The 144179-nt window shown below is 48.7% G+C and overlaps 2 protein-coding genes across 2 annotated transcripts; one reads left to right on the top strand and one right to left on the bottom strand.

Moving 5' to 3' along the window:
* The first annotated feature begins 55000 nt into the window (after positions 1 to 55000).
* Castor2 (cytosolic arginine sensor for mTORC1 subunit 2) lies at positions 55001 to 96416 on the top strand. Its single transcript, XM_057764863.1, has 9 exons — positions 55001 to 55409; positions 81641 to 81711; positions 90481 to 90674; positions 91266 to 91398; positions 91804 to 91927; positions 93189 to 93299; positions 93675 to 93757; positions 94309 to 94403; positions 94495 to 96416. Exons 1-9 carry the CDS (start codon positions 55297 to 55299, stop codon positions 94558 to 94560), a joined length of 990 nt encoding a protein of 329 aa, XP_057620846.1. The 5' UTR covers positions 55001 to 55296; the 3' UTR covers positions 94561 to 96416.
* Positions 96417 to 103866: 7450 nt separating this feature from the next.
* On the bottom strand, positions 103867 to 135724 carry Rcc1l (RCC1 like). The gene is made up of 11 exons (XM_057764892.1): positions 135362 to 135724; positions 128954 to 129083; positions 124996 to 125124; positions 124149 to 124215; positions 123171 to 123222; positions 121913 to 121997; positions 120317 to 120498; positions 115457 to 115544; positions 113534 to 113707; positions 111490 to 111575; positions 103867 to 104803 (listed from the first exon to the last, which is right to left on the bottom strand). Exons 1-11 carry the CDS (start codon positions 135674 to 135676, stop codon positions 104726 to 104728), a joined length of 1386 nt encoding a protein of 461 aa, XP_057620875.1. The 5' UTR covers positions 135677 to 135724; the 3' UTR covers positions 103867 to 104725.
* Positions 135725 to 144179: the final 8455 nt, after the last annotated feature.

Genomic DNA, 144179 nt, shown 5'->3' with positions numbered 1-144179 from the left:
ACAAAGATGACCTGAAAGTTACACTATCAGATCATTGCCATATGGGGGGGAATAGGCTAAGCTGACCCAGGACTGAGCACACTCCTCTGTAGGAGGCTGGATGACAGAACAGAAAAGAGGAAAACCTTATCATAAACCTCATCAAGGGACTAGAGAGGTGTCTCAGCATTTAAGAGCACTTGCTATTCTTGCATAGTACCAGAGCTCAATTCCCGCACACACACACGTTGGCAACTCAAAACTCCTTTCTCTTCCTCCTCTCTCTTTTACTCTTTCTCTTCTCTCTCTCTCTCTCTCTCTCTCTCTCTCTCTCTCTCTCTCTCTCTCTCTCTCTCTCCTCTGCCTATGTGTGTGTGTCTCTCTCTTCCCCTTCTCTGTTTCTGCCCTCTCCACCTCCCTTCTCTCCTCCCCTCTCTTTTGCTCTCTCTATCTCTCCCAGGGCATCTGCGTACCTTCGAAACAGAGAGGATGAGGAACAGCTCACTAGGAAACCTCCTGAGGTTCTCTAAATGTTGGTGCAGTCGCAGCTGGGCCATGATCTTGAATGCTGATTTACTGCCATTTTAATATCTCAGCAAGTGAAGGGTGCCCTCATAAAGCATCACAGCAGCCCTCAAATGGAGAGGGATGGCTTCCTTTGTGCCAGGCTATGCAACTCCGTCCTTGAGATCTGCAATCCAAGAAGGAATCTTCAGCGAAAGACAAGGGCATTAATACCCATCCAGGCAGGTCTCAAGGAGAGAATAACTGCACAGCCATGAATGTGGAGATGTTCAAACAGACTCAGCGGTGCCTCGAGAGGGCGGCTGCTCGTGACAAGAGCAAGCAATGGCTTCTAGAATCAGGTAGCAATGCTCAGCTGCCCAGCGTGGGTGATGCAGGATCCCAGGTGCCGTTGCATTCTTCCTTCTGCTTAATAACATTTCCATCCTCTTTGCTTCCATAATTGTGATCACCTCATAAATGATACTAACTAGGATGGTGGGTCATTTTTCTCCAACAATTAGGAAAATAAAAGGCGGGAATACAGCACAGAGCAAAGTGAAAGTGGAATCTGTTAACAATAGTTACAGACTTCTTGTGGCTGGAGAGATGGCTCGGCAGCTAAGAGCTGATGCAGAGGACCCACGTTTAGTACTAAGCATCCACATTGGGATGCTCTAACTCCAGCTCCAGGGGACCTGATGCCCTCTTCTGGCCTCTGTAGATATTGCATTCACCTGTGCACACACACACACACACACACACACACAATTAGAACTATAGATATCTCAGGCAGAGTAGAGGCCCCAGCACTGGGAAACCACTCATTCTAAGGGGGCCTATGTTTATCTTAGGTTCAAATACTCCCTCCTGATGACCCTTTTCTCTCCTCTATTAGTTCTAAGGGACCAATAGAGGCACAAGGATTGGGCCCTCTGCTTCCATCCACAAACATGGAAGCAGGTACCAATTGGGTCTTCCCTCCTGGTGCACAAGCAAAAAAATTATTGCTGATTGGTTGGAGTCTATCACGAATTAGCAGGCTCTGGTGTCTTAATGGCAAAGTGGAAGCTGACTGCTCTCAGGGAAACAGAAACATATGTCCCTTCGGGGCACGGCTTCCTAAACATCTCCACTGAAGAGGATTTTTGTGGTGTATATGTATGTGCAGGTATACACAGGCGTGGAGCACATGCAGAGGTCAGAGAACAAACTCGGGGTTAGTCTTCAGGGACCTTGCACTTTGTTTGAGATGTCACCAATGGCCTGAAACTTCACCAAGAAGCCAAGCTTGTCTGCTTGCAAAGCTTCCAGTGATCTGCCTGCCCCCGCCTTCCACTCGCCATTACACAGGTAGTCCATGCCACCGTGTCTGGAACACATCTTGGCTCAGTGTTTCAGGAAATTTGAGCCCACCGTGGCAGGGAAGACATGGTAGCTCGAATGGGTCAGTCCCTGGGGGTAAGACCTTACAGTAATGCCTCCTCCCATGAGATTACCCAGAAAACACCAAGACAATGAGACCAGAAGCCGTGGCCACCCTCAGATATCTGGAGCCCAGTGACTCACATCTATCAACCAGATTCTACAATCAACCAAAGGTACCAACAGCTGGAGACCAGCTGTTCAAATGCTATGCCCAGTGTCTCAGATCCAACCCACCCTAGTCCCCAGGGGAGCATTGTCCAGAAGTGAGGTCTTGTGGGGAAGGGTGATTGGGTCATGAAGTATCTGATCAGATCAATGAATTTACCCATTGATAGCACTGTAGTTTAATGGAATCTCAGGAGTGTGGTGATTAACTCCCAACTTGACACGACCGAGACTCACTCAGGGAGAATCTCAGTGCGGGAAGGTCTACGCTGGGTTGGCCTGTGGACTTGTCTATGGGGGACTGCTGGACTTCTCTTCCACCACGAGGATAAAATACTCTCACCAAAGCAGCTTAAGGGACAAAGGGCTTGTTTTGGCTTATTCCTCCAGAGAGATTAGGGAAGGCATGGCAGCTGGCAGGGAAGGCATATGGCTGAAGCCAGAGACCTGAGTGTCATATTGTACCCCAAAATTAGGAAGCAGAGACTGAACAAGACATGAGGACAAGGTATAAAACCTCCAAGCACACCCCAGTGTCAAACTTCCTCCAGCAAAGCTTCCACTTCCTAAAGGCTCAATGTCCTTCCTAAACAGATTCGCCTACTGGGAACCCAGCATTCAAGCACATGAGCAGATGGAAAACGTTTTACATTCAAACTATAACGGCCCCGTCTTAAAGGGGGCAAGGTGACTGGAGAGACAGCTCAGCTGTTGAGAGAACATACGGCTTTTCCAGAGATCCCCAGCTTGGTTCCCAAAAACTCCATCAGCACTCACACTGCCCTCAACTCCAGTTCCAAGGGAGATGCTCTCTGGCCTCTGCAGGCACACACACATACACGATACACAGTCACACAGACAAATGAACATATACATAAGTAAAAATAAATCTTAATATATATGTGTGTGCATATATTATATACACATACATACTGATTTATTTTAAATAACATACTTATATGTTTGTGTTATATATACATGTATATATCTTAATCATCCAGAGCTTTGCCCTATGATCAAGCAAGATTGTCTGAGCTGCCCATGGTGCTGATCCTAACACGGGACCCCAGACAACACATGCAGCCAGTCAGCCAAAGAGAGCTGCATTTAATAAGCCTAACCCATCCCAGGTAGCTTGTGACTCCCGATTAACCCTGTACACCCAGAAGTGACCTTTCACCCAGGAACAGGAAGGAGCCCTGCCTGCCTGCACAGGTTCCTGTTATCTTCACAGCTTTCCCGGCACTAAATCACCCAACAATGGCTGCAGGACTAACCGGCTTGTAACAGATTTGTTCACGGATCAAAGTCATCTGACAGAGCCTCTGTAAGCTGACCCCCGGCTTGGTGTGCTCAGCTGGAGGTCTCTGCACTGAGGCTGAACCAGGCAGATGGATTAGCAGTGAGAAAGTGCCTCTGAGTGAGTCCCCTGGAACCTGCTCACCCCAAGACCCCAAGGCACAGCCCTCACATTTCTCTTGAGGCCCTCATCAAGCTTTGCCCTGGATAACAAAGAGACAGGCGTGAGATTTATTAATAGGTGAGTTGTTTTTTCTTTTTCTTTTTTTTTTTTTCTGCCTCTCTCACCTCACTGCCTCTCGCTTATCCTGCTTAAAAGAACATAGTAGTAAATCTCTTTGTAAGAGACTTGATGGGGTCAAGTGAGGTCTAAGACATTGAAAAGAGAAACCTTACAGACAGGAGTTAAAGTCTTCAAAACACAAAGCTCCGAGAGAGCCAGTGAGATGGCTCAGTGGGTAAAGGCGCTCGCCGCAGAAGCCCTACGACAGGAGTTCAATCCCTGGAACCCTCTTAATGTTGGACAGAGAGCGCCAATTGCACAGAGTTGTCCTTTGCCCTCTGTAAGCATGTGCTGTGGCATAGATATGCCCATATGTGTTCATTACCTTCCTGTTGCTGTGATGACACACCATGACTGCGGGGGTTTGAAGAGGAATGGCCCCGAGACTCGTGTTTGAATATTTGGTCCATAGGGAGTAACACTATTAGGAGGTGTGGTCTTGTAGGAATAGGTGTGGCTTTGTTGGAGAAAATGTGTCACCAGAGGTGGGCTTTGAGGTCTCAGAAGCTCAAGCCATGCTTCTCTGCTACCTGTGGATTCAGTTGTCAAACTCTCAGCCACCTCTCCAGCACCATGTCTGCCTGCAGAGGACATGACTAAACCTCTGGAACTGTAAGCCAGCCCCAATTAAATGTCTCTTCACAGCAATAAAATCTTAACTAAGACAATGACCTATACGACTTAACAAAAGAAAGCAGTTAATTGGGCTTCAGGTTTCAGGGTTAGAGTTTGTGATAGTGAAACAAAGGCATGGCAGCAGGAACAGCTAAGAGCATACATCTTGATTCGGAGGCAGAGAATGGCACACCACACTGTGGGTGGCACAGCTCTTATTTGAAACCTCAAAGCTTTCCCCCAGTGACACACCCATCCAACAAGGCCACACCTCCCTATCCTCCCCAAATCATTCCACCAGCCAGAGACCAAGCGTTCAAACATGTGAGGCTATGGGGTCATTCTCATTCAAACTGCCACACCACAAAATGTATCATGCACACACAAGAAAGAAAGAAAGAAAGAAAGAAAGAAAGAAAGAAAGAAAGAAAGAAAGAAAGAAAGAAAGAAAGAGAGCGCAAGCAAACTGGACAATGGTGGTACACACCTTTAATCCCAGCACTCAGAAAGCAGAGCCATGCATATTTCTGTGAGTTTGAGGTCTACAAAGTGAGTTCCAGGACAGGACAGCTAGGACTGTTTCGCAAAGAAACCCTGTCTTGAGAAACCCATGAAGAAGAAGAGGAGGAGGAGGAGGAAGGAGGAAGAAGAGGAGAAGGAGGAGGAAGGAGGAAGAAGAGGAGGAGGAAGAAGAGGAGGAGGGGGGAAGAGGAGAAGGAAGAGGAGGAGGGAGGGAGGGAGGGAAGGAGGGAGGGAGGGAAGAAAAGAAGGAAGGAAGAAAGGAAGGAAGGAAGGAAGGAAGGAAGGAAGGAAGGAAGGAAGGAAGGAAGGAAGGAAGGAAGACAGAGATGGTTTGGTGGTTAAGAGCTCTTAATGCTCTTGCAGAGGACCCAGGTTTGGTTTCCAGCACCCACACTGGGCAGCTATAAATTGCCTGTAACTCTAGCTCCAGGGATCCTGACACCCTCTTCTGGCCTCTGCTGGTACCTGCACACATCTTCTCATACATATTCAGGCTCATGGAAACACAAAGAAGCAGAAATACACATTTTCAAGACCTTAAAAATAAATCTTTAAATAAAAAAAAATGGAGGGGAAAAGAAAGAAAATAAGAAAGGAGGGAAGGAAGGAGGGGAGGAGGGAGGGAGGAAAGAAGGAAGGAAGGAAGGAAGGAAGGAAGGAAGGAAGGAAGGAAGGAAGAAGACTGTAAAATGACTGTGGGTTCTAGGTCAGCCTGGAATATAGACATTGCGAGATGGAAATGGAATGAAACCAATAGGCCATTCAGCAAGCAATTCGATCACATGGATGGAGCTGCAAGCTGGGTGGCCCTTCTACTCCTTCTACTCTCCTGCTCCATGTATCCCCTTGCCTTAGTCCTTACAGAATCTCATCCCACTCTGACACAGATGGGCCCCTGAGCCCCTCAGAGGAAAACATGTATTCTGACCATTGAATATTTGCCAAGACCCAATCACAGAGCCACAGTAGAGATCTGTCTGGGCTTAGGACTGTGCTTGGTGAATCTGCTCACAAGTACATGGTTCAATTATTGTGATGTTGAGTGTTAGTTGTTGAATTTGACAGGGTCTAGAATCACCTGTGAGGCAGGCCTCTGGGCATGCCCACAGTGTCTCTCTGTGTAGCCCTGGCTGTCCTAGAACTCACTCTGTAGACCAGGCTAGCCTTGAACTCAGAGATCTGCCTACCTCCACCTCCTGAGTACTAGAACTAAAGGCATTTGCAACCATGCCCAACTACAGAGTATTGTCTTGATTGATGTGGAAAGACCATTTTTTAATTGACTTCTTTTTTTTTTAATTTTGGAGGAGGGCAGTATATGCACATGTGAGTGCAGTGCCCACAGAGGCCAGAAGAGGGTGCCAGCAATCCCTGGAGCTGGAGCTACGGGCAGTTGTGAACCACATGACGAGGGCGCTAGGAATGAAACTCAGGTCCTCTGCAAGAACAGAAAATGCCATTAACCTCTGAGCGGTCTCTCCAGCCCAAAGGAACACCAATCTTAGTTACGGACAGCCCCACTCCCTGGACAAGGCATCCTGAACTATACAAACAGAGAAAGTGAGTGGAACCCAAACATGCATGCATTCATTGCCATCCTGGCTTGGTATGCCACGAGGCCAGTGCTTTATGCTCCTCCTGCTACTTGGACTTCCCTGACATGGTGGGTGGCACCTGGACATAGGAACTAAATGAACTCTTCCTTTCTTGAGGAGTTTTTTGTCACAATGTAGTTCTAGTAGGCCTGGAACTGAAGAGATCATCTGCTTCTGCTTCTGCTTCGCAAGGGCTGGAATTAAAGGCAGACACCACCACATACAGCTCAGCAATCTCTCTTCTAAGAACAAGACTAGATGAACTGGATGTGGAGGCACACAGCTTTAGTACCAGAACCTGGGAACCTGGGAGGCAGAGACAGGAGGATCTCTGAGTTCAAGACCAGCCCGATCTACAAAGGGAGTTCCAGGACAGCCAGGGATACATAGAGAAATCCTGTGTGTGTGTGTGTGTGTGTGTGTGTGTGTGAGAGAGAGAGAGAGAGAGAGAGAGAGAGAGAGAGAGAGAGAGAGAGAGAGAGAGAGACTAGATGGCTAACAGGCATGAGGCGCTAGTCTCCACCCTCACCACACAAGCCAGGCATGGTGGTACATGCTTACAACCCCAGAGCTCAGGAGACAAAGACAGGAGGATTGGTTTAAGTTCATCCCTGGCCTGACTACATAGTAAGTGTGAGAATAGTTTCCTGTCCTTGGGCATAGGAAACTTTGTCTCAAGAAGGAGGAAGGAAAGAGAGAAAGGAGTGGAAAAGAGAGAAAATGAAGAGGTAAGGAAGAGGAAAGAGAGGAGGAGAAGAAGAGGAGGGGAGAGAATGGATAGCTGAGGAGGGGAAGAAAAAAGGAGGAGGAGATGGAGGAGGAGAAGGCTAATGAGAAAGAAAATGAATAACACTGACATTTGACATATTAATGACATGGTAGCTCCTCAGATAAGCTTGTTTAGAAATTTTGCTTTTTTTTTTTTTTTTCTTTAACCTTCCTGGCTATTACCGATTAAATTAAAATGAGCCCTGAATAAAACTCCGGAACTCCGCTCAGGAAAGAGAAGGTATCACCAGGACCCTCCAGCTCCTGTCCCCTTCTCAATGGAAGCTGGATCAAAGTCACTGTCGGGGCTCACATGTCATGGGTACTGGCAGGCACCACTGAGAGCAAGCTGAGAGGCAGTTATCCTGCTGACAGCGTCAGCTGTTACTCTGTGTGTCTTCAGTGAGATGTCACATCAGACAGAAGGAGCCAGCAGGGAAGAGCCTGAAAGCAGCAAGGAGGCCGCCGTGGAGAATCAGCCCAGACCATCTCACAGCCTCACACCTCTTATTTACAGTGGAGATGAACACCTTCCTGTCATCCTTAACACACTGATCGCTGCTCCAGCTCTGGTTCCAAGCCACCCTCAGACCTGGGACTACAGCAAGTGCTATGGAGCCATCACACCTGGATTTTTTTTTTTTACCAGGGATGCAGAGATCAAACTCAGGTCCCCACGCTCACAAGGTGTGATGATTGGCTCTGTCAACTTGATTCAACCTACAGTTACCTGGGATGAACGTCAAGCTGGGATTGGCTATGTTGGGTTGGCCTGTGAGGAACTGTCTGAACACTTCATTGATGTGGGGAGACCCAGCACACTGTGGGCAGCACCATTCCCTAGACAGAGAGTCCTGAACCTAAGAGTAGAGAGACCAAGCTGAGCACCGTCCTTGACAGCCAAGCATAATGAAGAAGTGGTTTATAAATGTGGAGACAGGAAAGATGTGCTGTGCGAAAAACCGGGTGACATCATCCAGCTTTCGTAGAGCCAGAAAGGACAATGCGGACTTCTGGGGAGAAGAGCCATCAAAGGTCTTAGCCAGTGCTAGACCCTGCATGCTGCGCTATCAACCTACCAGACAAGACGTGTCCGCTGATAAAATAATTGGCATGATTGTTATGGGGTGACTAACCACATTCTGATTGGATTTGAAGCCTGACCCCACAGGACGGAATTCCATGCTTGGTACTGTAATCCTGAGAAAGAAAGAAAGAAAGAAAGAAAGAAAGAAAGAAAGAAAGAAAGAAAGAAAGAAAGAAAGAAAGAAAGAAAGAAAGAAAACCATGACTGGAGAAGTTATAGGCCCTCCTGATTTATTTTTGCTAAGTTGCCAAACTTTCAATGTGCCTTCTAAATATGTAAGTGTATACCCATAGACTCAGGCCGCTTCCAGCCTTGGTCCTTTACAATGTGCCTCACCCCACACCCCATCAAGGCTCAGGGGAGAGGAGGGGGGAGGGATGTAAGAGCGAGAGGATGGAGTCGAGCGATACGAAATGCAAACTTCTAGGCTTGGCACAGCTATCGAATTCATGAACTCAGAACAACTACGGTTACATGCACAAGACCCACACAAAGTAGAGGCAGTCAAAACTCTGGCATAGACAGGAGAGGTGGTTTCCAGGCCCCACCCCTTACTGAGGGGCTCTCGGCAATTGATCATTGGGGGTGGGGGAAAACTGGAGAACCATTCTCTCTTAATGTATATCACCTACCTTTCTGCTGCTGGGACAAAATGCCGTGACCAAAAGCAACTGAAGGAAGAAGGGCTAGTTATAGCCTAGGTTCCAGAAGGAGAGAGTCCATTGTTGCAGCAAGAGTGGGAAATTGGCTGGTCACATACTCATCCACACACAGGCACCATTCTCTGTTAGGAGATCCTGAACTGCATAGGATGGGGTACAGGGAGAGAGTTGAGCACAAGCATATATCCATTTTACCTCAGCTTTCTCAGATTCCATGTTTCTCTTGCGTGTATTTTGGAAGGAGTGGGTACCTGGCAAACCTATGGAGGTCAGAGGACAACTTTCAGGACTCTGTTTTCTCCTTCCATCACTGAAGGACCGGGGATTGAACTCAGGTCGTCAAGCTTGGCAGCAAGCTTCTTTACGCTCTGAGCCATCTCACCTCCCACTCCCAGTTCTTTACTACGGCCATAACTGGCTGCTTCAAGTGCCCACTGCCTTGACTTCTCCACAATGACCGTCTATAACCTGGAACTGGAGGCCGAATAAACCCCTTTTCCCCTAAGGCCACTTTTGTTGGTGAGTGTTAGCACAGCAACAGAAATAAAACTAAAACAGTCCATTAGTGGATGCAGTGGAATATGATTCAGGCTTTGAAAGGATGGGATTCTGATGCGTGCCACGAAAGAAGTGAATCTTGACATAAATACTATCCTCGAGGAGATACATTAGACACAAAAGCCACATATTGTGCGTCCCCATGTCTATAAGATGTCCCCACATTAAGAGCAAATGAAGATGAGCGACTGTCGAGAGATGAGAGAATAAGAACTGGGATTGAAGGTGAGAGCGGAGGGGTGGGGGGCTATTTGGGTGGGGTCTCTGTTAAAACTGACTGGAGTGCTGTGTTTATCTGGACGCACACACAACTGAGTGCTCCTACGAGAGTGGCAGGGCGGTTCTCACCCCCCTAACGCTGCACGCTGCAACCTTAACACAGTTTCTCATGTCGGGGAGACCCCAAGCATAGCATTATTTTGTTGCTACTTCATAACTGTAATTTTGCTGCTGTTATGAATCAGAATGTAAATCTCTGTGATTCCCTATGGTCTTAGGTGACCTCTGTGAAAAGGGGTCAACCATCAGGGGTCACAACCCATGGTTTAAGAACCGGTCTTGATGTTTCTCTGAGTCTGAGAGAAACAAACACATCTTCATAAGGTAACCTTCAGTTAAACACCCTATAATAGCCAGGAGTATGGTACACATCCCTCATCCCATCACTCAGAAGGTGTAGGCAGGACAATTACAAGTTCAAGGTCATCCTCAAGTTCCAGAACAGACTTACAAAAAAAAGAAGAAAAATTAAAGGTTACATGATTACTCAGCAGGTAAACACCCAGGCCACCCAGCAGGGTGACAGGAGTTCCCTCCCTGGTATCCACACAATAAGGGAAAACAAGCCCCTCCAAATTGTCCTTTGACCACCACCACCTGAAGGCTGTGGCACATCACACATACACACACATGCACACACACACACACATGCACATACACACACACTTGCACAATTAAATAAATGCAATATTTTATTGACTCTTAAGAAAATATTTTTATTTCTCTTCCAGAAAAATAAAGGACCTGTGAAGGTGTGGGCTAGACATGGTGGTGTACATCTGTGACCCTGGAGGCTGAGACAGGAAGATTCCAAATTTGAGGCCAGCCAGGCTACCTAGTGAGACACTATCAGAGGGGGGGGGGAAGAGACAAAAGAGGGAGAGAGGCAGAGAGCAAAGGTGAGGAAGAGAGAATTGGATGTGTGAGCCACCAGTATAGCCCCTACCTAAAATCCCTAGTGAGGGGCTGGGGTGTGGCTCAGTGGTAGAGCCCCTGCCTAGAGTCCCCCAGTGAGGGGCTGGGGTGTGGCTCAGTGGTAGAGCCCCTGCCTAGAGTCCCCCAGTGAGGGGCTGGGGTGTGGCTCAGTGGTAGAGCCCCTGCCTAGAATCTCCCAGTGAGGGGTTGAGGTGCGGCTCAGGGGTAGAGCACTAGCCTGGGCCTAGCATGCATAAGGCCTGATGTTCCTTTCCTAGCAATGAAAAAACATAAATAAATGCAGATTGGACAATTAGTCATTTCAAGACTTGGAGGTCATTTCCTATTGAGTGCCTGTCCCTCTTGCACCATCCTGAAGTCATAAACCACATGGCAGGCTACTTCTGTCACATCCCTGTGTATATGTCGCCCTTCCCACTTCACTTCGATTTCCCCTCTATCTTCAGCTACCTCCCTGCCCTGCACGCCCATCGCCCTTTCTCTCTCGGTGTGTTGTTTTAGCATAAGCAGTTATTTGCGGAATGTGTTGCAGAATAAATACACCAGGAAGCTATTATTCATAGCTAATTATAAGAGCGAGGCTTCACAGAGCCTTTTCTGCATGGATGGGAATGCACTCAGCCCTTTCATGAAGGAACTCATCCGGTTGTGACAAGTCACAGATAGCAGTCACTGCATCGACCTGTGAGTAAGTCGATTTCATAGATCAAGGCACTAGCATAGGGGCTGGAGAGGTGGCTCGGAAGTTAAGCGCCCTTGCTGCTCTTGCAGAGGACCTGGGTTCAGTTACCAGTAACCACATCAGATGGCTCACAACCACCTGTAACTCCAACTCCAGGGGATCTGACACCCGCTTCTGGCCTCCACGGACACCACACACACACACACACACACACACACACACACAAAACAAATCTTTTTTAAAAAAGAAAAAGAGCTAGTGGAGTGAGGCCATTGAATATTATGATCCGGAATAGGTCAGTACACAGACAGTCCCTAATCAACTCCCTGTCACCATGATCATTCCCAGAACACAGTAGTGTGTGGCTAGCACTCCTCAAGTTCTTGAATTTAAGTGTGTGTTGTGTGTGTGTATGTGTGTGCATGTGGTGTGTGTGTGCATGTGCGTGTGTGTGTGTACACAGGTTCTCACATAACACAGGCTGGCTTTGAACTTCCCATGTGGGTATCCAAGGCTGACTTTGAACTGAACCTCCTGCCTCTGTTTCCCGAGTGCTAATATTACAGTTGTGCGCCTCTGTGCAGTGCTGGAGATGAAAGCCAGGGCATCACACATGCTAGGCAAGCCTCCGCCATGCTCAACCCTCCAACGCTCCTTTAAATGGCTTCAGAGAAACTCTGCCAGGCTGGACATGGTAGCACACCTCTATAATCTCAGAACTCTGGAAACTGAGGCAGAAAGCTCAAGAATTTGAGCACAGATCATGTTACATAGTGACACACCCTATACCAAAAAGAGAGGAAAGGGGAGAGGAGAGAAGGGAAAGCAGAGGATGTTTGCGTGCACCTGTAATCCTGGCATTTGAGAAGTTAAGACGAGAGGGTTGCCTCCTGCTTGAAGCTAGCCTGGGTTCCATAGTGTCAGGTCTTCCAGGGCTACAACACAGGAAAAGGGAGGGAGACGGAGAAGGAAGAATAAAAGGAGGAGGAAGAGGAGGAGGGGGAGGAGCAGAAGGAGGAGGATGGAGAGGAGGAGGAAGAGAAGAAGGGGGAAGAGAAGAAGAGAAGAAAGAGGAGAGGGAGGAAGCAAGGAAGGAAGAGAAGAACGGGGAGAAGGAGGAGGAGCAGGCATCCTCTGCTAAGTTAGGAGAGCAGGTCTTGGCATGAGCAGCTACTAATGAAGGCTGGCCATGGCCCGCATCACACTAGCTAGCTGGAAATGCATGTGCAACACTCACGTTGCAGGATAAACTGCCTTGACTGCATGCTAGCATTCGCTCTCACAAGCGGAATGAGAGTCAAGTCTGCAGAAAAGTGCTTTAGTGGTATCTGATTTCCATATGGTCTACACTCTGTGGCAGCCCAAAGCTCAGCCCCAGGCAACGAAGAGTTTGTCTCCTGCTGTGGAGTGACACTTAGCTGCCCCCACATTTCAGTCACCTCTATTCTAAGGCCCCTGTCCTAAGGCCACTGTGCCATCTAGAGCCTTCTGGGACAGCCTGCATAGCAGATGTCGGAGAAGAGCTGGGATCCTGGACGGGGGTGCTTCTGGAAGCAAGACCATCAGTCACATTTTGCTGTCTACCCAGCATGCTCCTCGGCAGATGCTCCCCAGCCCCTAAGAAAATGTAAAGAGCCTCGGAGTGTCTGGTTTCAAAGGCTGATCTCCATCTTGCTGACAGGGAGAAATAAAAGGCAGCCTTGCTTCCAAATTGAGGCCGCCTAGGGCCTGCATGCAAGTAATAGAATCTTCCTGGAGACAGTCCTGGGGAAGTAGATTGAGTGTGGGGCCTGGGCTTTCCATGATCTCCCAGGAGATTCATTCACCTCCATCTCACACACATCTGGCACATGAACAACAGCAGATATCAGGCACCTGCTAGGCACCACGTGTGTATAGGAATATGTATGTTGCATAGGTAATACAGTATTACCACGTTCTTACACTGCTGACATCAACATGCACACAGGCATACACTGTGTACCACATTTATAGATGTATACAAAATGCACAAAATGCTCACATGCCTTCCACATACCTACATGCACAGCATAAATGAACTATGCACCACATGTATACATGTACATACATCAAGTATCACATACACAAACTGCTAAAATATCAATGACATACCTGATGTGCACAGCATAAATACACAGGCATACCTATGCAATACCTGTATAGATAAACATATGCCTGTACACAAAACTATATGTATGCACACATGCCATGTGGCACATGCACGTATTGTTTGATGTCATGTGCATACATATACATACATGCAGATGCACACTGAGTACCATGTTTATATGTGAATCCATAGCATGCATCATACAAATATAATGCTCACATAACATTTACATGTTTGGACATACAACATATGAATATTCACAGGCACAAACCAAGTTCCATGGGTATACATGCAAACGTGCATGCACACAAAACATCTATCATGTACCATGTGCATATACTTCTTATGTGCCACATGTATGTACACAGAATGTATATGTGTGCAGACACACTGTGTGCACCACGTGTATGCATAAAGGCATAACAAATACCCAGTACACATACTGTTCACATGGCACATGCATATATACATGTATGTATGTATGCATGTATGTATATATATAAATTAAAACTCATGTAGTGTGATAAACATGAATGCATATAGAATGTCACCTGGATATAAGCATACATGTAAGCATAGATGTGCACATAAAGATATACCATGCACATATATGCACACACATAGGTCTTCCATTTGACCCCCTTCCAGAAGCTGACCAATCATCCCACTAAGACTCCGGGAAGTACACAGTACCAACAGTCCCCAACCCAGTCCCCAGTGAAGAGTTCAGACAGCGCAGCAGTATGTGGAATATTTGTTTAACTATGTAAAGATGTGTTGTTGCAATTGTCTAATTATGTAAAGGTGTGTTGCTGTTTTACCTTGCCTACCTAAGGCACCTGATTGGTCTAATAAGAAGCTGAATGGCCAATAGCAAGGGAGGAGGTATAGGCGGGACTTCTGGGCAGGGAGAGTAAGTAGGAGGAGGAATTTAGGCTCCAGGAAGAAACAAAAAGAGATGCCATGGAGACACCAGGGCCTAGACAGTCAGACAAGGAGAAAGCAGGAAAACGGGACACACAGAGTGAAATGAAGGTTTTAGAAAAAAAGCCTGAGGCAGAATGTAAATGAAGAGAAACAGGTTAAATTAAGTTAGAAAGAGCTAGCGGGACAAGCCTAAGCTAAGGTTGAGCATTCATAATTAATAATAAGTCTCCATGTCTTTATTTGGGAGCTGGTTGTCAACCCAAAGAAAATTCCAACTACAATTCACCTATTTATTATGGTGCGGATGATCAAACCCAGGGCCTTGAGGTTGCTGTATGGGTGCTCTACCACCGAGCCACGCCCCAGCCCCTCACTGGGGGATTCTAGGCAGGTGCTCTACCACCGAGCCATGCCCCAGCCCCTCACTGGGGGATTCTAGGCAGGAGCTCTACCACTGAGCCACACTGTGGGATTCTTGAGCCCCACCTCTGTCCAAGAAAGGGGTAGTTAACACCTGAGATGGAGGTAAGAATATCTCTCAGACCAATGCAAGCCTGGGGAAAATAGTCATTCTCCTCCCTTCCCTCTTCTTCATGTTCGGAATAACAACAGATGGTGGCCAGAGGTACCACTACCCTCCCACGTGGACCTCCTGGTGTGAAGCACTTACCCCCATGCTTGCCACCTCTTTCGAGCTCCCTCCATCCCTGGCTGATCTTGTCCTTCAGGCTCCCCCCAAGAGCCCTGTTCTTCCCACACCCTGCAGCCTTTCTTCTGGGGATCCCCCGGATAAAATTCTCCATTTTCTCCCCCATTATCTCTACATTCAGAGGACATTGATTGAATGCCTGCTCTATGCTAGCACCATGCTGGGTGCAGCCACATGTCTGGATCAATAACACACAGCTCCTGCACGCCAAGGGGTGGCAGGTGGATTGTAGACTCAACACACAGGGAGATATTTAAAGAGAAGCTGGTGTACAAATAAACCCCTTTCTGCTAGGATTTTCGTCTGAATTACAAACTCAATTGAGGATGTTCAGCTAGGAAGGGGAGAGGCTAAGAGCCAAGGTCTACTCAGATCCCCAGCTCATCTTCCTTCCTGCCCCAACTCCAGATACACAGGGCTTAGAATTTAGGGGCTCACAAAACCCCTCACACATTATACCATTGAGGCTCATCCTCCCAAAACACCATGCCCATTTACAAGTGCCTTCTGAGTATTGGGCAACTAAAAAATCTGTGGAGCAGGGTCTTGGCACACGAATTTATGAAAACGACCATGGGCCTCCCTTTCCTGAAGGGAGAGGAATGAAATGAAAGTCAAGCGTGCATGTGTACACTTGTTATCCTGGCCCTCAGAAGGCTGAGGCAGGAGGATTCTGAATTCCAGACCAACCTGGATTAATAGCAAGACTTGATGTTTTATTTATTTCACCTTTATTTTTGTTTTACGGGTGTTGATGTTCCATCTGCAGGTATGACTGTGGACAGTGTGTGGACAGTGCCCGAAGAGGTCAGAGAAAGATGCTGGCTTTCCCGTGGAGCTGGAGTTACAGACATGAGCTGCCATGTGGATACTGTGAAACAAACCCCAGTCCTTGGGAACAACAGCCAGGGCTCTCTCTCTCTCAACCACCGAGAGTGGGCTAAGGAGATAGCTCAGTGGGTAAACCATGCGTCACGCAAGCATGAGGACCAGAGCTCAGGCCCCAAGAACCCACAGAAAAGTTGGGCGGAAGTGGAGGCTGCATATAATGCTAGCACTCAGGAGGCGGAGACGGGATTAAAGCGGCAAGCTAGCTAGTGATTACAAACACAATCAGCAAGCTCTGGATTCAGTGAGAGATCCTGGCTCAGCTAATCAAAGAAGACACCCTCTTAGGCCTCCATGTGCACATGCACACGCAAATGTGTAAACGGGTGCACCACACACATACCTGGGAGAGAGAAGGATGAATGTAGCACACTTTGAGATGTGGCGGCAGAAAGATCATGATTACCCTCAGCTACAGGACAAGTTCAAGGCCAGACTGGACTACATGATAACCTATAAAAGAGAGAAAGAACAAGAAACAGAGAAGAAAGAGAGAAACGAAGGAAGGAAGGAAGGAAGGAAGGAAGGAAGGAAGGAGGGAGGGAGGGAGGGAGGGAGGGAGGGAGGGAGGGAGGGAGGGAGAGAGAGAGAGAGAGAGAGAGAGAGAGAGAGAGAGAGAAAGAAAGAAAGAAAGAAAGAAAGAAAGAAAGAAAGAAAGAAAGAAAGAAAGACCGAATCACTATGGTCTCTTCATTCCCCCACCCACCACAGTCTGTTATTTGTTCTTTTGGGCCTACTGGGTCCAGAGAGAACCCTGTCTTTCAAGATTCACGCTCCTTGCTGAGCCTGGTAACATGTGTCTCAGAACCCTTTGCAACCTTGGAAACTTATGACAACCATTGTTCCACCAGCTAACGTGAGGGGAGCCTGGATCATGAGCCAGGACTGTGCTAACACAAAAGACACCCCTCCCAATACTGCCCTAAAACAAGAGGTTCAACAGAACTCTTAGGCTAATGGGCTCTCTGCTCACGAACTACAGACTGAGCTATGTAGGTCATAGTCACGGTCCTGCTGCCCAGGTGAGCAGGCAACCGAGCCCAAGTCCGAGCCCGAGCCCAAGCTCGAGCCCCTCCTGAAGCCCCTCTCCTTCCCTTTCCATCCCGCTCCCCACCCCAGTCCAAAGAATACAGGCAGCTGTGTGTTCCAGGGTCTTTCCAAGCTGTTCTGCAGTTCTGCAGACGTTGTTGTAGATTGAGAGCGCCCCCTAGTGGCCATCTCCTCTACATTCCCACTAATGAGTAGCTCAGCCTTGGTGACTAGCCCTGTGGCTTCTCACAGAGCAGCTGTCTTCTCAAGCACTTTCAGGAGTCCTGTCAGGCTCCTGGTGAGTCCCTTTGGTTATCAGCTGCTAACGCTGACGACAAACACCTGAGATCATTAGCGTTACTGGCGCTATTAGGGTCAGAGCCTGGGTCCCTGGCGGTCCCAGAAAGCTAAGCTCAGCCACTCATGCTCAATAAACCAATTAGGGTTAGAGCTCTGCACAAACAGGGTCCTGACGAGATGTGTAGGTTTAAATAGCTGATAGAAATGTGATGGAAGCCGGGCGGTGGTGGCGCACGCCTTTAATCCCAGCATTCGGGAGGCAGAGGCAGGCGGATCTCTGTGAGTTCGAGGCCAGCCTGGTCTACAAGAGCTAGTTCCAGGACAGGAACCAAAAGCTACGGAGAAACCCTGTCTCGAAAAATCAAAAAAAAAAAAAAGATAAAAGAAATGTGATGGAACTGGAAAAACCGCTCTAAGAGCACTTGCTGCCCTTCCAGAGGCTCACAAGCACCTATAACTCCAGCTCCAGGGGACCTGACACCCTCTTCTATTATCGGAGGCACCAGCAATCACATGCATTCAAGAGCATGCACCCTGTAGCTCTGGTCAGGGTGCAATCCCACCCATCTGTGACCTCTCATTGTCTCAGCTCCATACTCTCCGGCAAAGTGGTTGACTAGTTGTCTGAACAGTGAGAAATCTCTCCCTGGAGACAAGCTCCCCTTTGACTGACACCAGGCTTCCGCTTTCTTCTCCTAGAGGGAGACTCCTGGGGAAATTTCCATTTTTGGGGGGTTCGTTGTTTCAATGGTCCAATAGCCAAGGGGAGGGGGTCTCTTTAGAGTACTGTCGTTCCTGCTGTATAAGCAGGGTTATTTGTTTCTAAAGAGGTTTATTTAGGTCCCCAGCTGCAGAGGTTCTAGACACACCTGTACTCCCAGTCCACCTGTAATCCCAGTCCATCATGGGCAGAGGCAGGAGAATCCAGAAGGCATGCCCAGTCCCAACGACTTAGCAAGTCAAGGCTTGCTGGAGGTGCATGAGATGTTATCTCAAAAAAAATTAAATAAAATTAAATACCCTTTAAGCACTTGCCAAGTCCAAATCTACAGTTGGTCCTAGAAACTGAATAACCTGAGCACGTATTCTGGGGGCTGATGTTAAAGCCAGGGAGATGACCATCAGACATCAGAAATAATTTTACCGCACCGTAATTCTTATAAACCAGTCAAGGACGTACAAGGGTCTATCAGAATTAAGGAAGCTGAGACCTTCAGAAAGGGACCAAGTGTTGAAGGAAGGAGCAGGAAGAGAGAGGGACAGGAGAGGTATTGGCTTCTCAAGGCTGCTGTGACGAACAGTCCCCAATCCTGTGGCTCAAAACAACGCAAGTCGATTCTCGAATGATTCTAGGGTTCGGAGGCTCTAAGGTGAGCTGTCCTTAGGGCTGGCCTCCTTCTGGGGACTCTGAGAGTGAATCTATTTCTTTGTCTTTTCTGGATCCTAGATGTCTGCAATCATCAGAACCAGCAGAATACCATCTTCAAATCTCTCCTCTTCCTCTTCTTCCTCCTCTCCCTCCTCCTCTTCCTCCCCTTCCTTCTCTTCCTTCTAGGTTTGTGACTCTTTCCGTCAGAGCCAGCAGAACAGCATCTTCAAATCATCCCGTCCCTTCCTCCTCCTCCTCCTCCTCCTCCTCCTCCTCCTCCTCCTGCTCCTCCTCTTCCGCCTCCTCCCGTAGTTATTCCTTCTCTCCCCCTCCCTCACTATCTCTCTCCTCTTCTCTGTTCCAGTGTCTCTTCCCAGTCCAGTGGGTTAAGTATGAGGGGCACACCCTCCAAAACCACGTCATCACCTCTGTCCTCTTCTTCCCTCTGAGCCATCCTGGGTAACCAAAGACAAGACAGATACCCACCCCCCAATCCTCAGCATAATCACCTCCACAGAGTCCCTGCTACCATGTAGCTCCTATTCATGGGCTCTGGGGATCCCCTAAGGACATCTAGGGGTGCCATTGTTCAGCCTGCTTCATAACGTTAGAGGACCAGAGTTAATTCCTTTTCTCGGAAAAGCAATGGGTTTGTATGTGGAATGCTGCCTGTGCCCTCCGAGGACTGTGACAGCCAGTGGGATGTCTCCCATGAGACTGCCATTTATCCGACTACCTCCCTACCTACAAGGTGTCTGCAACCACAGCAATCACTGGGCTATTGATAGGGAGCTACTGCCACCTAGTGTTAGGATAAGGAACAGGAGGAACTGTGAAAGTCGCTGGGGAAAATGGTTACACAGCAAGCAGAGAAGTCACCCCGAAATAAGAAATGCTTCATTTCTTACAAGATGTTGATAAAAAAAAAATCTTATTATTAGAACTTGAAATGACCGTGGAGGGCCACACCTGCAAAACATGAGAAATTAAGCCGAGTTTAGATGCAATCGATTGCTTCCACGAAACAGAACTGCACCAGGAAAAACAGAATTCCAAGGATCTGTCTAACAGCAGCAAATGTGATTTGCTCTTCCCTTGTTCATCTGCTTGGGACGCGAAAGCCACATCCTTTCCCTCCTGCTGGTCTAAGGAGCCGCCGTGATGGGCTACCTTCAACAGAGGTTTAAATCTACAGGGCCGCATGACCTTAGACTGAAGAATCTCTAGAACCAAGAACCAAAATTCATCTCTTTATTTTGTCAGTAGCATATGTCAAGTGCATTGTTACAGCCGTGGGAAGTCTATGCAGACAAACACTAAACAATTCCTTGGGTCAATCAGTGGAGATCCCACAACCTTCTGCTGGGAGCAGAATGCACAGAAACATTTGCCTGGGGTTTTCTTTATGGGAAAAAAAAATTCCTCTTACACAGCAAAGTTTAAAGTGGGTTTTCTTTTCCTGCACATATTGGGTTTTTTTAATGATGAAATGATATGGAGAAGCTAAAGTAGTTCTTGAAGCAATGATAAACATAAACAAAACAATCAAGCAGCAACTGAAGGAAGATGAGTGAGATCAGTAGCTACACACGTGAAGTCTCACCAGCATGACTGCCCAAACGTGAGCTTCACAAGGGCAACACCAGTGGACATGCCGAACTAGACAAAGGAAAGCCCATAAGCCTCAACCCTGTACAAAGATTTATGGACAGTTAAGGGAGGCTGGAAATGGGAGAGGTGGCCTTCCCCCAGTAATTGCACTAATGGGTGGATCAGTCCCAAATGGTCAGTTCTGAAAATGTACATACAGGTACATATGGTCTGGACAGGTTATGTTTAAGAATCTTTTGGTATATACAAATACATATATGCATGAAATAGCAATTCGTTTTTTAAAAAGAAGCAATGAATTTGAAGATCAGGGGTATGGGAGTAAAGGGAAGGAAGACATATTGTAATTAAATTGTAACCTCAAAATTTCACATTTATTTTATTTTTATTTTAATGTGCATTGATATTTTGCCTTCATGTATGTCTGGGTGAGACAGTTCCCTGGAACTGGAGTAACAGGCAGTTGTGAGCCACCAATGCAGGCGCTGGGAATTGAACCCAGGTCCTCTGGGAGAGCAGTCAGTGCTCTTAACCACTGATCCGTTTCTCCAGCCTCCTCAAAAAAACTTCTTCTAATTTTTTAAAAGGATTCGTGAAATGTAGGTATTTCCTCTTGATTAAAATATTCCCATGTGGAAGGAGGCTTTAAATACAGGAAGTAAACAAAACTCCCAAGGGGGGGAGGGACCTTCAAGAGGTAAATGGAATTGACAAGACTCAGGAAGTGAATAAAACTCACAGGGCTCAGGAAGTAAAGGAAACTCACAAGACTCTGGAAATTCACAGTCTCTACAAGACTCCCAAGCCCCACCTCCATCACCAAGGTCATATAAGTTGTAGCAATTATTGTAGCTGCCTGCAAGTTGTACCGAAAGCTACAGGGTTGCCGTTTCTGTGAGTCACCTATACTGACGTGGGTTCTTTGGGGATGTAGTTGCCTTTAAATCATCCATTCTCCTGCAAGTAACCCCTCACCTATGCTTCCAGAAGAAACATTAACAAAAAGAAAGAAACATTAACAAATGTATCAATTGGTTAAGCTACATTTGGATGGCATATTTTCTCTGACCCATCACCAGTGCCCTAGAAGGTCAACAGGTGTTTCTTTACTCCTCCCCAAGAAAAGTTACACAAGAACCAACTAGTAGCCACTAAGCCTTGAGATGCAATTGTGAGGCTTATATATGCATCTGGGTCCCTGTGGTTACAATTAAAAATGTATCCTAAGTTCCCATAACAAGCTATGAGGCTCTGTAAGTCACATGTACATCATTTTTCTATGAGCACAAATTTGACTTAATGATGTTTACTGGCTTTACTCCTTTAAGCATGAATTTTCCCAACTATTAAAACTTCTGGGGATTGAGGATGTAGCTCAGTGGGTAGAGGAATTGTCCAGCATGCATGAGGTCCTGAGTTGGAACCCTGGCAAGACATAAACCAAGTGTGGTAGTGCATGCCTATAACCTAGCACTCAGGAGGCAAAGGCAGGAGGCTCAGGAACCCAAGGTCATCCTCAGCTACATAAGTAAGTCTGAGGCCACGCTGGGCTACACAAGATCCTCTCTCTCTCTCTCTCTCTCTCTCTCTCTCTCTCTCTCTCTCTCTCTCTCTCTCTCTGGGGGGGTGTCAGAAGTTGAAGTTGGACATCTTCCTCTAGCTCTCTCCATCTTAGCTTGCTCTCTCTCTCACTCTCTGGCTCTGTGTGCTCTCTCTCTCTCTCTCCCTCCCTCCCTCCCTCCCTGCCTCCCTCTCTGACTCTCTCTGGCTCTGTTTGTGTGTATATGTCTCTGTCTTATCTATATGTCTGTCTGTGTGTGTGTGTGTGTGTATATCTGTGTATGTATCTCTGTCTGTCTGTCTCTCTCTCTCATACACACAAACATACAAAGACACACACACACATATCAAACTTTTGGGATTTTCTTATGCAATGCAGAGAAAAGAGAAAGGATTTTGAAATCAGGACAGTTGCACTAGAAAACCTGGCATACTAGGAATAAACAAGCTTCAACCTGTCTTTGAAAGACCCCCCAGCCCTGCTACATTGCCTAAACCCAGCTTAGCCATTGTAACGCCATTTCGCAAGGCCTTTACACAAACAAGTATAGGTTCAGGGCAAGGCCAGTGCTCTTAGGCTGACAAACAGGATATCTGTGGTCAGACATCTGGCCTGGGAGGGGAACAGAAAATTCTGGGGAAAACCACATGCATCCTAGATAGAGTCAAGTCAGCTATTATCAGATCTTCATGTCCCTGAGGAATTTGTCCTCAAGTGAACCCATTGCCTCATTCAAACTGACCAATGAAATCCCTGTAACCATGCATCTGCTTCTGTACACCGCTTCTGCCCGCCCTTTTTCCTATAAAAAGACCTACCCCAATCTGCTGGTGCGCAAGTCCTCCGAAGAATCTTGTCACCCGCAGGTACCTGTGTTTGCCTAATAAACCTCTTGCAGTTTGCATCCATGGTCTCGGCTTGATCCTTGGGTCCAGGGGTCTCCTCCTGAGGGAAGGTCCTCTCCGAGGGTGTTTCATTTGGGGGCTCGTCCGGGATCTAAGACCCTCCCCCCCCCCCCCCCCCCCCCCGCCCAGGGACCACGGACCCACCACTGGGAGGTAAGCTGGCCAGCGCTGATTCGTTAGTCTATGTCTATGTTTGTCTGTGTTCATTTCTGTTAACTCTGTACGCTCAGATCTGAGTGCTCCGTATCTGGCAGGCCAGGAAGGGGCTGATGAACCCGGACCCCCCCCCCTCCCGCAGTCCTGGAAGACGTTCCAAGGGTGTTTGGAGCCCGATTTTTCGGGGCTCAGCCCATATTGGACGGAGTGGTAGTCTGTCTCAATAAGGGGTCCTGGTTGGAGAAGAGGGATCCGGACCCTGGCAATCTCCGTTTGAGTTTTTGCTCTCGGTTTTGCGCCGAAGCCGCTCCGACGCGTCTGTATTGTCTGTGTCTAATTGTTGGATTTTTGTGTTTAATATGTTTTTTGTTTCTGTATATCTGTTTGTACTCAAGTCTAAATCTGGTGCCATGGGGCAGTAAGTAACCATCTCTTTGCAGACCCAGCTGTGGAAATCCAAAAGAAACGCTGACAGTCTGCCCCTCTCTCTAGGCTGTGCCTTGCTGAGGCTATGCTGCTGAACTGCCCTGCTTGCTATGGCGATTGCCGCCCTGCCGGCCTGCTTTCTCCCCAGAGGGCACATCTGGGGGGCGGGGAGGGAGCAGGGCTGGCGATCTCCTGCAGCGCAGCCTGGAGCCAGGCCTAGGCAGGGCAACCAGTTCCAGCTCAGAGCAAACTTCTCAGCAGGGCGCAGGGTGGGGAATGGCAGTGACCCTGGCTGTGGCCCCACATCTGCACGTAAGTCCCCGGCCCAGCAGCTGTCACCATGGGCAAAAAGGCAGGCCCCGGGACGCCACCAGCTCCAGCTACAGTTGCCCAGGCGAGGAGCCTTTGCTATGGGCGCTGATGCAGAGACGCTTGAACTCCTTAGCATCATCGCAGGAGCCCAGGACGCATAACTCTCCCCTAAGTGCCGGATCCTGGGGTGACACTGAGCCTCCGCTGCCACACCCCACTCCACAGGGGAGCTCACTAATGAGAACAGCCCTCTTAGCTTAACAAAGGCTTTGACAAATAAATGTAAGTGCAGAGTGAGGTCAGGGACCCTGGCTGCAAAGCAGGATATCTATAAAATAGAACATCTGCAAAGCAGGATATCTATGAAATAGGACATCTATACAACAGGATATCCTGGGTCAAGCCTTTTGTCATCTCTGACAAACCCCAACCACCTTTCACCTCCCTTGCCCCCACGGCACCCCCTCCTCCAAGAGGGCCGCCGCTCACCCCCCTTCTCCCTTCCCCTTCCCCCGACTCCTACCTCTTCCTCCCTGTACCCAACCCTCCTCAAGGAAAGACCTCCAAAACCATCCGCGGCCCCTCCTGTTCTTCCCCCGAACCCTGACTCTCCCCTCATTGACCTCCCGTTAGAAGAACCCCCTCCTTATATGGCTCTGGAAAGCCCGGAGGGACCAGAAGCAGCGGCGGGCGGACTGCCCCCACAGGAATCTCCAGCTCCCTCGCCTATGGCTGGACGACTTCGGGGTAGGTGCGAGCCGCCCCCTGATTCCACTTCTCATGCCCTTCCCTTAAAAAAGGGTCCGAATGGTCAACAACAGTACTGGCCATTTTCAGCCTCTGATCTTTACAACGAGATACTACATAACTCTCCCTTTTCCAAAGACCCAGTGGCATTGACTAACCTCATTGAGTCCACTTTAGTCACACAGCCCACTTGGGACGATTGTTAGCAGCTTTTACAGGCTCTGCTGACTTCAGAGGAAAAATCAACGCATCTTCTTGGAGGCCCGGAACGAAATTGATGCGGCTTTCCCCTTGTCGCGCCCTGATTGGGATTTCACCACGCTTGCAGGTAGGGGACACCTACATCTCTATCACCAGCTGCTCATAGCGGGTCTCTGGGGGACGGCACGCCAGCCCACCAATTTCACCCAGGTAAAGCAAGTGATACAAGGAAACGAGGAGAGAGACAAAAAGAAAAATAAAAAAATTAAGCAGGTTGCTTGCCACCGTAGTTCAAGGACAGAGTAGAGAGGGAGGTAAGCCGGGAGAGGGCCAAGGTGGACAGGGACCAATGCGCCTACTGCAAGGAGCGAGGACATTGAGCCAAAGAAAACTAGGCCCCTGGAGGCGTCCTGTAGCCTACCTATCCAAGAAACTTGACCCAGTTGCATCAGGGTGGCCGCCCTGTCTGCGGATGGTAGCAGCTGTTGCAGTCCTTACCAAAGACGCGGATAAATTGACTCTGGGCCAGCCATTGACCATACTGGCACCCCATGCAGTGGAGGCTTTGGTCAAACAACCTCCGGACCTCTGGCTCTCAAATGCCCGCATGACTCATTACCAAGCCATGCTCCTGGATGCAGACCGGGTGCAATTTGGACCTGTGGTCACTCTCAACACCCTGTAACCTTGCTCCTCTTGCCGGAGGAGGCAGAACAACATGATTGCCTCCAGATCCTTGCGGAAATGCACGGGACCAGATCGGACCTGATGGATCAACCCCTTTGGAATTCTGATTACACCTGGTACACTGACGGTAGCAGCTGCCTGGCCGAAGGAGAGCGGAAAGCGGAGACCACAGAGACTGAGGTAATCTGGGCAGAGGCTCTCCCAGCAGGCACCTCCGCTCAGAGGGTTGAATTCACTGCACTGACCCAGGCGCTTCAGATGGCGGAAGGTAATTATATCGATCTCCTAAAGAAAATGGGGGCCAGCTATGACCCCACAGAGCACAGGCCCGCCTTCATCTCCCAGGTAAGTCAGTTGGTGGATAAGCTTTTGGGGATCGAATGGAAATTACATTGTGCATATAGACCCCAAAGTTCAGGACAGGTAGAGCGTATGAATAGAACAATTGAGGAGACTTTAATCTAAATTAACGCTTGCAGCTGGCTCTAGAGATTGGGTGTTCCTCTTGCCATTGGCCTTATACCGGGCCCGCAATACTCTGGCCCCCATGGACTGACTCCTTCCAAGATCCTATATGGGGCCCCTCCCCCATCTATAAACTTCTTTGACTCAAATATTGCTAATTTTGCTAACACCCCTGCTCTAGAAGCTCATTTGCAGGCCCTACAATTGCTGCAGAGGGAGATCTGGGGACCCCTTGCAGCTGCTTATAGAAAAACCGCTGACTCCAAAGCTGTGTCACACCGGTTCCGGATTGGCGATTCTGTCTGGGCTCGGCGACACCAGACCAAGAACCTGGGACCTTGGGTCCAGGGGTCTCCTACTGAGGGAAGGTCCTCTCCGAGGGTCTTTCATCTTGGCGTGATTAGTAAGGATAACAGAGACATGGAGGTACATCTGTCTTTTGGATGTGGTTTCAGCAGTCTATCATTGGTTCATGAACTCTTTTTTAATATTTATTTATTTATTTATTATGTATACAATATTCTGTGTGTTTGCCTGAAGGCCAGAAGAGGGCGCCAGACCTCTTTACAGATGGTTGTGAGCCACCATGTGGTTGCTGGGAATTGAACTCAGGACCTTTGGAAGAGCAGGCAATGCTCTTAACCACTGAGCCATCTCTCCAGCCCCCGGTTCATGAACTCTTGGTCCTTGGTGTGGTGATATGAGGATAATGGCATCTTTAATGGGAGGAGCCTAGTGCAAAATCCTTATTGTCCCTTCCTCAGACACTCTGTGACTTTTTTTTTTCAAGACAGGGTTTCTCTGTGTTACAGCTCTGGGTGTTCTGGAGCTCATCAGGCTAGCTTGAACTCACAGAGACCTACCTGTCTGCCTCTGCCTCCAGAGTGCTGGGATTAAAGCACGCACCACTCGGCTCACTTTGTGGCTTTTATCTTCCTATGCAACCTCTCCCTCCTGCACACAGTCCGACATTATAACATCTTCCATGTGACCAGAGCCACCACTGTGCTATTTAGATTTCCAGCCTCCAAACTTTGAGCTAGACCAACCCCTTTCCTCTTTTATATGTATTTATTTCTGTGCATATGTAGTTAAGGGTAGGTGCCTGGGAGCAGGAATGTGGAGGTCAAAGGACAACTTGCAGATGTAAGTTTCTTCCAATACATGGGTTCCAGAGATCAAACTCAGGTCATCACCCTTGACAGCAAGTGCTTTTACCTGCTAAGTCATCTTGCCAGCCCATAACCTCTCTTCTTTACAAAATGAAGGTATTTCATCACAAAAATTCTACTTCTCCACATAGATAAGAACAAGCAGTCCATGACATCACAGACAGGATCTGGTTCCACTGACATTTCTTTTTTTTTTAATATTTATTTATTTATTATGTATACAATATTCTGTCTGTGTGTATGCCTGATGGCCAGAAGAGGACGCCAGACCCCATTACAGATGGTTGTGAGCCACCATGTGATTGCTGAGAATTGAACTCAGGACCTTTGGAAGAGCAGGCAATGATCTTAACCTCTGAGCCATCTCTCCAGCCCCTCCACTGACATTTCTTCACCACCATGATAGGCTGTATCCTCTTGAGTTGTCCTTTGTTGGGTACTTGGTCATAAAAAAAATAAAAGCAGCTAATAGACCCTGGAATCCTCAAACAATCTGATTCTTGTCACTAAATTTTGGTTGTACCTATTTTAGAATTTATTTTCTTTTCTTTCTGAAGAGGATTTAATCTGGGACCTTGTAATTGTTAGACAAGTACTCTACTGCTTGTACACCCCAGCCCCTCACTGGGGGATTCTAGGCAGGGGCTCTACCACTGAGCCACACCCCAGCCCCTCACTGGGGGATTCTAGGCAGGTGCTCTACCGCTGAGCCACACCCCAGCCCCTCACTGGGGGATTCTAGGCAGGGGCTCTACCACTGAGCCACACCCCAGCCCCTCACTGGGGGATTCTAGGCAGGTGCTCTACCACTGAGCCACATCCCAGCCCTTCACTGGGGGATTCTAGGCAGGGGCTCTACCACTGGGCCACACCCCAGCCCCTCACTGGGGGATTCTAGTCAATCAGTCTCCCTCTGAGTCATATCAGCCCAATACTTAAGAAATAGGCAAAAATTACAACCAACTTTGTGATTCTAGATTCAGAAATCTAGAATCAAGCATACCTCAGAACCAGAAGAGAACTCAGGAATGGCTAGGTATGTGGTCAGACAAAGAGATAAACAAAATAACTGGGAACAGCTTTGGAGTCCTGCATTTAGTCAGATGGCTGTCACTTGTCCCCAGAGTTCAATTTTCAGCTATACTCCCAGCTAGGTTGCAATGTGCCCCATAAGGACTCCAGAGTAGAAGAATCTTTGCATCCAATTTTTCTTTTGAGACAGGTTCCCAGTCTGTTGTCCTAACTGACCCAAAATGCTGTGTAGACCAGGCTAGCCTCAGACTCACAGAAATCCACTTGCCTCTGACCCCTGAGTGCTAAGACTAAGCACACATACCACCATGTCCGGCCATATCTAGTTTAATTTAACCATATAATCCAAATCATATACCATAGACTCTTTGCTCAAGCCTTTCAAACAGCATAATGTTCTTTGAGTTTACTCTCATGGTATTCTACTGACTTGTTAAATACAAGCTCATATTGTGATATTTTCTTTTAGTACCAGAGACTTTATTTTTGCTGTCCAAAGCCTGAAACTATAAATGAATGAATCTACTCTGCCAACAGCATCAGCCGTGATCCTCTATTTTCTTGGAATATGCTCTGATGAACAATTTGAGTCCTAGATGATTTCCACACCTAAATTTTCTTGGATTACATTTTTTAAAGGCCCAGAATTTATTCCCTTTGTAATGTGTAAGAAGAAACGTGAGCTCTCTCCCCACTAGCTGTTAGGGTTTGAATGAAGAATGTCCCTCAATGAGCTGGGCAGATGGCTCAGTAAACCAAGTACCCCTGAGCTGGGGAGATGGCTCAGTAAACCGAGTGCTTGCTAAGCAAGCATGGTGACCCAAGTTCACATCCCAAGCATATGTAAAAGCCCAGGAGCTAAGCATGGTGGCATACATCTGTATGCCAGTGCTGGGGCAGACAGGAGAATCCCTGAGATGTGCTGGTTAAGCAGTCTGTCAGAAATGATGAGCTCTGGGTTCAACAAGAGACTTGTCTCAAAATAACAAGGGATGGAGCCAGTGTGTAAAAGCACTTGCCTCACAAGTGTGATGACCGGAGTTTGATCCCCACACCCAAACACACATCACATACAGAGGTGCATGCCTGTAATTGCAGCACTCCCATGGCGAGAAGGGAGGCTGGGGTGGAAGAACTTACCAGAAGTTAGTGGGCCGGCTAGTGTAGCTGCAGAGATCACAGTGAAAGACCTGCCTGACATTCACAAGTTATCCTCTAATTCGTGTGTGTGCGTGTGCATGCGTGTGTGTGTGTGCACCTATGTCTGGGTCCCCAAAGAGGCCAGACGATGGTGTCAAATCTACTGGGACTGACATTACAGGAGGTTGCCATCCAGTTGGTGTAGGTGTTAGGACCGGAACTCTAATCTTCCAGAAGAGCAGGAGTTGAGCTATCTCTCCAGCCTCATAATTTTTTAATAAATAATATAATATTTATTATTTAATAAATAAAAATAAGGTGGAGAGTGATTGAGGAAAACATCCACTTCATCCTTTGGCTTTATACACACACACACACACACACACGCCACACTCACCACACCACACACCAAAAAGGAGAGAAAGAAATGTCCCCCACAAAATCATGTTGAAGGCTTGGTCCCCAAGGGTGGCCCTCCTTTAAAAGGTGATGGAGACTTTGGGAGCAGATCCTAGGATGCAGGTGACTTTGGGTTTTCCTGGTACTATAGGTAACTGGGGTGTCCCTGGAGGCTATATGTGACTGGAGGTGACTCTGATTGCTATAGGTGACTGGGAGTGTCCCTGGGGCTGTAGGTAACTGGGGGGTCCCTAGGGGCTATAGGTGACTAGGAGTGTCCCTAGGGGGCTATAGGTGACTGGGAGTGCCCCTAGGGGCTATAGGTAACTGGGGGTGTCCCTAGGGGCTATAGGTGACTAGGGGTGTACCTGGGGTTATAGGTGACTGGGGGTGTCCCTGGGGCTATAATGTTTTGTCTTAATCCCATTCATAATTCTCTGCTTCCCTGCTATCGTGAGGTGAGTAGTTTTGCCCCTCCATGACAGTTCTGCCACCATGATGTCCTACGTTGGCATAGGCTTAGAAAGACCTGAACCAGCTGACTGGACTGAAACATCAGACACTGTGATCCCAGGCAGTCGCAAATCCTTTTAAGCTGTTTTTCTCCAGTATTTGTCAGAGTGACAGAAAGTTTCCCTTTGGACAGGGCCAGGGAGACAGCCAAGCCAGCAGAGTGCTCGACTGAACACGAGCAGGAAGATCTGAGTTTGCTCTCCAGGATCTGCCCTTACAACGCCAGGTAAGGGGGCTGTAGAGATGGTTCCAAGGTTAAGACCGACCGTGAACTCTTCTGTGGAGGACTTGAGTTCAGTTCCCAACACCCATGTCTACCGAGAAGCCGCAGCTACTCCAGGGAGTGGAGGGCTTTAGGGGTCAGTGATGAAGGGAGTAGATGGTGTGTGTGTGTGTGTGTGTGTGTGTGTGTGTGTGTGTGTGTGTGTGTGATATATGTGTGTGGTGTATGTGTGTACGTGTGCGTATGGTGCATGCATGTGTGTATATGATGCATGTGTGTGATGTATGTGTGTGATGTATGTGTGTATGTGTGTGTATGGTGCATGTATGTGTGTATATGATGCATGTGTGTGATGTATGTAGGGATATAGCCCCACCCATTGGGGGCATGTTTGCCTCGGGCTAATGTTTACTGATAAATCTGCCGGGCGTGATCCCAGCAGCCCCTTTTTCTCTGCTTTTCCTGTTCTCTGCGGGAACCTGTGGTCCTGTAAGTCTATTTCCTTATTAAAGCTATATATATTTTTATAATCTGTCTGCATTCATTTACGCCGTCACAGATGTATGTGTGTAATGTATGTGTGTGATGTATGTGTGTATATGTGTGTGTCATGTATGTGTGTATGTGTTTGTGATGTTATGTGTGTATGTGTGTGTGATGTATGTGTGTATGTGTGTGAGGTATGTGTGATGTATGTGTGTGATGTATGTGTGTGATGTATCCGTGTGTGCGCACACACGTGTTCATGCATACCCACATGCACATTTGTCCACCTGTGGATGGAGGCCAAAGGTCAATGTTTGGAGGAAGGGAGGGATGGAAGAAAGGGAAGGAGGAGGGAGGAATGGAGGAGAGAACCTGAGGACATGTCACAAACACAGTAGCCACCAGCAAGCAGCCCTGTGAACAGCTAACTCTGCCTCCCGAATGCCTTGGATCATCTCCCAAACAAATCAGGCCCGAATGCTCAGCATCAGCAAATCTTCCTACCTCCTATCGGGGGCCTCCCCCAGATGTTAGCTGTAGCCTCTAGCCAAGCAACCGGCCACCCGTTCAAGCCCCCGCAGTTGCACCTCATAAAGATTTTATGGGGCCATTCCATCGCAGAGTGATGGAGGCAATTAACTCCCATCCTGGTTTTATTGTGGAAAGATGTTGCGAGCTTGGTCCAGAAGAGCAATGCCAGGCGCCGGCTCAGGAAACCCGGCCGCCAGGGCTCAGTGGGGTCTGCTCTCCGAGCAGGTGCACAGGCAGATGGGTGGCTCATGGCTAACAGGCTGCTCCATGCTCACCACCCAGGAGGCTGGCACTGAGCCCCGAGGCCTCACTGTCATCGCCAAGGTCCTGGACAGAACTGGACTCAACCATCCCTCACTCTGTGTAGGATGGAGCAACGATGAATTCACCCCCAGAGGAATGCGCGGTTATAAAAATCTGTTCCGTCAGCCTTCCTGGCTTACTCCTGCGCCCATTATGAACCCGTCTCTCCCAGGGTTGCCAATCCAATTTCATGTCAGACATCTGCAGGGCCGCTTCTGCTCATAAGAGACAGAGGACGAGGGAGAACGGAAGGCTTGTGATGTTAGGAGGCAAGAATCCCTGCAATGAAGGACAGGATGGCCGATGCGCTCTGTCCAGAGTACTTTGTGTGAAGCCAGCGTTTCCTGGGCAACAGTCTCTGGCCCACCTTCGGACCGGAGTCTTCTCCTCCTCCTGCCAGGCTGGCAGACCCAGCTTGATGTCACCTCCTCCGCTTTCATTCCTAAGGCTGAGTTAAGATCTTTGGAGACTCTGAACATTGAATTTGGTGATGCGCTAACCACTGTCCCAGACTCACAGTGAAATTCACACAAAGGTATGTTTTCCAGGACACAAAATTTCCATTGCCTGGGACTGGTAAGATGGTTCGGCAGTTAAGAGCATTTGCTCCATGTTTGGCTTCCAGTACTCATATCCATTTCCTCACAACCCCCTGTAACTCCAGTTTCAGAGAGTACAACACCCTCTCCTGGCTTCCATGGGCACTGCACTCATGTGCACATACACATATAAATAATTAAAAGTGAAGGAAATTTTCTTTTAAAACTTCCATTGACGCTGGGGTTTTAAAAAAAAACTTTTCAATTATTCTGTCTATTTGTCTGTCTATCTTTCAAGGGACAACACTTGAGGTTGTATATATATACATATATGTGCATATATATACATGTATATATGTGTGTGTACACATGTATATATGTGTGTATACGTGTGTCTATGTATGTATACATGTGTGTGCATGTGTGTGTGTTTGTGTGTATATACGTGTATATATTTGTGTCAAATATATATAAATGAAAATATTTTTAAATTTTTGAAAAATGGGCTGGTGTCTTTAATGCCAGCACTTGGGAGCAGATATGTGTTCTGAGGGCAACCTGATCTATAAAGGAATTCCAAGCCAGTTGAGTATAAATAATGAGACTCTGTCTCAGAATAATAATAATGAGAAATAAAATTAGAATTAAGTTACTCAAATGAGCAAATGGCTAGAACAACCCTAAAAGATACATGTTATCCCTGCCCTCCTATAAGCAACCCTAATAAACTCATTGGTCCACCAAACTGGGCTTTCACCGGTTTCCAATCTAGGGCGAGTAGATATTTCACAACCCCCTGGAGTAGGTTCACATAGCAGAGATCTCTGCATGCTTGTCCAAGCCCACACTTCGAAAAGACAATGGGGAGCAATTGTTCTTCCAGGGAGCCGACGTCTGGGCACAGGATCGATGCTTGGCTGAGCTACTGGACAGTCGGCTCTTCCACAGCTTCCCCTGAGCAAGCCTCACCGGAGAGAGGTACAATGGATAACTAAAGACCCGGACATTTGAGCTGCCTCTGTTTACTTTGATCTGACCCACGTGCCGGGCTAGGAACTCAAGCTCCTAACTTCCCTCCATCAAGGATAGGTCTGACCTGAAACTGTGAAACTACTGAAGGAAGCTGGGGCATGATGGGGCCAGCATGACTGTATGTGACTCAGGTGCTTAGGAGACAAAGATAAGAGGATCCTGTGGGTTCCAGGCCAGCCTGGGCTACACAGTGAGATCAGGTCTCAAAAACTGAATGAAAGAAAGAAGGAAGAAAATACTTCAAGATATTGGCTCAACGGTCAAGAGTGCTTGCTTTGTGAGCTCAAAGACCCGAGTTGGAATCTCCAGACCTGTGTAAAAAGCTGGCCATGGCTCTATGCACCTATAACCCAGCGGGAGAGTCAGAGACCATGGCTATAGGGCGTTAGCGGTCAAGCCTCATAGGCTACGTGGTTAATTTCAGGACAGTGAGAGATGCTGTCTGGGGGCGGGGAGGAGAAGAAGGGTGGAGAGGGGAGGGGAAGGGACTGTAAATGCTGATAAATACATATTATATATTGTATATTATGTATTATATATGTATATGAGGATAAAAAACCTTAATACTATTGACGAGCATATAAATTAGTGTGGTGATCAACATGAAGCATCCTCAAAAAGCTAAATATAAAGCATCTGTATGGACCAGGAATACCACTCCCAGATACTTGACCAAAGGTATCTAAATCAGCACGCCACAGACACACTCAAGCTTAGCCCGGCACTATTCACAATAGCCACGTCATGGAGTCAGCCTAGGTGTGTATAGGTGTGTGTCCACCCACAGATGAGTGGGTAAAGAACACGTGGAATGGGGCTGGAGAGATGGTTCAGCAGTAGGAACACTGGCTGCTCTTCCAGAGGATCTCGGTTCCCTTCCCACTGTGAGCACCCACAGGATGGCTCACAAATACCTGGAACTCTAGTTCCAGGGGAGTTGATACCTTCTTCTAGCCCCTGAGGGCATCAGGCACACACATGGTGCACAGATATATATGCAGACAGAACACCACATATATAAAATAAGAAAAAAGAAAATATGGTGTGTTTATACAATGGAGTACTATATACAGACATAAAGAATAAAATGGGCATTTGCAGGAAAATGTATAAAATTTGAACGACATCATGCTAAGTAAAATAAACCAGAATCCAAAAGACAAGTACCATTGTGTAAACTGAAAACAGGTGACCAAATATCAAAGAAAAATTAAAGTAGGAGAAGAAGCTGGGGAAAGGGAGATGACAAAGGAGAAAAAGAGGGAGTATAAAGATAGGTATATGCCAGGTGTGGTAATACACACCTTTAATCCCAGCACTCAGGAGGCAGAGGCAGGTGTATCTCTGTGAGTTCGAAGCCAGCCTGGTCTACAGGGTGAGTTCCAGGCAGGACAGCAAAAGCTACATAAAGGAATCCCTTTCTCAAAAAAGGAGGAGGAGGAGGAGAAAGAAGAAGAAGAAGAAGAAGAAGAAGAAGAAGAAGAAGAAGAAGAAGAAGAAGAAGAAGAAGAAGAAGAAGAAGAAGAAGAAGAAGAAGAAGAAGAAGAAGGGAATGTTATAATCAGAACAAGATACATGCATGCATAAAAATGTAACAATGAAACCTACCAATTAGTATAATTAATAAATTGGTAATGACCAAAATCAAACTAAAGGATAAGGCATGTATGATGGTTAATTATTGTCAACTTGATAGAATTTAGGATCACCATGGTAACAAACCTCTAAGTAAATCAGTTGAGGGAGTTTCTAATCAGGTTGACTGAGGTGGGATGACCCACCCTGAATGTGGGCAGCCCCATCCCATGGACTGGGTTTCCAGACTGAATAAGAAGAAGAAAGTGAGCTGAGCACCAGCATCCATCTCTCTGCTTCCTGACTGTGGGTACCAGGTGATCAGCTGCTTCATGCTCCCACCACTGTGCCTTCCCCATCCTTTATGCTCTGGAACCATGAGCCAAAGTCAATTTTGATCGTCAAAGTTAACAGTGATCATCAATTTAACCGTACCTAGGATTTCCTAGGAGACTAGTCTCTGGGCATATCTGTGAGAGATTAAGTTAGTTAACTGGGGTGGAATGTGGATGGCACCATTCTGTGAACTAGGGGTCCAGACTCAATAAGAAGACAGGAAGCTGAATAGTGCAGCTCTCTCTGCTTCCTGACTGTGTGTACAACATAGCCAGCTGCTTCAAAGGGAAAACATGGTGTTGAGCTGGAGAAATGGCTCAGTGGCCAAGAGCCCTCAGTACTGTTTTAGACTACCAGTGCAGGTTGGCTGGCGCTTGCAACGTGACTTGTTTGCATCTCGGCTGATCAGGTAGCAGAGCAATCGGGGCCAGGAGTTAAGCCAGGTGACAGCCCTCAAATGTTCACTCCTAGTAACTTGCTTCATCCAGTCCTACTTCCTGACCCAAATGTTCCACCACCTTCTCAAAAGAGCGCTACTGGCTCTTTATAAACAATTTTTTACCCCTCTCAAATCTTCATACATAAAAAAAACATTTTTTACAATACTAGAGATTTAACTCAGAGCATTACTTGTGCTAAGCAACCACTCTCCAGTGAGCCACACTTACAGGTCTCTAGCCCCTCCCTGTGGGATTCTAGGCAGGTGCTCTACCACTGAGCCACACCCCAGCCCCTCACTGGGGAATTCTAGGCAGGGGCTCTACCACTGAGCCACACCCCAGCCCCTCACTGGGGGATTCTAGGCAGGGGCTCTACCGCTAAGCCACACCCCAGCCCCTCACTGAGGGATTCTAGGCAGGTGCTCTACCACTGAGCCACACCCCAGCCCCTCACTGGGGGATTCTAGGCAGGGGCTCTACCACTGAGCCACACCCCAGCCCCTCACTGGGGGATTCTAGGCAGGGGCTCTACCACTGAGCCACACCCCAGCCCCTCACTGGGGGATTCTAGGCAGGGGCTCCACCACTGAGCCACACCCCAGCCCCTCACTGGGGGATTCTAGGCAGGGGCTCTACCACTGAGCCACACCCCAGCCCCTCACTGGGGGATTCTAGGCAGGGGCTCCACCACTGAACCACACTCCAGCCCCTCACTGGGGGATTCTAGGCAGGGGCTCTACCACTAAAGTACTCTCCACAGAGCCATATCTGCAAGTCTCTAGTTTCTCACTGAAGGATTCTAGACAAAAGCTGTATTCATGTCCATGTGTTTGTATTTCTTTCTCTCTATCCCTATATCTATCTATCTATCTATCCATCCATCTACCCGTCCGTTTGTCCGTGTGTGTGTGTAAACCAGAGCCCAACCTCGAGTGTCATCCTCACCTCTAACTAAGTACCCTATCTGTCCTGACAAATACTTATTGTTTATCTGGGGCCACTCTCAGTTCTGGAATGCAGGAGGACCTTGAATCCCATCCAATATGACAGACAGTGCTCGGTTGCAGGATGTCAGGCATGCCACTGTGGTAGGTGGCTCAGATCTCACTATGTAGTCCAATCCTCAAACTCTCCATGTAGCCGAAGCTAGTCTCACACTTGCTATGTGGTCCAAGCTAGCCTGGAACCCATGATCCTCTTTCCACAGCCCTTCAGGTGCTGGATTTACAGGCCTGTCCACTTTACCCAGCATCACCTGGGCTGTCTTCAATTCCAATTTTTTAATTATTTTATTGAAAATATATATATAATATATTTTGATTCTGTTATATCCTTTCCCCACCTAACCAACACTTTTTGAATGGATAAGGCCCACTCCTTGGGATAGAACCCATACCTGACACAGCTAAAGTGGCCAAGAATCTGAGACTAGCTACATTATGGGTCTAGGGATAAACCTAATACTGTAATTCTGCTAAAAGAATATAGCAATAACAGCCTTCATACAGGGAGGAGGAGTTTGGTCCTGCCTCAACTCGGTATACCAGACTTTGTTGACTCCGAAAGGGAGGCCTTACCCCCTCTAAGGAGTGGATAGGGGGCAGGATGGTGGGAGATGGGAGTGGGAGAAGTGGACGGAAAGGGAACTGGGGCTAGTATGTAAAACAAAAAATAAATAAAACAGAATATAGCAATAAAATGACTCCTAACGATATACTACTATAACCCATAGATCAATGGCTTGCTCAACCCACATCAGAGAAGCTGCTTCTTGTAGCAGATGGGAATTAACCCAGAGACCCACAACTATATAATGTGTGGAGAGTGTGGGACTTTGAAGCACTCAGTCCTAAACAGTATGTCTTTATCAAACCCCCTTCCTCAAGGCTCAGGGGTCTATGTGGAAGAAGAAGCAGAAAGACTTTAAGAGCCAGAGGTAATAGATGATTCCAAAACAGGATGGAGGTATAGGTGAACTCAGGGACAGGTTTAGCACACAGAGACCTGCACAGGTTCAAGCCAGATGGAGTCCCAGCACCGAGAGAGAGAGAGAGAGAGAGAGAGAGAGAGAGAGAGAGAGAGAGAGAGAGAGAGAGAGAGAGAGAGAGGAGAGAGAGAGAGAGAGAGAGAGAGAGAGAGAGAGAGAGAGAGAGAGAGAGAGAGAGAGAGAGTAGACACGGGGTCCTACCCCGTACCAAGAAGTTCTCTGCAACTGATACCCACTGACAAAGGAAAAATCAGTTCTCTCTCATCCTAATTGTTGTTGCCCGAAGCCTCCCAGCCTCTGGTCCTCCCTCGCATCAGCAATAAGAAACCAACGCAGTTACTAAACTAGCCAGCAAGCTTCCCTGCTCAGGACAGAGTCCAAGAGGTGACCGTGGAGCTGGAGTCCATGCAGCCCTGGTGGTTCAGTGCTGCCCGAGCCAGCTCAAGCTTAGAGAGGACACTATTCCAGCTGGCCAGCTCCCAGCTCTTACCAGGAAGCCTGCATCTGAGACCAAAGGAAACAAGAAAGGGCCTTCTCCAGCTGGCAGGAGAGGGTGGCACACTGCAACCTGCTGATGTCCTTTGCACCTCTGACGTCCCTGCCCGCCCTCCCTTCCTCTCCAGGGAACTAGCTTCTTAGATGCCTACTCTCCTCTCCTCTTCCTTCCCTTCCCTTCTCTTCCCTCCCTTTTCTCCCCCCCTCTTTTCCTCTTCTCTCCTCTTCTCCCTCCCCTCTATCTTCCACGGGGCTAGTTTCCGGAAGGCCCCATGAGCTCCCCCCCCCCCACGTCCCCACGGCCCTCTGCTCTGTAGTCAGAGTGGCAAATGTGCCCTCTGTCAAGCTACAGTCATTGGATCTAACCTGTCCTCCTTCCAATTGGACTGCCAGCGCCTGCCGTTGACCTGGCCCCTTTCCCAGCTGAAGGCTCAGATTAGCCACACAGGGGTCAAAGACCTCAGTCCTGCCAGCGCTCTCTCCAAAGACGATGGAGCAAGAACACGGACCCAGCACCTGAGGCCCAGAAGCAAGGTCTTCCCTCATTAAAACTGCGTCCTTCATAAACTGATGCGTGGAGACCACCGTGCATTCTACAGCCTCGTGCCCCTCATTTCAGAGCCACAACTGACAGCCGTGGTGACCAGTGTGACCCTGCACTGGTGTCTCTTTCTGAATCCAATCTGACAGGTTTTTTTTTTTTTCTTTCTTTCTCCGGTACATGATCTCATGGTCCATAAAGCTAACATCTACTACTTGTCTGTCCGTCTCTATCTATCATCTACTGTCCATCTACTGTTAACTATTTATATGCCTATCACTCCTCAATCATCTATCACCTAGCAATCACCTATTATAACAAGTCTTTATCTGTCCTGGAAGCCAGATCCTAAACAACGACACCAGAGACTTCCTATTAATTATGAAGGTGCAGCCTTAGTTTAGGCGTGGCCCACCAGCTCTTTTAACTTAAATTAACCCATTTATTTTCATCTACATTCTATTGCGAGGCTCGTTACCTCATCTCTCCATACTGCCCATGCTGCTTCCTCCACGTCTGCCTGGTGACCCTGCCTTCTTCTTCCCAGAGTTTTCTAGCTGTCCACAAATCCTCCTGCCTAGCTACTGCCATTTATCTTTTTATTACACCAATAACAGCGATACATTTTCACACAGTGTATAAATATCCCACAACAACCTGTCCTCATCTATCTACCATGCATCCCTATCAGTCATCAATCTATCAATTATCAATTATTTACCTATATAATATCATCTATTCATATCTATTTACCCATCACCTATCACTTATCTGTCATCTATTCAATCTATTAATCATCTATCTACCACCTGTCAATCATCTATAAATCAAGCAATCATCTATTTATAATCCACCTATCATCTATAATCTATCAATCCATATCAATCATCTATGATCCATGTATCATCTCTCTATAATCATTCATTGCTATAAATCAGCTATCTATTCTCTGCATATCAATTATTTATAATATAGCAAGAATCTACCTAACTATATCATCTAAGAATCTATATATCTTTCTGAGAGAGACTCACTTTGCTACCCCATCCTATCCTGGAACTCATCATGTAGTCAAGATAGCCTCAATCTCACAGCAATCCTCCTGTCTCAGCTTCCCAGTGGTTGGAATTACAGACATGCACTACCATGCCAGGATTCTGATGCTTTCTTTCCCAGCAACAATGAGCCACAGAATATTAATGGTTGGTTCTATCTGTTTATTTCCTAACGCACCTCTTCCTGAGCCTGTTAGCTACAATTCTCCAGAGCAAGAGACTGATACAGTAGACATAGGTGTGAACTCTATGGTTTGCATATCTGTACATCATGATCTATATGTTGACATTTTAGTCACTGGTACAATATATTCAGAAATAGGGCTTTGGGGTAATAATGAAGTGTCCTCATGAGTGGAATTAGTGCTCGTATAAAAAAGACTGGACCATGGAAGTTGGAGAAGTAGAGCCTGCTCAACCTCCACACATGCATCATGGCAAGAATGTGGCCACACATATGATAGATAGATAGATAGATAGATAGATAGATAGATAGATAGATAGATAGATAGATAGATAGATATTAAAATTAAACAAAGAAGAGGTCTGGTCAACATGACATCCACCCTGTCCTGCTCCTGTGAGATCATAGAACTACACCTACCAAGGACATCTGACTCCAGGGGGCAACCATCCAGAAGGACAACACCTCTGCAACCATCTGCTGCACCCCTTATTCTCTACCCAGGTGGCTGTACCCCTCTACCAACACCTTCAAGCCAGCTACTCAGACGCTAGGCACAGGCCAGACCACTAGGGAACTCCCAAGGCTCAGGGACCCCAGTACGCCTTCTAGCTGAGAATTCGGTACCATCTGCCTGGAAAGAAACCACTGTCGCCTGTCTCTACTTCCCCGCGCCAACTGGGAACAGACTGGAGTGACAGCTGACGGGATCTGAGCACGAGGACATTAAGACGAATCAGCAAACATCATTTCACCCGGGCTTCATGGTAGTTTGTTTCCAAAAAGTCAATACTTGAGCTGACAAGATGGCTCGGTGGGTAAAGACTCATGAGGAATCCTTATTTCTCTAGCTTCCGCGTACCCACCTCTGCAATGGGAACAAAAAGCCAGACATGGTGGCAAAATCTGCAATCCCAGAACACAAGTTAGCCAAGGTGGGAGAATTATGAGTTCCGGGCCAGGCTAGACTACAGAGTGAGATTCTGTGTCAGAGTAAATAAAAAAAAAATAAAGCCACAAGGTGCCTCAGGGGGGTGAAGATGTTTGTCACAAGCCTGCTGACTTGAGGTCAATCCCTGGGACTGGGACCCACATAGCGGAAGGAGAGATTCAACTCACGTAAATTGTCCTCTGACTTACACACACTTACAGACATGCGCACGCGCGCGCACACATACATACACACACAAAGTAATAGAAAATAATAGAGTAAAATAAATAAAATGATTTTTAAAATAAAATCGATGGGAAGAAAAGCGGCATACTGATTTGCAAAGTTTGTAATGTGGTAGTCGGGATGAGAAATGTCCCATAGGTTCAGGTGTCGGAACACTTGGTCCCCAGATGGTGGCGCTATGTGATGAGGTACCGTAACAGCCTCGATTGAGAATGTAGTTCACTGGGGGTGAGCTTGAGGAGTTACAGCTTCACCCCACTTCCAATTTGCTCTCTCTGCTTCCCGTTTGCAGTTGAATATGTGATCTCTTAGCTCCTGCATCCACGCCTGCCTCTGGCTGCCATGCCTGCCCACTTTGATGGGCTTTGGTCCCTCTGGAACTGTAAACCAAAAATAAATCTCGTCCTTAGATTGCCTTTGGTCATGATGCCTTATCACAGCAACAGAAAAATAGCTAACAGATACGACAAACGGGGACTTAGTAGATTGGCCTACAAGACAAGAGCTGAGCAGTCCAACTATGACCATCTGCATGCTGGGGAGACTGAAGACCCCATAGCTGCCTGATCTCCAAGTAATGGCGCATGACAGCGGAGCATCAAACTCCATAGGCGGAGGCTGGTGAAGTCCAGGGAGAAAAAGTTTAAGTCACATAACTGTTGAGTTCCTCAGCATATCTCTGCCGGTAACTGGCAGATAAGGCGAGTAGAAATCAGGTAAGTTATAGTTAGCGGTGTATTGTTTTTATTTTTAACTGTGATAATACGCTTGGGTCTGGGTGAGAGTGGGAAGCTGTTAGGTGAGATGCCGGCAGTGCCCAGAAGAGAGCGCCAGATCCCCTGCAGCTGGAGTTACAGGTGGTTGTGAGCCGCCTGATAAGGGTGATAGAACTGAATTCAATACCCGCAAGCTCTTAACTCCTGAACCAACTCTCCACCCCAGGGTACAACACAGTTTAATTGAGCCAGTATAGTGTCTTTGGCCTGTAATCCCGACACTCAGGAGGCTGGTAGAGGCTTGACGACCGTCTGAGTTCAAGGCCAGCCTGGACTATATAGTTTGGGAACTTGTCTTTTGTTAAAGGCTGGATATATAATTCAATGATCAATTGCCTAGGATACCCCAGTAAAAGACTGGGGGTGTAGCTCTGTGGTAAAGCAATTGCCTGGCATGTGTGAGGCTCTGAGTTCAATCCCTAGCACCATTAAGAAAACAAAAAAAGAAAAGAGTGCTAGGCCCCATAAATGTGATAGCCTAGAGTGTATCAGTTCCTGAAACACAGTCTGCCCAGAACTCACAACAGAGACAGAAAGTCTTTATGTGTATCCATCTATTAAAGGCATTGAATCAACAATTAATAATGTTCTAAAACAGAAAGTGCCAGGCCCAGATGGGTTCACAAACATTTAAGAAAGAAACGGTGCCAACTCACTACGATCTCTTCCAAAAAGAAGCAGGGAGAACGTTGTCTGAGTGGTTCTGTGAGACCAGCGCTGTCCTAATGGCAAAACCAAAGGAACAACAGGAAAGGGAAACTACAGACCAGTCTTCCTCGTGAACACAGAGGTAAAAATAACACTCAGCAAAGCGTCCACGAATCATGGGGCCCGTGCGATGCTCCGCGGATAGAGGGACTTGTTGGACAAACCTGGTGACCTGGTGTCCAAACTAGTCGGAAGGAGAGAACCGAGTCCACAAAGCTGTCCTTTGACCTTCTGCACAAACACACAAAAACGACAACAAATATGTGTATGTGTGTAATGCATTGTATGTATATGTGTGTGTATATATATATATATATATATATATGTATGTGAATCAAATCCAGCAACCTATACAAATTATTCACAGAGACTGGAGAGATGGTTCAGCAGCTAAGGTCAGATTCCAGTGTCTATATAACAAGCCAGGTGTCTCTCACACACACCTGTGACCCTCAACTCTGAGGGGGCTGAAGGCAAGAGGATTGATGGGGCTTACAGGCTTCCAATCTAGCTGGGAAAATGTGAGTTTAGGGATTAGAAAGACCCTGCCTCAAGGGAATAGGTGGAGAGGGACGGGGAGACTATCTGACGCCCTCTACTGGCCTCCATGCAAATTCACACACACACATAAATAAATAAATAAATAAATAAATAAATAAATAAATAAATACTCTTTAAAAGGATAAAAGGTAGCTGAGTGGTGGTGGCGCACACCTTTAATCCCAGCTCTTTGGAGGCCCAGGCAGGTGGATCTCTAAGAGTTCAAGGCCAGCCTGGTCTACAGTGTAAATTCCAGGACAAGCTCCAAAGCTACACAGAGAAACCCTGTTTTAGACCCAAGAAGAAGAAGAAAAAAGAGGAGGAAAAGGAAGAGGAGGAGGAGAAGAAGGAGGAAAAGAAAAAGAAGAATTAAAAATAGTTACACAGCACGGCTTCTAGGCTTCTAGTTTAGCTGTGGTTTTGGAAGGTGGTGGCCAGGGGAAATGTTGGGTCCTTTACAAATTGTAATACTGATGGTGCCTCCCAACCCATCTGTAATGAGGTCTGGTGCCCTCTTCTGGCCTGCAGACATACACACAGACAGAATATTGTATACATAATAAATAAATAAATAAATAAATATTTTAAAAAAAAACAAAGTGTAATACTGGTCTCTTGGAAGGATTTATGTCTCATAGAATGGGATTAGTTCTTTCAAGTGCGGTTGTTCTAAAAGAACTGTCCTGGTCCCTGTGTTTTCTGCCTCTCTCGGGTGCTAGCTATCATGTAGTAACAGGTTCCTTGCCAGAGACCATGTTGCTTGAACTTGCGAGGCGCTGGAGCCTTAAGCCAAACAAACAAAAAAAAAAAAACACAAAAAAAAAAACTCTTTTCCTCATGCATTTTCCAGCAACGGGTATTCTGTCATGACAATAGGACACAGATAAACACTAGGGACCACAGAATCGTCCGAGTGACAGGACAATCTTGAGATCTTAAAACGGCAAGTTCTGAGCCCAGCCTGGGTCTTCCCAAAGCCTAGCCATTTTTGGCAAATTTCCTTGCTTCTTGGTCTGTCTATTTATTTGTTTTGAGACAGATACTCATTTAGCCTGAAAATCCCACATAGCCCAGAATAGCCTTGTACTCCTCACTTTCTTGCCTCTCCCTCCCAAGTGCTGGGATTGCAGGTGTGCACCCCCACACCCAGTTTTATGTGGCACTGGGGCTTGACCCAGGCCTTTAGGTCTGCGGGCAGGCACTCTACCAACCGCACTACCTATGACGTCTTTTCTGGGTTGGTTTTTGACAAGCCTGGAGCCATTGGTGGCACAGCTGAAGAACAGACCGCTTATTTGGCTATCGCGGGGTTCCATGCCCCTCTGGTGGGGACATTCTGCTCTAACTAGAAAACTCAGGGACACACTCAGAGTACAGCGACCTCAGTGTTGTGGTCTGTACGGAAAGGCTGGAGGCTGGAGGAGCGACGCGCTGAGTGGTTGCTCAAGGAAATGTTCATCACAACCCTGGGAAACGTGAACCACGATTTGGCTATCGGTGATCCAGGCCACACAGCTGTAGCTCCAAGATGGCCCCTCTTCTAAGGGCTGGGACTAGGGTCAGGGTCACGCTACCATCTGGACCAGTCCTTTGGTATGCCCGCCTCCCCACTTGGCTCCCCAGGAACCTGAGAAGCAATACAACACAGAGGGGAGGCGGCCACTTAGGTGTCGCTCGCAGCCACTGTCAAGGGACTGCAAGCTTGCTCAAGTCGCTTCGGTGTGTTTTCAGAACAGAAAAGTCACATCAGCAAGCCCGAGCGGCCAGAGCTGGCAGATCCAGATGTGAACCGCAGCTCCAGCTCCCATCCCATGGATCTAGAGCTTCTTCACACAGCTCCAAGAAGCCCCCGGATGAAGAGAGACTTGCTCCCACCCAGGAGCACCCTTCCTAGTCCTAGTAGCAGGAACAAGGGGAAAATGTAGTCACTATGAAGGATTCTGGATCCTAGGCAGACGTTCTACCGCTAAGTCAGACCCCTAGTCCCTCATTGGTCAGGTACTAGGAGGCGGAACCTGGCTGGAGGGAGCCGGTCATTGGTGGTGTGTCTTTGAATAGCGTATCTTATCCTCCACCCTGTGTCTGTCTGTTTCTCTCTTTGTCAAGTAAGCAGCTTTATGCCGCGCTACCTCCCTACCGCGATGTTCTGCTCTGTTCAAGCCCAAAGTAGCGGGGTAGCGGGGCCACCAAATGGGGATTGAAGGGTCTAAGACTGTAAGTAAACTGTAAGTAAAATCAGTCTTTCTTTTCTTTCTTTCTTTTCTTTCTTTCTTTCTTTTTTTTTTTTTTTTTTTTGGTTTTTCGAGACAGGGTTTCTCTGTGGTTTTGGAGCCTGTCCTGGAACTAGCTCTTGTAGACCAGCTGGTCTCGAACTCACAGAGATCCGCCTGCCTCTGCCTCCCAAGTAAAATCAGTCTTTATTGAAGTCCTTTTCTTTGGCTATTTTGTCACCGCGACAGGAAGCTGAGTAACCCAGCACCCCGGGCCCTAGATGAATTTAGCGGGAACAAAGTGTATTAACAGAAACGTGGCGGCCTTTCCTCATAGGATAGCCATTTAAGGTCTGCAGGATGATTCACGGTGGACCTCTTGATGGTTACAGACCTGTTATCCCAGCTACTCGGGAGATGAAGGGGAAAGGATTAAAAGCAGAAGGCCCGTTCTAGGCAGTTTAGTGAAGAACAAACGGTAAAAAGAGAGGTAGAGAGAGAGAGCCTGGAAATAGAGCAGCTGCCTAGAATCTCCCAGTTGAGGGCCTGGGGGCATAGCTAGCACATCCTAATAAAGTCATTAAATTATCAATCTGTGTCACTGTTGATCCATTGGTGAGGTCACAGTCGTCCAGAGTCAATCGCTCCTCGATGATTAAATCCATCAACTGGGGAACCAACGATTTTGGGAGGACACTTTATAATGAACACATCGCAATACATCTATGCGGCCTGGGTGGAGAAGTGGCGTTGCTGTCTCTGTTAGGTTTCTTTCGCTGCGATGAACACCGTGACCAAAAGCAGCTTGGGGAAGAAAGGATTCATTTCCGCTTACATCATGAAAGGAGGTTAGGACAGAAACTCAAGCAGGGCAGGAACCTGGAGACAGGAACTGAAGCAGAGGTCACGTAGGAACACTTCTGTTTTCTTATAGAACCCAGGACCACAGGCCTAGGGATGGCCCCACCCATGGTGGGCTGGGCCCTCTCCATCAATAATTCATCAAGGAAATGGCCCCACAGAATTGTCTACAGGCCAATGTGACAGAGACAATTCCTCGGTTGAGAGTCCCTCGTCCCAGATATCATCTAAGTTTGTCTCAAATCGACAAAATCCAAGGCGTACAGCTGCTGCTATCGATCCGATCCACAGTGCTTGGGGAGCTAGCGCTGGCTGCCTATGGGGTAGCTCCTGATGGATGCGGTGGCGGGACAGGTGCCCGCAGCAAACCAGAGCCGTATCAGCAGCTTCCTGACACTTTGTCCAAAAGTCTGAGAAAGGGTGCGGACTGTGGTCAAGCTCCTCCCACACTCCTCCCCTCCTCAGGAACCCTGGCGGGAGGGGCTCCCCATGGCCCCATGGCACTGTATGTCAGACTCAAAGCCAGAGCTATGGAGCCTGTCCTGGGACTCGCTCTGTAGACCATGCTGGCCTCGAACTCACAGAGATTCATTCACCTGTCTCTGCCTCCCGAGTGCTGGGATTAAAGGTGTGCGCCACCACCACCACCCGGCTTTTCCCTTCCTTCTTTAAAGGGCTAGAGAGAGAGAGCTCGGTGGTTAAGAGCATTTGCTGTTCTTGTAGAGGACCTGGGTTCGGTTCAGTTCCCAATGACCACGTTAGATGGCTCACAGCCACCTGTAACTCCAGCTCCAGGGGATTTGACACTTTCTTCTGGCACGTGCACTGCACTGTACACACACACACACACACACACACACACACACACGATAGGCTTAAGGAGATACCCAGCCAGCTTGGCTTTCATTACCAGCTTCTCAACTCTGAGGTCTCCTGGCAGATCCACTACACATCTTGACTATCATCCACCTCTGTGACATCCTCCTGGATATGCCAATCTCACTGCCTCAGAAGCTGAGCTGGTGCCCTCCATGTCAAGTACTCTCCACTCTGGCTACTTAATAAATTAAAGTGTGTGTGTGTGTGTGTGTGTGTGTGTGTGTGTGTGTGTGTGTGTGGTGTTTAAACTCAAAACCCATCCTAGGTGACACACTTCCTCCAGCAAGGTCACATTCCTAAACCTCCCCAAACAGTGCCACAGCGCCACCAACAGGCGACCAAGTGTCAAATACATGAGCCTGTGGGGGACATTCTCATTCAAACCACCACAGATAGTTTTTGTGTTACTTTGGCCCCATGAGACGGTGGATGTTGCCACTGTGCAAAGACAGGTCTTGTCACATAGGAAACCATCTATATGAATGTCAGGTGGCTGCCATGGACAGGTGGCCACTAGGTGAAGCCAAGTGTGGGCTGAAAATGACCTGTAAAGGAAATGCTCTCACCATCCCCACCCTGCTTTGCTGTAACCATGACTCTAGAAGTCGCTATGTTGGATCATGGGCCAACATCGCTCTTGTCTCAGGTCATGGCTCTCCAGTGTGAGCCTGTGTCCTGTTCACCTATATACCTGGCAGGAAGCATCCCAGGGCTTCCTATTCAGTAGGTTTAGAATTGGATTTCCATGGCGTTTGGATTTCTAGCAAGGTTTTCAGGTTGTTGGGGAGGAAGGGATGGCAAAGAGTAATGGTCTTCCAACCCTGGCTATAATTTGCAACTATGTGGGGAACCAAAACAGATTTTTTTAAAGGTGGTATATTTATCCAATGTGGCCACATTGGGAAGAGATACATAGAGGTCCAGTAACCCATCTGGATCTTGGCATGAGGTTTAGGTTTAAATAGAGGGCAAAAGACCGGTGAGATGGCTCAAAGGATCACATTGTAGCTGTCAAGCCTCACGGCCTACAGTCCATCCCTGGAACTCAATGGTAAAAGATGAGAACAGAGTCCTGAAACCTGACACACACGCCATGGTACCTATGAACGCGTGCATACACACACAGAGTTAGCTAGTCAGTTAATTAACTAAATTAATTAATGTAATAAAGAGGTTTTCATAACTAAACAAGCCCAGTCAAGGTAAGGTTTGCCCATCATTGACCCATTGTTGTCTGTGCTCCTACAAAAAATGGCCTTGTAATTTATCAGAAGTTAGGGCTGGAAAGGTGGCTCAGTGATTAAAAGCATGTGCTGCTCTTGCAGAGGACCCAGGTTCAGTTCCCAGCAGTGATATCAGGCAGGTCTTAACTGTTTGTAACTCCAGATTCAGGGGCTCCAGCAGCATCTTCCAGCCTTGTAACACCCTGTGCTCACAGATACAAACTCATAGACAGACATACACATATAGAGACAATTTTTTAACAAATCTTTTTTTCTTTAATGAAAGTTAGAGGAAGCAACTGAGGGAGTCACTGTGGGAGGGGGAAAAATCCTACACTGATGATACTTTCTGAGAAAATGCCTAAAGATTCCCACTAAGCCCAACTTTTTAAAGACCCAACCACCAATCAACATACCACAATAAAGAACAAACCTCCAACACTGGAGCCCTGGGGTACAAATCATAACCAAATCATTAGTGATGTTTTTACAAAGAGTCCTCAAGTGATGCTGGCATGAGCCACGATTCGGAAACCCCTATGAGAAAGAGCTATCCAGCTTCAAATTCTACTGCCAGTCATATGCGACTTTGACTATAAAGACATATAAAGAATCTAGGCGTTGTAATGCTCTCCTGTGCTCTTGGGGGTTGGATGCAGGGAAATTACAAGTCTGGGGTCATTCTCAGCTAGTAAGTTTGAGGGCAGCCTGGGCTCCACGAAACCCTATCTAGGGAAGCTAGCGCTCGGTGGCTAAGACACCTTTCACACAAGCAGTGAGCATGAGGACCAGAGCTCAGACCTCCAGCCTGCACAAGAGCTCCCTGTGAGAGGTTTGAAGATGAAGTTAGGCAGAGCATGAACAAGATCCTGGCTTTGATCCTCATACCACCGTCAAGAAACGAAAACAGCACACACAATTTTTGGCCAGGTGTACTGGCAATGCACTCGGGAGGCAGAGGCAGGTAGATCTCTGTGAGTATGAGGCCAGCCTGGTCTACATAGTGGCCAGAGCTATATAACAAAGAGACTATGTCTTTTAAAAAAAAATCCTTGCCGGGCGGTGGTGGCGCACGCCTTTAACCCCAGCACTTGGGAGGCAGAGGCAGGCGGTTCTCTGTGAGTTCGAGACCAGCCTGGTCTACAAGAGCTAGCTCCAGGACAGGCTCCAAAACCACAGAGAAACCCTGTCTCGAAAAAAAAAAAATCCTTGTGGGCAGTCTACCTATATTTCCAGTGCTCAGTCAAAAAGTGAAGATAGGGCGTTCCTAAGAGCACGCTGGCAGGCATGATATTGTAGGGCAAGTTCTGGGTTCAACTGACATTTCAACGTGTAATCAAAATCTCAAAAAATATTTGTGAAATACCTTCCATATTTCCCATGTGGAGTCTTTGAACACCCAGTACATTTTGTACTCACAGAACTTCTCGACTTCAATCACATCTACCAGGGCTGAATGTAGATTTTTTTATGGCTTTGCATAACTAAATTATTTCCAAATGATGTGAGCGTCTTGATCTTGGTTGAACAGAGAATGGCCTGTGCTTTTTTTTATGACTGTTTTTTTAAAATATTTATTTATTTATTATGTATATACAGTGTTCTGCCTGCACATATTCCTGCAGGCCAGAAGAGGGCACCAGACCCCATTACAGATGGTTGTGAGTCACCATGTGGTTGTCGGGAATTGAACTCAGGACCTTTGGAAGAGCAGGCAATGCTCTTAACCTCTGAGCCATCTCTCCAGCCCCTAGCCTGTGCTTTTTTAATATAATATTTATTTATTATGTATACAATATTCTGTCTGTGTGCATGTCTGCAGGCTAGAAGAGGGCACCAGACCTCTTTACAGATGGTTGTGAGCCACCACCATGTGGTTGCCGGAAATTGAACTCGGGACCTTTGGAAGGGCAGGCAATGCTCTTAACCACTGAGCCATCTCTCCAGTCCCCTGGGCTGTGCTTTTTAAACTGAAAGCCTCCCATCCTGGCAAACCATCTTACTCTCAGGGGAAACAGGACAATTGACCAATTTCTCCCGCGCATGTTGGCATATTTTCTAGTGCCTCAACAGTGTGTCAGATTTTAAATGTAAAGAAATTAAAATAATGTTGAGCTATTGTGTCAGTTGGCCATGGCAATAAGCTATGCGAGAGATTCTGTCTCAAAAAGGCAAGGGTTGGGAATGCAGCTCAGTGGATGTTCTCAATCTTCCAGTGTGAGGGGCTGGGGAGTATAATTCAGTGTGTTCAAGAACCTACCTAGAATCCCCTCCTCCCCATAGGGGGCTGGGGTGTGACTCAGTGGTGGAGCACCTGCCTAGAATCCCCCAGTGAGGGGAATTGAAACATGTCTCAATTGTAGAGAGCTTACCTTGAACCATGGTTCAGCAAAAGAACACTTAACTAGAATCTAACAGGGAGGGGCTGTGGTGGAGGGCATCACTCAGTAGGATGTCCTGCACTTAATCCCCAGCCCCCACCACACAAATGGAAACCTTTATGTCACACAACTGTGCACACGTTAGACCCACATGACTAAATCATAAATTCTGGTGGCAGAGCAACCTCCCTCTCCTCACCATGTGCATGTCTCTGTGCCCTTCTGGAGTCTCAGTGGGTTTTTATGCTAGTCATGTCCTGAAAAATTGATTTCACCATCCACTTTCAGGTCACAGCCTGCAGATTGGAAAATCTTGATCTGGCCCACTGGGAGCAGAAGCCAGAAAACCGGCCAGATCCTGATCGGAGTCTTGTTTGTTTTGTTTCGCCACCTGTTAGCTGTTTGGAGATGCTGTACCGCAGGCACGATTCCTTTTCTCAAGTGCAGTTCTGACTGGTTGATACTCAATTATCTTTATTGGTTGTTGTTTTTTGTTTTTGTTTTTTGAGACAGGGCTTCTCTGTGTAATAGCCCTAGTTGTCCTGGAACTCACTCTGTAGACCAGGCTGGCCTCGAACTCACAGAGATCCACTTGCCTCTGCCTCCTGAGTGCTGGAATTAAAGGCGTGCGCCACCACTGCCCAGCCACTCAACTACCTTAACCCTCACTCTAACCATAGTGTGTGTTGCCTTTTAGGGGTCTGAATGCATTGGGGGTGGGGAGGGAAAGAGGTAATTCACAATGTAGCCCAGGCTAGCCTTGAACTCTTTATGTAGCTAAGGATGACCTTGAACTTTTGATCCTCTGCCTCCCAGGTGCTCGGGTTATAAATATGTACCACCAAGTTGGCCTCCTGAATACATTTCTATCTAGACCTTCTAGACCTGTCGAGTCCATTGCAAATGCATAAACTTATGCATGTATGCATTCCCTAAACACTGAATGAGTGGCTGTCCCTCACGTACCAGCTGTTGCTAACAGTGAAAATACAGCAGAGAACAGTCAAAAGTCATTTAATATTTTATTAGGTTTACTTAAAGAGGAAAAGGAGAGAGAGAGAGAGAGAGAGAGAGAACGAGAGAGAGAGAGAATGAGAGAGAGAGAGAGAGAGAGAGAGAGAGAGAGAGAGAGAGAGAGAGAGAGAGAGAGAGAGAGAATACATTTGGAAGCCAAAGGACAGCTTAGGAGGTTGGTTTTCTCTTTCCACTGAGTGGGTCTTGGGAATTGAACTCAGGTCATAAGGCTTGGCAGCAAGCGCCTTTACCTGCTGAGCCATCCCACCAGCTCCCAAAATCACTGCCTTTATGGAACAGAGATTTTTAGAGAAGACAGATTCTTTTAGTTGTTAGTTTTGGTTTTTCCTTTTTTTTTTTTTTTTGGTTTTTTTTTTTTTTTTTTTTTTGGTTTTTCGAGACAGGGTTTCTCTGTGGTTTTGGAGCCTGTCCTGGAACTAGCTCTTGTAGACCAGGCTGGTCTCGAACTCACAGAGATCCGCCTGCCTCTGCCTCCCGAGTGCTGGGATTAAAGGCGTGCGCCACCACCGCCCGGCTTGGTTTTTCCTTTTTTATTGCTTTTATTGAGCTATACATTTTTCTTTGATCCCCTCCCTTCCTCCTCCTCCCATGACCCCCATGCTCCCAATTTACTCAGGAGATCTTGTCTTTTTCTCCTTCCTATGTAGATCCATGCATGTCTCCTAGGTTGTCTGGGGTTGTGGACTATAGGTTGGTTTTTTTCTTTATGTCTAGAAGCCATTTATGAGTGAACACGTACTATATTTGTCTCTCTGGGTCTGGGTTACCTCACTCAGAGACCCTCACTATGTAGCCAAAGTCTGCCATGAATTCACTATGTAGCTCAGGCTGGTCTCCCACTAACAACAATCCTCCTGCCTTGACTTCCAAGCACTGGAATACAAATGTGTGTCATCATGACCAATATCTTATTTGATCTGTTTACAGTGCTGGAGATCAAACTCAGGGTCTTGTAACTGCTGGGCAAGTGCTCTACCACTGAGCTACAAGCCCAGCTTGAAACCTAGTCTCTGAGTGGTCCATTAGGTGTGGTGAGGCATACCCTCACTCCAAGAACTTGAGAGGTAGGAGCAGGAAAATCAAGAATTCTGGGCTAACCTGAGCTACAGGAAACCCAGTCTCCAAAAATTGAGAAAACAAAAATGAGGGGTGGAGAGCTGCCTTGGTGTTTAAGAGAGAACCTGAGTTCCGTTCTCAGAAACCATGTCAAGTGCCTCATGACTACCTGTAATTCCAGCCCCGTGGGATTCAATACCCGCTTCTGGTCTCCTGGGGCACACATACCCACAGTATAGACACAACATACACACAGAGAGACATAAATAAAAACAAATACTACCTAGACTAAGTAAGGGACTGGGGAGACGGCTCCGTGGTTAAGAACACTGGCTGCTCGTCCAGAGAACCCGGGGTTCAGTTCCCAGAACCCACAGAGCAGTTCACAGCTATCTGTAACTCCAGTCCCAGAGGGTCTAACACTCTCTTCTGGACTCCCTGGTCACCAAGCATGCTTATGACATACACACATACACATAGGCAAAGCACCTATATACACAAAATAATGTAATTAAAAAAAAATTAGTTAAAAGTAAACGAAGGGTGGGATTCATCACTTGAGAGTGTGTGCCTAGTATGTACGGAGCCCTGGGCTCCACCCACACCATCGCATAAGCCAGATGTGGCACTGCACACCTGTAATCCCAGCACTCAGGAGACAGAGGCAAGCAGAACTGAAGTCTGAAGTTCAGGGTAATCCTCCACCACATAAAGAGTTGAAGGATAATATGAGAGAAATGAGACCCAGTCTTAAAGACAAAATAAAAATAGAGCAATTAAGGGCTGGAGAGATGTCTCAGAGGTTAAGAGCATTGCCTGCTCTTCCAAAGGTCCTGAGTTCAATTCCCAGACAACCACATGGTGGCTCACAACCATCTGTAATGAGATCTGGTGCCCTCTTCTGGCCTGCAGGCATGCACACACAGAGAATATTGTATACATAATAAATAAATAAATAAATAAATAAATAAATAAATAAATACATAAATAAATCTTTTTTTAAAAAAATAGAGCAATTCATTACTTAAACTACGTGTGCGTGCGCATGCGCGCGCGGTTCCCATGTGGAGATCAGAGGACCAACTACAGGAATCGGTCCTCTCCTTTCAAGGTCTGGGTCTAGGAGGTCTACTTTAGGTCACCAGGCTTGGCAGCAAGAGTCTTTATCCACGGAATCTTCTCGATGGCCCAATCTTAGTGAAATTAAAGCAATAGAGGGATGGACAGGCTATGAGACATACTCAAGATTTTGGGTTTCACACCCTTGTCAGTATGAAGTTTAACGAACCCCTATCTAATAGAAGGGGACTGAGAATGTGAGATAGGCAGGCAGGACTATCCCCCTCCCAAAAAAAAGTTTCCTGTCCGCCTCGCAGGTAGATTGACCCACCACATCCCCCCCCCCCCAAGCATTCTGCCAAAGGGCAAAACCACTAGTCAGTAACTTTAACCTAAAGGATTTCAAAACCTAGTCAGCCATGAAAGACAGGGGGTGGGGGGTACATATTAGCTGAACAGCGCCCCCCTCCCACAGCATGCAAGCCTAGGGTTAGAAATACTAGGGATGACTCTCATTCAGATTCAGGTCCGCTCCCCATCCCTCCCCCGCACTCTCCCCCCTCCCCGAGATCCACAGTTACTTCAGCAGCTTTGCACCCATGATCCCAGAGACCCGGGTCCTGGTTCCCGTGCCTGCCTTATCTCTCTCCTCCCTCACATTTTCCTCAGCAACAAAGCCAAACACAGTACCGGGGTGGGGGGGAGGGGGGGGGGCTTTCACGCTTCCATGCGTTTGGACACGGTGTTCCTTCTGCCTGGAAGGCCGCGCAGCTCTCTCTCTGAGCCGAGCCCCCCCCCCCCCCCGCTTGCTCTCATTCAGCCCTCAGCACCCTTCCACAAGGACCCAGCACCCTTCTCTATCTAACTCAAGCCTTGTCTTTTGCTTTGGCTTCGCTGCGCGACAATCACCGATTCCTCTAAATCTCTCCCCTGGCAGACTCAGGCCTTCTCCAACGCTGGAGTTGTTTGTGGAGGAAAGGGGTTGCTCGGTTGCTCGCTTGACACCCCAGAGAAAGCGCCTAATCCTGAGTTTGAGCGACGACAGAGCATGCACCTAAGCTTAGGTCGGCTCCAAATGTGTCCCATAAGGGTTCTTCTGTGTCCCTGGGGAACCCCGAATCTTGCATTCCGGGTGCACCGTGGCGCAGCAGCCCAGCCCCCCTGGCTTGACATCAGCAAGCTGGAGTAGTCCAGGGGGAAGGGCCGCGTAAAATCGCGAGTATGGACTACAAATCCCGATAGGCATCGCGTAGCCCCGCGGCTGGCGCCTGCGCAGCACTGGCCCGGCGTTTGAGTGGCAAGTTGTTTGTTACAGCGAACACCAGCTGCTGCTGCGCCGGGCGCCGCGCTCCGCCGGGCGCTGTTTGCTTGTCCACCCCGTAGCTCGCTGTACCCCGCAGGTCCTCCCCAGGCCTCCTTTTTTTGCAACTTGCCAAGCTTCCTTTTTTCTGGATCGAGTACAAATCAGTCCAGCACCGAGCACCGGGCCCCCTTCCCTGGGCCGGTTGCCCCAAGGCTTGGGGCGCGCAGGGGGCGGGGGCCGCTGCTCGTCCCCGTCCCCCCCCCTCCCCGCAACTCGGGCCACCGCGGATGATCCGCTGTGGAGGAGCCCTGGGCAGACGATGGAACTGCACATTCTGGAACACCGGCTGCAAGTTGCCAGCGTCGCCAAGGAGAGTATCCCGCTCTTCACCTACGGCCTCATCAAACTTGCCTTCCTGTCTTCTAAGACCAGGTGAGAGAGAGTATGGGGCGAGGGGATGGGGGGGCGCATGGTACCCGCCCCGGGACAGACAAAGAAGCGCACCCCGGGGGGACGCAGTGCAAAACAACTTCATCGCTCCCCCACCCCCCGGGATCTCTGCCATCCTCCAGCATCGGACAAAGCCACCCCTGTGCTCTCTAGTTGGGGGTCCCTTTCACCCAGGTCCCCCCCCGACCCCAACTGCTGCCACCAACACCCAACCCTACCCCCCATCTCAGTCCCTTCCCCGAGATCCTGAGTAACCTCCCCAAATGGCCTCTGATGCATCCGTGAATGAATGAATGAATGAATGAACGAACGAATGAACGAATGAATGAATGAAAAACAGGTGTGGGGATCCGGAGGTGGACATTAACTAACATGCCCCATCCCCCCATTCATCCACCACCACCACCACTCCCCTCCTCCCGGTTGGGCCGGCCCCCCTGTAGCCACTGGCAAGCGGGGAGGGATGGCGCTGAGCTCGTCTACCCCAGAACAGAAAAATCATAAAATCATTAGTAGATGTTTATCTCCAGGTGCCTGCAAGGGGAGAGAGGAGGTGCAAGCAGCGGGGGAGGGGCTGCAGGGCCAGGGTCGCTGGTTTCTTTTCTCTTTGGGGGGTCCAGCGAAGTGGGAGGGAGGGGGGATTTTGAACCATGGAAGGGGAGGAGCAGGCGTGTTTATGGATCTGCCTGGAGGCTGGTCTTGGATGTTGCAGGGGGAAAAAAAATAGTGGAAGGCCTTGGGAGGTAAGAAGAAAAAGAAAAAAGAAATATTTTAAATCTTGGATTTTTCATATTGCTAGGTGTGAGTTTGACTTCATAAACTCCTGTTGGATTAGAGTCGCATTACCTTCTGTTTTTTAATTGCCCTTTTCCCCATGTGGAGTGGGAATTAGAGCAAGCAACGGTTAACTTAAACCTCATTGGCTTACCATTATGATGGGTCTTGGGGTGGGGGGGGGCAGTCAAGGTGAAGATGTTTCAACCTCCCTGTCTAAGGAATGAGTACTTTCCAGGTGAAGATTAAGTTAAATTGACAGAGCGCGCACACACACACACACACACACACACACACACACCTCCTTTCTTCCTAGGCTGTCTTGTCTCCTATGGGGTTGAACTGAGGGGAAAGAGCCTGTTAAAAGTTCTTGCTCAGGGACTTGACTTCAACGTTTTGGAGCTTGGTCAGGGCTATTGTTTGGAAGATGAAGCCAGCTAGGTAGCTTTACATCTGTTTACTTTCTTCTCCGAGGGCTGTTCTCTCTGTGGGGACCCAAGGTTTCACCTCCCTTGTCTGAGGGTAGAACCCCTTGCTCCTTAGATGGCCCCAGGTAAATCATTAAACAGGTCATTTGAAAACAAAGCTAACAGCGCAGATTCTGAACGCTCTCTCTCCCACACCCCAAGCGCAAAAAGCCCTTCTCTCTGTCAACGCCTTCTAATCCCTACCTACATTCACTTGCCCTCTGCCCACCCCCAGGTAATCCCTAGGACCCAGAGGCTGGAGGGAGTGGAGTCCCAACTTCTGGCCCCAGCAGCCTCCAACAGCCCTCTGGTTTCTCCTTTCTTTCTCAGGCTGGAGAAAAGAGGGTTTCAAGGCAGACACTCCTTAGAAAGACCGGAGGAAGGCTGCCTCTGGCTGTTCCCTGTGACTTGGTAAAGGGACTGGCCTTTTTATGGGCATCCCTCATCTGCGGGGCTGCTCCCAGGGTCCAAGTTGAAGGTCTCAAATTAAGACCCAGAGACAAACTCACACTGGCTCACAGGGAAACCTTGTCCCCTTGAAAGGTGGGTACCCCTCCTTCCTTCCAGGATAGGCCCAAGTGACCATTTGCAAGATGACTGAGAGGTCAAAGGTCATCTCCTTGTCTCCAGGCACTGACTCTAGAAACCGCTGAGTGTAGCCGGGTCTGAGGACTGACAACCGGCCGCCCTTATGTACTCTGAGCCCAGGCGTGGCTTCGTGTTGGAATTAGCCCCGGTGGCCCAGGCCAGGTCGCCGTCCTTTCTGTCTCTCTTTGTCCCTCCATGAAATGGACATAGCACAGCCCCGCCCACCTCTTTTTCAAAGAACTGCTTGCTGGGGGTGGGTCATTCAGTTCATGCAAAAACAGCTGTTCACTTATTCACAGCATGAACCATGCAGGTAGTAGACCTTGATTCTTCTCCCCCACCATGTTGGTCCAGATTCCTGTTAGCATCTACCTCCCCACAACGGGGCATCCCCGGAACATCTCACTGCCTGTTTCTACTGGGCCAGGTCCATGCTGTGGCATTTAAGGCCTTTTGAGGAACCTGGATCCAGAACGCTTGTCTTTACCTTGTCTTTACCTATCCCTCCCCACTCTCACGAGGAGACAAACTAGTAACACCCACGGGTGGCCTGCTTTCGCGCCCCTCTTCCCTCCTGAAAATCGTTCATCTCTTCCTGGAATGTCCCCTCCACCTCTGTCAATTCCACTTCAGTCCTCAAGATGATGACATCACCCTGAACCTCCCCAAGCACTCCCCTGCCTCCACCTCCTAGCAGACTTAGTCACTTCCTCTTGCTTTCTCCTCTCTCTCTCTCTCTCTCTCTCTCTCTCTCTCTCTCTCTCTCTCTCTCTCTCTCTCCCCCCTGATGTCTCCTCGGAGTGGAGCACGTAGAACATGGGAAAGGGAATAACACTGGAAATACTCACTCGGTGCCAGGGTGCCCTGAACCCAAGGGATGTAGAGACAGACTGTCCCTCCCTCTCCCTCTGCCTAGCTGAGAGCCCAGTCCAGGGAAGGAAAGGGCTGCTGGAGTTAAGAAAACATGGTCCAAGCCGGGCGGTGGTGGCGCACGCCTTTAATCCCAGCACTCGGGAGGCAGAGGCAGGCGGATCTCTGTGAGTTCGAGACCAGCCTGGTCTACAAGAACTAGTTCCAGGACAGGTTCCAAAACCACAGAGAAACCCTGTCTCGAAAAACCAAAAAAAAAAGAAAGAAAGAAAGAAAGAAAGAAAGAAAGAAAGAAAGAAAGAAAGAAAACATGGTCCAGCAGGGTAGAAGAAAGGAGGTCCAGGCCTAGCGAGATGGCTCAGCAGTTAGGACTGATTGCTGCTCTTGCAGAGGATCTCAGTTCACTTCCTAGCGCCCATGTCAGGTGGCTCACAGCCTCCAGTAACTCTAGCTCCAAGGGATCCAGTGCCCTCTTCTGGCCTCTGCAGGTACCTGCACTCATGTGCGCATACCCACACACATGTACATATAAATGTATAAATGTATGTGTATGATTCTGAATAAAGGAAGGGGGAACCTGAAGACTGGCTAGGGTGGCCTGGAAGCCTACCTGAATAAAGGGGCTTTAGATGATATGCAGTATCTTAATAGGAATTAGGCAGGAGAGGGGATCTAGTCTCTCTATATATAGAAATAGAGACATGTAAATGACATATATCCTAATGTGACGCAGGGAATGACAACTCCGTGACAGAGCTTTTACAAAAAGGAACTTGGAACTCGGGGATTAACTTGCTCAAGGTCATGAGATCAGTGATAGACCCAAGATTTGAGTCTGCATCTCTGTGGATTAAGCTTTGTTTTTGCCAGCACAGGTTACAAAGGAGGCTCATAGTCAGCAGTGCCACCAGCCCTTCTGTTTGCAGTTGCTGTTCAGAAAGAGTCAAGAGCACAGGATCAAACCACTGACCTCCATGTTCCCTTGTACCGCTTTCTTATTTGCAACACTTAGGATTGGACTCGGCCTCCTGCATACAAGGCAAGCACACGCTACCACTGAGCCACACCCCTAACCCCTCACTAAGGGATTCTAGACAGGTGATATACCATTGATCAACACCCCCAACCCCTCACTGGGGGATTCTAGGCAGGTGCTCTACCACTCAGCCACACCTCAGCCCTTCACTGGGGGATTCTAGGCAGGTGCTCTACCGCTGAGCTACCCCTCCGGCCTTTTTCAGTTTTTTTTTTTTTTTTTTTTTAAGATTTATTTGTTTATTATGTATACAGTATTCTGTCTGCATGTGTGCCTGCAGGCCAGAAGAGGGCACCAGATCTCATTACTGATGGTTGTGAGCCACCATGCGGTTGCTGGGAATTGAACTCAGGACCTTTGGAAGAGCAGGCAGTACTCTTAACCACTGAGACATCTCTCCAGCCCCAGTTTTTATTTTGATACAGGGCCTTTATTAAGTTGTCCGGACTGACTTTGAATCACTCTGTAGCCAAGACAAGCCTGGACTCAGGAATTTTCTGCCTCGACCTCCTAAGTAACTGGGAAGACAGACCTGGGCTACGACATCCAACTTGAGTATTTTTCTGGCTCCTTAACCTAGCACTACTCGGGTGTATCTCTCCTCAGGGAAAGCTGGAGCAGGGTATCGGGGCTCCACTTCTACAAGGGGTGTCTCCTGTTGTTCAGCCCCCAGGTTGCTCCTCGGAGACACTATCAAATGCCTAGCTCTGTGCTTGGCTCTGAAATCTATCACATAGTCCCTAAGCATTTGTGGAACAGCATGTTCAGGGCAGGGGTGGGGACAGCCTGACTCAAGCCCCCACACTTTCTATCCACTCATGTTCATTCATTCATTCATTCATTCATTCTCGTTCCTATTCTGTTTCTCTCCTCCCCTCCTTTCCACCCCCCCCACCCTCGTATCCTGGAACTCATTAGGCTAACTGCCCTTCTCCGGCCTGAGAGTGAGCTTCCACCCCTGGATTAAGCTGTACGCTGTACCTAGGTTTAGTTCATCTTACTCTCAGCAGCTCAGTTTCTTCTCCTCTTTGCAGGCTGTTTGGCTAAGTCGAGTGCAGCTTTTAGAGTTGGGGAGATGGCTCACTTGGTAAAGTACCTGTATGCAAGCATGAGTGGCGTGAGTTCGGATCCCCAGTGCTTATATTTTAAAAAATGGCTGAGCAGTAGTGGTGCACACCTTTAAGCCCAGCATTCACAAGGCAGAGGCAGGTGGATCTCTGAGTTTGAGGCAAGCCTGATTGACAAAGAGAAATCCTGTCTTGAAGAAAAAAAAAATGGACTGGAGGCTAGAGATGGCTCAGTGGCCAAGACACACATGCTCCTCTTGCAGAGGACCCAAGTTGAGTTCCCAGCACCCACATTAAGTAATTCACAACCACCTGTAACTCCTGCTCCAGCAAATCCAATGCCCTCTTCTATAACCTGCCATCATGTTTACACATACGTGTGTGCCCCCCATGCAGATATACATAATTAAAAAGAAAACTTTGAAACACGGGGACAATGAACTTCAGGGTTAGAAGAGACTATCTCAGAAAAGGTAGGGTAGAAAAGAAAAAGGGGGAATAGAGAAAAACGGAGGGTGATAACCTGATATCAACCTTTGGTCTCCATGTGAAACATACACGCGTGTGCTTGGGTACACACATGCACCTTCGTGTGCACATAAAAGAGTAACTTTTACTATATACAATATGGTGTGGGAGGACAGATGTCTGCTAACTTCTCAGAGCTGTGACAGGAAGAGCTTGAAGGAGGAACCGTGTCCATCTACTCATAGTATGACAGTACAGTCTGTCATGGCGGGGAAGGCATGGTGGCATTCATAACCAAGAGAACACCGCTATACTCACATTGTGGCAGGCCCAGGAGGGGCTGACAAACAGGAAGTAGGAACCCAGCCATGAAAACTTCAGGGCCTGCCCACAGTGACTTCTTCCAGGGAGACCCCATACCGCAAAGGCCATGCCCTGAAAATGTTCAAGGGCCAAGTGTTTAAGCCTATGGAAGATATCTTAGAACCAGCGTTAATAGTGATGACAGGAGAGTATTCTGGGATGAGCCAGAGAGAAGGCTCAGTCATTAAAAGTACATTCTGCTCTTCCAGAGGACCCTAGTTCAACTCCCAGCACCCACACGGGGTGGCTCACAACCACCTGTAATTCCAGATCCAGGGGATCTGGTGCCCTCTTCTGGCCACTCTAGGCACCCGCACTCACGTGTGCATACCCACACATGTAAACACAATTTAAAAATACCATAAACCATTTAAAAAGTAGTGTTCTTGGCCACCCCGTGGTGGTGCACACTTTTAATCCCAGCACTTGGGAGGCAGAGGCAAATCTCTGTGAGTTCGCGGCCAGCCTGGTCTACAGAACTAGCATTAGTACCGGCAAGGCTACACAAAGAAACCCTGTTTCAAAACAAAAAAAGTTCTTGGCATGGCAGTTTTAACCTAGAAGACAGAATATGGCAGGCTGTAATTGAGCAGAATTGTAAAGTAGGGTTCTCAACTTTCCTAATGCTGCAAACCTTTAATGTGGTGTCTCGTGTTGTGGTGACCCCCAACCATAAGATCATTCCATTGCTACTTCATAACTGTGATTTACTGCTGCTATGAATTATCGTCTGATATGCACCCCCAAAGGGGTCACAACCCCAGGGATGAGAACTGCCGCGGTGAAGGAGGGAGATGTGAAGGCGAAGGCGTAAGTCACAAACAATCTCACGCTAGTTTGGAATTATGATTAATATAATGGTTATTTATTTAAAGGGGAAAAAACTTACAGATCACTGTCCCAGACAACAGCCCTCTGCGCAATCAGGAAGGGAGTCTAGTCGTCGTCGGAAGCGGAGCAGGAAGTAAGAGAGAGCAAGGAGGGAAGTAGCCGCTTTTTTAAAGGGAGAGAGACCACGCCCCAGTGGGCTGGTATCTCAGCGGCTATTGGCTGGAGGAGTGGAAGGACCTCCCGCAACAGAGATGTGAGCCGGGCCCTAAGGAAGTAGGAAAGCTGCATGGAGTCGGTGAGGGGTAAGGAGTCTGTAAGAAGAGATTCCGTGTGAGGAGGACGATGAGAGAGGGTAAGAGGGGAGGGAGCGCAGACTGCAGCGTGCGTTAGATGCGCGTGTGAAACTGTCAAAAGAATAACCTGAAGAGAAGTGCTTCGTGCTGGGCCTGGTGGTATAGGCCTGTCATTCAAATACACAGGAGACTGAGGCATGAGGATCACAAGTTCATGGCCCGCCTGTACTAGAGTAAATTCAAGACCAGCCTAAGCAACTTAGCAGGAGCCTGTCTGAAAATAAAAAAGAAAAAAAATGTTGGGGGTGTGTGGCTCAGCAGCAGAACAAAAACACATGCCTACAATCTAACAATAACAGGTAGGGGCGTGTCTCAGTGGTAGAGCACCTGCATAGAATCCCCCAGTGAGAGGCTGGGGTGTGGCTCAGTGGTAGAGCACCTGCCTAGAATCCCCCAGTGAGGGGGTGGGGTGTGGCTCAGTGGTAGAGACCCTGCCTAGAATCCCCCAGTGAGGGGCTGGGGTGTGGCTCAGTGGTAGAGCCCCTGCCTAGAATCCCCCAGTGAGGGGCTGGGGTGTGGCTCAGTGGTAGAGCCCCTGCCTAGAATCCCCCAGTGAGGGGCTGGGGTGTGGCTCAGTGGTAGAGCCCCTGCCTAGAATCCCCCAGTGAGGGGCTGGGGTGTGGCTCAGTGGTAGAGACTCTGCCTAGAATCCCCCAGTGAGGGGCTGGGGTGTGGCTCAGTGGTAGAGCCCCTGCCTAGAATCCCCCAGTGAGGGGCTGGGCTGTGGCTCAGTGGTAGAGACTCTGCCTAGAATCCCCCAGTGAGGGGCTGGGCTGTGGCTCAGTGGTAGAGCACCTGCCTAGAATCCCCCAGTGAGGGGCTGGGGTGTGGCTCAGTGGTAGAGCACCTGCCTAGAATCCCCCAGTGAGGGGCTGGGGTGTGGCTCAGTGGTAGAGCCCCTGCCTAGAATCATCCCCCAGTGAGGGGCTGGGGTGTGGCTCAGCAGGTAGAACACTCACTCTGGAAGAGTTACACCCCTAGTACCACCAGAAATGCTAGAAGCTGGGCTGTTCGGCATCAGTTAACCTAAAGATGTGATGGTCTCTTCAGTTAATCTAACAATGTGATAATGTCATCAGGATCTTTTTCTTCTCTGTCTTCCTGACTGGCTGTCCTTAGCAATAGCTGTGTCACTCTGTGGAGCAGCTGGGTGAGCTTCATTGTGAACAGGGAGGAACCCAGCTGGAGCAAGTGCTGTGGCTTCCAACAGTGCCCTTCTGCAAAAAAACATACACCGCCAAGGCTTACTCAGACTTTCTCACCTTATTGGGTGGAGCTATGTCACGTGACCATGCATGATACCACTATGGGCCAATCAGGATTCACCCCTTTAAGGTGGGACTGACTGCATGAAAGTTTCTAGCCTAGAGAAGGGGAGGAATCTTTGGGTGGTCTATCCATCCAGGTGATGGAGGGTAACCACAGTGTGGGGAGGTTTGGGGACACATGACATGTGAGCGCCCTAATCAGGGTGGGTCACACTACAGCCCCTCTGCTTTGCTGGTCTCTGCCACAGCCTCAGAACCCAGGACCTGGTCAGAGGGATCAGAGACTGTCACCATGGAAATCCAGGCGCTTCTGGGACCGTGCTGTCAGTTAGGGCGCTCTAACCACACAGCAGCCCTGAGGAGCGGAAGCCTAATTTTACTGATAAAGGAACAAAACAGGAATACCCAGAAAGGGGTGGGGAGCTGTGGTGTGGACCCAAGAATTCAGATCAGGAAACCCTGTGACTCTGAGCACCTAGCCAGATACCCAAGCTGGCCTGGATTCCTGTCACTAGGAGTCTTCTGATAGCCAAGGCCACAACTGGAAGGCAGTGGGCATGCTGTAATCTTTGTGTCTGTCTGTCTGTCTGTCTATCAGGGTCTGGTGTATGCTTATGTGTGCACATATGTGCGAAGATACTATACCAGAGCCATACCCCAGCCCTTTACTGGGGGATCCTGGGCAAGCCTGCTATCCCTGAGCAACACCCTAAGCCCCTTACTGGGGGATTCTAGGCAGACATGATGATACCCCTGAGGTGCTCACTGGAGAATCTTAGGCTTTAGTATAGAATCCTAGGCTTTACCATGGTGACAGGTGTCTGTCATCCCCCCAGCAGTTAGAAGACAGAGGCTGACGTCTGGTACCTTCCTCTATTGCTCCCCACCTTACCTTTAAGGCATGGCCTTTCCCTGATCCTAAAGCTCCCCAATTCTACTAGTCTGGCTGGCCAGTGAGCCCCAATGATCCTAACTCCACCTCCCCACACACTGACATGTTTGGCTTTTTACCTTCGTGTTGGGAATTTAAACACAGGTCCTAATGGCTGCACTTTATCAATTGAACCAAACACCTAGTCCCTGTTATGACCTTTACAAAGTGCTACCATTGAAAGTATCTACTAGACATAGTAGTGGTACAGGCCTGTAATTCCAGGGGTTGGCAGACTGAGAGGAGGAGCATACACTTGAGTTTAACCTGGGCAACAAAACAAACAAACAAAAAGCCCCTTTCATTTGATTGGCCCATAGCTATAGGAAACCCCATAACTGCCACCTGGATTGGGCATACATTTAAGGTCTCTGGTTCATACTGCCCTGTGCTGGGTCTCTGCATTGCTGCTGTATTAAGGTCTCACCAACAAACTGCTGGATAGCATCCACTAAAGAGACATTTATGCAAGAAAAGCTTAAAGCTATACAAAGTGTGTCTAGATCTTTATTGCTTTCCGAGGTGAACCCGGCTGAGGCTCCTGTCTGAGAGTACATTTAGAAAAGATAGGCTAGTCCCAGGAGGCCTCCAGGGAAAACTCAAGATAGCCACACTCTGGCAAGTATGATCGTGGGCAGATCATTTGACCTGTCCTGTCAAAGCTGTCACCTTCGTAACTGTGAATTGGGGATATAGAGCCTGGTAACCTGCCTTAGCTGAGGTCACAGTCAGAATTGGATGACTTGAGACAAGGGGCTGGGGAGATGGTGTAGTGGGTAAAGTGCTTGCCACGCAAGCATAAGGACCTTGGTGCAATCCCCAGGTCCCGCATAAAAAAAACCAGGCATGGTGACATGCACTTTGGAATCCCAGCACTAGGGAAGCAGAGACAGCTGGGTCCCTGGAGTTCTTTGACCAGTCATCCTAGCCTAATGGAAGAGCCCCAGATCCCAGCGAGAGACTTTAATCTTTAAAACATAAGGCTAAGGGGCTGGAGGATGACTCCAAGGGTAACAGCTCTTGCTGTGTAAGCATGGGGACCTGAGTTCAAATCCCCAGCACACATGTAAAAGTCAAGCATGACTCCGCACAACCTTTTGCACACATAAGAAAACCAGAGGGGCTGGAATTGGCTCACCTATTTAAGAGTGATTGCTGCTCTTGCAGAGGACCTGGGTTTAGTTCCCAGCACCCATCTGGTAACTCACAACAGCTTGTAACTTCAGTTCCAGGGCCAAAGTTCAGGTCCCCAGAACCCATACAAATGCTGGATGAGTGTGATAGCCACCTGTAATTCCAGCTTTAGAGGCAGAAACGGGATCCCCAGAATAAGCCAGCAGGCAGACTAGCCTTAGTAACAAGCTTTGGGTGTGATTGAGAGACCCTGCCCCAGTGAATAAGGTGGAAGAGCAAGACAGCACATAAGGCAGCAAGCTTGGGCCCCCACATGCACATTCACACACATGCATACACCGTGCACACATGACCACTTACCTTATCCACACCACACACCGTACACATGTGTAAACACATGCATATGAGAACTATTTCACACACTGTCCATGAAAACAAACAAAAGAACAGATGGTCTCTGCCATTGGTTGAAGGTGACACCCCTGAGGCTTGACAGGAGCCCCAAACTCCCACCTAGAGGTGACCACTGAGACCGATTTCAGATGTTTATTCCAAGTCCCTGGCCATATTTCTACTGTGCTACAATCCTCAAATGGGTCTGTAGACGTGGCTTGGTTGGTAAAGGACATGAGGACCTGAGTTTGGTCCCTAGAATCCGAATTTTAACAAAAAAAAAAAAAAAAAAAAAAAACAGCTAGGCTTGGTGAAATTCCGGTGCTAGGGCAGCAGAGACAGGTAGATGGACCCCTGGGACTGGCTAGCCAGCCAGCCTAGCCTGTTCAGTGAGAGACCAGGCAAATGAGGGACCCTGACTCAAAACAACAAGGTGGACAGCACCTAAAGAATGACAGCCTCCGTGTTGCACAGGAGCACACATGTGTGCATGCATACTCGTGCACACACGTTGTCTAGTCAGGGTTCTATTCCTGTGAAGAGACACCATGACCATGGCAACTCTTAGAAAGAAAAGCATTTAATGGGGACTGGCTTACATTTTCAGAGGTTTAGTCCATTGTCCTCTTGGCGGGAAACATGGAGGCACACGGGCGGACATAGTGCTGGAGAGGTAGCTAAGAATTTTACATCCAGATTGGCAGTCAGCAGGAGAAAAAGACACTGGGCCTGGCTTGAGCATTTGAAACCTCAAAGCCCACCCCCAGTGGCACTCCTCATCCAACAGGGTTACACCTCCTAGTCCTGGCTAAGTAGTACCACTCCCTAATGACCAAGCATTCAGAGCTGTGAGCCTATTATACAGGCCACCACACAGATGCACCTGCACACATACAAATACACAGGCAACACATGTGTACTTAAAAGAATCCTCTTCCTCCTCCTCCTCCTCCTCTTCCTCCTCCTCCTCGGGCCTTTTGCTCCAGGCTCACATTCCTTTCCTGGCAGGGTAGTTCAATCATATTTATGTCAAATACATGATATAAACAACCTAGGAGAGGAAGGGTTGGTTTTGTCTGTGGTTTCAGAGGTTTGGGTCCATCCTGGTGGAGAGAGCATGGCTAAACAGCTCATTTCATGGCTGCAGGACTGTGTGGTGAAGCTGTTCACATCATGGTGAACCAGAAAGAAAAATGGAGCTGTAACAGGAAGGGACCAAAGCAAGATACAGCTCCCACAGACACACCCAGCCCCCATCTGCTTCCCAGGCCCCACATTCTGCAACCTCATCACTGCTCAGTCATCCATTGGAGTTCTTCTATTATATATGTTATATATGTATTAGTATGTATATATGATGCCCACACCACAGCTCGCATATGGAAATCAGAGAGCAGCTTATGGGCCCCTTCTTTTCCTCCACCATGCAAGTCCCAGGGTCAAATTCATAGCATTGGCCTTGGTGGCAGATGCCTTTACCTACTGAGCCTCCCTGTTCTCTCTGTTCAGATTTTCAATCCAGCAATAGATTAAGTCATTGATAGGGTTAGACCCCTTGGGTTCTCCTTGTCTCCAATGTGACCACATAGACACCTTTACCATCTCCTGAGTGCCTCTTGGTCCAGTCATTGTAATGGTAAGATTAACCATCACCCCGGCATTTAAACTGTTCCTCTGCACCGCCTATCTTCCACATATCCTATTTTAAAACATCTAAAGTAGATTTGTTTTGTTCTGAGACAGACAGTTTTGTTCGTGCAGCCCAGGCTGGCCTCACACTAGCTACTGTGCCTGAGGTTAGCCTTGAGTTTATAATCCTCCTGCCTCCACCTCCCAAGTGCTGAAACTACATACCCTCAGCCCCACACCCAGTTTCTGAATTGGTTTTAAAATGTCTGATGTCTGCAGTACTCTCACAGAAGAGCAACAGCGCCCTTTCCTCTCTCTCCTTCCAGTGCGTGCCTTAGGGACTCTGGGAACACCCGAGGCTAGGTCATAAACTGTGAGTTCTGCCTAGTGTTCACCATCTCTTGGAGCCTTTGCTTGGTAGGAAGCCTGCCGCCATACTGTGAGGATACCTAGTCCTCAGGAGGTTGAGACAGGAGGATCACACGTTCAAGGCCAGCCTGGGCTACATGGCAAGACTATGTCTCCAAAAAGAGGAGAGAAAGAGATCGAATAATTCAGTTTTAAACTCATAATCTCTGCTGAACTCCATTTGTTCTGGTATCTGCCAGCTCTTTGAAGGCTGCTGTCTCCTTTGTCACTCTGCTGGAGGGCCCCGGTTGACAGTGGTCCCTCTTTCCTTCCTCCCTGACAGGGAATAGCATTTTCTTTTGCTTCATGGTGGAGCGTCCTGTGATTTGCTGCCCTCAACAAATGTAAGACCCACAATGGGGGCCAGAGATGTAGCTCAGTTGCTAGCATGTGTGAAGCCCTGAGTTCCACCCCAATACCGCACATCTCAGCAGTGAGGAAGTGGAGGCAGGAGGATCAGGAGTTCAAGGCCTGCACTACTATTTCTTAAACAAAAACAAAAGAATGGAAAACAGGCCAGAGTGTTTGCAGTGGTGAAAGCACTCGCTGCTCTTTCAGAGAATCAGGGTTCAATTCCCAGCACCCACACAGGGCAGCTCGCAACCGCCTGTGACAGCTCTATCCCCAGGGAATCCACCGACCGCTCTCATCTGAGCTCCTCAGGTACTCACACACAGACACTCAAGTAACGCAGAATTTAAATTAAAAAAAAATTAAAAAAAAAAAAGAACTCAGATAGTAAACTTCAAATGAATAAAGTACTGGGAAGAGGTGGAAAGATTTGAACCTGGAACCCTCACAAGTTGCTGGTGGGTATGTAGGATACTGTTTAGGAGTGGGACACTGTCTCCAAAAATGTAAGAGCAGAGCTAACGAGATGGCGTAGCAATTGCTGTCAAGCCTGATGATTTGGGTTCATCCCCTGGAGTTCACAGGAGGAGATGGAGAAGTAGCTCCCACAGGATGTCCTCTGATCGCCACCCATGAACTATAGCTATCATGTCCACAGAGACAGACAGGCATACACACACACAAGTATAAAGAAATCAATTTCTAAAAATGTATAATAAAGAACCGAGTGTAGTGGAACCCAGCTGTCATCCCAGCATCAAACGCAAGCAGGAGTTTAAGGCCAGCCTGGTCTACAGAGAGCATTGGCAGCCACCTTGAGCATGTAACGGGACCTGGTCTCAACAGAATCTAGGTGAGGAGACTGGAGCGATGGCTCAGGAGTTAGGAGCACTTGCTGCTCTTGCAGAGGACCTGAGTTCTGTCACCAGCACCCACGCGGTGGCTCACAGCCGCAGCTTCAGGGGATCTGAAGCCCTCTTCCAGCCTCCATATGCATGTGTGCACATACACATAACTAAACATGTGTGTGTGTGTGTGTGTGTATGATATAATACATACGTATTAATCTGAAAGGGAAGAAAATGAAAAGAATTACATTTGCCTTCTGGGTATAACCTGAAGAGTTGGAAGGAGGATCATGTGTGGTCTATACATGCATGTTCCCAGCAACATGATTTACCAAAACCAAAATAGGGTCGAAGCCCAGGTATCCATCAACAGGTGAACCATGACTTGCTACATGAGTGTGATGAAATACTGTCCACCTTCAAGGACGAGCTGACAGCTGCTACAGCCCGGATACACTTGTAGAAGGAACATTGTGCTAAGATATACGTCAGTGGGGGTGAGGAGACAGGCTGGCTACTTCTCTGAAGTCCTCGGTAGCTCACTTTGTAGAGACAGATTAGGCAGGTGTGGAGTCCCGGCACTTGGGAGGTGAAGGCTAAAGGATCAGGAGTTGAATGAAGGTCATCCTTAACTACATAGTAAGTTTGAGGCCAGCCTGGGCTACATCAGACCCGCCTCAAAAATAATCATAGAAGGGCTGGGGAGATGGCTCAGCGCTTAAGACTGCTTATGGCAGCCAAGCATAGTGGCACACACCTTTAATCCCAGCACTTAGAAGGCAGAAGCACTGAGTTTGAGCCAGCCTGGTCTACATAGTGACTTCTAGTACAGCCAGGGCTACATTATGAGAACCTGACTCAGACCAAAAAGGAGGGGAGGGGGGAAAATAGACCAAAAATACATGTGTGGGGAACTCACACCTTTAATCCCAGCATTCAGGAGACAAAGGCAGGGAGATCTCAGTGAGGCCAGCCTGGTCTACAAAGAGAGTTTCAGGACAGCCAGGGCTATTCTACAGAGAAACCATGTCTTGAAAAACAAAACAAAAACAAAGAAACAAAAAACCCTTAATACTCCTGGAAAGGACCTGAATTCAGTTCCCCACCTTCCAAAGGGCTACTCACCACTACCTGTAACTCCAGCTTGGGGGATCTGATGCCCTCTTCTGGTCTCATGGGCACAGACACTCATAAACATACATGTATATATACATATAAATAAAAATCTTTACAAAAGAGATACTAAAAATAGTAATAGTGTTACTATTCTTGTCTGTATAATAACCAGGGGCTGGGGGAGGGGCTCAGAGTTATTGCTTAAGGGTATTGGGTTTCAGTTCTGCAAGATGAAGGAGTTCTGGAGACAGGTGGCCTTCATGGTCACACAACAGCGACTGTCCCTTCTACCACACAACTGTGCAGAGAGTTAATATGGCGCGATATAGATTCTAGATGCCTTACCACAGTTTAAAAAAGTATTTTTAAAAAGGCCTGTGATCCCAACTGCACAGGAGGCTGAGGCAGGAGGATGGTAGATTCAAGGCCAGACTGGGTAACTTAGTTAAGACACCATATCAAAAGAAGAGCTGAAGGCATGACTCAGTATAGAGTCCCTGCCTAGAATCCCCAGTGAGGGGCTGGGGTGTGACTCAGTGTAGAGCCCCTGCCTAGAATCCCCCAGTGAGAAGCTGGGGTGTGACTCAGAGGTAGAGCCCCTGCCTAGAATCCCCCAGTGAGGGGCTGGGGTGTGGCTCAGTGGTAGAGCACCTGCCTAGAATCCCCCAGTGAGGGGCTGGGGTGTGACTCAGTGGTAGAGCACCTGCCTAGAATCCCCCAGTGAGGGGCTGGGGGTGTGGCTCAGTGGTAGAGCACCTGCCTGGAATCCCCCAGTGAGGGGCTGGGGTGTGGCTCAGTGGTAGAGCACCTGCCTGGAATCCCCCAGTGAGGGGCTGGGGTGTGGCTCAGTGGTAGAGCACCTGCCTAGAATCCCCCAGTGAGGGGCTGGGGGTGTGGCTCAGTGGTAGAGCACCTGCCTGGAATCCCCCAGTGAGGGGCTGGGGTGTGGCTCAGTGGTAGAGCCCCTGCCTAGAATCCCCCAGTGAGGGGCTGGGGTGTGACTGGGTGTTGAAACTTTGCCTATAATTCCCCATCCTGTGGGGATGTGTCTTGGTAGGGGAGAGCTTACCTAGAAAAAAGCAAGGGAGGGGGAATTTGCATAGTCTGGACCTAAGATACTTTCCTCCTGCCCTTGGACATCAGGACTCCAGGGTGTTCAGACCCTAGATCCCAACACCCGAAACAATGGCCCCTCAGGTTCTCAAGCCTTCAGCTGGGACTGGCAGTTAAACTATCAGCCTCTGCCCGGGATCTGAAGTCTTCACGCTAGACTGAAGACGGAACTTTTCAGTACCGTGGTCACTAATAACATACTGATAATACAGTAACGTGTCATAGTTCTCTAACAAATCTCATCTGGATGGATGGATGGATGGATGGATGGATGGATGGATGGATGGATGGATGGATGGATGGAAATAGGCTGCTGATCAGTCCATGGGTGAATGATAAATAGGTAGGTGAATAAATAATTGATAAGGTAGATAGATAGATGACACATATATCCATGGACACATAGATTCATTAATTATGTTGATTAATTATTCAAAAATTAAGCCTACCTGTTGAGTGCTGAGTACAGCTATGGTTTTTTAATGTAGCCCAGGCTGGTCCCAACTCAGAATGTAGCTGTGAATGACCTTGAACTTCTGATCTGTCTGTCTTGACCTTACAAGTGTTGGGATTACAGGGGTGTACCACCACATCTAATTTATTGCTAAGCAAGTACTGTGCCAACTAAGCCAGGTCTGCAGCCAGAGTGTTTTTTTTCCCCCCTAGCAAATACAGAACTGTGCTTATCTGAGTCTGAAATGTTCTGGAAGGTCACGTGATAAAGGTTGGCTGCCAGCTGCCAGGGCTTTGGGGTAGCGGTTGGATCATGAGGGTTCTGACGTTAACAGTGCATTGATCCATGGATAGACTCGGAATTTATTTTTTAATGAAGCTAAAGACTCGTGAGGCTTTCATACGTGTATACGGTGTGTCATAATCAGAACCACCGGTACTCATATCTTCTCCCATTTCCTCCTTCTCCACACCAGCCCCCCAACTTCGTGTCCTCTTTTGTTATTTTTTTTTAATCCTACTTAAAATAACAAAATAAGCCACATGGTGGTGGTGCATGCCTTTAATCCCAGCACTCAGGAGGTAGAGGTAGGCGGATCTTCATGAGTTCAAGGCCAGCCTGGTCTACAAAGTGAGTTCCAGGACAGCCAGGGCTGTTACGTAGAGAAGCTCTGTCTTGAAAAACAAAGTAAAGGGCTAGAGAGATGGCTCAGAGGTTAAGAGCATTGCCTGCTCTTCCAAAGGTCCTGAGTTCAATTCCCAGCAACCACATGGTGGCTCACAACCATCTGTAATGGGGTCTGGTGCCCTCTTCTGGCCTGCAGGTGTACACACAGACAGAATATTGTATACATAATAAATAAATAAATTTTAAAAAAGAAAGAAAAACAAAGTAAAACAAAAGAATAAAGTAGGGACTGGAGAGATGGCTCAGAGGTTAAGAGCATTGCCTGCTCTTCCAAAGGTCCTGAGTTCAATTCCCAGCAACCACATGGTGGCTCACAACCATCTGTAATGGGGTCTGGTGCCCTCTTCTGGCCTGCAGGTGTACACACAGACAGAATATTGTATACATAATAAATAAATAAATTTTAAAAAAAAGAAAAACAAAGTAAAACAAAAGAATAAAGTAGGGGCTGGAGAGATGGCTCAGAGGTTAAGAGCATTGCGTGCTCTTCCAAAGGTCCTGAGTTCAATTCCCAGCAACCACATGGTGGCTCACAACCATCTGTAATGGGGTCTGGTGCCCTCTTCTGGCCTGCAGGCATACACACAGATAGAATATTGTATACATAATAAATAAATATTTTTAAAAAAAAGAATAAAGTAACAAAAATAATTACAAATTTAGGTGTAGTGACTCATACCAGGAAGAGAGAGAGAAAGAGGGAGGGAGGAAAGAAAGAAAAGAGAAAAAATCATCTTGACCAAGCAAAGAGCACCATCTTGGGACTGGTGCTAAGTGCTAGGAGGGTGGAACCTTAAATGCCCATTTATCCTTCTAGCCACCTCTCCCCTCACATTTTAATGGGGTATGAATGCCAGTGCCAGAGGCTGCATTGTGTCCTGAGGACCACTAGCCACCCAGAGAAGGTCCAAGAGAAAGAACTGAGAACCGCGGGGAGCTGGAGAGATGGCTTAGCAGTTCCAAGCCCCTGCTGCTCTTACAGAGAACCCTGCTTGGGTTCCCAGAACCATGTCAGATGATGTACAACCTCCTGTAACTCCAGCTCTGGGGGATCTGATGCCCTCTACTGGCCGCTGTGTGCACCTGCACTCATGTGTACATACATACAGACAGGCACACATATACATATTTTTAAAAAAAAAAAAAAGAATTTACAGAAAAAAAAGCATAAAACCCCAGCTTTCTCCCAGGGAGCATCTCATGTTCCCTAGTGAAGTTGTAGCCATCACACAGGATGACTTGGTGAACAGTCAAGACACTGGAATTATAGTCATGGACATGGGCATAGATTCCTAAAGTTCCTCATTGGACAACTTACTAGGGGCCTGCAGTGACCAGAGGAGCTCAGGCTTTAGGAAGGGACACTGTCCCCACACGCCAGCCTGCCTCCACCCATGGTGCTTTGCTTTTGTCTTGTTTGGTGCTTGGTGAGACAGTAGCCTAGGCTTTGTCATGAACTCACAGCAGTCCTTCTGCCTCAGCTCCCACGTGATGGGATTACAAGCCTAAAATCATCACGCCGAGTTTTATATGATGCCAGGTATAGAATCTAGGGCCTTGTGCATGCTGGGCAAACGCTCTGCCCCCTGGGAGACCAGAGGTTAACTGTGGCTGCTGTTCCTCAGGCCCTGTCTGTCCACCTTATTTTTTGAGATGGGGTCTCTCCCCAATTTAAAACTCACCAAATAGCCTAAGCTGACTGGCCGGCAGGGCCCAGGCTTCCCTGCTGAAATCCCAAGTCAGAATGACCACATTCAACCCTTTCGCATGGGTTCCGAAGTCATACTCAGCCCCTGTCCTTCTGCCCAGCCTTCCACCGAGTGGGTTTAGATCTCAGCAGGGCAGTCAGGTGGACTGCTAGTGCTTTATAAGCTTGAAGCAACATTTAAATCTAAAAAAAAAAAAAAAAGGGAGGGGACTGATCACATAGGATTTCTAAAAGCCAGGAGAGGATACTTCGCCTTGGAAATGGACAGGCCTCCAACATGGCCTTGCAGTCTTGCCCCTTTCCTCTGTCTCCTACTGCCCTGTCAGGATGTTGCCAGGAAGTCCCTCCTTTTCCTGTGACAGGGTCTCGCCGTGTCGCTCAGATTGGTGTTTTAACTTGGGACCCTCCTGCCTCAGCCTCCTGAGAACTGAGTATCTAGGCTTACATTGCCCCATCCAGACTTCTGCTGGGTGTGTCTGTGTGTGGTGTGTCTGTGTGTGGAGTGTGGTGCACGCGTGTGCAGGTGGTGTGTGTTGCACTTCCACAGAAGGTGTCTCAGGACCCTGAGTGTCTTCCCCTATCGGTCTCCATCTTGTTGCCTTGAGATAGGGTCTCTTACTGAACAGCAAGCTCTTGGGATCTGCCAGCTGGCTTTTTACATGGGTGCTGGGCGCTCACACTTAGGTCCTTGAGCTTGCAGATTGCACAGCAAGAGCTCCTAACCCACCATGCCCTCTCTTTCATCCTCACGGTCTCAGCAGGGACCCTGTAATAAACTGTGCTGCTAATTAAATGAGCACCTTCACTTCTCTTCCTTCGGTTCTGTATGTCTGGTCCACACCTTTCCAAAGAAGGCTTTTCTGGCAAATACTGCCTCCCGCTCACCCACCCTGTCTGCCTTCTGGCTGCAGGTGTGTTTCCCAGACAGGGCTTGGCCTAGCCCAGGTTTGGGGACTTGTGGCCCAGGATGCCCTGGGGAGAGGCCCTGGTGAGGGCCTCTCTCTGCTGGGTGAAAGAAGCGGAGAGTAAACAGATCGAATTTCCAGAGGCAGCCAGGCCATCCACCCGGGCGTCCACACTGATTGAAGACAGGAATGTGTTCTGAATGTGTTCTCAGAGGTGACTCAGCTCCTGGGCCCCTGATCCAGGCAGCCCTGGGCTTTGGCTTTGCCTGGGTGGTTGGCTCCAGCCAGGCCCAAAGGGAACAGCAGTAGAATTTTGAAGACCAACTGACTTGTGTGACTACACATCAACCCGCTAAGGGCAAGGGAGCACAGCAGATGAGGCCTACTGCAGGCTGGGTGATCTCCCAGGTTCACTGTGGAACAGGCAGTGTGAGAGGGTAACTCGGAGACATTTCTGTAGAGCCTCACCTAGAGGCTGAGGCAGGAGGATATCAAGTTGCAGGCTGGCCTGTGCTACACAGAACAAAGGAAGAAGTCAGGGAGGGAAGGGAAAGGAGAAAGGGAGAAAGAAAGGAAGGGAAGGAAGGGGTGTGGAGGGAGAAGGAAGTCAAAGGAAGATGGAGGGAGGGAGGGAGGGAGGGAGGGAGGGAAGGAGGGAGGGAAGGAACATTTCAGTTGACAGCAACAATCAGCTAGGGAAAGGCAAGTATGGGAAAAACAGCTGGACCTGGACCTGGAGGAACCCGAGGATGGTAGAGGGAGAGACCAAGGCCAGCAAGGCCCCAGAGCTGTCTCCTACTGGAGAGAAGTCCCTTTAGGGAACAGAAGACAGTGGCCATTGCCGAGAAGGTGGAGACTGTAGGAAACTCAGGGTTTCTGGAATGGCTGTGGTCAGCTGGATAGGGGACCAATCACACAGGTCAAGGGCAGGATAATGGGACGTCAGTCTTCAGATGTGGAGGTCGTTGTTGGTGAGATTAACTGGGTGGAGCAAAGCTAACTACCGTCCACTGGCAAGGATTTTAAGCTTGTGACCTGAGGAAGAGCTGTGGATGAAGGACAATCCTTTGGAGGATGGAAGACACCTGAGCCTAGAGAAGTGACTAAGAGGGCTTGCTGTTGGTGCGGAGGACCCCACTTCGGTTCCCAGTACCCCTGTGGGGCAGCACACAACTGCCTACAGCTCTAGCTTTAGGGGATCTAACACCCTCTTTCTAAACCCTGTGGTCACCTGCATTCATGTGCGCAGACCCACACACATACACACAATTTTTGTTTTTACTGAAGAGGCTGGAGAGGTAGCTCAGGGGCGAAGAGCACTTGCTGCTCTTTGAGAGGACTCAGGTTCTGTTCCCAGCACCCACAGCGTGGTTCATGGCCATCTGTAACTCCAGCCCCAGGAGATCTAATGCCCTCTTCTGACTTCCGTGGGCACCAGGCACTCATAGGCTACACATACACATGTAGACAAAACACTCATACACATAAAATAACTCTCAATTCCTTTTTTTAATAATTGGAGGAAACTTGAGCCCTGGGAAGGAAAGAGCCAAGAAGAATGTGGTGAGGAAAGAGGTGCTTGAGGGACACAGAAAGGAGTCACGGTTTGTGAAAGAAGCCATTCTTCCTCCCCCCCCCCCCCCCCGAGTTTCTTTGTGTCGCTTTGGAGCCTGTCCTGGAACTAGCTCTTGTAGACCAGGTTATCCTCGAACTCAGAGACCCACCTGCTTCTGCCTCCTGAGGATTTGGGATTAAAGGCGTGCACCACCACCGCCTGGCTGAAAGTGATTCTTAAAAGCCAAACTGCAGCCTGGTGGTGGTGGCGCACGCCTTTAATCCCAACACTCAGGAGGCAGAGGCAGGCGGATCTCTGGGTTCGAGGTTAGCCCGATCTACAGAGTTTCAGGATAGCCAGGGCTACAAAAAAAGAAAAGAAAAAAAAAACTGTCTCAAAAGTCAAACTGCACATAGTTTCAGGGTTTTGAGAAGGACCTCAGAAGATTCCTGTATCATAGAAATTAAGGTGCTTGGTTAGCCGGATAAGGAGAAATAGGCCTTGGAAGGGAAGGAAGTGGAGTCAAGTGTCAGGGAGGGGATGTCTAGGCTGGAGGAATGGTGAAGGTTATCTAAACATGAGGCTGGACACAGGGGCCACCAAGGACAGACAGCTAAAAGAACATGGCCATCGACAGGGAGTTTGAGTGGCATTGACCCAGAGAACAGGGCACTTGAGTTACTAGGCAACCAGTCAACAGCCTCAGGCAACACCCGAGCTGGGCCCTCCAGGGAATGTCATTTGCAGCTAATAGTGTCTGTGATGTGGGGAGACGGCCACAGGACCACAGATTGCTTCATGGGCAAGGGTTGACTTCCTCTGTTCTTATCTTCCTGTGTTGACAGAAAGTTGGGCATCCTTCGGAGGATGGATGGGCTGCTGTGCAGAGCAAGGGACATGGGAAATTTACTGGGTCTCAAGTCCCATCAGGAGAGGGAAGAAGAATGTCCCAGCTTTTGTCCAAACTCAGTACAAAGAAAGAAAGGAACAGACACAGCTAGGGGTGTGGCTTACACCGCATTAGAGCTCTTACCTAGAACCCCCCAGTGAGGGGCTGGGGTGTGACTCAGTGGTAGAGCCCCTGCTTAGAATCCCCCAGTTTGAGGGGCTGGGGTGTGGCTCAGTGGGAGAACACCTGCCTAGAACCCCCCAGTGAGGGGCTGGGGTGTGGCTCAGTGGTAGAGCCCCTGCCTAGAATCCCCCAGTGAGGGGCTGGGATGTGACTCAGTGGTAGAGCCCCTGCCTAGAATCCCCCAGTGAGGGGCTAGGGTGTGAGTCACAGAGGAGGCTGACACAGAAGGGTCAGAAGTTGAAGACTGAAACAGGCCTGGCACTTGCTGATTCCAGGCTGGCCCAGAATGGTTACTCACAGTGTAACCCCGTCTGGTTGAAATGTACAGCAATTCTTCATGGCACTGGATGTCAAGTGTGCTCTACTAGATACCAGGCTAGCACTGCATAACAATTAAGGGAGTTGTTCGTCGTACACACTGTGTGCAGGGTCCCTGTCACATCGTGATGCAGGGTCAGCCCAAACCCCGCCCCCACTGTCCTCCAGTCTCCTTACGGATAGGATAGCTTCACACTGTGGAATACCATCGGCGAGGAGCATCTCTTAGCAAAGGAAAAGGAGATGGCTTCTGGCTGGTACCCTGCCCTGCCCCCCCCCAGGTGCTTGATTGGGGTAATAAAGACGAGCAGGAAGTTCACTGAAGAGGGAGGGGTTCGCCTCGCAGTGGGAAGACGTGAAGCTGAGACAATTGATAGGCAGGTGGGCCGTGAAGGAGGGTGACCAAGTGGAAGCTGGTGATAGTCTCCACAGGCGCTCACACAGTGGGGAGGCGTGGAGAAAGGAAGACGGCCCGGCGAGGATGGCTCAGTCAGTAAAGTGTTTGCTCTGTAAGCGTGAGGACTTGAGTTTGCTCACCAGAACTTCCGCTTAAAAAGCTGGGTGTGCTGTCACGTGCCTGTAACCTCAACACTGGCAAGGTAGAGATGGCTGGGGGGACAGGACCTGGGACTCACTCACTGGCTGGTTAGCCGAGCCTACTTGGTGAGCTACAAGCCAGTGAGAAACTCTGTCTCAAAAAAGGTTAAGTAGTGGCCTGACCAACAGTGGTGGCGCACACTTTTAATCCCAGTACCCAGGAAGCAGAGACAGGTGGATCTCTTGTGTTCGAGGCCAGGCTGGTCTACAGCTTGAGTTCCAGGACAGCCTGGAACTACACAGAGAAACCCTTTCTCGAGGGGGCGGGGAAGCTAGTCATAGGGCTAGTGAGGTGGCTCTGTGGGAAAAGGGACTAGCCACCAAACCTGATGACCTGAGTTCAATCCCACGTGATGCAAAGGAAGAACCAACTCCCACAGGTTGTCCTGAGAGCTCTACACGCAGTCTGGGACACCCACAAACTCAATACATAAGTAAATAAATAAATGTTTAAAAAATACATTACAGGTGAATAGCATCACCCACCTTAACAGCTACTGTTGTAGTGGACCACATGTGTACGCACACACAAAGAAGGAAAGAACAGAAGACTTGGTACTCATAATACTAGTCCTCAGGAAGCTGGATCAGGGGAATTGCTTCAAGTTCCAGGCTTTCCTGAGCCTGTGTGTAACCATGAGGACCTAGAACCCAGGTATAGCCTGAAATGCCCTGTAGTGGGGTGGGGTGGAGAGACAGGATATCACTGGGGCCAGCTAAGTGACAGTGTAAACTCCAAGTTCCAGAGAGACCCTGCCACAAAGGAATAAGGGGGAGAGGGATAGAGGAGAACACTCAACACCCTTCCCTGGTTGCTGATATATATAGGCACACGTGCTTGCGTGCGTGAGTGCATGTGTGTACCACACAAACACATATACAAACAGTAAAGAGAAGGAAACGTCTGCATATCCTTGAGCAGTGGTTTCTTTCCAATGCTGCTATGACCCTTTAATACGGTTCCTCATGTGTGGCCTCTCTCTCTGTCTCTCTCTCTCTCTCACACACACACACACACACCGCCAACCATAAAATTATTTCATTGGCTACTTCATAACTAACTTTGCTATCATTATGAATTGTAATAATTAATCTAGTATGCAGGATATCTGATATGCCATGACCCCCAGGTTGTCCTGGAGGGTCAGGTGGGGTGAAGTTCACAGACACAGGCCACTTGGTGACCAGCGAGAGCAGCAGGTCCCTCCGTCTCCTCTGTCCTAAAGGCCCTCTATGAGGCGGTGTGCACAATGAATTGAGATGGACATCCAGCAGCTGGCTGGCCCCCTGGGACATGTCACTTCAACAACTTATTTATTTATACCTCGTGTCCACAGAGGCCCTGGTTGCAGTCTGCTGGTGTTTATGCCCTCCAGACCAATGTGTCTGGTCTATTTCTGGAGTGTCCCTACAGCTTTGAAGGTGACTGGACTATGTGTCTTGCCCATGTCTGTATACCAGGCGCTTGCTCTCTCTCTCAGGCAGCTGGGAGGCCCATCCCTCCCGGCATGCACCTGTTAGAGCCATCTGGAAGCTGGAAGCTTCAAGGCTCTCTCTGAGGATGTGGGACCCCTATGAAGGAACACCCCTCCTAGAATATTGATTGCCACTTACAAGGTGATGGTTTAGGTTTGTTACTCTGAGGCAGTTAGATAATTATAAAATGGTCAGGCGGTGGTAGTGCACATCTTTAATCCCAGCACTTGGGAAGCAGAAGCAGGTGGATCTCTGAGTTCGAGGCCAGCCTGGTCTACTGAGTGAGCTCCAGGACGGCCAAGGTGACACAGAGAAACCCTGTCTCTAAAAGAGTTACAAGTTGGCTATGAAACAGGCATGGTTAGAGATGTCACCAAGGAACCGAAGAGGGCTGACGGGATGGTTCAGTGGGTAAAAGGGGCCTGCGGCTAAGTCTGCCAACCTGAGCTCAGGCCACAGAACACACATGGTGAATGGAGTTGTCCTCTGACCTCCACACGTGCACCACAGCCTGCTCACGTTTGCATAGACACAGGGGTAAAGGGGAGGAGCTGGAACTGAGTATGTGTTAGTGACTCATCAGAAAAATCAGCGACACAAGAAGTGTGTGTACCTGGCCCCAAACAGGCATCCTATTGAAGATCGGGTTTGCTGGCTGGTTGTTCTGTTTCGGGATTTTATTTATAAGGATGCACACAAATGTGCCTGGCTGAGGTTCATGCGCACCACAGGGAGGTCAGAGGGAGCTGGGTCTGCTGGAACTGGAGTTGCAGGCAGTTGTAAGCCTCTTGATACGGATGCTTGTAACCGAACCCACGCCCTCTACAAGAGCAGTAAGTGCGGTTGACCACAGCCGTTTCTTCAGCCCCTTGAAGATCAGGTTTGTGACATGCCGTTCACACATAGCAAATGCTGCTCTTTTAGCCGGCTGTGGTGGTGCACATCTGTAATCCCAGCCCTTAGTGGGTAAAGAACTGGGACATGCAGGTCAGCCTTACAACATGAGTGATGAGTGAATTGGAGGCCAGCCTGGACTGTGTTAAAAAAATAAATAAATAAAGTCACCCTTTTTAGTGGACAGTTCTTTGGGTTTGATGGAGATGTAGGATTTTGCAGCCACCACTATATACCAGAGAGTACACAGGGGACCTGATGATGTAGCTTAGTGGTAGAGCACTTGCTTAGAATCCCCCAGTGAGGGGCTAAAACATGGCTCTTGGTGGAGCACCTACCTAGTGAGGGGCTGGGGTGTGTCTCAGTGGTAGAGCCCCTGCCTAGAATCCCCCAGTGAGGGGCTGGGGTGTGGCTCAGTGGGAGAGCACCGCCTAGAATCCCCCAGTGAGGGGCTGGGGTGTGGCTCAGTGGTAAAGCACCTGTGACTCAGCAGGAGGCCTTCCCAGACTCACCAGATGCTCCTGTGTCTTTCTGCCCAGGTGCAAGTTTTTCAGTTTGACAGAGACCCCTGAGGACTACACCATCATCGTGGATGAGGAAGGTTTCCTTGGTAAGTGTCTCCCATCACAAAGCGGGACACCTGCCCATCTCCTTATTTCTTTTTCTGTTTTCTTTGTTGTTCAGAAAAAAAAAATGATGGAGGGTATCTGTTTGGGGTGTTTTGTTTTGTCTTTTGAAAATTGGGAGTTTGGTGGTGATGACTTTTTTTTTAACCTTTTACATTTATTGGTTTATTGTGTGTCTGTGTGCACACACATGGCAGAACATGGGTGTGGAGGTCAGAGGGCAACCTGTGGAAGTCAGTTCTACCCTTCCATGTGGGCTCTAGGTGTTACCCTAAGATCCTCAGGCTTGGTGCCAGCACGTTTACCTGCTGAGCTATCTCACTGGCATTTGTTTGTTTCTGAGGTAAGGTCCCAATATAGCTCAGGCTAACCCAAACTTATGATGCTCCTCTACAGCCTCCCAAGTGCTGAAATTATAGGAATGTGACATCATACCTAATTTTTTTCCCATTTCTCTTTCTTTAATGTTTTTCATACAAAATCATTTTTATGTGTTTAGTTAATGTGCGTGTGTGTGTGTGTGTACTGTGTGCATGCAGAAACCTGTGGACGTCAAAAGAAAGCATCAGACCCTCTGAAACTGGCTACTGTGGAGATGCTGGGAACCAAAACCAGGTGCTCTGCAAGAGCAGTAAGTGCTCTTAACCACTGAGCCATCTCTCTTACCCTTATTTTTCCATTTTTTAAATTTAAATATCATTTGGTTATCATAAAATGTATCCTTTTGCCGGGCGGTGGTGGCGCACGCCTTTAATCCCAGCACTCGGGAGGCAGAGGCAGGTGGATCTCTGTGAGTTCAAGACCAGCCTGGTCTACAAGAGCTAGTTCCAGGACAGGCTCCAAAACCACAGAGAAACCCTATCTCAAAAAACCAAAAAAAAGGGGCTGGCGAGATGGCTCAGCGGTTAAGAGCACCTGCTCTTCCAAAGGTCCTGAGTTCAATTCCCAGCAACCACATGGTGGCTCACAACCATCTGTAATGAGATCTGGTGCCCTCTTCTGGCCTGCAGGCATATATGCAGACAGAATATTGTATACTTAATAAATAAATAAATAAATTTAAAAAAAAAAACTTTAAAAAAAAAAAGTATCCTTTTGAGGATTAAAAAGATGGCTCAGTGGTTAAGAAGACAAGTTAAAAGACAAGTTAAAACTCCAGAGGACCTGGGTTTGATTCCCAGCCCCACCCGGTGACTCCCAACCATCTGTCACTCCAGTCCCAGATCTAATCCTCCTTCTGGCAACTGTGGGCACCAGGCACGCACATGATACACAGACAGATGTGCACGCAAAACACCCATACACATAAGATATTATAATAATTTTTTAAAAATGAATCACCATTTCTTTTATGAAGTAGAAGTATAGCAGGTTGTTGTATTTGGTTTTTGAGATAGTCTCAAGTACCCGAGACTGGCCTTGGACTCTCTGTGTGGCTGAAGATGGCCTTGAATTTTTGACCCTCCTTGACTCTAGTGCTTACTTTATACGTTGTGTGCCACCACACCTGGTTTATGCCACACCTGGGATGAAACCCTGGCTCTTGTCCCTGCTAGGCCAGCACTCTACAATATCCCTTGCCCCTCAGTGGTTGAGGGGGGCTGTTTAATCACCTCGAAATGAGGCTTTCCACCCATTAGCAGTTACCACCTCTCCTCCCAAAACCCGGATGCCTACTTCCTTGTTTGAGCAGTTCCTTGACAAGCCAGGTGTGTGGGGAAGAGACAGGCAGATCTCTGTGAGTTCAGGACCAGCCTGGTCTACAAGAATGAGTTTTAGGCCAGCCACAGCTACACAGTGAGAGGCCCTGTCTCAAAATAACAACAAAAATTAATGTCGCGCATTAAGCTTTACTTGATTATTTAGTCATTTATCTTTGCAGCTCCAGAGATGACTCTGGGTGCTGTGCCCCTGTTAGACATGAGGTGTTCTGCTGAGCCACACCCCCAAAACCCAGTGTCCAGCTTTACATTGATTTTCCCCCCCAGAGGCTCTCTGCAAATGGAATTGCATTTATTTTGTTCTTTCGTGCATCACCGTATTGATGACAGGGCAGAGGGAGCTGCTGAATTTTTTTTACAGGTATTAGAGTTCTGGAAAAACTAAGAGGCAGCCAATCTTCAGAAGCCTGTGGAGAGAGACAGGAGGGGAGGAGGTCTGTAACCCCAGCATCTGAGAGACTGAGTAGGAAGATCAGTACTTCAGAGCGAGCCTGAGTTACAATGGAAGACCTTGTGTTCAGGCCCTGTCTTAGGGTTCCTGTTGCTGTGAAGAGACGCCATGGCCACAGCCACTCTTAGCAAGGAAAACATTGAACTGGGCTGGCTTACAGTTCAGAGGTTTAGTCCATTATTGTCATGGTGGGAAGCAGCCAGACACAACGCTGGAGAAGGAGCTGAGAGTTCTGCATCTTGAGCTGCAGGCAGCAGAAGTAAACTGTGAGTCACACTGAGGTAGTTTGAGCATAGGAAACTTGGAAGTCCACCCCCACTGTGACACACTTCCTCCAACCACGGCATCCTTACTCCAATATAGCCACACCTCCTAAGTGTGGTTCCCTATGGGGACCATTTTGTTTCAAAGCACTATAAGCACAAAGGGCTGGGGATCTGACTCAGTGGTAGAGCACCTGCCTGGACTCCCCCAGTGAGGGGCTAGGGTGTGGTTCAGTGGTAGAGCACCTGCCTAGAATCCCCCAGTGAGGGGTTGGGGTGTGGGTCAGTGGTAGAGCCCCTGCCTAGAATCCCCCAGTGAGGGGCTGGGGTGTGGCTCAGTGGTAGAGCCCCTGCCTAGAATCCCCCAGTGAGGGGCTGGGGTGTGGGTCAGTGGTAGAGCACCTGCCTAGAATCCCCCAGTGAGAAGCTGGGGTGTGGCTCAGCGGTAGAGCACCTGCCTAGAATCCCCCAGTGAGGGGCTGGGGTGTAGATCAGTGGTAGAGCCCCTGCCTAGAGTCCCCCAGTGAGGGGCTGGGGTGTGGCTCAGTGGTAGAGCTATTGCCCATATTCAAAGCCCCAAGTTCCATTCCCAACAAGAGTGTAAAATCATGACTTGGAACTTGGATTTGCCTCACCTGCTAGTTCCTGAGCTTCCCCCATGGAAAACTGTACTCCAGGGATATCTGTCCTTGGGGAGGAAAACCAAACTTGTGTGTCTTGATTGAGATGGTATCTGGCACTAAAACAGGAGGCTCTCATCACCAGGCCCAACAGCCTTGCATTCAGCTGAAACCTCGGGATCATTCCAGTAGCCCACAGGGTAAAGTTAAATGCGTATATTACAGATGAAGAACCAGATGTCCATCAATGGAGAAAATACAAGGCTAGCCTGGGCTACATGAGACCTTGTCTTTAGACTAGAGGGATGGCTCAGGAGTTGAGAGCACTTGCTCTTTCAGAGAACTTGAGTTCATTTCCCAACATCTGCATCAGGCCCCTCACAGCCATCTATAATTCTGGCTCCTGGGGCTCTGACACCCTCTTCTGGACTCCGTGGGCACCTGCACATACATGAACATACACACATACATATGTACATACATACATGAAATTTTTAAGAATAAAAATACATAAATAGGTGTGTGGTGTCATCATCACTCTAATATATAAGACATTAACCACTGAGCATGTGCGCCAACAAGCATACCAGAATCTTCCCAAAAATGGCTTAAGGTTGTGTTCCAGAGACAGGAGGCATTGTCTGTTTTGTTGTGTGACACATTGCAGTGTGACTACCGAGTCCCTTGCTGCTGTGTGGGCTTCACAACTGCCATCAGCAGGAGGTGTGGTTGACATCAGGGGTGAGAAGGGTGACCACCTCACCAAGCTTCATTTCAGCATTCCCAGGCTCCCAGAAATCCCCAAGAGACAATAGGGGCTTCAAATGCCACCCCGCAAGAAGCCCTTGGTTATTAAGTTTGGACTCCTTAGAAGTCTAAAAGCAAAAAGCTGTGGAAATGGACCAGTTGGTAATGTACTTGGCAAGCAAGTAAGAGGACCTGAGATCGGATCCCTTAGAGAGAGAGAGAGAGAGAGAGAGAGAGAGAGCGCCAGTTGGTGGTGGCATGGTGCACGCCTTTAATCCCAGCAATTTGGAGGCAGAGACAGGTGGATCTATGTGAGTTTAAGGCCAGCCTGGTCTACAAAGCAAGTTCCAGGACAGCCAAGGCTACACAGAGAAACCCTGTCTTTAAAAAAAAAAAAAAAAGGAAGGAAGTCGTGGTTTGTGCCTGTAAATCCAAAGCTAGAGTTGCAGAGGCAGGAGAATTCCTGATGCTCACTAGCCAGCTAGTCTGGTTCAGTGAGAGACCCTGTCTCAAAAAAAGGGGGGAGGGGGGAAGGGAGACAGGGCAAGATGGCTCAGTGGGTAAGGGTGCCCATAACCCAGCCCGATACCTGAGTTTCATCCCCACAGCCTGCCTACATGGTGGAAAGAAGAAGACTGGCTCTCCCAGGGGGTTCTCTGACCTCAACGTGTGTGTGATGGCACACAGGCCTGCATACATACATGGATGCATACATACATACATACACATATATACGTACACACACACAGTAATAATAATGTTTTTAAAAGGTGAGAGCCATTAAGAAGACACCAACTAGACCTCTGACCTTCACATGATAGGTGTGCACACCGTACGTACTCGTAGAAAAGAATTCCAGCACTGAGCCAAGGCAAGGTCTGGGCAGGGCCAGGGTTTGGGAATCTTGTTCCTGAAGAAACAGGTAGGAAGAACAGAGCTCACCTCCTGGGCAACAGGTAGTGACAGAAGCCCAAGACCCAGGCATTGCCCCTCCCAGGCTCTTCTTCCTACCTCTCCTTTGAAGCTCCCTGCCTCTCCATTACTAGCTGGCTGACCACAGGCCCTTCTGAGTCAGCAGGACCAATGGGCATCCCCTAGGCTGTGGTCACCATGGTGACTGAGCTAGGCAGATAGGATTCTGATAGACTTCACTCTGCATCCTCTCCTCCCGAGCCATCTTTTCTGGAAGCTGGCCCGGCTCCCTCCCCCTCCTATTCTCTGACATTACTCCCAACTCCATCTCTTTGGGGACTTAGTGCTTCTTCCTGTTAGCCATTAAGACAGGGCCTGGATGGGGGGTTTTCTTTTGTTTTTTTTTTTTTTTTGTGTGTGTGTTTTTTTTAACCTTTTTGAGACAGGATTTCTCTGTGTAGCCTTGGCTGTCCTGGAACCCTCTCAGTAGACCAGGCTTGCCCTGAACTCACAGAGATCCTCCTGCCTCTGCCTCTCGAATGCTGGGATTAAATTTGTGCACCACCACTTCCTGGCTGACCTGAATTTGTTAAGTCCACTGAATTTGAATTTTTTATTTGATTTATTGGTTTATTTTATTTATTTATTTGTTTTTGAGGCGCCATCTGATATATATCACGGACTGGTAACACCAAGGATGACCTTGAATTCCTGCCCCTCCTGCCTCTATTTTCTGGGTGCTGAACTGCAGGCATGTGCCAGCATTTCTGATTTTGTGCAGTGCTGGGGCTGGAACCCAGGGCTTTCTGGGTGCTAGAGAGGCACCCTGCCAAGCACTCTTGTGTCTCGTGTCTTCGGTTCTGGTTTCCTTTTCTTTTCTTTTGGTTGGGTTGGTTTGATTTTGTCTGTTTCAGTTTTTGTTGTTGTTGTTGCTTTGTCTTGTTTTTGGAATTCAAGCTCATTTTGTAGCCCAGGCTAGCCTGGCATTCAAGTGTCTTCTGCTTCAGCCTCCTAAGAAGCTGGGGTTACAGGTGTTCAGTTCCCAACACACTCCACCCGGCCTCATCTTTGGATCTTAGCCTGGTTGCTCCTGGTCTGGAGACAGTAGGCAAATTGCTGCTCCCTTTTAAGCACTTGTGTGGAGTGGACAGGCGTGCTTCCTCGACAGGGTCCTTGCGGTGTGCAATAGCATCACATCCACTTCTTGCCATATCTCCGTCCTGATATGTGCCAGGAATGGGTTGGCGGGAGGGGGTCTTAGCAGGAGCCTGTATTTTTATGAAGAATCCTGAAGTTGATTCTCTGGGCTCATATCCACGGAGAAATGTGTACATGGTGTTGTATGATGTCTCCTGGGGAGATACGAACAAACATCTCTTCACCCAGATAGGCCACCCACGGCAGGCCCAAGAAGTGATTCCACCCAAGGCTGGCTTATTGAACAGTAATCTATTGGGGTTATGTTCAGGAACACAGATTCTGAGTTAAAGGCAGCTACGTCATGAAAAGCCCCACCTGGGCCATGACTCCCGCAAGCTGCAGCCCTGGAGCTCCCTGCACAACCCGAGGGCAGCTCCTCCAGAGAGTCTCCTTTGCCCAGCAGCTGCTTCGGGGGCTTTCTGAGTCTTGTAAGTTTCCTGAGCACTATGAGATTTGAGGTTTGGGTAGTTTTTATTTGTTTTGTTTTAACGAGACATGGTCTCACAATGTAGTCCTGGCTTTCTGGAACTTTCTCTGTAGACCACCAGGCTGGCCTTGAATTCACAAAGATCTACCTGCCTCTGCCTCCCAAATGCTAGGATTAAAGGTCGGTGACACCATGCCCAGATCCTCATTTTGTTGTTGACTTCCTGTATTTTTCCAGAGCCTTCCACCAGAAGGGAATGTTTCTGTTTAAAAATATAGCTACACTGGAGAGATGGCTCAGTAGTTAAGAGCACTGACTGTTCTTCTAGAGGTCCTGAGTTCAATTCCCAGCAACCACATGGTGACTCACAATCATCTATAGTGGGATCCGTTGCCCTCTTCTGGCATAAAGGTGTACATGCATACACACACACACACATAATAAACATATATATAATAAAAATACAGCTCCACAGCATTTGGATGTCTGTAACTCATGCCCTGTCTTATCTCCAAGGAGGACTCCTTGGAGCCTGACCCTGCTGGATGGGACCCAGGACTGTACCATTCAGACATCTGGATTCAAGATTTTTTTCCAGATTAAGTCAGGTGTGCAGGTGTGACTAACATGCTAACAGCATACGACACACAGAAAGGTTGAGAGAAGTAGGGATTCCTGGGCTGGAGCTCGGTTGGTAGAGTGCTTGCCTGGCGTGCACAAAGCCCCAGGTTCCCTGCCCAGCACTGCAGAAACCTGAGTGATGGCATAATGCCTGTCATCCCAACGATCAAGAGGCAGAGGAGGCACAGGGATCCTTAACTACATAGCTAGTTTAAGGCCAGTCTTGTCCCCCTCCCAAAAAAAGGTGGGGGTGAGTTGACTTGTTGGGTAAGGTTGCCTGCTATGCAGGCCTGGTGACCTGAATTCAGTCATGAGAAAATAGAAATAAACCAGTCCACACAGTTCTCCTCTGACCTCAACACACACACCTGGGCATGCACAGCCACTTGGATACCTCAGAGCCACACAGGGCACACATGGTAATCATAAGTAAGGGGCTTAGAAGATGGCTCAGTAGTTAAGAGCGCTTGCTGCTCTTGCAAAGGACCCAACTTTAGCTCCCTGTACCCATATTGCGTGGCTCATAACCATCCGTTGTTCTGGTTCCCAGGGAATCAGATGCCCTCTTCAGGCCTTCAAGGGCAACTGCATTCATAATGTGCATACACAGAATTAAAAATGAAACTCTGGGGCTGGAGAGATGGCTTGGCAGTTAAGAGCACTCACTGGCTGCTCTTCCAGAGGACCTGGGTTCCATTCCCAGCACCCACATGGCAGCTCACACCCATCTGTAACTAACTCCAGTCCCATGAAATCCCCTCTTCAGGGGATCTCCCCTCCTAAGGGCAACAGGCACAAATGTGGTATATAGGCATACGTGCAGGCAAACACCTGTATATGTTACAAATAAAAGTAGAAGGTTTATTTTATAAAGACAAAGATTAAGTTTTTAATTTAAGAAGTAGGAATTCAGGCCAGGCGGTGGTGGGCACATGCCTTTAATCCCAGCACTCAGGAGGCAGAAATAGGCAGATCTCTGTGAGCTTGAGGCCAGCCTGGTCTACAAGAGCTAGTTCCAGGACAGCCAGGACTCTTACACAGAGAAAGCCTGTCTCAAAATAACAAGAAGAAGAAGAAGAAGTGAGAGTTCAGGGCTGGTGAGTTTGCTCAGACATTAAGAGGACCAGGTGTTGATTCCCAGCACCCACATGGTTGTTTACATCTCTGACCCCAGCTCCAGTGAATCTAGTGCCCTCTTCTGGCCTCCACAGGCATCGGGCACACGTGTGATACACAGACAAACGTGGACAACATGCACATAAAATAAAGCAATAAATCATGAAGGCATTACCAACTCTCCTTTACAGTGGAGAACACTAAAGCTAGAGACAGATAAAATAACTTGGCAGGTCCTGTTGAGTTATCTGGCATCATAAGCAGTCCAGAATATCACCTGCTTAGCCTTCCCTAGAAGGGACCTTTTAGCCCTCCTGTTTGAGGACACTGGGGGCTACAGATATGACTCAGTAGTTAAAAGCACTTGCTTGCAGAGGACTTCTGTTTGCTCCCCAGCACCAAACGCCTGTAACTCCAGCCCCAGGGCATCCAGCGCCCTCTTCTGGCCTCCTCAGTAAGTGCACTCGTGTGCATAGAACCACACAGGACACACACACATGCACATTCATTAATAAAAATGGTTAAATGCAGAAACTGAGGCCTAGAGACAAGCAAGACAGTCTCTAGGGCCTCAGCCGATCCACACACATCTGCCTACCTCTCCAACCAGGCCTGGCAACACCCAGGCTCCAGACAGTGACCAACATCATCATCTGTGTCCCTTGTTCCCTGCAGAGCTGCCCTCTTCCGAGCACCTGAGCGTGGCTGATGCCACCTGGCTGGCCCTGAATGTAGTGTCTGGCGGCGGCAGCTTCTCCAGCTCCCAGCCCATTGGTGTGACAAAGATCGCCAAGTCTGTCATCGCCCCGCTGGCTGACCAGAACATCTCCGTGTTTATGTTGTCCACCTATCAGACTGACTTCATCCTGGTGAGTCAGAGCTATGGCATGCACGCTCCCATACAGTCAGAGACTGGCTGTGCACACTCCTAACCTTCTCCGTGTAACACGCACACACACGCATGCACACACACACACACCCCACTTCCAGCTCCCATACAGTCAGACTGGTTGTGCACACTCCTAACTGTCTCCATGTAACACACGCACGCATGCACACACACACACACACCACTTCCAGCTCCCGTACAGTCAGACTGGCTATGCACACTCCTGTCTCCGTGTAACGCACGCATGCACACACACACACACACCACTTCCAGCTCCCATACAGTCAGACTGGTTGTGCACACTCCTAACTGTCTCCATGTAACACACGCACGCACGCATGCACACACACACACCACTTCCAGCTCCCATACAGTCAGACTGGCTGTGCACACTCCTGTCTCCGTGTAACGCGCGCTCACGCGTGCACACAGACAAACAGACAGACACACACACACGCCACTTCTCGCACTCTCCTCCTGTCCTGTCTGCTGCTCTTCTCGCCCCGGCCTTGTGCACTACGTCAGGAGGTGGGATGAGCTGGGGCTCAGGGACTCTGCTTCCCGTCCTCAGGTGCGTGAGCGTGACCTGCCCTTCGTCACTCACACCTTGTCCTCGGAGTTCACCATTCTTCGAGTTGTCAATGGAGAAACGGTAGCGGCCGAGAATCTCAGTATCACCAATGGCTTTGTGAAGCCCAAGATGGGTAAGTTGAGGTAGAGGGGAGTGTCTCCAGCAGAAAGCCCGACTCTCAGAGTCCACCTGGTGTTCACCGGACTCCAGGTGGGGCGGCTAGCAGCGGCCAGAGGGTGGCTCACATCTCAGGCCAGCTTGTGATATCAGGGTGGCTAACTATAGGAGGGACCATGGAGTAGAAGCGTAAGCACGGGGAGCAGAGCCAGATGGTAGCTGTTGGGAAGGACTTTCTCAGCAGCTGAGCAGCTTACACAGTAGCCCAAGGTTCTGAAGGGAAATTTAAGATCAGTGCAGTGTGTGCTGGGGATGAAAAAAACCCACATGGGCCGCAGTGAACAAAGTCTGAGGCTTGGTCCTGCTCCTGTACACAAAAGCGCTACTCTGGCCTTAATACTTATATCCTTTGTTCTTTCAGTGAAGAGGCCAGTCATCCACCCGTTATCCAGCCCAAGCAACAGGTTCTGTGTCACCAGCCTGGACCCCGACACACTGCCCGCCGTCGCCACGCTTCTCATGGATGTGATGTTCTACTCCAATGGGTAGGTGCTGGGGTAGGGAGTAGACATGGAGATATACCACTCCATCCAGGAGCTCTGAGGGCAAAGACCTCATTTTATCCCTAAGTCCAATCTGCAGGAGGAGACACATTCTGCCCAGGAGCCTAATCTGAAGGGGAGACACAGATCTGCCCTAGAAACAAGTCTGAGGAGAGAGGTATGGTTCCACCTAGGAGCCTGTCTTACTCAAAGTTTCTGTTGCTGCATCCAAAACGCCATGATCAAAAAGCAAGTTGGAGAGGAAAGGGTTTATCTGGCTTATACTTTCATATTGCTGTTCATCATCAAAGGCCTTTAGGACAGCAATTCAAGCAGGGCAAGAACCTGGAGGCAGGAGCTGATGCAGAGGCCGTGGAGCATGCTGCTTACTGGCTTGCTCCCCCTGGCTTTCTCAGCCTGCTTTCTTATAGAACCCAGGACTGACAGTCCAGGGATGATACCACCCACCAAGGGCTGGTTTGGCTGGGCCCTCCCCCACTGATCACTCATTGAGAAAATGCCTTCAGCTGGATCTCATAGAGGCATTTCCTCGACTGAGGCTCCTTCCTCTCTGATGACTCTAGCTTGTGTCGAGGTGACATTAAACTAGCCAGTACAGAGCCCAATCTGAGGAGCGAGGCACTGTTCTACCCAAGAACCCAGTTTAAAGGGGGAGACACGTGTGCCTATCATCCAGCTCTTAACGGTCTTTGCCCCTCTCTCTCACGATGGATTCTGAGCCTTGGTGGTGGGGCTGGGGTCCCATGTAGAGCTGAACACAGTCTCTCCCAGCACTTTGGCCATAAGTCTGTACGTTAACTGCCGCCTGATGGAGAAAGAATGCTTCTCTGCCACGGTTGAGAGCGGCCCTAATCCATCAGTCTGAATATAAATATCTAGAAGGCATCAGGTTTTTCCCTAGGGCCTGTGACCTCCCAAGCCATAGGCTTTTGACCAGGCTTATGGTACATGTAAACATGGTCATGTAAACATGGATTTTACATGTAAACATGAATTTCCCCCATGTGAAGCAGGTCCTAGATTCAAACAGAAAGTGGTTGGTTGTCCTGATGACTGTCATGCCACTATGGCACCAGAGGTCACATCTTACCCGGCAGGTCAGTAATGTAACATTCAGGGTCAATGACTCCCTGAGTCATGGACTTTTGATGAAGGTGAGACACAAGGCGGCACAGCCCTTCCTGCCAGACTGGTGGGTGACAGAGCTTCTGCCACACCCTCACGGCTCCCTCTTGATCCCCAGAGTGAAGGACCCCATGGCTGCCAGTGACGACTGTGGCCACATCCGCTTCTTCTCCTTCTCCCTCATTGAGGGCTACATCTCACTGGTGATGGATGTACAAACCCAGCAGAGGTGGGCAGGGCCCTGTGTGGATGTTAAGGGGCCCGGGCGGGAGCATGTACTTTCTTCCTAGTCAGTCTACCCTACTCCCTTCATTGGAGATGTCCCTATAGGTGCAGGGGTCAGCCAAGGTCCACAGCATGATGGTACCAACGTGAAGATTCGAACCACAGTCCCAGCTACCTCCAGAGTCCCACCCCAGCATTGCCTTCCCTCACCAACCCCAATGGGACTGACATATCCTTGGAGCCTCTGCTCTTCCCACCCAAGGAACAGCCACTCTGTCACTCGGCCCTACAGTGCCCCACCCCCCAGCAGAAAAGGTTCCCCAGAGCTGAGGGAGCACCAGTTAGCATCAGCCTCAGAGACCTCTTTCTTTCTTTAAAGGTTCCCGAGTCATTTGCTGTTCACGAGTGCATCTGGAGAGCTCTGGAAGATGGTGCGGATAGGAGGACAGCCCCTTGGATTTGGTGAGCCCATGGGGCCCAACACCTGTAAGCAGGGATCCACGCAAGCATTCCTGGAGTACCTGGACAGCTCCACACTTACATGGTGATCTAAAGAGGGGGACCAATGCTAAAAGAGCCTGATGTCCCCATTCTGATAGATCCCTTGCCTGTGGTGTGACGAGTATATGAAGGCCTTGGGAGACCAATAAGGGGGGCTCTTATTTACCACCCCCCCAGATGAAGAATTAAGGCATTGGAGCTGGAAGTGAGACTTGGCAGTAGAATGTTTGCCTAGAATCCCCCAGTGAGGGGCTGGGGTGTGGCTCAATGGTAGAGCACCTGCCTAGAATCCCCCAGTGAGGGGCTGGGGTGTGGCTCAGTGGTAGAGCCCCTGCCTAGAATCCCCCAGTGAGGGGCAGGGGTGTGGCTCAGTGGTAGAGCCCCTGCCTAGAATCCCCCAGTGAGGGGCTGGGGCGTGGCTCAGTGGTAGAGCCCCTGCCTAGAATCCCCCAGTGAGGGGCTGTTCAGTGGTAGAGCACCTGCCTAGGCTCTAAGCATCTGTGTTTCCCTAGATGAGTGTGGAATTGTAGCCCAGATCTCTGAGCCTTTGGCAGCTGCAGACATCCCCGCATACTACATCAGTACTTTCAAGTTCGACCATGCACTGGTGAGTAGTCTCTGGGAACAGGCAGGGACTACAAGGTAGGGAGCAGGTTCCTGGGCTAATGCACTTTTTTTTTCTGCTTCCTGCCCTCTAGGTTCCAGAAGAGAATATCAGTGGGGTTATCCATGCCCTGAAGGTCAGTCAAGGAGGGAAGCATTAGGAAAGGCTCATCTCTGGGCTCCTCCTAGCTGCAGTCCACTTGGCCCTTCCCCCCACGAAGGTTCTTCTTGCAGTATTTCCGTACAGACTGAAAGATTGGCCCTGGGACCCTACGGAAAGGGCGTCTGGGACACACCCCCGGTTCCTGACTCTTCCAGGCCTGGACCCAAACCAAGGCCACCCCCACATCCACCTCCAGCCTTCCAGAATCCCCAGCCTTTTCAATAATGACTCGGTTTCCCCCCAGTGGGGGCGTGCCCATCTTCCTTCACCAAGTTCCACCCCAGAATGTGGTCTCTGAGGCCCAGGGGCCTTGGAGAGAGCCCAAGGCCTCACATACACCCCCCAGCAAACACCAAAGGAAGCTGGCACCGCCCACAAGATGTTGGGATTGGGGTCCTGATGCAGCAAGGGACATCTTAGGAAGTCGGTGCCGCAAGAGTGGGTGTACAGAGCTGAGGAAGCCCCCGTGAGGAACCCCTCAGGAAGAATGGTATGGTTGCTGCTCTAATCTCAGAGGCTCAGGGGCTGGTTCCCTCAGGATGGAGGCCAGCAGGCCATCCTCAGGTCGTAATGGTCAGTGACCCTAGACCCCACCTGCTGACCACGCGGGGCCTGTGTCGATTCCCACTACGACTGCCAAGAGGGGTCCTGGACCAACCAAGACCTCCCCTGGAGGACAGAATCCCAGGACCCCTCCTTTCCCACCAGCCTAGAGCACCAGCTTCTATCTGTCCCCTGTTCGCTCTCCCTGGACCCAACCTGGGCAAGCAAAGACTCCATTCGCTCCCAGCCATGGACATCCCCACCAACCCAGGCCTAGAGTGCCTTGGGCCGTGTCCACCTCCCCAGCTGTCACTTAAACCAGCCTGGAGTTTCCACCTTCATCTTCTCTACCCCACCCGGAGGGGACAAAGAGGCCTTGGCCCCCAGCTCACATACCTGCCCGGAGTAACCCAGCAGTCTGTGACCGTGGTGAAAGCTGGGAGGTAGCTACCATGCGCATTTGGAGAGAAGAAAGTCACACGTGGGGTTTTTTATTCAGTTGTTTGCATACAGGTGGCTGGGGAGGGCGTGATTTTGTTTGAAGGACATGGGGCCTGCTTGAGTCTTACAAGGGTGCCCAGCGTTCAGCGGCACCTAGCAGCACCCTGTTTCTCCCGGGGCAGACAGATCTTGGATGGATCCTAAGAATCTTGGCTTTGTCTTCTGAGGAGAGTTATCGGGAGCAGAGTTCTGGTATAAGACACCAGGACCCCCATAGTATCCTCTGCAGGGTACCCAGTAAGAAGAGCACCTGAGAGTGGTACCATAAGCTGGGATTATGGGGTCCACCAGACTTAGGCTCTTGGGGTATTATGCTGTCTCCAACAAGGTCGGAGGAGGGAGTGTGCGTCTACCCCTGCACAGGTCTCAGTATGAACTACGTTCCTCCCTTCTCTAGGCTGTAGGAGCAGACCCAGGCAGAGGACCTACTCTAGAACCCTGTAGAAGCTCAGAACCCAGCATGCTAATCAAAATTACCTCTGGTGGGGTTTGTTTGATTTGTTTTGTTTTTTGATTCCTATTTCACAAAACAACCAAATCTCCTCAATTGTTTTCTGCCCCCAAAAGGGAAATGGGCAAGTAGACAGGGCCATAGTGAGGCCCGAGTCCCCTTCTCTCCCCCTTCAAGGCCTTGATTGTCCAGGGTGCACCTCTCTGTAATCCCTTTGGTCCCGCCTTCCAGGTATCCCTTCCCACTGTGTAAGTGTGCTGACCCCATGTCCCCTGCCCCAGAGTTGTGTGGCCCCTAGACTTGCTAGGATGAAGCTGTGTATTGTACACACCTATAAATACGTGTTTTATGTTCATAGAGATATATTCTGTAAATAGCATATATTACTTGAGCAATATATATGTTAATATATTCTGTGTGCACAGGACACAGGCAAGGACCCCACCTCATGTGTGCACACACGGGGACATTTTGAGCCACCATATATTTTTAATTTGAATATGTAGGCAATACAGTGATTGGAAAAGCCCTGGGGTCCAGGAGGCCAGCCTGGAGGGGAGACAAAAACCACCAGCCTACTGCATCTGGGACAGGTTTAGAGGGCCAGCATTGTCCGCTTCGTAGCTACTGCACCCCATTCCCACAGCCTAGAGCTCTAGATGCTCTTTCTTTATTTGGGGAGAACATTGGTCCAGAAGGGGAACTGGATTTTTTTTTTTTAATTCTTTGCATTTTTGACAGTAGCTCCCTCCCTCAGGGTTATTCCAAAATCTTTGTCTGGTGAACCCCTTGTATTCTAACCTCCCTCCCAGAGTCCCCTCTCTCTAGGAAGCTGTAGGCCTGGCATCTTAGCTGATTTCTTGTCATTGTGTTATTTGTTTTCTTGAGGCAGGGTCTCCTTTATAGCCCTAGCTGTCCTGGAACTACCTGTGTAGATCAGGGAGGCCTTGAATTTATAGAAGGCTGCCTGCCTCTGCCTCCTGAGTGCTGGCATTAAAGGCGTGTGCCACCACACCTAGGTGATTTTTTTTTTTTTTTAACTCCTGCTAGTTTAGGAATCTCAGGTTCTCTTCCCTACTCTCTTCCTAGGGCTGACTCCACAGGCCTCAAAACACATTTTGCCATCTGGCGAGGAGCTGGGGCCTAGGCTTTGCCTGCCAGCCTTCCAGAGACCCCCACTATTTAGCTACAGTGGGTCCTTTCAAGGAAGCTGGGTCTCTGTGTTCTGTGGGTGGCATTGGCGTGACATAGTCTACAGTTCTGGAGGATGTGACATTGAGCCCTCTACTCTTGTGTCTTTAGTGCTGTCTGCCAACTTCTTGGCATCTCCTGGTTTTATGGGTATGGAGGTCACTCCACCCCCTGCTGGCCCAGCCTCAGGTGACCCAAATGACAATGCCAGTTGCAGCCAAGGTTCCCTATGGGGATTTTGTTTGTTTTTCTGCAGCGCTGAGGATTGTGGACAGGGCCTAGTACATTGGAGACAAGTACTTTGCTGAGCCGCTCCCAGCTCCTAGCAGCAGAAGAGTCTCTTGGCTTGTGTGGGGGAAAGGAGAATGGGCTGTTAAGGCAAAGTATTGGGAGACACAGACAGACCCCCTGGGCAGGGCTACCAGATCGTGGGCTCCAGGAGTTTGTGTCTGCCTGGAAGACTAGAAAAGCTCAGAGGACACAGTGAGACAGTGCGTTTGCCCAGCATGCATGAAGCACTCAGGAGATGGAAGCAGATCACAAGGCCAGCCTAGGCTACGTGAGACCCTGACTCAGAAAAAAATGCCAAATATCACCTGTATGTTTGACTACCTGTCCACGACAGGCTAATGAAACCATCCAGCGTCCCCATTGACAAAGCCCCCTCCCTAACTTCGGCTCGGCCCCACAGCCTGCTTTCTAAGAAATCTGCTTCTCCCCCAGACCCCAGCACCATTGCCAATTGTATACTCCCTTCCTCCACAGGGTGTCTGAAGACACACATGCACGCACGCACGCACGCACGCACGCGTGTACGCAGTCCTGGCCCCATGAAACATGCTTCTTCAACCCTCCCTGGAGGATCAGCATTGACCTTGCCCACCAGCTGCAGACAACTGGTTCCTAGTGATAGGCAGGTTCTAGGGACCTGGTTCAATCTGCTGCCCATCAGGCAGGCAGTGTCGTGAGGTGGTTCCCCTGTGGCGTGATGGAAGGAACTGGAAGTCAGAAGATATCAGGCAGGTGGGAAGGAGCTAGCACCTGTGCACAGCCAGCCAGACCCCTCGGTCTGGTACTTGATTGTCAAAGATCTGAGCCACCTGCTGCCAGCCCCTCCCCGCCCCATTTCCCAGGCTGACCTTAAAAGTCCCCAGGTACCCTTGGGCCATGCGCCAGAGCCCGATTGGATGTGGGGACAACACAGGCTTTTCTTGGCTAAGGCAATGACAAAGGGAGTGGAAAGGAGGGAGTGTCTGTTTTGACTCAGAGTTTGATGGGATTACTGCAGCCCATCATGGCGGCAGGAGCGTGAGGCAGCTGGTCACGTGGCATCTGCAGTCAGGGACGCTGGTGCTCAGCTCACTTTCTCCTTTCTATTCAGGGTAGGTTTTCCCACCTCAGACTCCCTGACAGACTTGAGCAGAGGTTTGTCTTGTAGGTGGTTCTAGATCCTGTTGGCATGACTATTGAGCACCACAGGACACCCTTGTGCGTTCCTTCTGTGAGCGGTTGGGGAACCATAGGTGGGGTCTGCACTTGGCTTGGTGAGGGGAGCCTGGATGAGGAAAAGAGAGGGCTCTCCAACAGGGATGGGATATAGCTTTGAGGGGTTTGGGGGTTGTTTTGGTTTTTTGTTTTGTTTTGTGTGAGAGACAGGGTTTCTCTGTGTAACAACCCTGGCTGTCCTGGAACTCTCTAGAACCACCTATAAGATAAACCTCAAACTCCGGGATTAAAAGTCTGCGTCACCACCCCCTGGCTTAGCTTTCAGTTTGCAAGTGATGGTCATTGTGCTGAGGGTCTGGGTGTTGCTTGGAAGGGTGGCAGACCTCCATTTTGACATCCAGGAGGGAAGCGAGGCCAAGGTGGCTGACAGCCGATCCACCTTGCTTTGTTGCCTGGGGCTGTTGTGGAGTGGAGCTAACTTAACAGCCCTAACCTTTTCATACATCTCCACTTTCATGTCCATTCCCCAATTTGAAGCAACAAAAGGACACATTTAGCTGATCCCAGGGTGACCTCCAGCCCCCCCCCCAAAAGCTACTCATCTGGGGGAAGGGGAGCTGAGGGCACCAGTAGAGGCCCAAGGCCACGGTGCTTCTGAGCACCGATTTGGTGGTGATGGTTTGTGGCACCTGGTAGAAGAGCAGGGAATCTGGGAGTCAAAGTGCAGGGTGGCTCCGTCCTGTGTGTCAGGAGGCGTTCTGTGTGGTTATATTTACGTGTGTGTGTGTGTGTGTACCTGTATTAGGCATGAATGTGTGCACACATGTGCAGAGCCTATCTCAGAGCTGCGAGCTGTTTTATGCAGTGTTTGGCCCTTCAGCCCAGCCCACTGCCACACACAGTTAACCAGATTGTGAGGGGGGAGATGGGGGATATGGACCCTGGCTCTGGGGGTTTTGCCCTGATAGGATAGGCTCCTTCCCCTATTGTCTGCATCCCCAGGAAAGACTCTGCCCTCAGAGACCCAGGGAGTCCATGCAGGCAGCCTGAGCTGGCCCAGGCCCACCCATGTCACTCTTCAGAGGTTTCAATTCTGAAGACAGTATTCACAGGAAGAGGGGCTGGAGACAAGAGGACCCCTCACTTACCAGGAACTCATCTTGGAAAGGGGTCCACAAAGCTAGAGGCCCCAGCAATGGGCAAAATTCAGGTCTCCACGGGGCAGAGCCTAGCATGGCTTCCCTTTCTACTGCCTCAGTTTACCTGTATCACAGGAAGAGTGAGAGCAGGGTCAGCCCCCAGACAATAGGGAGAGGAATGCGTGACCAGAGCTCTCCCAGCCCTCCTCTTGTATGCCAAAATCATTTCCGTTATCCTGAGGCAGGGGAGCAGGTGTGGGTGCCCTGCCTGCAGCCCCAGCTGACCCTCACCTGGCATGTTGTGCCCAGGTCACCAGCAACACTGGGCTTTACTAGTCCAGCAGCTTGAGTGAGGGGAGGACTGGAGTCCGACTCTCTTCACCTCCAGGGCCTTCATGCTTTCGTTTTGTCAAAGAAACAAAACCCTTGAGAGTTGCGTACTGTATGATGGAGAGAAAAAAAAAGTACCTAATGTTCCCCCTAAAAAAAAGACAGTATATTTTGTACTTTGTAAAGTGTTCATTAAATGAAGGGGAAAAAAGACGATGTTGGCTGATGGCTGTATGATTTTATGTTGATTTATGCAGGATCGTGTCTCATTTCTTCCCTCTTTCCCATATTGTTTGGAGAACATGGCTAAAGGAGCCAGGATAACCCTCAGGTGTAACCCTGAGTCTCAAAAGCTGCCGGGAGGTTTGTATCAGCTACCTGATGCTGTGTAATAAAACAGTGACTTAAAATGATACATCTCTGTATCCTAGCACTCAGGAGGCTCAGGCAGGAGGATGGAGGGTTCCAGGCTAGCCTGAGCTACATAGTAAAACCCTATCTCAGTAAAGGGATGGAGAGGTCACCCAGCGGTTAAGAGCACTGGTTGATGCTCTTTTCCAGAGAGCCTGGGTTCAATGCCCAGCACCCACATGGTGGCTCACAACCATCTGTGACTCTGGTCCCACGGAATCTGACAAGTTCTTCTGGCCTCTGCATGGGTACCAGGTACCCATGTAGTACACAGACATACATGTGATAAAACATCCATATGCATAAAGTAAATAAAAGTTAAAGGGAAGAATGATATTTTCAGCGGGTTCGGTCTGTGATCATGGACCTGAGTGAGGCAGAACACCAAGACAATGAGAACTTGGAGAGAAGGAATGTTCATGGCATCCAAGAAGCAGAGATGGGAACACAGGAAAAGGCCAGGGCAAGCTATCACATCTTCAGTGACCTTCAATGAAGTACCACCTCTTATCTATCACTACCTCCCAATAATGCCAACAAATGATGAATCTATCGAGCTATCATCAATCCATTAATTATCCATTAATTAGGTTAGAGCCTTCGTAATCTGTATGTTTCTGGGCATGTTGTCATAGAAACAGACAGGAATGTGCTTATAAACCTAAACATCTCTCAATCCAGCAAGTGCCCAGTACCCACACAATGGGCCACAACCATCTGTAACTCCAATTCCAGATATGATGCCCTCTTCTGGCCTGAGTTCTGCACACATGTGATGTACATACACACAGACAAAATACTCATACACATAAAAATCATTAAAAATAATTTTTTTTGAAAAAAATGTAAGGGGTTTGGGAAGATGGCTTAGTGGTTAAAGAGCCCTTGCTATTCTTGCAGATGAGACAGGTTCAGTTGCTAGCACTTAATAGCTCAGATTTCCTCTAGCTCTGGTTCCCGGCAATTTTATGCCATCTTCTGACATCCATGGCCATTACACACAGATGGCACACAGACATGCAATGAAAACACATACACACATAAGAATAATTTTTTCTTTTTTTTTTTTTTTGGTTTTTCGAGACAGAGTTTCTCTGTAGCTTTGGAGCCTGTCTTGGAACTAGCTCTTGTAGACCAGGCTGGTCTCGAACTCACAGAGATCCACCTGCCTCTGCTGGGATTAAAGGCGTGAGAACAAGAGGACACCTGGGAAGAGGCAGGTGACTCTCACTTCGCCCAGGGTCTGTATCATTCACGTGCTCACTAAAGTGAGGACACGTGACATGCACACTTTTACAGGGACAGCATAAGCAGCCCAAAGAATGGCTTAGCAGGGTTTCCAGGTGTCAGAGGGAAGGTCAGCACCAAAGAGACCAACACCAGCACCCAGGTACAGATGGCAGCTGAGCAGAAGCCCTGGTGGCACACAAAGAGGACAGACGCTGCATGGCCAGGCTGACCAACAGGTGAAACAGGCTTTAAGGCACACTCGAGGATGAGGGTGCCCCTTTTTGCACACAGGTCAGGGTGCTTGTTTTGCTTTGTAGTTTGTTGGGACAGGGTCTCGTGGTGGTCTCATGTATCCCAGGCTGGCCCAGGATGACCTTGAGCTTCTGATCCTCCTGCCTCCAGGTCTGCCACAGTCTGAGCTACTGGAATGTCCGCCACATCCTGTTTATGAGGCGCTAGGAATCGGACTCAGGGCTTCGTGGATGCTATAATCAAAGACCTTACCAGAGATATGTTCCTGGCCCCTTTAATTTTCTAAGGACTTTTTACATTAAAAACATTTTTAGTCATGTGTATGTGATGACAGGAGCATGTATGTACACATGCATACAGACACTCTGAGAAGCAGAAAAGGGTGTCAGATCCCCTGGGGCTAGAGTTACAGCCATTTATGAACTGCCTGGTGTGGGACTTGAACTCAAGTCCTCTGTAAGAGCAGTAACTGATCTTAAGAACTGAACCATCTCTCCAACTCAACTTCTATTTCAAGTTCACAGCAGCCCTTCCTATTGTAAGCCTAAGACTAGCCCTTGAAGAGAACCGGGGGCAGATCCACCTGGGTGAAGGGGCCCTGTAACTGCCAAAACAGCCATTCTCACCAACACCAGTCAACTGGTCTCTATGACATCCTGCTTGTTGACCCCTCAACCTTCTGACATATCCCACTTCCTTGTTAGGTTTTCTCCATGTTAGGGTTTTCATTTGAAATGTCCCCCACGGACTCATGTGTTGAATGTGTGCTCCACCACAGGTGGTATTTTCTGGAAGACTGGCACGTTAGAGGGTCAGTGGGGCCTGGACAACAGAAGTAGGCCGCGGGGGGTGGTCCTTAAAGGTGGTAGTCCAGCCAACATCCGGTTGCATGCTGCTTCCTGATCTGCCAAGTGAGAGGCCTCTACCCCATGCACCAGCCCCCAGAAACTCTGTTGTGCCTTTCCTGCCATGCTGGGTTAGAACCCTCTGAAACTGAGAGCCAAATTAAATCCTTTAAATTGTTGCTGTCAAGTATTTGGAGCAAAACTTTGCTTTCCTCCACAGCCCACACAGGCTGCTACCAAACTCTGTATTTTATATAATAATGTCCATTTCCTTCCCCAGGCTGCACAAAGCAGGGATTCTTCCACCACATGACTCAGTGGCCCACGCCTGCACTTAAGGGGCCCACACGTACCTGTAGAGTGAACAAGTAGCGGGTGGGGTGTAGCAGGCAGCGTGAAAGATCGTAATTAGTGACTCAGGCACCAACTCTCCCCAGCTGAAGAATCTATCTGTTCAGGGCTAGGGAGATGACTCAGTGGGTTAAGTGCCTGCCTGACAAGCTGACGGCCTGGGGTCAGTCAACAGAACCCATTTAAAAAAAGGCAAGCAAGGCATCATGTGCCTGTCGTCCCAGCTCTGGGGAAACTGAAACAGAAGGGTCCCTGGGGCTCTCCGGCCGGCCGGCCTTCTAGAGAACTTTCAGGTTGGGAGAGATCCTGTGTCCAAACATAAGGTGGAGCTGGGTATGGTGGTGTAAGCCTTTAATCCCAGCACTCTGGGAGGCAAGGGCAAGCAGAACTCTGCAAGTTCAAGGCCAACCTGGTCTAGGAAGTGATACCCCATCTCAATAATAAGACGGCTAGCACCTGAGGAATGACACTTGACACTGCCCTGTCCTCTACACAAATGCACACCCGTGTGGACATGCACACATGCAACTGCACACACACAAAACACATCCCAGGTGGGACTGCCTTCTAAAGTGTTCTCCACTGGCTTCTGTTTGTTTCCTATGGTCTCAAAATGATCTAGTGAAACATTTCCAAGACCTCCATTTTTAAAAAGGCAGAAAATAGACTTTATTCTAAAAAAACTTTTCAAACACTGTTCTGAAAAGGCAAGTTTTCTTAAAAACAAGTATTTTCCCAGTTTCTGACGCTTCCTACTCCGAGGCTGGCCCTCCAGCCAAGACTCCACAGCCCTCAGCCCGCAAGCATTTGGCCTGCAGCCTCTTTCTTCAGGGGCTTCTGAACTGCTCAGAGCCAGGCAGAGAGACGGCTCCAAGGCTGGGATACTGTAGACCCATGAGGGAGGCTGGCTCACACTGGCTGCTCCATAAAGGGTCTCAAGCCAAGGCATTCTGGGCTCCCGGACTGTGTCCTGGGGAGCTTGTGAGGTGGCAGCTGATCAGAGAGGCCCTAGCTGAAGTTAGCTGGCTCTCCTGCTGAGCTGGGCCAGCCAGAGGCCCAAGTGTGTCCTGCTGTGACAGGGGACTACAGATTCTCCTGAATGCCTTGTCATGTCTCCAATGTGTCACGAATAACAAACGTCCCCTAAGAAAAGTGTCTCTGGCAAGACGCATTCCCAGACGCCACCATGTGTTACCTGGAAAGGACATGAGCCTGCCATCCTAGGGCCTTATTCCCTGGTACTCCTCAGGAGCACACCAGGCCAGGAGCCTCAGAGGCAGGGAAAGGTCTTGTCCACAGACTCCTATTATGTCCCTACTGGACACAGAGTAAGCCTCCTGCTCCACGCAGGCCCTGGCCCTCTCCCAACATCCTCAGAAGCTCTGCTGGTGGCCACACCTTGCCTCTGCCAAGTTGTTGCTGTCGGTATAGTTCAGACGCTGGGGCCAGCCTGGGATGGGCCCGGAAGGAGATTCAGATGAAGGACTTGGCCAGAGTTACCATGTGATCCACACCACATGCCACATCCACAGGCTCACCGGGCATCGTCACCTAGAAAACAAGCCCCAGGACACAGTGAGGGGAAGGGTGAGCAGGCTCAGGAGTGCTTCTGGGGGAGACAGGACTTGATGGCTCTATTTCCCTGTGCAGCTGAGGCTGACCATGAACCTCTGACCCTCCTGGCTCTACCTCCCGTGCTGGGTTTACAGACATGAGTCCCACAGTGCTTTGTGGTACTGGAGACAGCCCCTAGCCAGGGCTCTGTGTGTGCTAGGCAAGCACTCCAGCTACTGGGCCTCCCCCTCAGCCCCACACTAATCCACAGCCACCCTACCTCCCTGCCCATCAATGGCATCACCTCTGGTAGCTACCCTAGAGACGTGACCCTGGAGGATACATACGCTCCTGGTACCATTGTCTGACAATGGCTTCCAGATTCCCTGCCTGAAGGCTGACTGCTATAGGATAATGCTTTTTGTACACTGTAAAGATTTGTCACTTGTATTGCTTTAATACAATGCTGACTGGTGAGTAGCCAGGCAGGAAGTATAGGCGGGGCAACCAGACTAAGAGAATTCTGGGAAGAGGAAAAGCCAGACACAGCTGCCACCCAGACACAGAGAAAGCAAGACGAGAATGCTGCACTGAGAAAAAGCACCAAGCCACGTGGCTAAAAGTAGACAAGAATTATGGGCTAATTTAAGTTTTAAGAACTAGTTAATAGGGGGCTGGAGAGATGGCTCAGAGGTTAAGAACATTTACTGCTTGCTCTTCCAGAGGTCCTGAGTTCAATTCCCGGCAACTACATGGTGGCTCACAACTGTCTATAATGAGATCTGAGGCTCTCTTCTGGCCTGCAAGCAAATATGCAGACAGAATACTGTATACATAATAAATAAAATAAATCTTTAAAAAAAAAAAGAGCTAATTAATAACCCTGAGCCAATAGGCCAAACAGTCTATAATTAATACAAGCCTCTGTGTCTTTCTTTGGAACTGACACCTGTGGGACTGGGTGGGACAGAAACTTCCGTCCACAGCTGCGTATTCAGTGACCTTTCTGTGGGTCACTAAGTACTTCCCAAGAGTGCAGGAAAGGCTTCTGCCTGGAGGGTCTAGTGTGGGAACAAGGACACATTGGCACAGTGGCTTCTGTCACTTTACCTGTTAACCCCACCTGCAGCCATAAGCTGGATCCCATGTGTCCCCCACCATGGCCACCTGAGAGGCAGAGTTTCTGCTACATCTCAAAAGGCATTAGGTGAGGGCAGTGGTAGCCCAAGCAGAGACGGGGATCTCTGTGAGTTCAAGGCCAGCCTGGTCTACAGAGTGAGTTCTAGGACAGGCTCCAAAGCTACAGAGAAACCCTGTCTCAACAAAACAAAACAAAACAAAACAAAAGACATTAGGGTCTTACCACAGATCTAGCTAAGCTGCCTGTCTGGGCCAGTCTTTGCTCCAGGAAGACCTAGCCGTCAGCACAGCAGGAGGCTTGCTTCCTTCCCAACCTTGTCACAGAGTCTGTCCAGGAGGCTAGCGTCCTTCCCAACCTTGTCACAGAGTCTGTCCGCCTTGCTGTTTAAGAGTCTTCCCTGCCTTTCCTTCCCTAGACTGACCAAGTACAAGCAAGCTTCAGAGCTACACTGGGCCACCCAGAGGGCTGGTCCCTCCAATCCTCATTATTTTGTTCTCGCTCAAGCGCACACATGCCACAGTGCACTTGAAGTCAGAGGACAACCTTGAGGAATTGGTTCCCTCCCTCCACCTTGTGGAAACTGGATTTATTAAACTTAGGTAGTCAGGCTTGGTGTCAAGGGCCTTCATAGGCTCTAAATTTATTTTTTATTTTTTTCTTTCTCTTTTTGTTGTGCTTATGCTATACATGTGTAAATGTACTATGTATGGTGTGCACAGTGCAGTGTGTGGTATGGGTGTGTACAGTGTAGTGTGTGGAATGTGGTGTGGCATGGGTGTGCACAGTGCAGTGTGTAAGTGTTGGAAACGGTGGCTGACCTCAGGTGTCCTCCTCTAGCACTCCCCACGTTTTTGGTTTTTTTGTTTGTTTGTTTTGTTTCTTTGAGACAAAGTCTCTGAGCGGACCTAAAGATCATGGTTTCAGCTAGACTGGCCGGCCAGCAAGCATCTGAGGTGACTCTCCCCCTGCTGTGGGGCACTGAGTTACAGACCACACGGTGGAGCAGAGCTTTTCGTAGGCGCTGGGGATCCAAACTCAAATCTTCATACTGATACAGCAAGCACTTTACCCACTGAGCCGTCTCCCCAGCTCCCTTTCGTTTGTTTTAGAGACAGAATGTCACTATGGAACCTTGGCTGGCCTGGAACTCACTATGCAAGCCAGGCTGGCCTCGAACAAATAGCCTGCCTCTGCTTACTGAGCGCTGGGATTAAAGGTGTGTGCCAGCACACGCTGAATTGTTTCAGTTTTCAGACAGGGTCTCACTACATAGCCTGTGCTGGCTTAGAACTTGCAGCATTCTCCTGCCTCTGTTTCCGGAAAGCAGAAGTGTACACCACCATGCCCATTTTCTCTTTTTTTAACCACTGTTTCTATTATCATAGCAACGTATGTATCACTATGATACATACATAGTAATAAGCAATGCTGTAAAAGGACATTCAATGGAAAGCAATGACCATGAGGTCCAGGGCTCCATTCCCAGCACCCTATTAATGAGACATGGTGGTTCACACCTCCCATCCTAGCATTTGGCAGGTAGAAGCAAAAGGACCAGAAGTTCCTCACTATACAATGAGTTTGAGGCTAGCCTGGGCTACATAAATCCCTGTCAAAATAAAAAAAATACACAGGTGTCAAGTACCTCCTAATAACCCAGTCACCCTATGCCCTGCATTGATGGAGGAGAGTCATCTGTTTTGTGTTGATTTCATTGGTTAATAAAGAAACTGCCTTGGCCCTTTAATAGGACAGAAAATTAGGTAGGCGGAGTAGACAGAACAGAATGCTGGGAGAAAGAAGCCGAGTCAGGCAGTCGCCACGATTCTCCCACCCGACACAGACACAGGTTAAGATCTTTCCTGGTAAGCCACACCTCGTGATGTAACACAGATTATTAAATATGGGTTAAAGCAAGATGTGGGAATTAGCCAATAAGAGGCTAAAACTAATGGGCCAGGCAGTGGTTAAAAGAATACAATTTGTGTGTTGTTATTTCGGGGCATAAGCTAGCCAGGCAGCCGGGAGCCGGGGCGGCAGGAATGCAGTCCGCCGCTCCACACTACACTGCATCCTACTGAGAACTACTTAAATCAAATCTTGTGTTCCTCACAGGCTCTCAGTGCAGAAGGGCACATGCCAGCCTTGTGGCTCCCTGGGCACACTCTGCATAACTGTGCCTTCAGACCCTCGCCCGGATGTGGAAGCAGGATCAATTGGCCAGATCCCTATTCAGTAGTCCTTCCTGCTGGCAGCCGCAGAGAAGCTATGACCTCCTGGCAATTTCCTGAGTTTAGGACAGAAATGAATGCCTGCAACAGGTGGCCTGGCCTAAAAGCACGGAAGTGGCAGGTGCTGACCATGGAGCTTCCTCTCCATTAGGGGCTGCCGGTGACAGCAAATGAAGGCAGGAACCACGCCACGCTGTCTTACAGCCTCCCCAAACAAAACACCTTGGAAAAAGCTGCCACACAGACCACTGAGCAAACAGAAATGGGCCCCAGGTGACAGAGGCAGCCTGGAGCTGCCGAAGCTGCCCCAGAACAGCAGTGGCCGGCTGCCCCCTGATGACCTAGCCAGGTGGGCTCTTAGCAACCTCTCAGGCCCCTTTAGATCATCTATTTACCTTCCCTGGGAAAGTGCCTTGCCATAATCACCCACAACCAGCCCACTGCACTTAAGCACATGACACCGTTCCCTAGATGCTCAGGCCATTAGAGCCCAAAGCACAGGAAGCTGTTTGCTCTCTGCTTGCTGGCCAGGACCTGTGGCCATCAGGGACCTTGGGAGCAGCAGTGGCTCTGAGACTCCAGTGCCCCCTGGTATGTGTCTCTCAGGTCTCTAAAATGACTCCACAATAAGTCTGTCCCCAGTCATGTGGGGAGTTTTGGTCTCTGGGTCTCACGGAGCCCAAGCTGGTCTCACACTCCCTGTGTCTCTGAGGATAACTTTGAACTTAGGATCCTCCTACTTCCACCTCTTGCTCCCAGGTCCTGGGATTACAGGTGTGCTCCACCATACTTGGTTTATGTGCTGCTACGGCTTGAACCCAGGGCTGCTTTCATGCTAAGCAAGCCTTGTTTTTTCTTCAGAGAGAGAGGAAGAGAGAGAGAGATAATACCTCCCTGGATAGCCCAGGCTGACTTGATTCTCCTGCCTCGGCCTTCCAAGTGGCTAGGACTGCAGGTGTGCAGCACGCTTCACCTATGACTTGTATGTGTGACTTCATAGGCTCCCCCTCTGGTCTCGCAGCTCACACTGTGCAAGACAGGCTGTGCTATGGGAGCCGCACGCCACCCTGTGGCTATGGCTGGATCTCAGGTGTGCCTTGAAGGCTCATGTGCTGAAAGCTGGATCTCCAGCTCAGTGCTACTGGGAAATGGCAGAAATATATAGGGGTGGAACCTACTGAGATTAGGGATTGGAGATGCCGTTAACTGTCCATTGCTGAGATGAAACAACACAGCCATAAGCAACTTGGGAAGGACAGGGTTCATCTGGCCATGCCTCCATGTCACAGTCCATCACCAAGGGAAATCAGGGCAGGAACCTGAAGGCAGGAAGTGAGGCAGAAGCTGTGGAGGATGCTGCTTACATGGCTTGCTCAGCCTGCTTTCTTATACCCCCAGGACCACCAGCCCATGTGGCATCACCTACAGTGGGCTAGGCCCTTCCACATCAATCACTAACTTTAAAAATGTCCTACAGGCTTGCCTATACCATGTTATGGAAGTATTTTCTCAGCTGAGGTTCCTACCTCTCAGATGACTCTGGCTGTCGTCAAGCTCAACAACAACCAAAAAATAAATAAAAGAAAAGAAAAGAAAAAGAAAAAAAGAAAAGTAGCCAGCATAGGGAGAATGCTTTTGAGGGTAATGATAGGACCCCAACTCCTTTCAGTACCTCTGACTCCAGCCTCCATAAGGTAAGCAGCTTTAAGGTCACATGTCCCCTGCTATGTTGCACTGCCCTGCCAAAGGGTCAAAGCAATTGACCCAGCAAAAGCTTCTAAAACCAAAAACCAAATTAAACATTGTCTCTTAAGTGGATGACCCCAGGCATTTTGTTACAAGAATGAAAAACTAATGAATCTGTCAAGTCCTCCCCTTCATCTAACCAAAACGTGACAAAAGACAATGTAGTTGCCCGGCATGACCCCTTGGGGCTCACCAAATGTGCAATAAGGTGGACAACAGGGTGCTGCCAACAGAGTGGTCACTAGGGCAGACAGGCTCATCCTTTCAACAGGAAAGCATATCAGGAAGCCCACAGCCAGCAGGACGCCATTCCTCTGGCTAACTAAGTGCAAGAGGGTGCATGCTGAGAATGGAGGTATCAGGCTCCAGCAGCCTAGACATGGACTCTTCCCCAGCAGCTATGCTTTGCCAAGTTGCCTCAGCAGGTAACCAGCTGTGATGATGACTACTGATCATGAACATGACAAGATCTAGAGTCATCTAGGAGACAAACTCCTTGGCTTGTCTTGGGGAAGTTCTAGACTGGTTAGCTGAGGTGGGAAGACCCATGCTGAATGAGGATGACCCTACTCTACAGGCCGGGGTCCTGGGCTGAAGAAAGAAGAGAAGGGGAGCTGAGCACCAGCGTCCATCTCTCTCTCTACCTCCTGACTGTGGATGCCATGTGACCAGCCGCCTCATGCTCCTGCTGCCGTGTCCGCCGCCATGATGGACTAGACCCTCAAACTGAGACCCAAAAGAAACCCCTCCTCCCTTAAGCTGCTTTTGTCAAAGCAACAAGAGAAGAAACTAACCCATCCACACTCATAGGTGACAGGCCTGGGAAGCGCTTGCTGTTCCAACACCCAACTGTTTCCACTGTTTTCCAAGGCCACACTCAAAAAGAAAAGACGATAAGTGGGAGAGGGGCGGCTGTGAAGGGGATGCTGGCTCTCCAGACAAGACCAAGATAAGATAGTCTGCAGGGAGATCTGCATGCACATGTGTGCTTATATACATAGTTCCTTGAAAGGTTGGATTTTGATAATGTTCCTAAATTGTGAAATATTTTTTTCTTTAAAGACTGCGTCTTGCACAACTCAGGCTGGCCTCAAACTGGCCATGTAGCTAAGGATGACCTTGAACTTCTGATTCTTCTGCTTCTACAAGTGTATTGCTGGAATTAGGGGTGTGGGTCACCCCACTAAGTTTACATGGTGCTGGGGATGGATCCCAAGGATTAATGCCTGCTATGCAACTACTCTACCAACTGAGCCACATCTCTGGCCCACCTGGTAGCTTCTCACAGGGATTGGACTACTGTAGGTACAGCAGGTCCAGGGATGCACTGACTGCACAGAGAAGAAGGCTGAAGACCTGCACACTTGGAGGCTGATGCTACATCCTGCCCCGCCCATCACCTCCACACAAGCCTCCCTGACATCCATCCTAGATGGCAACACACAATAGGTCCTGGACTATGTCCTCTATTTGGTTTGGCTTCTCTTGACATGCCCTCCACAACCCACCCCTGCATGGTCTTCCCCTCCACATCCCCCCTCCCCAACGGCGCCGCATGGTCTTACCCTCCATGGGAAATACTGGTCTTCAAGGCGTCCGATTCCCAAGCACCCTCGGATATTCTTGCCCCACACGAACAGTTCCCCCTTATCTGCAAAGAAAGGAAGACAGGGGCTCGGCTGGAGCTTCAGAAGGAGCAGATCATCAAGAGGACGGCCTTCCAAGAGTCAGGGACAAACAGAACTTACTGCTCAACTTAGCCTCTGAACTGAATCTCAGAGAAAAGCACCTTAGAGAAGGTTCTATCCATAATCCAGGCCCCAGGCCAGGCCTTCTGCCAGCCAGCCTAGGAAGACAAGTGTGTGTGAAGCAAACCCCAAGGCTTCCATGCACAGCCCTCTCTGCTCATCTTGATGGCCTGCTGCCACTCATAGCTCTGCCCTCTCTGACTGACAGTGAGGCAAGACAACCAGCTCTGCTTGAGTTTCAGTGTGTAGGTGTGTTCTGTGAGGAGCTACAGAGCACTAGGTTCCTAACTGTGTCGGGGCTATACCTGTGTGCTGGGCACTGGGGACAGGACAGCAACTGAACAAACATGTTTCCTGTCCTCATGAACTTCACCTAGTAGAAGAGCCAAAATGAACAAATGAACAAACTAATAAATACAATGGTTACACCTTGAAGAAAGTGCATTACTGCTAAGCCACGTCCCTCACTGGCAAAGTTCTACTACTGAACCATGTCCCCAGCCCATCAATGGGGGATTCTAGGCAGGTGCTCTACCACTGAGCCACACCCCAGCCCCTCACTGGGGGATTCTAGGCAGGGGCTCTACCACTGAGCCACACCCCAGTCCCTCACTGGAAGATTCTAAGCAGGAGCTCTACCACTGAGCCACACCCCCGCCCCTCACTGGGGGATTCTAGGCAGGTGCTCTACCACTGAGCCACACCCCCGCCCCTCACTGGGGGATTCTAGGCAGGGGCTCTACCACTGAGCCACACCCCAGCCCCTCACTGGGGGATTCTAGGCAGGGGCTCTACCACTGAGCCACACCCCCACCCCTCACTGGGGGATTCTAGGCAGGGGCTCTACCACTGAACCACACCCCAGCCCCTCACTGCAGGGGTTCTAGGCAGGAGCTCTACTGTTGAGTCATATCTCAAATCACAAAAGACTTCAGTTTTAGAGAGCACCTTATTACAGAGTCACAGTGGGAGCCTCAGAGTGAAAAGGAGTCGTGCTGTTTGATTTGGCATGGAGGTCAGTTACATGGTGGACTAAAAGTACCAGAAAAAGCAAATTTAGGCTCTGGTAAGAAGAAAAAAAGGAAAAGTTAAGCTTTTCTCTCAAGAAGATGTTTGATAGGCAAGGAAGCAGCAAATCCCTGGGAATCACTACAGTGACGTGCACACAGTTAACTGCTGTCCAGGACTGCAGAGCAGCTGCCTGAGCTGAGGAGTGGTGGCAGCACATGAGGAAGACCACGGTCTGTCTAGACGCCTGTGGAGCTACTTGCTGCTATTTCATGGTTCTACAGCCTGTCCAGTCAGTCTCCAGGCAGACACCTCTGTGGGCACCCCTCCCCAGCACCATGGAGGCTCTGAGCTTTACCACCCTGCATACTCATTTCCGCATCACTCACCCACACATGGCTCAAAGCTCCCTGGTTTTCACTAGCACTCTACCAACCCCTTCTCCCTACCTACCCCCAACAGGCTCCTCCTAAAAGATCACACCACAGCAGATACCTGACCACAAAACAAGGAATCCAAAACGCCAGAACGAAAGGAAGGTATCTGTCCTACAACACAGACAAGACTACCTCGACATGGCCTCCCTCTTTACTTATCCCATGAAGACATCAATCTATTAGATGGATAGATGGATGGACAGACAGACGGACAGAGGATGGATGAGGAAGGGAGGGAAGGCTAGAGGACAGAAATGAACAGCTATAGAGCCAGCAGAATGGAGGGGAGGACAGAGAGAAACACGGGTGGATAAATGGAAGGCTATAAATGGATGCAGGTTGATGACAGAAGCTGAGCGCTATCCCAGTTTGAGAAGGAACAGATTTTGGCCTGTCTGCCCAGCAGGGTAACTTACTGGTAAGTGCAGCAAAATGGCTAAGACCGCATCGGATCTGGGAAACCTGGACGTCGGGGTTGAACTCCGTCAAGCCAAAAAGCGTAGGTGGAATCATTTCTGGAAGAGCCGTTTCCAAGAGGTTTGGTCCTTTCCCAAGAATTCCATAGCCCCAGACGAAGATATGTCCTTCTTCTATGTTACAACAAAAACAGTGGTTGTGAATGGTACAGCCCTCCTGGACATGAACACTACAGGGACTGGGGAGGGGCTCAGTTGGTAGAGTGCATGCCTAGGATGCATAGAGCCCCGGGTTCCGTCCCTAGAAACCAGGCATAGCGGAGCATGCCTGTAATCCCCGAACTCAGGAGGTGGAGGCAGGAGGATCACCTTGGAATATGTGAGTGAGACACACGTGCTAGCAGGTTGAAAATGACTCTCTGCCCTAATTAAATACTTGTCTATGAAGTCTGGCTAGGGAGGAAGCCAAATTCAGCAGAAACGACCAACTTCTTGAGAGTAATGGGGGGAAGGGTATCCATAAAACCCACTGGCATACAAAATTTTGGACATTTTCCCCAACAACAACTCCAATTTCACACTGATCGGAGACATACCAAACACAAGCCATTCTGGCCAGATTCTCAAAACTCTTAGAAATGAGCTGGGTGCTGACACACACCTTTAATTCTAGTACTTGGGAGACAGAGCCAGGCAAATTTTGAGTTCAAGGCCAGCCTGGTCTACATAGTTCCAGGACAGCCAGAGCCACAGAGAAACAAACAAAACACACACACACACACACACACAAATACACAAACACACATATACAACTTTAGAAGTGCTTTTTAACTTGCTTTCGGGGGAGTAGAAATTTTGAGTTTTGCTGTGGGATTGTTTGTCTTTATTTTGTAGATTTAAATTTATTTTATGTGTATGAGTCTTTGTTTGTTTGTTTGTTTCTCGAGACAGGGTTTCTCTGTAGCTTTGGAGCCTGTCCTGGAACTAGCTCTTGTAAACCAGGCTGGCCTCAAACTCACAGAGATCCGCCTGCCACTGCCCCCAAGTGCTGAGATTAAAGGCATGCGCCATCACTACCCGGCTGTGTATGAGTCTTTTGATGAAATGTGTATCTGTGTACAAATTTGAGGTCAAAACAGGGTATCAAATTCCCTGGAGTAGAATTATGGATGGTTGTGGATGCCATGTGGGTGCTGGGAATCAGAGACCTATACCACAATGTCCAGTTTTCTTTTCTTCCCTTTCCCTGTCTTTCCTTTCTTCTCATCACCCTTCCCCCATTCCTCCCTTCTTTCTTTTTGGTACAGTGCTAGGACAGTATCTGGCTCTCATGTATAAGTGCTTTACCACTGAACTCTGCAGCCCTGGCTGTAACAAGTGCAATACCAGTGCTCAGAGTAGAGCACAGTGACAAAGCGGGTTTCTCATGCATGAGACCCTGGGGTGTGGCTCAGTGGTAGAGCCCCTGCCTAGAATCCCCCAGTGAGGGGCTGGGGTGTGGCTCAGTGGTAGAGCCCCTGCCTAGAATCCCCCAGTGAGGGCTGGGATGTGGCTCAGTGGTAGGGCCCCTACCTAGAATCCCCCAGTGTGGGCTGGGATGTGGCTCAGTGGTAGGGCGCCTACCTAGAATCTCCCTAGCATGCACAGGGGCCTGTGTCTGATCCCCAGCTCCAAGATCCAGATATTTGCTATAAAATGACAAAGCCCCATGGTTGCCTGTACATCTACATCATGAGCTACTAACCTGTTGGGAATCTCACCCCTACCCCGTAATCACTGAATGACTGCAACTAGATGCTCCCATAGCCACACTCCCCTCTTTGGGATGCATCAACAGTCTAGGAATCTGAAGCACACAAACTGTCCCGTTTCCCATCTGATCTGTCCAGTGCTTCTCAAAGAGATGCAAGAAGTGGCTCTCACCATTCAATACAGCACAGCCCGTGCCACCACAAGCCACCTGCTTCACCTTGCCTACTTCAGAGAAAGGCAGGCACCGAGGGACATTAACCTGCACCAAAGAAAAGGGTGGGCATGGTTAGGAAAACAAAGGAGCCAGAAGCAGTAAGAATCCTTGGCTAAAGTCCCAGCTCACTTATTAACGCCAAAGATTTCCCCAGTATGTCTCACTTACTAAGCTTCCTAACCAAGGGCTCAGGACACAGAGGGAGCTGGGGGGCCCAGTTCCTACTCTTCTGGAAGGCCAATGTCAGACTCTGCCCCTTGTTACATCTGTGCTAGACCAAAGTGTGGAAGGGATTTCCCGGAGTCTCTAAAAGGCTGATCTGACATGGGGAAGGGGAGAGGCATCACTTTTCCTGAGCTCTGAAGGATATGTAGGGTATGCAAGGGGAGAAGGGAGCATCCTCCAATGGGACGAGATGTACCAAGGGAACAGGACAAGGACAGCCCATTCTAAGAGATCAGGACTGGTAGCATATGCCTTTAATCACAGCACAGGAGGCAGAAGCAGGTGGAACTCTATGAGTTTGAGGTCTTAGTCTACATAGAGAGTCCCAGACCAGCCAGAGTTATGAATTAAAATCCTGTCTTTAAAAAAAGAAAAGAAAAAAAAAAGATAAACATGGTAGCACACACCCCCTAAGCCCTACCCTTAGGATGCAGAAGCAGGCAAATTTCTATAAGTTCAAGGACAGCCTGGTCTACAGAGCAAGTTCCATGACAGGCTCCAAAGCTATAAAGAGAAAACCCTATTCCAAAAAACTTAAATAAATAAATAAATAAGAGTTGGTGAGATAGCTCAGCAAATAAACCCATTTGCTGACAAGCTTGACTACGTGAGTTCAATCCCAGGAACCAACATGATACAAGGAGAGAACTAGCTCTTACAAGCTGTTCTCTGACCACACACATGCCATGGCACACATAGACATACATGCTCTAAACAAACAAGTGTAAAAACATTAAAATAAGCTGGGTGTGATGGTATACACCTTTGATCCCAGCATTCAGAAGGCAGAAGCAGGCAGACTCTATTAACTCAGGTCCACGCTGGCCTACACAGCAAGTTCCAGAACAGCCAGGGCTAAAAAAAGAAAAATCCTGTCTCAAAGCAAAACAACGACAAAACTAAATCAAAATTGTATTGGCCACTTCCACAGTGGCTCCCAGGGAGCTGAATCTCCTGCTATCCGCACCCACAGGTGAACTTGGGCTTGGGCTAACCCAAGTGACTTGCTTCTACTGAAGAGAATTCCAGAAGTGAGGGACTGTCACTTCAAATGATCCAACATAGCCTTCTCATCTGCTGATCTAATGGAGCCAGCTGACACACTGTCAACAACCCCTCCAGAGTGGAGTGGCCCACATGGCAAGGAATCAAGAAAGTTCTGGCCAGCAGTTATCAAATGGCCAACCTCCAGTGAGGCCCTAGGGCCTTGGTCCAGCAGAGAGCCTGCATCCTGACAACCGCCAGCAGAGGAAGGGTGGAAGCAGCTCTTTCCTGGTGAAACCCAGTAACAGGCTCAGGGCCAAGAAACCTGCTGCACGTGGCAGGTTCCTGTCCCACCATTACACACAAAATGTGAAGTGTTGGGAGTGCAACTCAGTGGTACAACATCTGCCTAGTGCACTCAAGGTCCTGGGTGCCATTCCCATAACCACAAAAACAAAAACAAAAGGCCTGGGCAGAGAAACAAAGAGAGATGTTAGCCATTAGCAATGTGAGTTATGGGGGTTGATGAAGATGCTTTGGGAGTTTGACAGTAGTAAAAACCTTTGGGAGAAGGCTATAAGCTTTTTGTTTAAATTTATGGTTTCTTTTCTTGTTTGTATCGTTTTTGTTTTCAATTTTATATGCATTGGTGTTTTGCCTTCATATATGTCTGTGTAAGGGAATCAGATCCCCTGGAACAGTTCCAGACAGTGTGAGCGGCCATATGGGTGCTGGGAATTGAGCCCAGGTCTTCTGGAAGAGAAGCCAGTGCTCTAACTACTGAGTCATCTCTCCAGCCCCATGTTTGTATAGTTTTTGAGACCAGGTTTCTCTGTGTAGCCTTGGCTGTCCTGAACTCCCTCTGTTGACCAGGCTGGCCTCAAACTCACAGGGATCCACCTGCCTCTGCCTCCCGAGTGCTGGGATTAAAGGAGTGCACTACCACTGCCAAGCTGTTTAATTTTATTCATTTATTTTATGTATCTATTATCAACGTGTATATACACATGCACACATGACACAGAGCACACTGGAGGGCAGAGGACAACTTCTGAGAGTCAGATCTCTATTTTCACCAGAGATAAAACTCAGGTCGTTAGATTTGGTGGCAAGCCCCTCTATCTGCTGAGCTATGTCACCAGCCTGCAACCTTTTTTTTTTTTTTTTTTTTTTTTTGGTTTTTCGAGACAGGGTTTCTCTGTGGTTTTGGAGCCTGTCCTGGAACTAACTCTTATAGACCAGGCTGGTCTCGAACTCACAGAGATCCGCCTGCCTCTGCCTCCCGAGTGCTGGGATTAAAGGCGTGCGCCACCATCGCCCGGCTAGCCTGCAACCTTTGTAAATGAATCAAAACCTACTAAACTGAATCAATAAAAATATTTGTTGGAGGAAAAAAATTAATAAATTGCACACACTTCATATTGGTGAATAACAATTTGTAAATTATACTTTCATTATTAAGAACTGGCCATTAGGATGCCAAGCACGATAGTACATACCTTAAATCTCAGCAATTGGGAGGCAGAGGCAGACTGATCCCTGAGTTCAGCTAGCCTGGTCTACACTGAGAAACCCTGCCTCAATAAATAAATATATAAATAAATAAAAAAGAAAAAAAGAAGAAAAAAAAATTAGATGCCAAGAACTGGCCACAGGCAAGTAATGTCAGTAAAGAATAGAAAGGTATTGCCGGGCAGTGGTGGCGCACGCCTTTAATCCCAGCACTTGGGAGGGAGAGGCAGGCAGATCTCTGTGAGTTCGAGGCCAGCCTGGTCTACAAGAGCTAGTTCCAGGACAGGAACCAAAAAGCTATGGAGAAACCCTGTCTCGAAAATCAAAAAAAAAAAAAAAAAAAGAAAGGTATTAGTTATGGACAGGGGAGACAGCTCAATCAGAAAGGTGCTTGCTATAAGGACCTAAGCCTAACCCATCCCACACAAAAGCTGGGTATGAGGGTGTGCTCTTGTAATCCAAGCACAGAGAAGGCGAACACAGATCAGTCCCAGAACCCAGCCAACCTACACTAATGAATGAGCCCAGGTCTCAATGAGGGACCCTGTCTCAAAAAATAAGGTGGAGTTTCTGGAGTATGACAACTGAGGTTGTCCTTCCTCCTATAGACAGACAGACACACACACATACAACACAAGGAAGAAAGAAAGATGTTAGTTACAAAATAATCTCTACTTTTTGTTTATGTTCAAAATAGTCCTTAGGGGCTGGAGAGATGGCTCAGTGGTTAAGAGCTTTGCCTGCTCTTTCAAAGGTCCTGAGTTCAATTCCCAGCAACCACATAGTGGCTCACAACCATCTGTAGTGAGATTTGGTGCCCTCTTCTGGCCTGCAGGAACACATGCAGGCAGAACACTGAATACATAATAAATAAATAAATCTTTAAAAAAAAAAAAAAGAAAGAAGAAAGAAAATAGTCCTTAATAAACTGTTAAAGTCAGTCGGGCATGGCAGCACAAACTTGTACTCCCAGGGGAGACGGACCATGAGCCTCAGTGACAGCTTGTATGTTTAGGTCTGCATGCTCTGGAGCCTGTATTTCCCTTTGACTTGTTGAGACAGGGTCTCATGTAGCCAGGCTGGCCTCAAACTTACTCTGTAGCCGAGATGACTCGAACTCCTGATCCTCCTGCTTCCAACTCTTGGGTGCTGGAATTACAGGTGTGCATCTCCACACCCGGCTTCTTCTGTTGTTTTACTACACAGCCAGGCTAATTTCCAACTTGTCACCAAGCCTGGCTACATATATGCTGCACTAGGGCAGAGACACTCTATGACACTGTGGGCACATGCGTACACTGTCTCATATGCCTTTTAGAAATAGGTGGGGGAAGCTAGGGGGTAGTGGCGCACACCTTTGATCCCAGCACTCAGAAGACAGAAGCAGGTGGCTCTCTGTGAGTTCAAGGTCACAGAGCAAGCTCCAAGACAGGATCCTTGGCGACAGAGAGAAACCCTGTCTCAGAAAAGAGAAAAAGAAAGAAAAAAAAAAAGGAAGGAAGGAAGGAAGGAATAGGAAGAGAGATAAACTTAATGCACTATCTTAGCTGGATGTGGTGGCACTTGCCTGAGATGGCAGCAATCAGTAGGCAGAGGCAAGAATAGTGTTACAAGTTGAGGCCAGCCAGATCTGTGCAGCAAAACCCTGTCTCAAAGCACACACATACTGGCTGGGGAGATGGCTCAGTGGTTAAAGTGCTTGCCTACAGGCCTGAGGACTTGAGACTGGATCCCCAGTAGGCTGCCTGTGACTCCAGCCTGTAAAGGCCAACATGGGGCATACCCAGAGCAAGCTGCCCTGCAAGACAAACTATATTGATAAGCTCTGAGTCTGATTTAGAGTCCCTGCCTCAATCAATATGATAGAAAGATAATCAAGGATGGTTCCCAAGATCAACCACAGGCCTCCACATGCACATGTGCACACACGTAAAACATGCACACACACCACACAACACAGAAAAAAAAAGCACACAAAAATAAAACAACACTGTCTTAAGCCAGGACCAGCTAGTCGCAGTGGCCTCAGACCGCCTCTTCTTTTGGGGCGCTAAGGAGACAGCAGAGCAGAGGCAGTGCAACACCAGGCTACACACCTGAGTGGAGTCTGTGACCGAGGCCAGCTGCAGGTACTCAGAATTTCCCCAGCCAAAGACACCTCCGTCTGAGGACACAGCCAAGCAGCAATCACCATAGGTGGCAACCTGAACAACTGTCACCCCAGCAAGGTCTCCGGCCAGCTTGGTGGGTGTGCTGGTGATGTTGTAGTGACCCAGGCCTGCACAGTAGGAAACATGCATTAGCTCACAGACACAGGAGACTTAGGGAAGGACAGGCACATGGTTAGCACTTTGCACTAAAGAGGACAACAACAAAGTCATATCTGGTCTACTTTAAACACCCTAGGAATGTTTAGGTCTAAATTAAGTGGAAAGACTGAGGACAGGAGGATGGCAAGTTCCAAGACAGCCTGGGCTACACTGTAGTTCCAGGACAGCCTTAGGAACAGATCCTCGACAAATGTGGTGCACCCCTTTATGCCCAGCACTCGGGAGGAAGAAGAAGAAGGCCTCTGTGAATTCAAAGCCAGCCTGAGCTACACAGCAAGTTCCAGGATAGACAGGACTCAATAGAAAGGAAGGAAAGAAAGGAGAAAGAGCAAACCCTCAAACAAAATCCCCAAAAGTCAAGTTAGAAAATTTTTGAAGGGGCTGGAGAGATGGCTCAGTGGTTAAGAGCATTGCCTGCTCTTCCAAAGGTCCTGAGTTCAATTCCCAGCAACCACATGGTGGCTCACAACCGTCTGTAATGAGGCCTGGTACCCTCTTCAGGCATGCACATACACAGAATATTGGATACATAATAAATAAATAAATATTTAAAGACAAAAAAATTTTTGAAGATGAACTAGCATTATATGATGAAGCTTTTAGAGTTCGCATAAATAAATAACATAAGCAATTACAGCCTTTCTTCCATGCACTGTTGGGGTTATAGTTCTAGGGTGGATTACCAGTGAGCTATATCCCAGCCCAGTGAGAAGCAGTTTCTAACACTCTCTAGGCTTGCTAGCAGATCCAGAAGCCAGGCACAGTGGCATGCACAAGTAGGTTTATGTACATGTAGACTCAGCAGGCGAAGGGAAGAGGCCATTTAGGCCAGGAATTAGATGCCATCCAGGCAGCACAAGACCTTATTAGGCAGCTGGCCAAAGCACAGCACTGAACCACAGACTCTTGGGTAAACTAGGATCTCGAAAAGCAGAAGCCCTGGTACCAGGCCAGGGCCAATGAAATGCCTTTTAGAGGAATGCCCTCTGATGCAGGTCCTGAAGGTTCCCACAAATTGAACTCAATAAAACACGAGTTCATAATCAAGTCACTAAGCCCCTGAGGGGATCGGGTACTACTGGCATGAGTCAGCAGAGGCAACAGACAAGCCTGATCCTCCAGACTCCAATCACTAGGATAAATGAGGCCCAGGGCTCTGCTACGAACATCAGTGCCGAGGAACCTCTGGCACCGTCTTGGTTCGTTTCTATGGAAACCAGCAGCAAAAGGAACAGGAAAGGACATAAAATATGGCAGTCCCCAGAAGACCCAAATCTAGATCATTAACCCTACAGTCCACAATGACCGCAGAGGCCACAGACCAAGATCTTTCACCTCCCCAAGGGGGCAACAAGCACCTACCTGTCTGTCCATCGGCACCCCATCCACAAGAATAGACTTCCCCTTTGTTTGTGAGGAACAGGCTGTGGTCCTGACCACAGACAACCTGGCAGACACAGAGACACAGTGTTGTTCGTGCCTAGGCAACCAAGCCTATGCGCGGGGGGGGGGGGGGGGGCAGTGGATTCTCCATCAGTTCTTCCCTCCTCCACCCCACACTGACCTCCCATCTGCCCTCCCCACCTCCACTCTGTAACCTCCCCTGTTGGATGGGCTGTCTCTGCCCACTTCGCACTTCTCTGGAAGGCACCATCCACACCCCAGGGCTCTCCGGTGGCTCCACACCACAGGGCCGCCTATCTACAGTACAGTAAGATACCACACTTCTCCTAACACAGGGCAGCTGCTGCCCCAGGAGCCGTGCTAAGGCAACAGTTGAGATGCCCTAACAAATGGAACCCCCGAAGTTTAGTGACCTACCCAAAGTCACTCAGTAAGTGGAGAAGCAGGGACTCACATTCCCGGGCCTATGAAGCCAGTTCCAGAAGAACTCCACTCTACTTCAACCTTACCCCTAATCATGCTACATCCCCTTCATTTCTACCCTGCATCCACATTCTAGCATCAGTTCTGGCCTGTGGTAAGTCAGTTTCAACTAATCTTTTCATCCAGTGTGCTGTCTTAGGTCAACCTGATGCAAGCTAGAGGCATCAGAGAAGAGGAAGCCTCCAGCATAAGACTGGGCTTAGCTTGGCATGGTGGAACACATCTTTAATGCCAGCACTCGGGAGGCAGAAGCAGGAAGATCTCTGTGAGTCTGGGGCCAGCCTGGTCTACAGAGTGAGTTACTCGACAGCCAGGGATACACAGGGAATCCCTATCTGAAAAAACCGAAGAATGTGCTGTTTAGCAAGCCTGTGGGCACCCCTGGGCTGGTGGTTCTGGGTTCTGTAAGAAAGCAAGCTAAGCAAGCCATGAGGAGAAAGCCAGCAAACAGCACCTCTTCATGGCCTCTGGCATCCGCTCCTGCCTCCAGGTGGCTGCCCTGTCTGAGTTCCTGTCCTAACTTCCTTCCGTGCTGAACAGTGTTATGGAAGCCTAAGCCAAATGAACCTTTTCTTCCCAAATTGTTTAAGGTCATGGTGTTTCATCACAACCACAGTGCCCCTAAGACATACAGAGAAGCCCAGCAACAAATGTGATATCACCCTGTGCTCCCGGCACCCTTCCAAAAGCACCCCAGAGACAGGTCTAGAGATCCTCAGCCCAAGCCTCTTACCTGAACCACCTGTCCATCAAAGTCCTGCATCCTGTGCACTTTGTGACTCTCACTGCAGCCAGGAACAAATCAGGAAGAACAGAGGCAGTCGTGAGCACCACACAGGCTGGGCCCCACCCAGCACCTCCCTCCTGTAGTCCTACCTGCAGTCAGGTCCCCACTGGCACAAACATTACAACAGCTCTCAAGGTCAAATGTGGGGCAGTTTGTTTGTTTTTGAGACAGGGCCTCTCTGTTACACAGCTCTGGCTATCTTGGAACTCACACTACAGACCAGGCTGGCCTCTGACTCCTGAGAGCCGGGACTAGAGGCTAGCTCTACCACACCCTACCCATAACCTTTTGTTTTTATCTTTGAGATGAGGTCTGCATAAACTTCCCAGCCAGGCCAGGAATTTTCAACTCTCCTGTTTGTACTTCCTAAATGCTGGGATTACAGGCATTCACCACTACGCCTGGCTAGGGAAAATACTTCCAACACTAAATTAGAAAGACTAAAATAGAGGGAAGTTTCTTAAGATTAATTTGATAAAGTGAAAAAAAAAATTAATCCTAGCACTTGGGAGGCAGAGGTAGGGTGGATCTCTGTGCGTTCAAGGCCAACGAGAGAAAGAAATTTACAGAACAATCAAGGACACACAGTGAAAATCTGTCTCCAGAAAAATGAAAGAATTGCGGGGCCTAACAAGACGGCAAATTCAACAAAACTGAGTTCTGTCCCCAGAAGTCCCATGGTAGGAGGGGAGAATTGACTCCTGCAAGTTGTCCTCTGAACGCCACACATGATGAGAACATGCGCATGTATACACACGCACGTTCATACACACAACATAAAAGTTTTAATAGCTTTACATGTCATGACTCCTCAGCATAAGGACCAGGTCCTACACTTAGGTGTACACCCAGGGTAATTAGGAGCCTTCAGGGTCCCCGCTGCGGGGGGGGGGGGGGGGGGGGGGGAGCAGCTATCAGACTCACCTGTACACTTCGTCCTCCACCACCTTCCGTCCGCACTGCCCGTGGGAATTGTTCCCCATGCTGAAGACTGAAGCACAGCCCGGCCGTCAGGTCAGCTTTGAGGGCCCCAGGGTCCCACCACATCAGACTGGAGGGGCTAACACAGGTGGTCCTGGCCTGCTCACCCTCACTGTCCTAGGTCTCCCTCTCCCACACCCCAGCCCCTGCAGCAGCCCCATGAGAGCGGCAGGGCTTCTCTTCCAGACCCGCTTCCACCTCTAGGGATGGAAGGTCACAATTAACTGCTATGACCCCAGGAGAACTGCAATGGGGAAGAAACCATCGATAGAAGACGAGCTTCTGTTCAGCTGGGCGTTTGAGGCTAATAATGTCTCCACAGTGACCACTGTTAACACGCTCATAACCCGCAAACATACATACTCAGACATAAACATACACAATTAAAAATAAAATCATGAAAAACAAAAAACAAGTAGGGCTGCAGAGATGGTTCAGCCATTAGGAGATCGTGCTGACTCCTGCAGAGGTCCCGAGTTCAGTTCCCAGCACCCACACTGCGCAATCACAACCGCCCTGCTCCAGAGATCTGATACGGTCTTCTGACCTCTGCAGAGACGACACGTATGTAGCATACACTCAGACACACATACACATGAATAAATCAAAAATAAATCTTGGAAAAGAGCAAAGGCTGAGGCAGAGCTCAGTGGTAGAGCGGGTGGCAGCTTTCCAGCACCGCAGGGAGCACAGGGTTAGCAAGTCTGCCAACACCGCCTCCCAACCCATCCCCCAGTGAGTCTGCTGGGGAACCCCACGCCATACAGACGCCCTCAGCAAGACTACTCACCACCTTCTTGGTCTGTCAGGATAAGGGAGTGTGCTCGGCCGCAGGACACCTGCAACACCTTTGTCTCCTGAGGTCTGTTGAGGGGTAGCGGGACAGGCGAAGGCTCCAAAACATACTCATAGCCCCTGGCTGAACAGAAGCACACGACACTAGTCGGCCACCGATTCAGCCACATCAGTTCTTCCAGAAACCTGACTGCTTTACACAGGAAGGAGCTCAGCAGTAGCTCAGCACGCACGCTCTGCACAAGGCTAGCCTGAGAAGCTGGACTCCCAGCCTGTCCTCCCGTACTGCCTCCACACCACAGGCAGGTCCTGAAGACAGGATTCGCCTCCTCAAAGAAATCGGGACTGGGGTGGAAACTCAGAATGCTTTCCTGACATACACATAGACCTGGGCTCCATCCCCGGATGAGCAGTGAGTTCAAAACCTGCCTGTGCGACATGAAACCCATTTTAAAAAGGAAAAGACAAAGATGTGCTGGTGCACGCATTTAATCCCAGCCCTCAGGAGGCAGAGGCAGGAGGATCTTTATGAGTTCCAGGACAGCCTGGGCTACAAAGAGAAACCCTGTCTTGGGAAAGAAAAAAAAAAAGTTGGTCCTAACAGTTCCAGAACTCAGGATGCTGAGGCGGGAAGCTACAGATGGAGTCCTAGTTTCAATAAAACCTAAATAAATAAATCACTCTCGTGGGCCAATAATCTAGCTGCACAAGATTTGATCACCACCAACATACAACACACACACAGAGGAGAGAGACAAATTAAACTAAAACTGTGAGAGGGGAAGAAGCAGTCTATGTAAAAGGACCAGGAAGCGAATAAAGAAAAAAATTAACTTTTTCAACTCGAGTGTCACAGCCGTGATGCCAGCACTCAGGATGCAGAGGCCAAGCCGGAAAGACAGCACAGCTGGTAAAGGCGCTGAGCCTGGCAACCCGAGGTCGGTCCTCAGGACACACATGGCAGAGAGAGAACCAACTCCCGCAAGTTGTCCTCTGACCTCTGCACACAGTGGCACACACGCCCTTCACACACCCCTAAACATAATAAAAAACAGAGCTAGAGAAGAGGCAGAGGCAGGAGGATCAGGAGTGCAAGGCCACCCTCATCTACAGAGCAAACCCTCTTTGTCTCCACTTCCCAAGCCCTGGGACTGCAGATGCTCACCCACAGTTACACTGCACAGGGATGGAACCCAGGGCGTGATGCATGCTGGGTAAGGACCTTACCACCTAAGTCACAGCCACAGCCCTTACTGCTACTCTTACAGCACAGCCAGACCATTATACTGAGTGGGTGTGGTGGTGCACTGCTTCAATCCCAGCTCTCCGGAAACAGGCAAGTGGCTCTCTGGGAGTTCAAAGCCAGCCTGGGCTAGATAGCAAGCTCCGGGCTAGTTAGCTATGTAGTGAGACCCTGTCTCAAACACAATTTTAAAAAAGCACTCTGAACTATTTCTAACTTGTTGTTGTTGTTTGAAGCAGGATGTCACTACGTAGCCCTGGCTAGCCTAGAACTATGCAGACCAGGCTGGCCTCAAACTCACAGATCTGCCTGCCTCTATCTCCCAAGTGCTAGGATTAAAAATTGAATCACTATCATCTGGCCATTTCTAATTTTTTTTTTTTTTTTTGGTTTTTCAAGACAGGGTTTCTCTGTAACTTTGGAGCCTGTCCTGGAACTAGCTCTTTAGACCAGGCTGGCCTCGAACTCACAGAAATCCGCCTGGCTCTGCCTCCCGTGTGCTGGGATTAAAGACAAGCGCCACCACCACCCGGCCATTTCTAATATCTTTTTTTTTTTTTTTTTTAAAAATATGTATTTATTTATTATGTATACAATATTCTGTCTGTATGTATGCCTGCAGGCCAGAAGAGGGCACCCGACCCCATTACAGATGGTTATGAGCCACCATGTGGTTGCTGGGAATTGAACTCAGGACCTTTGGAAGAGCAGGCAATGCTCTTAACCTCTGAGCCATCTCTCCAGCCCTCTAATATCTTTTAAAGATTTATTTTTAATTATGCATATGTGCATGTCTCTGTGTGTGCACACACATGAGTGTCGTGTCTCTGGAGACCAGAGGACAGTGCTGGACCCTCTGGAGCTGGAGTGTTTAGTTTTGAGCAGCCTAGCAGGTGCTAGAAACCAAACTCACTTTCTCGAGAAGAACAGTACATGCTCGGAGGCTGCTGAACCATCTCTGCAGGCCCTCTTCCTAACATTATAATCGAAGTTTCCAGCGCTGGGAGTAAACCTCTGTCGTAATGACTTCGTTCAGTCTTTTAAACTTTGGATTTTACTTAGTGTGTGAATACAATATCCACGTGCCACAGTAGGCATGTGGTATCAGAGGACAAGGTGACAGTCAGCTTTCTCCTTCCACCGCCTGGGTCCCAGGTCAAACTCGGGTTTTCCGGCTTAGCAGCAAGGGTCTTGACCCACTGAGTCATATCGACAGCCCACACCCTAGGCATTTCAGAATGTGAAGCGACACACAGGTCAGCAAGTGCTCATCTCTTTCCTGTAGCACGATTAATAAAAACCCAGAGACAGATACTGGGGTTCAACCTGAGGCTCAGAAAAGCAAAGCGGCCAGCCACTGGAGAGCTCTTGCCTCTGCGAAATCTTCAGACTGAAAGAGAGCGAGTTCCTGTCTCTTCCCATTTTATACTCCTCTCTAGTGCTGGGATTAAAGGTTGCATCACCACCACCCGGCCTCTATGGCTAACGAGTGTGGCTGCAGGGATTAAAGATGTGTGTCACCACTGCCTGGCCTGTATGGCTGACTAGTGAGGCTATTTTACATTCTGGTCTTCAGACAAGCTTTATTTATTAAAATACAAATGAAATATCACTACACTTTTTGTCTAACCATTCCATGTTGTTACCAAAGAGACTGAAAATGTCTTAATCCAGGGGTTGCAGACATCCCCAAGACTTCATCTAATCTGAGTTTGGGTGGCTGTCTTGTTTTAAGACAGGTCTCAGGTAATCCAGACTGGCCTCAAATGCACTATAAGGCTAAGGATAACTTTGAACGCTGGATCCTGGATTTCAAATAGGTGTGCACCACTACACCTTATACCAGGCTTCTTCTTTTGGTCCACCAACCAGCTCCTAAATCATGACACAGAGACTTCCTATTAGTTATAAATGCTTGGCCTAGTTTAGCCTCACTTCTGGCTAGTTCTTTTCATTTCAATTAACCTGTTTCCCTTTATCTACCTTTTGCCTCAGGACTTTTTACTTTACTTTCTTTCTGTGTAACTTACTTTCACTGCTTCTCCCGTCTGCTGGTTGGTGGCTGCCTGGTTTCTTGCCCCAGACATGCCCCTAATTCTCTCCTCTTCTCTTCCTGTGTTTTCTCTTTTTCTTCTCCGATTTATTCTCTCTGCCTGCCAGCCCCTCCTAGTCTTTCTCTGCCTAGCTACTGGTCATTCAGCTTTTTCTTAGACCAATCAGGTGCCTGGCAAATAAGGTGAAACAGCTGTAACACATCTTTACATAATTAAACAAATGCAGCAGAAACAAAAGTAACACACCTTGGCCGGGCGGTGGTGGCGCACGCCTTTAATCCCAGCACTCGGGAGGCAGAGGCAGGCAGATCTCTGTGAGTTCGAGACCAGCCTGGTCTACAAGAGCTAGTTCCAGGACAGGCTCCAAAACCACAGAGAAACCCTGTCTCGAAAAAAAAAAAAAAAGTAACACACCTTTACACAGCTGAAGTCATATTGATGCAGCACAAACAAATGTAACATATCTTTGCCCAGTTAAAATAATATTCCACAACAAGACCTGGCTTCAACCCTTGAGTCTTTGATATGTAGCCCAGACTGGCCTCCAACTCAAGCTTCTTCTCCTCCCTCAGCCTCTCCTCTGTTGGAATTAGAGACATACACCACACACCCCTCTTCATTTGCTGCTCTAGCTTATGGCAAGGATACCTGCTTACTTTTATCCTTCCGGCTTCTGTGGAATCCAAGTTGAGAATCTTTGTTGAGTCCCATGCCCCAAACTTTCGTAATGTCCTTGGTTTTGGAGGAGAGCAGTGTGAATCCATAGCCACAGGCAGCAGAGGAAATCTGAAAAAGAGTTCCCACAAAGCACCATGGGCTGATTTGTTTTTTTTTTTTGGTTTTTCGAGACAGGGTTTCTCTGTGGTTTTGGAGCCTGTCCTGGAACTAGCTCTGTAGACCAGGCTGGTCTCGAACTCACAGAGATCCGCCTGACCATGGGCTGATTTGTGATGTCAGTCTTTCAGCAAGAAGTGACAAACTGCTGGGCAGTGGTGGCGCACACCTTTAATTCCAGCACTCGGAAGGCAGAGGCAAGTGGATCTCTGTGAGTTCGAGGCCAGCCTGGTCTACAAAAAGAGGTCCAGGACAGGTTACAAAGGTACACAGAGAGGCCGGGCGGTGGTGGCGCACGCCTTTAATCCCAGCACTCGGGAGGCAGAGGCAGGCGGATCTCTGTGAGTTCGAGGCCAGCCTGGTCTACAAGAGCTAGTTCCAGGACAGGAACAAAAAGCTACGGAGAAACCCTATCTTAAAAAATCAAAAAAAAAAAAAAAAAAAGTACACAGAGAAACCCTGTCTTGAAAAACAAAATAAACTGACAAGCTATTTACATGCACTCATGTACTTCCTACAGCGACCGGGAGTCATCCCTTGTGCCATGCCAGCCGTCTCTTTTTTCCTTCTGTACGCACATCATGCACTGGGCATTTTCATCCCACTCACCATGACACAGTCCAGCATGGCATCTTAGTGTGACTCTTGGGTCCACCCCCTACCAGCTGTGTATCTTGAGAGGGATTATTTATCCTCTCTAAAAGAGGAAAACAAGGCTGACCAGATGACCTAAGAGGTAAAGGTACTTGCCACTTAAACTTGATGATCTGAGATCAGTCCCCAGAGCCGTATGGTGGAAGGAGAGAACGGACTCCTGCAAGCTGTCCTCTGACCTCTACAAGTGTGCCATGACACACAAGCATGTGTTAGTCACACACACACAAAAAAAATGAATAAATGTTCAAAATTTTTTTAAAGGAAATAAGGGGCTGGAGAGATGGCTCGGTAGGTAAGAGGGCTTGCTCTGCAACTTGAGGACCTGAACTCAGATCCCCAGCACCCACGTGAAAGTCTGGCATGGCTACAGGCGGTAGCTGTAATCTGTTACGGGGCAGAGACAGGAAAATCCCAGTAGTTCACTGGCCAGTCAGTCCAGCAAGATTGAGGACTTCTGGTTCAGTGAAAGATCCTACCTCACGAGAGCTACAGACGAAGACAGTGCAGCCTCTGCATGTGCATGTGTTGGGCACGTGCGTCCACGAGCACATACCCCTTCACCCACATGCACACAAAATGATATGACAGAAGCCCTCCTCTCTGGGCTGTCACACATCCAAAGCCTTTCCGGTAAACAGCACCGGACTTTGCCAGCGATGTGCAGGGTCTTATTCCAGAGCGCCGCCCATGCTACACTGCTACCTCCTCAACCCGTGGCCATGCAGAGGGGCTGTCATAGCTAGTGTGAACTTGACACATTAACAGCGCCCACATCTTTGTTCAGTCTTTCACCTAAACCATCACCGGTCCTCACTTTCACTGACTGGGGCAACTCAACTTGGGATGGAAACGTCACTTCTGGTGGGAGCACTAAGTCTAACTGGGGCAGAAGTGACCTGAACCCAGGGGTTCATTCTAAAAATCAATCGTCTCCACATGACCCACAGCAGCTACATCCCAAGCTAGCAGGGGTTGCCCTCGACTTCACACCTGATGCCCCATGTCTCCCTATCATATATTATACACTCCAGCCTAGTGTCACCCCACTCTCTCTCAGCAGCTGAGTTTATCGGAGACCCACCAACTCCCTCAGAGAACCCCTTTGAATTTCACTGGATCCTAAACAAAAATGCAAGAGTATCACTCTTCCTAATCCTCCTGCCTCAGCCTCCTAACTGCTGCCATTGCAGATATGAGCCACAACTGGCCAGGCATACTTTTTGTTTTTAGTTCTAGCTAACTACTTCTTTTTGTTGTTGTTGTTTTTGTTTTTGTTTTGTTTTGTTTTGTTTTTCGAGACAGGGTTTCTCTGTGGTTTTGGAGCCTGTCCTGGAACTAGTTCTTGTAGACCAGGCTGGTCTCAAACTCACAGAGATCCGCCTGCCTCTGCCTCCCGAGTGCTGGGATTAAAGGCGTGCGCCACCACCGCCCGGCCTAACTACTTCTTTTTAGTTATTATTTTCATTGATGTGTCTGTGCGTGCCTATGCACACATGCACTCGGGTACCCTCAGAGTGCAGAAGAGGTGCTGGACTTCCTGCAGCTGGAGTCACACTGTGAACCACCCCGCTGGGGTGCTGGGAAACGAACTCAGGTGCTCTCTGGCAGTTCACACTGTTACCTGCTCAACCATCTCCACAACTTCTTAGCTAAATATGTTATTAAAATTTGTTGCCAGGTGGTGGTGGTGCACACCTCTGAACCCAGCATTCAGGAAACAGAGGCCAGCCTGGTCTACAGAGTGACTTCCACGACCATAGAGAGAAACCCTATCTTGAAAAAATAAACTTAGAAAAAAAAATTGTTGATGCTTTGTGTAATTGTGCCATCAAAAGTGACAGTGACATGTCAGCAGGGCAGTGGTGCACATAGCTTTTATCCCAGCACAGGGAGAAGCATGCGGACCTCTGAGTTTGAGGCCAGCCTGGTCTATAGAGTGAGTTCCAGGACAGCCACAACTGAACAAAGTGACATGACCCTCTTTTCACCTTCTGAGTTTCCCCTTTTTTTTTTAAATTTATTTTATTCAATATACATTGGTGTGAGAGTATCCAATCCCCTGAAACTGGAATTACAGACAGTTGTAAGCTGCCATGTGTGGGAATTGAACCCAGGTACTCAGGAAGTGCTCTTAACCACTGAACCACTTCTGCAGCCCGACAGTTTCCCTTCTCAGAGTCATACAAGACGTACATAGCACCATCCTTCTACTCAAAATCCTTATTTTCTAGCATCCTGGAGCCACCAAACTTCTGACATGGCTTGAGATCCACAGAGATGACCCACATGGAAGGCTGAAGCTAACTGGGAAAGATTCGAGTTCAGTTCCCAGCACCACATGGCTGCTCACAACGGGCCACAGCTCCAGTTCCATGGGATCCGATGCCCTCTTCTGGCCTCTGTGGGCACCAGGTATGCAAGCAACACACAAACGCACAAGCAAAACACACACACACACACAAAAAAAAAAAAAAACCCATAAACAAAAAATTATAGATCTGCCGGGCGGTGGTGGCGCATGCCTTTAATCCCAGCACTTAGGAGGCAGAGGCAGGCGGATCTCTGTGAGTTTGAGACCAGCCTGGTCTACAAGAGCTAGTTCCAGGACAGGCTCCAAAACCACAGAGAAACCCTGTCTCGAAAAACCAAAAAAAAAATTATAGGTCTAAAAAATGATGCACTGACTGGTGGTGCATGCCTTTAATCCCAGCACTTAGGAGGAACAGTTTGACAGTTTGAGGCAGGACAACCAGGGCTGTTATACACAGAGAAAGTCTGTCTCAAAAAGAAAAGAGCATTATGCTCAGCACATGAAGATTATTCTCATGCTCAGTGATGCCTGTTTATTTAACACTCAACAAATATTTGACAGGCTCATGGCACCAGCTAATCTGCTCACATGTGAAAGGCGCTGACCAGTATCTAGCAGTGTCAGCTAAAGTGAGATCCTGACAGGAGGACATAGCAGGAGGGGACCTCAGCCACAGTCTACGAAAAGGTTCATGAATGTTTGCCCAACAAGCAAGACTTGTACTAGACAAGACTGCGTCTGCTGGCAAACACCTGCAGTCCCAGCACGGAGGGTACTGAAGCAGGGGATCACAACTCTAACGAGATTGAGGCCAACTTGGGTTACATGTCAACTCTGTCTCAAAGTAAAAATAAAAAATGTTAGCTTTTACTAATTCAATTTAACACTATACTAAAAGTGTCCCCCACCCCCACGCCATTAAATCAAGCAAGAAAAAGAAAAGAAGCATCCAATTAGAAAGAAGGACAGAGAGCTACCTCTATCCACAGGCCACCTGCACATAGAAAACACTAAGAAATGCACAAAAGCCTGTAAGCACAGGGGCTGGAGCCAGGTCTAATGAAGCACACCTTTAATCCCAGCACTCAGAAGGCAGGGCTCGGTGGTTCTCTGTGAGTTCTAGGCCAACCTGGTCTACAAAGTGAATTCAGGACACCCAGAGCTACATAATAGAGAAAACGAAACAAAATAAACAAACAAGAACAGGCTGGAGAGATGAATGGCTCCGTGTTTAAGAGCACTTCTAGTCCTTTCAGAGGACCTGGGTTTGACTCCCAACACCTACCATGGAGGCTCACAACTGCAGCAGGCTTTCTTTTGGCCCACTAACCAGCTCGCAAATCATAACTGGAGACTTATTATTAGTTATGAATGCTTGGCCTTATCCTAAGCTTGTCCCACTAAATCTTTTCTTTAAAAAAAGATTTATTTATTAAGCAATGTACTGCTGGCAAGGAAGGCACCAGGTCTCATTACAGATGGTTGTGAGCCACCATGTGGTTGCTGGGAATCAAATTCGGGACCTCTGGAAGAGCAGCTAGTGCCCTTACCCTCTGAGCCATCTCTCCAGCCCCCCCCCCCCCCACTAGCTCTTATAACTTATTTTATCCTGTTTCTCTTCATCTACATTTTGCCTTGGGTCTTTTTACCTTTCTTTCATTCTGTATTTCCTACTCTTATGTCTGGCTGGCTGGCTGGTCTGGCCCTGGGGGTCTCCCATGCTCTTTTTTCGCTCTTCTCTCCTCCTACTTATTCTGTCAACCCCGCCAATCCCTCTACTGCCTAGCTATTGACCATTCAGCTTTTTATTAAACCAATTAGGTGCCTTAGGCACGCAAAGCCACACATCTTTACATGTTAAACAAATGCAACATAAACAAATGTGATACTTCTTCACATACTACCATCTCTTGTGGGCTCCATGGACACCAGGCACACAAGTGATACAGACATACATACAGGCAACACCATACACATTAAAAAATTTTTTAAAATCTATAGAACCTTTAACAAGTTCAGTAAAGCCACAAGGAAGAAGACTGATATACCACCTGGGTAGCAGTGGCACATGCCTTTAACCCTAGCACTTGGAGGCAGAGGCAGGCAGATCTCAGTGAGTTCGAGACCAGCCTGGTCTATAAAGTGAGTTCCAAGCCAGTCAGAGCTACACAGAGAAACCCTGTTTTTGAAAAACAAAATAATAAAAATAATAATAAAACAAAAAACAAAAAACAAACAAGAAACCTGTAGGGCTGGAGGTATAGCTCACTGTAGAATGCTTGCCTAGCATGATATAATTCTGGGTTTGATTCTCCCTACTACAGACAATAACAAAACTGTACTTTTATAAAATGTCAATAAATAATCCCAAAAGAAAGGGTGGTTTGTTTTTATAACTAAAGATGCTAGCACAACTAGCTACAAGCAAAAAGATGGAGATCCTCATCTCACAGTTTACCAAAAAAAAAAAAAAACAATTCCAGGCTGGGGACGTAGCTCAGCTGATACAGTGCTATCAGGGCATGCACCCTGGGTTCCATCTCCAGCACCACTCCAACCAGAAACAGTGGCACATAGCTGTAATGTCAGCATCTTGAAGGTAGAGACAGGGTTTAACTACGTAACCCAAGCCTGTCTGCAACTTGTGCCAATTCTCTTGTCTCAACTGTCCAGTCCTGGACTACAGGTCTGGCCACCACAGCAGACCTACTGAGCCCTTTTTAAATGTAAGCCCCTTCAGAGGCACCATGTGCAGCCTCCCAGCTTCTCTCTCCAACTGCTGACATTTCCTTTCCTAGCTGTTGATCACTTACTCCAGCCAACACATCTCTGGACCTCAGGGCGTCTTTCTAGCCTGAGTACGAATACCATCGTTTCTACGCTACCAGCTGAGGGGGCTTTGGGCCTTTCTTAACCTCCTTTCATCCCCAGTAACTGGAGGCGAGACTCCTGGCGTGCTGAGCAAATAATCCAAGATGGGCAGAAAACCTGACGTGGTTGTCAACCTATGCAATCAGGCAAGAAAAATAAACGAAGACACAAAACTTTCTCTAGCCACAAGCAAACCGCACACACACACACACACACAAAATGCTAAGACACAGAAGCAAGTTCAAGCAGTCAAAAGCAGAGGACTGAGATAAACAATCTTCTTGGCCTTCCCCAACAAAAACCAGGAACTAGGAGGTCAAGCTCCCGGAAGTCCGGCCACCTGGGGAAGAACGTCCCCTGCGGGAGGCCGTGAGGATGCCGGGGCCCTCACCTTATGGTCTAGCTCCAGGCGGTAAGGTACCGGCTGGATCCTGCGTCGGGGCCGCAGCCCAGCGCGGGGTTCGGGCCCCGAGGCCGGCACCACGAAGCTGGGAACTCCGAGAGCCCCCGAGAAGCTGAAGCCCCATACGAAGACCCGATCGGCGCGGACCGCGCGCTCGCCCACATACTGGAACACCGGCGCGTCCGCCTCGGCCTCGGCCGCCTCACGCCGGCTCCGTGAGCCCCCGGCCGCTCTCCAGTGCTCGCGGGCCGGTGCCGACCACCTCAGCCGTCGCCCCAGAAGAGTCCCGGCCGCCGCCAGCATCCTCCGCTTCACGCCTTAGCCGCTTATGGGCGCCGCCATCTTGCGTTACCCTTGACCCCCCCCCCCGACCTGGCGGAAGTAGATGCGGCCATACTTACTACTGGCTGAAGGCGAAGCGCTTAGGAAAATGCAGCCATATTTACTATTGGCAGATGGAGGTCCTACCAGAGCTACTCCTAGATGAAAGCAAACACTGTGGGAAATCTATAGCTTTACCGTAGTTATCCATGAGCAGGGGACTTAAATGAGTGTCCCAGTATTATTTGAAGATGCCTGTGAAGTGTTGCCGCCCTATGGTTCTTGCTGCCCCTTTTCAAGTTCTAGGAATTTAAGTTTGCTAGGGATTGAATCCAGGGCCTCACACATATTTAGGGTATAGGCTAACACTAAGCCACTCTCCCAGCCCCATGAATTGTTTTTATAAATATTGAAAGGAGTTAGAGGAAGCATTCTAGATGCTTATTTCACTGGAGTGAAAAATGGGAACGGTAGCCTGTAACCCCATCTGTACCCCAGTTCTAGGGCTGAGGCAAATTGCTGCAAATTGGAAGCCAGCCTGGAAGAGAAGAAAGCTTTTAATATATTTTTTGTTTGTTTGTTTGCTTGTTTGAGACAGGGTCTCATTTAGCCCTAATTAGCCAGGAACTTGCTATGTAGGGCAGGTTAGCCTCAAATTCAGATGTCTACCTGTCTCTGCCTCCCAAGTGGTGAAATTAAAGTGTGTGCCTCCACACCCAGTGCTGGTTGGTTGATGTATTTTATTTTGGCTACTTTATTTCATGTATATGGCTGTATTGCCTGCAAGTATGTTTGAGCACCATGTGTGTATTGGATCCTCTGGAAATGGAGTTACAGTTGACAGCCCCCATGTGAATATTAGAAACAGAACCCTGGTCCTCAGGAAAACCAAGCAGTGTTCTTAACTGATGAGCCCCTCTCCAACTCTCTGATTTTTTTTTTTTTGAGATAGGGTCTCACTCTGTAGCCCAGGCTAGCCTCTAACTCATTGCAATTCTCCTACCTCAGCCTCCCAAGTGTTGGGATTACAGACCCATGCCACCCTGCCAGATTCAACCCTGGTTGAACTGTACCTGACTTCTGTGTGCCTTTCTTAGCCCCTTGGATCTCAGCTTCAGAATGAAAGGCTAAACGGAAATTTTCAGTCTATGAAATGAAATTGCTTTTGTAAAACCAAGGGTTACAGTATGTGCCTTTAATCCCAGCAGCCAGGAGACAGAGGCAGGCAGATCTCTGTGAGTTCAGAGCCAACCAAAGCTACACAGAGAAACCCTGTCTCAAAAAACAATTTAAAAAATAAAAACAAAAAACAAAGGGCTAAAGTCCATGACAGGACATCCCAAATGCCAGGCTCTAATACAGAGAGCAAACCTTTTCCTCCCTCATCCTCACTGCTTGATAAACAGGAACTTACTAATTTTCTTTCTTCAGATAGAATTCATGCAGCCCAGGCTGAGCATAAATTCACTATGTAGTCCAGGATGGCCTTGAACTCCTGATCTTCTCGCCTACCCTCAGCACTAGAGGTTCTGGCATGCACCAGCACACCCAGCTTATGCAGTCCTGGAACAGAACCCAGAGGATCCTGCATGCTGAGCAAGCACTCTATCGGCTGCACTACATCTGAAGCCCTATAATTCATCCAATTTTAATTACTCCCAAGATAAGCTCAAAGTGTATAGAATATGTTATGTATCTAGACTGTGCATGTCTATCATTATGAAGTTAATATTCTGGGATATGGGGCTGTTTCATAAAGAAAAATCCACCAATTTGATAAGGGAATAGCTGGGCAGTGGTGGTGCATGCCTTTAATCCCAGCTCTCAGGAGGCAGAGGTATCTCTGTGAGTTTGACGCCAGCCTGATCTACAGAACAAGTTCCAGTACAGCCAGGGCTACACAGAGAAACCCTCTCTCAAGAAAACCAAAAAATAAAAAAATAAAAGAAGAGGAAGAAAGATAAGGGGATAAACTAGGGACAGACAAGATGGCTCAGGGGATAAAGGTGCTTGCCACCGAGCCCAAACCACAGGATCCACATGCAGAGGGAGAGAACTGACTCCCGCAAGTTGTCCTCTAGCCTCCAGACCCGCTCTGGATCGTGGACATATCCCCACACATTTACACAAAATCGATGCAAAGTAAACAAAAAGGTGGAGTAGTCAAGAAAGCAGAGCTCAACAGAGCTCCGCACTGGGATATAAAGTGCCAAGAAGGTCAGTAGCCAGCTGGCCTCTGCTTTTTATGAACATGCTGCCTATGCAATGCAAGGAGAAGCCATCTGCTGCTTAGAAAACAGGTAAAGCCCATCCCCAAAGTGGATGCTTCACAACAGGCGGCCACAAGATTCAGCAGCCTCCATTTATAGTCTCTAGGTCAGTCTTCCGGTCAGGTCTCAGTAGAGCAGAGCCTGGCAGAGAAAGACACTCAATACTCATAAGGCGGGGTCTCACTTCCTGGTATGCGCTGACAGCAAAGTTAATCCAACCCTGCAGGAGCCAAGGCAAGATGGGAGGATACATGTGCCCCTTAAGATGTGAACCATGGCCGGGCGGTGGTGGCGCACGCCTTTAATCCCAGCACTCGGGAGGCAGAGGCAGGCGGATCTCTGTGAGTTCGAGACCAGCCTGGTCTACAAGAGCTAGTTCCAGGACAGGCTCCAAAACCACAGAGAAATCCTGTCTCGAAAAACCAAAAAAAAAAAGAAAAAAAAAAAAAAAGATTTGAACCATGAGCTGGGCGGTAGTGGCACACGCCTTTAATCCCAGCACTCAGGAAGCAGAGGGAGGTGGCTCTCTAGGAGTTGGAGGCCAGCATGGACTACAAAGTTCCAGGACAGCCAAAGAAATACAGAGAAACCTTGTCTGGAAAAAAACAACAAAATCTAATTGAGCTCGGGGCTCTCTGGATATTCCAATACGTTGGACTTGAGGAGAAACCAAGTTTGCAAACTTGATTAAAATAAAGGCTCTTTTCTTTTACATATGGGGGAAAAAACCCACCACCAGCAACAATAAAAGATGTGGATTATGGAGGACAGAGTGAAAGGGGGTGAAGATAGTTCACAGATGCCAAGGTGTCTTTCCTGACTAGATAGCCTGTCAAGGTGCTCATTCACGTGTGACTAGGAAGATGTCGTGAGGCGATGATGTGAAAATCGGGACCAATGAATGCGTGGAGCGTCGATGTGATGGCACACCCCTGTCATGCCAGCATTGTGGATGCTGGGACTGGAGAACCAAGGGTCCCAGGCCAGCCTGGGCAACAGCATGGAACAGTATCAAAGCAATGATTCAAACTCACTTAGAGATATGACTGAGTGGTTGAGCCCTTGCTTAGAATTCCCCAGTGAAGAACTGGGCATGGCTGAGCTGTAGAGCATTCTGCCCACTATCCGTAAGCCTGAGCACTGCAGAGAAAACTTAAAAATCAACACCTTGGGGCTGGAGAGAGGGCTCAGAAGTTAAGAGAACTGGCTGCTCTTCCAGAGCACCTGAATTCAATTCCTGACACCCACAGGGTGGCTCGCAATCATCTATAATGAGATCTGGTGTCCTCTTCAGGCCTGCAGGGATACATACAGGCAGAACACGGTATACATAATAAATATATCTAAAAGTAAATAGCTCTTAGCCACGTATGGTGGTGCACACCTGCCATGACTCTAGGGAGGATCAGGATTTCTTTTTTTTTTTTAAAGATTTATTTATTTATTAAGTATACTGTGGACTGCCTGCATATGTCCCTGCAGGCCAGAAGAGGGGAAGAGGGCACCATATTTCATTACAGATGGTTGTGAGCCACCATGTGGTTGCTGGGAATTGAACTCAGGACCTCTGGAAGAAGCAGCCAATGCTCTTAACCTCTGAGCCATCTCTCCAGCCTGAGGATCAGGATTTCAAAGACTATCTGACAAAAGAAAACTCGACCCAGCAGTGGTGGTGCACACCTTTAATCCCAGCACTCAGGAGGCAAAGGCAGGCAGATCTATGAGTTTGAGGCTAGCCTGGTCTACATAGCAAGTTCCAGGCCAGTCAGGTTGACATAGTGAGACCCTAATCGCAGCCCTCTTGAGACAGAGGCAGGCGGAACTCTGTGAGTTCAAGGCCAACCTGGTCTACAAGAGCTAGTCCCAGTGAAAGACCTCCGGATCGGGGGAGACTCTCACTCGAGTCTCAGGATAACACGACCCCCCAGGAACTCATGAGAGACCATCCTTGCTGCAATCACACAAGGTTTATTGACAGGACAAGATCCAGTGCACTAGGGCCGAAACTCTATGCAGGGGTAGAGAGATCGACCCCGAGTAGTGGGAGAAGGGGTATTGAGGGAAGAAACCATAACCCAGTAATCCAAAGGGGGTAGGGAGGGCATCATTGGAAAATTCCGAAAATACCAGTGACAATCACAAGGGGGTAACTCCCTGTTTCTCAAGATTATAATCTAACTTTATCTTCAGTTAGTTCCTGAAACAGAGTCACTGAACCAGTTAATCTAGATTGTTGATTCTTCTCTCCCTGCTTAGATTTTTGTCTCTATTTTTTCTGCTAGAGGGGTCTGGACTTATCCAGGTCTTTCACCAGGACAGGCTCCAAAGCTACAGAGAATACAGAGAAACCATGTCTCAAAAATAAAAAAAGAAAAAGAAAAAAGAAAGAAAAATCAGAAAAAAGAGGTCAAAGGAAAGAAGTCTTTGGTGTAAAATTAGGAACAAGGAGCTAAACACCTTTTATCCCAGCATTCAGGAGGCACATATAGATTTGCCTGGTCTACAGAGTGGGTTCCAGACTTGCCAAGGCTACCTGGTGAGACTTTATTTCAACTGGGGTTGGGTGGGGCAGGAAGGTGGGCTAGTAGAGAGATGTCTCGGCTGTTAAGAATGCTTGCTGCTCTTACAGAGGACCCAAGTTTGGTTCCCAGGACTCACATCAGGAGGCTCACAACCACCAGTAACTCTGGCTCCAGGGGATCTGACACCCTCTTCTGATCTCCATGGGACCTTGAACACAAGTGCCACTCACTCATAAAAATAATTCTTTAAAAATTAGCCAGGTGATGGTGGCACATGCCTTTGATCCTAGCACTCGGGAGGCAGAGGCAGGTGGATCTCTGTGAGTTAGAGACCAGCCTGGTCTACAGAGTGAGTTCCAGGACAGCCAGGGCTGCACAGAGAAACCCTGTCTTGAAAAAACAAAACAAAAAAATTGAAAGCAAGAGGACGGGTACATTGTGAATTGTGGCCACTAGGTGGCAGTGCTTGCCTATCAGTTTTGTTCCCGTTCGCCAGACAGATCACAACAGGCAGGTTCAGAGTGAGATCTATAATTACAGAAGTGTAGTTCAGTGGTAGAGTGCTTGCCTAGCCGGTGCAAGGCCGGGAGTTCTCTTCATAGCCTCACAAAAGTAAAAATTTGTGTTATTTTTTGAAACAGAGTCTCAGCCGGGCGGTGGTGGCGCGCACACCTTTAATTCCAGCAGTTGGGAGGCAGAGGCAGAGGCAGGTGGATCTCTGTGAGTTCGAGGCCAGCCTGGTCTACAAGAGCTAGTTCCAGGACAGGCTTCAAAGCCGCAGAGAAACCCTGTCTCGAAAAACCAAAAAAAGAAAAAAAAAAAGAAAGAAAGAGGGTCTCATGTAGCCCAGGCTGGCCTTGAATTTGCTATGTTGCTTGAATTCCTGATCCTCCTGCCTCTACCTCCTGGGAGCCAGGAGTACAAGCAAGGACTTCCAAGCCCAGACTCAATTAAAAAAAATAATGAAATACATTTCATTTATGTTCTTGTATATGGGGGTGCATGCACTCCGCAGCACAGGTGTGGAAGTCAGAGAACATCTTTTGAGAGTTGATTCTCTCCCTCCACCTTGTAGTTTCCAAGGATGAACTCAAGGATTTCATACTCAAAAGACAAGCACCTTTACCCTCTGAGCCATCTCACCGCCCTGCTACTAACAACTGTTCATACACTTCCCTTTCTTTCTGGAACAAGACCTGACTGTATAGCCCTGACTTGCCTGGAACTCACAGTAATTGTGTCTCCGCCTCCAAGGTGCTGGGATTAAAGGTGTGTGCCACTGCATGAGGCCAAATGAATACTTCATCACCCCAAAATAATCTATTATCTACCACAAACATAACTTCAGTGTTTGAAATGCCACAACGAAGCTGAGCATGGGGATGCAAGGCTGAAATCCGAGTACTTGGGAGGTAGAGGCAGGAAGGTCAGGACTTCCTGGTCATCCTTGGCTACATAATGAATGTGAGGCCAGCCTGAGCTACATCAGACCTGGTCTCAAAAAACAGGTGGAGGGGAAAAAGCTCAGCAATTCTTCGACAAGGTTTCCGCTGCTGTCATGTGCTCTGGTTGTCACTCAGCTCCCCCTGCTTTGATCTCTGTTCTGTTCTCACAGACCTGACTTTGCTATTCATAACATTTACTTCCATATAAGCTAAGAAGTCATCTTGTCAAGCAGCATTTTTAAAAAGTCCCACTGGGTTTTCTCACTGGGGTTCCATTAAATCGATGAGCTGAGAGACACTATAAATGGCATTGACACCCTTGAGTCCTCCTGCTCATTAGTGCAGCGTTCACCAGTGCCACAGAGGGTGTTGGGCACCGGCCTGAGCAGGCCCTGCACTCTGCCTGTTGCTAAACATTATTCGTTTTTCTTATTTGGTCCTTTCTTGTTGATACTGATCTTTTATAATTACAATGTGTAGCTTATTACTGTTGAGACAGGGTCTCCATATGTAGCTCCAGCTGACCTAGAACTTCCTGTGTTCACCAGAATGGCTTTGAACTCAGATATTGGCCTGCCTCGTGAGATTTAGGGGTGTGTGTGCAGGTGCATATGTGTGCACATGGGGTCCAGACAGCGCCAGCTACTTGTGTGTCAGTTTCCTTGCTTTGGTTTTTTGGTATGTTTTTGTAAATTAGGATATATTTACTCAGGTGTAGTAGCCTAAACCTTTAATCCCAGCAGCCAGGAGGCAGAGACAGATAGATCTCTGTGAGTTCAAGGCCAGCCCGCTCTACAGAGTTAAGAGCACCCAGAGCTAAGTAGAGTCCTTGTCTCAAAAAACAGGGAAAAAGAGGACTGGAGAGATGGTTCAGTGGTTAAGAGCACTGGCTGCTGTTCCAAAGGTCCTGAGTTCAATTCCCAGCAACCACATGGAGGCTCACAACCATCTATAATGAGATCTGGTGCCCTCTTCAGGCCTGCAGGCATACGTGCAAGCAGAATACTGTATACATTGTAGATAAATCTTTTTTAAAAAATCAAAAAAAAAAAAAAAAACCAGGAAAAAAATTAACCAGCTATTGTGGTCTGGGGTAAAGTATCCTCCCCCAAAGCTCATGTATTGAAAACTTGATCCCCACCTGATGACTATTTTTATTTTTATCTTATGAACATTAGTGTTTTGCCTACATGTATGCCTATGAGGTCATACATGTCAGGTCCCCTGAAACTGGAGTTACAGACAGTTGTGAACTGCCATGTGGGTGCTGGGAATTGAACCCGGATCCCTCAGAAGAGCAGTTGGTACTTTTAACCTTAGAGCCATCTCTCCTGCCCCAAAGTCAGCCTATATTTTCTGTCTCCTCCTCCCTCTTTCCCCTCTGTTCTCTTCTCTCCTTTCTCATTTCCTCTCTCTCTACTTCCTCCTTCTCTCCCTCCCTCCCTTTCCTTTCTCTCATTCCCTTCTTCTGCTTCCTGACTATCAGGAAATGAAACAGGTCCCCCAGCACTTGCTCCTATTCCCAGAAAGCTGTCTAAGCCAATGGGGTCAAGCACCATGGGCTGAGATAGGGAGGACTGCTGGAGATGGGGAGAGGGTGGGCCATGTCATCCCACAGGCTGATCATCTTCCAAGCGGAGATTTCAAAACAGACAGTTGTTTACATAGATCTTAAGTTCAGAGGACTGGGCAGTGGTGGCACAGATCTTTAATCCCAGCACTTAAGGGCAGAGGCAGGTAGATCTCTGTGAGTTCCAGGCTGGCCTGTTCTACAGAGCAAGTTCTAGGACAGCCAAGGCTACACAGAGAAACCGTGTCTTGAAAAGCAACAACAAAACAACACAAATAATGTAAACAGTGTTTAACAATCCTTAAACTAGGTAAGATGAGTCAAGGACTGGGGGTCAACCGCAGACTCGAGACAGAAAGTAGGAATGTTGAAGTACCGAGAGAGTGGGGAAAAAGAGGGCTGTGGGAACAAGAACCACCACCGATCGCTGTCCTGGAAGGCCACATATTACAAGGGTGAGTGATGTAATTTTGACAAGTCTGGAGAGCAAGGGATTTGCAGCCAAAGTGATGACCACAGGATCTAGCGACAGGGGACCCACTTGTGACCTGGGAGAAAAGAATGCATTATAGCTGGCTCAAGAACATGGACAAGGGGCTGGAGAGATGGCTCAGAGGTTAAGAGCAGTGACTGCTCTTCCAGAGGTCCTGAGTTCAAGTCCCAGCAACCACATGGTGG

The sequence above is a fragment of the Chionomys nivalis genome, chromosome 3 (assembly GCF_950005125.1).
Source record: "Chionomys nivalis chromosome 3, mChiNiv1.1, whole genome shotgun sequence".
Taxonomy (NCBI): Eukaryota; Metazoa; Chordata; class Mammalia; order Rodentia; family Cricetidae; genus Chionomys; species Chionomys nivalis.
The sequence above is the reverse complement of the archived record's forward strand: the minus strand, read 5'-3'. Positions and strand labels throughout refer to the sequence as shown.

What these genes read in the sequence shown, in the direction of transcription:
- Castor2 (XM_057764863.1), top strand. Translation starts at nt 55,297, where the DNA reads ATGGAACTGCACATTCTGGAACACCGGCTGCAAGTTGCCAGCGTCGCC. An exon ending in GTGATGTTCTACTCCAATGG is followed by an intron (nt 91,928 to 93,188) that starts GTAGGTGCTGGG and finishes CTTGATCCCCAG; the next exon opens with AGTGAAGGACCCCATGGCTG. An exon ending in AGGACAGCCCCTTGGATTTG is followed by an intron (nt 93,758 to 94,308) that starts GTGAGCCCATGG and finishes GTGTTTCCCTAG; the next exon opens with ATGAGTGTGGAATTGTAGCC.
- Rcc1l (XM_057764892.1), bottom strand. Translation starts at nt 135,676, where the DNA reads ATGCTGGCGGCGGCCGGGACTCTTCTGGGGCGACGGCTGAGGTGGTCG. An exon ending in GGGTGCCGATGGACAGACAG is followed by an intron (nt 120,499 to 121,912) that starts GTAGGTGCTTGT and finishes CCTACTGTGCAG; the next exon opens with GCCTGGGTCACTACAACATC. An exon ending in GGGCTGTGCTGTATTGAATG is followed by an intron (nt 113,708 to 115,456) that starts GTGAGAGCCACT and finishes GTTGTAACATAG; the next exon opens with AAGAAGGACATATCTTCGTC.